The sequence below is a fragment of the Calonectris borealis genome, chromosome 11, assembly GCF_964195595.1.
Source record: "Calonectris borealis chromosome 11, bCalBor7.hap1.2, whole genome shotgun sequence".
Taxonomy (NCBI): domain Eukaryota; kingdom Metazoa; phylum Chordata; class Aves; order Procellariiformes; family Procellariidae; genus Calonectris; species Calonectris borealis.
This window is the reverse complement of record NC_134322.1, coordinates 234,409-338,489: the sequence shown is the minus strand read 5'-3', so window position 1 is coordinate 338,489 and position 104,081 is coordinate 234,409. Positions and strand designations below refer to the sequence as shown.

The window sequence follows — 104,081 nt, the reverse complement described above, 5'->3', positions numbered from 1 at the left end:
GACTGGGGGGAGCCAGAGGCGCTGGGTGTGGGTCCCAGTGTGGGTACCAGAGCAAGCCGGGGCATGAGGGAGGGCCCAGCCTGGCTGCGTGAGAAGGCACGGTACCAGTGCTGCTGCAGGACCGCGGGCCGGCCCCGGGCCCCCGCCCCGCCCGTAGAGCAAACACGGTGGGGAGGCTCCACGGGGCTTGGCAGCACCACGGGGCCGTGGCACCGGCTGCGCCCAATGGGCCCTACGCGGTGGCGGTGGCGGCTGCTGCAGGACAGGGACCGACACCCACGGCCAGGACCCCACGCCCACCAGCCCGGCAGGACACGGCCCCGCAGGAGGTGAGGGTGGCACCGCGGGGCGGGCAGCGCTGGGGTCTGACCCGGCCCCGGGGTGGCGGTGGCTGCACTGGGAGCGGCAGGAGCGGGGGTCTGGAGTGCCCGCAGCCTGGTGCAGAGCTGCCCTGGGGGCTGTGGCTCACCTCTCCCTCCCCAGGAGATGGAGGGACCCACGGGGGGCTCAAGGATGGGCGTCGGGCAGCTGCCGCACCAGCTCAGGGAGATCGCCCAGGTAGGGCTGGGAGGGGGCTGGGCAGGGGTACCTGCAGCCCCGGGCACCCGAGGGCTCCCCGGTGCACCAGGCTGTGCCCCAGCGGGGACCCATCTCCCTGCCCAGGAGAACGATCGGCTGCGTCGCACCCTGCGTGAGGCTGAGCGCGGCATCTCCCACCTGCAGGCAGAGCTGGAGCGGCTGCGGGGGGACTTCTCCCAGCGGGCCCAGCAGGGCAAGAGGTGGCGTTTTGGGGAAGAGGATGGCGGGGCTGTGCCCGGCTCTGCAGGAGACCCTGCTGGCACGTGGCCCAGCGCCAGCCCTGTGCGCTGCTCCAGCAGCGAGCAGGCGGCACTGCCGGCGGGTGCCCCGCTGAGCCCGGCTGCAGGCGGGGGGGCTCTGCCTGCCCTGCTGCTGCAGGGACAACCAGGCGCCTGTCGGGGAGACGCTGCCCTGCTCGGGCCAGCAATGAGCACGGGCAGCTGGGAAGCCTGCCCAGAGCTGCTGGCACATCCCTCCAGGCCTGTTGTTGGCAAGCCCTATGACGCTGGGTGTCCTTGGGGCTCCCTGGCTGTCCCAGCACCTCCCCAGGCTCTTCTGCCTCCCCAGGCGCAGGGCGCCTGCTGGGTTGGGGCTGGAGGGCCCCATGCAGCTCCTGTGCCAGTCGAGAGGGCAGACAGAGACCTGGGCCATAGCACTGCTGGCCTCGGGCAGCAGCGGAGCTCAGCCTCCAGCACGGACACAGCCTCCTCGCTCAGCAGCGCAGGCAGCCGCAGCTCAGAGGACAGGCCCCCCCGGGGCACCAAGGTGAGGAATCTGCCCCCGGCCCAGTGTCCTGGGCTGGGAAGAGGGACAGAGGTCTGCTTGCCCACAGCTTCCAGGCTCAGGCCCCTCATCGTGGTGTCTGTCACTCCCCGACATGCAAGGCAGAGGGACCCTACTCCTCTGCCAGGCACTTCAGCAAGAGGAAGCTTCCTGCCTTCGCGCTGGAGGTAACCGGCAACTCCCCATCCGGTGCGAAGGGCCAGGCTGGGGGGGGGCAGCCGGGGCACACCCACGCCCCATGCTGGCCCCCAACTGCCACTTGTCTCACCAGGGGTGCGAGAGGAGAGAGGAACCCACACCTCCCTGCCCCACATACCGGCTGGTGCTGGCGGGGGACTGGGGCACGGGGAAGTCCAGCTTCCTGCTGCGCCTCTGCATGAATGAGTTCAGAGGAGACATCTCTAGCACCCTCGGTACAAACCACCCCTGCCAAGCACCCCAGGTACCCGGGCCGGGGCAGAGGCACAGGAGCAGCACCTGACTGTCCCTCCCAGCAGGGGTGGACTTCCAGATAAAGCAGCTGCTGGTAGATGGAGAACAAACCACGTTACAGATCTGGGACACAGCTGGGCAGGAAAGGTGAGAGCACAGGGGCTGGGGCTCCTGCTGCCATACCAGGCCAGCCGGGTCCTGCTCCGGCAGCAGCCCCACGGGCTGGCAGTCACCACACCAGCAGCAGGGCAGCCCTGGGGCAGCAGGCCTGGCCTGACCCTGCAGCAATGACACCCCTGGTCCCAGGTACCGGAGCATTGCCCAGTCCTACTTCCGCAAAGCCCACGGCGTGCTGCTCCTTTACGACATCAGTTCCCCAAGCAGCTTTCTCAGCGTCCGTCAGTGGATTGAGGACATCAAGGTAAGGGAAGGGTCCAACAGGACCCAGCCTCCCCCCCACGGAGAGGGGCAGGAGCCTTGGGGCTTCCTCGGGGATGGCTGGGCTGTGCCATGCCCCTGACAGTCCTGGGGGAGCAGGAACAAGACAGGAGTGAGCTGGGCTGCTTGCTAATCAAGGCACAGAGCCAGCCCCTGGGAGCAGCAGGAGTGCTTCCCCCCAACTTTTCTCTTTTGCTGGTGTTTGTGTCAAGTCTGGAACCACACTCTGCTCCCAGGCACGGCACAGGCATGACGGGAGGCAGCCGCTGTGTGCAGCAGAGCTCCACAGCTCCCAGAGGAGGCAGGGGCCACAGCAGCCGCTGGAGGCTGCCAGCTCCATGGAGCCCTGAGCCACCCTTCCCTCCCACAGGCCACCGAGGGGCCGCTGCCACTCATGCTGGTGGGGAATAAAATGGACCTGCGGCCTGGCCTGCCAGAGGCAGAGGGGGTCCGCACAGCCCACGGGCAGCAGCTGGCCATGGTGAGCAGGTGTGCCTCCGGGCCCCCGGGGCGGCAGGGACCCCACTGACACCCACTGCTCCCCCCAGGCCCACAGCTCCCTGTTCTGCGAGACCAGCGCCAAGGACGGCACCAACGTGGTGGAGGCTGTGCTGCACCTCGCTCGGTGAGGAGCCCTGCCTGCCGCAGCACCCAGCTCTGGGCTGCACAGGGCCTGCAGCAGGTGCCGGGCTCCATCCTGCCAAGGCGGGGGGACCAGCTGATACCGCTGCTTCTGGCCCTGCAGGGAAGTGAAGAGGACAGTGGGACAGAGCAAAGGCCGCAGCACTGGTCTGGACCTCAGCACCCCTCTGAGGGCAGCTCCACGCTGCTGCTGGACCTAGCGCAGGAGACGGGCCGGCTGCAGCTTCACATCCTCTCCATGGACAATCCTCCACTCCGACTGTGCCCACAGAGGTGCTGCGGAGCAGCTCAGTCCGTGCGCAGGCCCAGCCGCCATGTCCCCAGCCCCAGACCTGCATCGCCTCCTTACGACCAGCCCCGACCCTCTTTCCCGCCCTCACTACAACCCATCCTTCTCCAGCACAACCCTTTCCTGGTTTCATTCCTCTGGGCTTCCAGCAATCCCGTCCTCCCCAGGGCATCTACCCCTCACCTCCCTCTGCCTGCACCTCACCCCCGAGGCTCCCTTCACGCCCGCACTCGGGGTCCCACTGGCTGCTCTGACCCCCAGGTGATGTCCACGGAGCCCTCACAGGCCAGGCCCCACCTTTGTTCCTCACCACAAAGATGCAGCTGCTCCACACTGCAACAGCCGTGCTTGGTCTATCCCTCCTCTTCAGCACGGAACACGGCCACGAACGCTCCCGCCCGGCCGAGGGGCACGGCAGCGGTGCCCCCCTCGTCCCCAGCCCCCCCCCGCCCGGGCGCACGGAGGGAGAAGACAGGGGCTGCAGGGCTCCACAAGCTACTTTAATAGGAGACGGACCCGAGGCGGGCGCAGGGCGCTGCCGGGGTCCCCGGCGGGGCGGCCCGGCCCCGGGGCTGCGCTGGGCATCCTGCCGGCGGGCGGCCCGGCCCCGGGGCGGCGGCGGCCCGGCCCCGGGCTACTTGGCGCCTTCCTTCTTCTCGTCGGCCTTCTTCTGCTTCTGCTGCATGATCTCCGAGTCCCTGCGGGAGAGCGCGACGCCGGGCTGGCCGCGGTATCGGCACCACCACCGGGACGGGACCGGGAATCGGGGCGGGGTGGGGGGTGGGGTCGGCGGGGCCGGCCCGGCGCTCACCTCTGCTTGCGGGCGGCGGCCGAGAGCCCGTCGTCCCGCCGCTTGCCCTTGCCCGAGTCGCTCTGCTTCTTCAGGTTCTTCTGTCGCGCCAGTTCGCGCTGGTTCCCGCCTGCGACGGCGCGGCCGCCTCAGAACTGCCCGGCCCGGGGCCCGGCCCCGGCCCCGACCCCCGGCCCCGCGGCCCAGCCCGCGCCCCGGCCCCGCGCTGACGGGTCACGGCACCGCCCCCCTCCGCCCCCCAGGCCGGCCCCGGCCCGCAGGGCGGGCCCCGGCCCCGGCCCCGGCCCCGGCCCGCACTCACGGGTCATGGCGCTGCTCCCTCCCGCCCTCCGCTCCGCCGCCACGTCCCGCAGTGCCCCCCCCGCGCCCCGCCCCGCTCCGCTCTTTAAGGGCGAGGCACGGCCAATCGCCGCGCTGAGCCCGCCCTCGCCGCCCTCCTATTGGCGCACCGCTCCTGCTAGGCCCCGCCTGATTGGCCGCGGGCTACGGCTGCCATTCTGCCGGCGGGGGCGAAAAAGTCGGAAGCTGCAGCGCAGGCGCCAGAGCCGCGGAGCCGCGCCCACGCGCAGGGGGCGGTGCAGGGCGGGGGCCACGCCCCGTTATGACGCGCCAGGGGGCGTGACCGCGGGAACGGTACGGGGGGGGCATGCGCGGGGAGGCGGTGCGGGAGCGATGCGCTGCGGGGGGCGGGACAGTGCGGGAGGGGCGAGAGGGGAGGAGGGGGGCGGGGCGGCGCGGGAGGGCGGGGCGGGCGCAGCGCGGGGGCCTTCCCCTCTCCGCGGTCCGACGCGCGGAGCCGCTGCGGTCTCCGGGCCGGGCCGGGCCACCGGCGGCCGCGCAGCCTCCTCCATGCCCGGCGGGGCGGCTCCTGCGGGAGGGCTCCGGGGCGCCGCGGGGCCGTTCAGGCCGCTCCCTCCGCCGCGGGCGGTGCCGGGGCTCTGCGGGGAGAGACGGCCGTGAGCGCCACGCGCGCCGCCGGAGACAAGTGGGCCCGAGACTGGCCCGTCCCTGGCGGCCCGGTCCGCCGGCGCGTCTACGCACCCGGGGCTCGGCGGCGGCATCGGGCCGTGGCGGGGCTCCTGGGGGGCGACGGGGGCCGGGGGGCTCCGGCGCTTCACCAGTTGCGAGAGCTCGGCGTGGATCACCTGCGGGCGGCGGGGCAGCTGCGGCGTGCCGGGCTCCGGCGGGACCCCCGCCTGCCCCAGCGCTCCCGGTGCCGGGCTCCTGCGGGACTCCAGCCCGCCCCAGCGCCCCCGCACCCCCGCGCCGCGGCCGCCCCGTCCGGCCGGACCTTGTTGGCCGGGTCCAGCTCCAGGGCTCTCCTCAGGACGAGCGCGGCCTCCGCGTCCCGGCCCTGCTGCGCCAGCAGCTGCGGGGAGAGGAGCGGGCGGTAGCGGGCGGCCGGGCCCGGGGGCGGCGCGGGGCGCGCGGCTCACCTGCCCCCGCCGGAGCAGCGCCCGGCCGTTGTCCGGGCTGATGCTCAGCGCCGCCTCGCAGGCCGCCAGTGCCTCGTCCGCCCGCTGCAGCTTCAGCTCGGCAGCCGCGCAGTTGTTGAGGCACTTGACGCGCTGCTCCCGCAGCTCCTCTTCCTCCTGCGGCCCAGGCGGGACTGCGGGGCGAGCGCAGCCTCAGCGCCCCGGCCCCGGAGCCCCGCAGCCCCGGCCCTCCTCCCCGCCCGGTCTCACCGGCGGCGGAGCCGTCGAGGGCGCGCAGGGCCAGGCGGTAGGAGCGCAGCGCCGCCGCGAAGTCGCCCCGCGCGAAGTGGAAGTTGCCCCGCTCCCTGCGCTGCGCGCCCAGGCGCAGGCGGGCGGCGGGCGGCAGCCGCTGCGGATCGGGGCCGTCCCGCACCTCCAGCAGCGTCACCTCGAACAACAGCGGCGCCTCGGGCGGCACGTCGGGCTCCCTGCGGGCACAGCGCCGGCTGCCCCCGCCCCTGCCCGGCTCCTGCCTGCCCCGGCCCCCCTGCCCCTGCCCGGCCCGGTGCCCCTGCCCCTCCGGCCCTGCCCGGCCCCTGCCCGGCTCCTGCCGCCCCGGTCCCTCTGCCCGGCCCCTGCCCGGCTCCTGCCGCCCCGGTCCCCCTGCCCACCCCGGTCCCCCTGCACCCCCGGCTGCTGCTCGCCCCGGTCCCCCTGCACTCCCGGCTCCTGCCCTCCTGGCTCCTCCCGCCCCGGTCCCCCTGCCCCTGCCCGCCCGCCCTACCTGCCCGGGCGGCCGTAGCCATAGGGGAAGGCGGCGAGGAAGAAGGAGACCTCCCCGGGCTGCATGGTGGGGACGCCCAGCTCCAGGGCCTGCGGACGCGGACACGGCGGGGCTGGCCGGGAGCGGCACCGGGCGGCGCTCAGCCCGCACCGCGCCCCGGCCGGGACTGACCTGCACGACGTCGCCGTGGCCCGGCACGAAGGTGAGCCGCGGGTCCCGCTCCACCAGCCCGCCGTCTTCCAGGGCGCCCAGCACCTTCACTGACACCTCCTGGCCCGGCCGCGGCCGCGGCCCACCCTGCCCGTCCCGCACCACGCGCTTCCGCAGCAGCCGGTCCTCTGCGGGCGGGGGCGGCCCTGAGAACCGCCCCGGGACCCCCGGGGCCCGGCACCCCCGGCCCGGCTCTCCCCGGGACCGCCCGCGGGTGCTCACCCGTCAAGTCGCTCCAGCCGTCTGCCGCGAAGAGCGGCCCGAAGCCGCCGGGGCCCGGGGCCGCCAGTGCCTCCAGCCGCCGGTAGAAGAGCCGCTCCTCCTCGCGCACCGACGGCAGCGCGATGGCGGTGTGAGGCAGGCGGAACCGCACCCGCCTGCCCCGGCCGGGCCCCCCCGGCCGCCCTCCGGCCCCCGCTTCCCTCTCCGGGGAGCCGCCGGGCGAGGGTCCCGGCATGTCCGCCCCCGGCCCGCCTCGCCGCCCGCCGCTACCAGCCAGCCTCGGTCCGGGCCCCCTCGGGGCTCGGCGGCGGGCGCCCGCGGCCCCCAGCCCGCGCCGGGCGCGTCGCCGCCGGCCCCGCCGCGCCGCGACTGCCCGGGGCCGCCCGGGCCGGGGCCGCCGCCGAGCGCATCCCGCCGCGCCGTTACCTAATACCAGGAAGCCGCTCAGGGGATTAGCCCGGGCCGGCAAAAATAGCCGGCTCAGGGCGAGCCCCGCCGCGGGGCTCCCGCCGCCCCGCCCCGCCGCTGCCCCCTGGGCCCGCCCGCCCCGCCCCGCCCCGCCCCGCCCCGCCCGCCCGCCGCGGTCCCGCACTCTGGGCCATGCCGCGGCCGCGGGCGGAGTTGCGCGGGCGGCTCCGGTACCGCGGCTGCGGGCCGGGCCCCCGGCTCAGCCTCCTGCACGTGCGGCTCTCGGCGGCGGCGGCGCGGGCGCTGCGCGGCTGTGGGCGGCGGCAGGTGGGACCGGGCCGGGCCGGGTTGGGGGAACCGGGCGCAGGCGGGACTCATCAGCGCCCGCCGTTGTTGCAGGGGACGGCGAGGCCCGTGATCGCCTTCCAGGGCAGCCAGGGGGTGAGTGGGGGGACGGGGCAACTGGGGTGGCCGGGGAACCCAGGGAAGACGAAGAGGCGGGAGGACCGAGGGGGACCGGGGAACCCAGGGCGGTCGGGGCGTGGTGGAGACCAGGGAACCCAGGGCGGCCACGGCGTGGGGGGACCGGGGGTGCCGGGGGTGAGTGGAGCGGGGGACCGGGGAGATCGGAGGGACGGGCCGGGTCCCCCCGGGCCGGGCCACTGGCGCCGGTGCTCCCGCCGGTGGGGGCGGCGGGCGGCGCCGCGGGGTGGATCCGCCGCGCCCGGGGGGTCGGGGAGGCTCGGGCCGGCCGCGCCGCTGACGGCCCGTCCCGCCGGCAGTGCCTGACGGTGCCGGGAGGCCCCGGAACCCCCCCGCGGTGCTTCGCCTTCTACCGCTCCCGCTGCAACCGGGACGAGCCACAGGGCAGCTTCGAGTGCGCGCGGCTAGCCGTGCCCCGGTGAGCCTGCCGGACCCCGCGGTCCCGGTCGCCGGCCCTCCGGTCCCTCTGCGCTCAGGGCTGTGCAGGTGGCACGGCCTCGGGGCGAGCCCCAGCCCTGCTCCTGCTGGCGGGGCCGCGGGCACGGACGGGTGGGAGCGCTGCCCCGGGGTGCCAGCTCTCACCGGTCGGGTTCACTCCTGTTCTCCTCGCGGTCCCCGATGGCCCTGGTGCTTTCGGAGTCTAAAAGTCCTCAACGCCCTCCCCGAGCTCACAGCATCCTGAGCACCAGGTCCCCGTAGGGGCATCCAGAGTGCCGCAGCAGCCTTGGAGACAGGGCCTTTGGAGACAGCTGGGGACAGACTCCCTCCTCCCTTGTGCGCTCGGGGTGCCCACCTTGCAGGGCCTTCTCTGGGCATTGCATGGGGCCAGGGGGAGCGGGCTGGGCTCGGCTGGCGGGAGGTGTTTTCTTCTGCCAGGCTGGGTCAGAGCTGCCTGGACAGCCTGGGCAGCATCCAGGAGAAAATCACAGTCTGTGCCTGGGAGAGCACCTGCCCACCGCTGCGGGAGCATGTGTCCCTGGCGAAGGAGTCCTGCAGCAGAGCAGTTGTTGAGCCTGATCTGGCTGTGCTTGGCTACGGTTAGTGGGATGCCATGGGTGGCACTCAGCACTCCCTGCCGGGCTGGGGTTTGATGGCTGTGGGGGCCCTGTGGTTCCCCTGGAACAACAGTGCTGCCTCCTCTGGGACCAGCTGGCCCTGGGATGTGGTGGCTGCTGCTTGCCGTGGCCAGGCAGCAGCTTCATCCATCTGGGGGTCTCAGGCTGCACCAATGAGCAGGAGGCACCCGTGGCACTGGGAGAGCTGTACAGTGTCCCTGTCCTGTCAGCTGGGGGAGGGCAGCTATGGCGAGCTGGGGGTGCAGGGGCTTGGGGGGCTATGTGCTGGGACCGGTGCGGGAGGAAAGCAGAACCTGGTGTGATTCTCCCCAGGGGCTGACCCCATTCTGTCCTGATGTGTTCGCAGGCAAAGGCGTCACGGCTCCCGAGAAGGTCAGCGTGACCAGCCTGCTGGGGAAGGGCTCTGCCTGCCGTGTCCATGTCCCTACAACAGCCAGCCCCAGGGCTTCTGTTCAAAGCCTGGTTCAGCCCCGGGCCCTGCAGCCCCATCGCAAGCATGAGCTCCTGCAGCAGCTGGAGGGGATGCCGGTGGGCAGGCCCAGCAGGACACGGCTGCTGGCAGCACTGGAGGAGGTGAGGGTGCCGGCTGCAGCACCTGCTCGGGTGCGGGAGCGCTGCAGCATGCCCACCCTGCCGTGCTCCCCCCAGGTCACGGAGCTGGATCCTGCTGCCTGCTGCTACCACGTGAAGGGGACCCTGGCGGGCCGGGTGCAGGAGGACTGGCCAGAGAACATGACCCAGGAGCAGCAGCAGGCTGCCCTGATGCAGTGCAGGTAGAGCAGAGGCCCTGGGGCAAGCAGCAGTGAGAGCAGCGGGGTCTGGGGGTGCTTGATCACTGCTGGGGTCCAGCCATGGGCATGCTGCATTCACTCCTGGGTACTTGTCTCCCTTTAGGCAAGACTGGACCCACCCCTCTGCTGCCTGGGCACTCAGTGTTTGGAGACACTTTCCCCAGCCTCAGTCTCCGGTCTCCATTGTCTCTCATGCCCCAGGAGCCAGGACTGCAGACCCTCAGCCCCGTCCTTCCTGGTGCCTCTGCAGCAGCCTCCGGAGCGTGGCTCCCCTCAGGCCACCAGCAGAAACCTTCTGGGGGTAGTAAGTGCTCATGGGCTCTGGCAGCAGAAAGCCCCTGTATGTGTGTGTGTGGAACCCAGAAAGCCCCTCTAGCCCCCCAGCCCAACTGCTCTGGGGCTCTGGATTCTGCCCCTGCCTTGTGTCCTGGCCACCCCTGGGCACAGTGCAGCAGTGGGAGGGGGTTGGCCCTGCTGTGAGCCCCCCAGCACAGCCAAAAGGACAGGGCACGCCTGAATGCTGACACGAATCAAGGGATGCAGCGGCCCTGGGCTGTGTGGGCTGAAGCTGGCAGGGGACCCTGCAGCGCCAGGTTCCGGCACGGGGGTCCAGGACAGGCCTGTGGCAGAGCGAGTTTGTCTTTCAGAAGCGCCTGGCGCTGCTGGATTTCTCAGATCCAAGAGCCAGCAAGAGGTCCCAGGTCCCAGTGTCCAGTCCTGGCTTGCGAGAGTGGCACCGGAGCTGCCCGCAGATGCTCAGCACACAGCACCTGGGAGTATGGGGCCAGCAGCAAGCTGGGCCTCTGCCCCCCAGCAGCCATGCTGGGGAGCCAGAGAGCAAGGAGGAGGCAGGTGATGACTGGGAGGAGAGTGCCCCTCGCCCAGAGCAGCACCTCTCTGCCCCAAGAGGTGAGGGGCTGCCTGGAGAGGGGGGCCAGGGACACAGCCCCGGGGTGCACGGCCCTGCCAGCTCATGCAGCAGAAGCTGGGCCAGACCAAGCTGGCCAGACCCCGGGGTGCCCTGGGAGGAGGTGGGTGGCCCAAAACAGGACTCCTGGCAAGCAGAGAGGCTTTGGCACAGAGGCCAAGGCAAACATGGGGATGGTGCAAGCCTGGGTGAACTGCCCAGCCTCATCTCTGCTGCAGCTGCGTGGCCGAGCAGGGCAGACCCCGCGCCCTGCACACCGCTGTCCCCCAGGGCTCCCTGAAGGGCCCCTGGGATCTCCTCGTGGGCTCTGTGAGCTCCCCTCAGGGGCTCTATGCCCACCAGACCTGTGCGACTGCAAGCTTGGCTTTGGGGAAGGGGCCTTCCAGTGAGCCCAGGGGCGGGACAGGTTCTGGCCAAAGCAGAGGAGAGGTGCTCCAGAAGAGCTTTAACCCTTCTGCTCCTTGCCAGATGCCAGGTCCCAGGCTCGCAGCTCCTCCTTAGCAGAGACCCCGGATTACTTGCGGTAAGAGAGCTTGGCACTCGCTGCTACGGGGCTCCCTGTTGCTTACTGTAATTTGGCCCAGCCCCACAGCATTGGGCGGGCTGAGACAAGCTACCTGCCTCACCTCCAATGGCAGCAGCAGAAAGGGCTGCAAGCCAGGCACAGCCAAGTCACAGCCCTGCATGCTCGCTGCCCCTCATGCCAAGGGCCTTGGCAAGAAGACACAGCACTGCCAGCCCCCCACCCCCCCACCCCACCAAGGGCCCTGCTCTGCTGCTGAGGTCTTGCAGGCCCAGGGAAAACAAGCTTCTCCTGGTTGCGGCAGGAAATATGGTACCATCTGCTCAGCGGAGCAGTGCAGGGCTTACGAGGCAGCGTTTAGTGCAGACTACACGGAGTACCGCTATCTGCACACTCGCATTGGTAACGTGAGCCGGAAATTCATTCAACTGGGAGCCAAAATGAAGACATTGAAACAAGGAACGGAGGAACGCAAGGCAAGTGGGAGACCCGGGGCATGATGGCACGATGCAGCCATGCTCCAATTCTGCTCACCCACTTCTTTTGGGTTTCAGGCACTTGAAACTACCATTTTGCATGAGTACAGCCACTTCAAGAAGGTGAGGCTGGATGCAGGGCAGGGACTGGGTTCCCTCTCAGAGCTGGTGTGTATATATATATATATATATATGGTGATCCATATTTTTTTTTTCCCTCCCTTCAGACTTATCCTAGCTACCAGCAGGAGAAGAATCGCTGTGAATACCTCCACCAGAAGCTGTCTCACATCAAAAGCCTGATTCTACAATTTGAAGGAAGTGGGAGCTCCTAGGCAAACCGCTGCTGCAATTCATTTTTTCTTGCTTATCAGGACTTGTGGTGGAGGAAGTGTTGGAGGAAGCAGATCCCTGAGGGTGCATTAGATTAAGGGTAAGGGTCAGGAATGTCCTGCTGCCACCAGTGCATCCTTCCTCAGATGTTCGTTTCTCCTCAGCTGAAGCCTCATTAGCCTCAGTTTAATTGCAGCACACAGTACAGGCTACCTGGGCAGCCACCAGCACTCCCCAGCACAACACCCTTTCTCACATCCTTTGTCCCTCTTGCCAGAAAGCTTCACTGCTTCAACCAAGCCTGTGCTTACTTCACCCCTGCTGGTCCGGGCACCGGCACTGATGCTTACCAAGACAGAGGCTCTGGGCCAAACCCACTGAAGAACTTAACTCATGCTTAGTGCCCAGCTGCCAGGTCTGAAGTCACAGACAAGGGAGCAAAGCGAGGATCAGGAAAGCTTCCCCTGGCGCCCCCTTGCCTGACGCAGGACAGTACCCTGTCCATTAGGGAGGCAGTTTGGTTTTACAGAAGGTAGCCATTAGCAGTCAGAAGTAGGACCTGTTGTGTTCCCCTGTTCCTTGCACTATTGTCTTAAGTCTGAGCCAGCTGCAGGGGTCCTGCACAGACCACTCAATGTCACACACATACTCCCCGCCCCGACCCCAAGGTGCCTTGATGTCTGTTCTGGGAGACACAGCACCTGATGGCCAGCAGCAGCGTACAGAAGGTAGATGTGGTTTAAGATACTGATGTAGCTGGGGAAGAAATTCTTGTACTGCATAGCTGCTGTAGACAGAGAACCATGTGCTAAGCGTTGTATGATCTACTGTACCTGGAGAATTCCAGCAGCAATAAATAATTGGTACACAGCCTTTGGAGCTGTGCGGGAGGAATCCACAGAGAAAGCAAGCACTGGCTCTTACCATGGCAACTGCTGCCACACAGCAGTGCCTTGAGTCTGCTGATCCTCACTTCAACTCACGTGCAGCCCGAGAAACTCGAAGAGCCAGGGCAACAGCCCATCGCTCTTCACCTACGGTCTCACTCCTGACCTTCTTAGTCAGCACATGCTGGGCCAAGGTGGGACTGCCTGGAGCCCGAGATGGTTGGTCACAGCCCACACCATCCGACTGCAGCATAGGATCCTATTCCTCTCCCTCCTGAAGAGAAAGCCAAAGCTACTAGCCTGCTTTCTACCAAGAGAAGTAATGATCTTACAATTAACTGGTCTTAACTGTCCTAACCACACACAAGCCACAGAGAAGCCTACCGGCTGTGAGAAACACTCTCAGCACTGGCCCTACCTGTGTTTGGGTCGAGTATGTAGTTAGTAGCACTCGTTCCCTACACTTGACTATTTTTGCACCAGCTTAAAAGCTAATTTACTGCTGCTGCTTGTATGCTGCTGAGCAAGCCCTATGCCAGACTGCTCTGTATGCCTGCACTTGTCTAGATCCAACGGTCACATTAAGTACTACATACCTCTAAACTCACTGAGGCAGCGCTACTGCCCTATCAGGCAGCATGCAGACAGCAAAAGCATTTGTGACCAGAGTCCTGAAGCCCAAAATCTGCATAAATATAGCACCTGAAGCACAGCACATTGGGACAGTTGGTGCTACTACATTCTGGAAGGACTCTCATCAGCCAAGGAAGGAGAACAAGCTAAAGGCTGAGCTTAATATCTAGAAACAGACTTCTAAAGGCTTGCTGAAGGAAATGAGGCTCACAGTAGGAAGTCGTTGCCTACGAAGAGCAGGATCTCTTCGTAGTGTTAGGTTTGACAGGTCTCCATAGGACAGGGACACGTGGTCTTAAGGGGGTCATTTTATTGTTTCACTTCTCCAAATGTACAAAAAAAATTAGAAAATAACCCTACCCCACCCCCTCCCAAACCACAAAACAAACCAGTCTGGGCAGCCCCACAACAGTGCAGCTAAGAGATGGCAGGAAATTAAACAGAACTAGATACAGCAGCTGGGTCCCCTCAGCCCACATGGTCACTGGCTCTCCACAACCCAGAACTGGCCCCAGTCTGCCCAGTGCTTCCCCAATTCACACAGAGCTCATCCTGACAAGATGGCAAGTGGGTACTTTACAAATCCTCCTTCACCTTCTTCTTGGATTTCTTGGTTTTATCTTCCTCCTGCAGCACAGGAGTGTTGGTTGCCTCCCGCTTCAAGTAGCTAATGAAGTCACTCACTTCTCTGCCACCCTGCAGAAAGCACAAGACAATAAGGCAGTGCTTGTACTCCCTGTGGGATTCTCCTTCGCTAGAGGGGGAGTTCAGGTGCCAGGCAGGAGACCAAAGTGACTGCAAGCAAAGCTCTCCCCCGTGGGTCTGCAGCATGCAGCAGAACATTCCCAGCAGGTACCACCGGCTGCGTTCCCAGGGTAACTAATGGGACAGAGTGCCACCCGCAACTCCAGAGAGGCTCAGCATTATTTGGACACCTGGATGCTACTTCATTTCTTTACAAAGCAGCAAGAGCAGCAAAAGACTTACCTCATACTTCTTTGGACTCTGCTTCTTTCCAGCTGGAGCAAAATAGATGGTGGGGAAGCTGGAGAGAGAGAAGAGACATCTCAGCTCATAACGTGCTGTTTTCTTTCAGACCAGCAGGCTAGCCCTCACTGAAGGGACTCGCACCCTGCATTCCTCTGATTTAATGTGGTAACAACTTCAGCAGCTCTTAAGCCCACAGGTGTGGCCTCCAAAAGCCTGGCCATGTCCGCAGAGTTGGCTGAGCTCAACTATGTCCAAGTTTGCTAGCTAAACTGTTTTCAGAAAAGGGAGCCCAGCTCTGTTTTTACACTACCAAGAACAGAATCACAGCAGATTCAAAAGCAGAGGAAGGGGTTCAGCAAAACAGGCCTCCAGGCGTAGCCAGGACACGAGAATCCCAGAGAGGCAAGGCAGATGAACGTCCTTTGTTTTCACTCTTGATTTCTTCACTCTAAAGCAAATGCCTCACAATCGCATGCCAATTGCCCCTGCCCATCCTCCCTGGGAGACTCTTTCAGCTCTTCTGTTGTGGTTGTGGGTCAGAGACAGAGGCCTGAGCTCATCCACTGACACGGTGGTGTAACAACAGTAAGACCTACCCTCTGACTTCATATGGAGAAGGCACATCATTGGCTGTAGCATCCATTTTGGCAATGACGATATTGGGGTCTTTACTGAGCTGTTGGTAGAAAAAGCTTATTAGTAACTAATGCATAGTAGTTAACAGCAGGAACTCACCGATCAACATCATCTAAGATAGTGATGTCAGAGGACAGTGCACACGGTATGCTAAAAGGTGAGCAAATTACTTTTGAGCCGTTTTCTTCTGCCTCAACAGAGGCACAGGGAACAAAGTCCCTCCTCAGTCCGCTGTATGCAGCGCACACCTCCCAGTGGTACCTGCTGAATTGGTCTGGTATAACTTCTAGAGAATGCTTACCCCAGAGCAACTGCTGACCTTCAATCCTAGAGAGAGAGTTGTGAGGATATGCAGTGCTCAGGAAGGAGGGGTGCCTGACAGCCAAACAGCAAAAGGCTGGTCAGATCTGGGAGAACAGATTTATGTACTCGTGAAAGTGTGCAGGGCAGTGTTATCCTTCACCAGATGGGGGACTATAATCATGCAGAGGGAAAAGACCCAAAAAGAAACTTTGCCAATTAAGGCCAGTCATTGAATCAGGGAATATTTATGTGCCACAGCAAAGGGCGCAGGCTAAACCTACTAGTGTGGTTGCTACCACACTCCAGATCCTGGTAATGTACTTCTGCATTCCCAGCGAATGTCAAAACTCATAGTCCTCAGGAAGGCACAATTATGCCCCGTTACCATAAAGGCTAGACAGACAGAACCTGCAGGATTGTTTAGTGCTGCAAAATTCTAGTGTGTGTTTGCAACAGAATCCCAGACCTACCTTCTCCCCCAATTCTTTGTATTTGGGCTCCAGATTCTTGCAATGGCCACACCAGGGTGCATAAAACTCTATCAGGACATCTTTGTCTTCTGCATTAACAATTTCATCAAAGTTCTCAGCAACCACCACCTGGTAATGTTTGATCATACTAGTTAGTTTTTTCTCAATCAAGCATGAGCCTGTAACATGACATGCTCCATACACTCTGCCCAAGAAAGCCTGGACCTCCCAGGGTAAGCAGTAAGAGTCACGCTGTGTCTACACAGCAAGCAGCAAAATCACCAAACACACAACTCTTCACCAAGCTCTAACATCCTCAACTTGCAGGTAAAAACCTGTCATAAGGTACCAGCACTACCTGCAAGTGAGGTTTGCATCTGGTATCCTCACAGGAGGAAGACAAAATCATTTCTTTTTAATCCCAGCAAGTTCCAGGCTGAGGAATCAGTTTAGCAAGACTGGCTGAGGCCATCCCCATCCACACACAAACAAGCAATGACTTCCACTGCTCTTAAGGCCTTCACCATAAAGCCATGCCATAGAACGCTTTCATTCAGGGCAGAATTTACTGGGAGGGATGAAAGGCAGGAGTTATACCACCACCACCCCGCCAGTGATGAGATGAACACATAACTCCTTAGAAATAGTGCAGTCATGACCAACTTGAAAGCCATGCCATGAGGGAGCGCAAGCCAAAACAGTAGGCCTTCACATAATCCCTGTAAATTTGGATGATCCTGCACTTGTAGAGCACATCACTAGCGTGCTCAAGCAGCAGTTATTATACTGAAAGAACAAACTGGAATCAAAACTGCAAGCTGCATTTCTCCCTTGGCTCAGAAAACTGCAATTCAACAAGGGAGTGAATTCTTCTTCCGTCTATCACAACAGAGCCTTCTCAAGACACCACAATGCAGCACGGGACACTGGCGTATGCATAACTAGAAGCTGCTGCTGAACAGTGTTTCTTCACCTGCTGGTAGGAGCTGCTGCTATGTGTGATACAGCACTCACCTTCACAGGGCCATCATTGCTTTCAGGGACAGGTTCCGACTTCAGATACTTTTTCAAGTTTCCATCGAAGTAATCTTGCAGGAATCTCTCCAGAGCCTTTCCATCACGGCTGAAAGGGAAGTGTCGTTTTACAACCATCATCATACATACAGGATGAGAGGGGAAAACTTTCTAGGCTGATTTAAGCTCCTTCCACCCACAGAACAGATGCCACCTGCATCTCCCAGAGCACCAGTCTGTGCCTGGCTTAGATGACCCCAGAGCAAGTGCAAAGATGCCCTCAAGAGTTTTGACAGAAGGCTGGATGCACATTCCATTCTAAGTTTTAGGCCTTCCAGCACTCTTAAGTTTCTTTTTTCAAGAAGAAAGGTACAACTACTTCCTGTGCCCTTTAATGCATCTTAGTTCCTAACCAGACACTTAAATATCTTGAATTAGATTATCTACCTTTGTATAAACAGAGGGGCCTCAAGCTCTCTAGAGGGCAGGAAAACACACGAGTAGGAGCCATTTTGACCCAGCAATCATTTCTTCCAGCTGGAACATCCAGCTTTCCCGTTTCCTCCAAGCTAACAAAGTATGATCTGGTCAGAGACCCCCAGACCAAAGTCCATCAAGCGAGAGGCAACATGTTAAGTTCAAAAACTTACGAGAATTCTTCCTGCATGACATATTTATTTCCTTTAGCAGTTCTGATGGCAACAACCGGAGCCTCACCCACGCTGCTGTCTAGACCAAACTCCGAAAGCTCATGGCCAAAGGTTTTCCGACTAGCAACAGCAAAAGACAGTTTGTGGCCAGCATCTAAGAACTTCTTTGCAATCATCATAACTCTGAGGGGAAAAACAAAAAACACAAAACATTATTCCTTGGAATATCATCTTCTACATGACATAACACCCTTCAAGTTGAAATGCACACTGGACAAGGACTTCAATGGCGTGATGTGTTCTGCATAGGCAAGTCCTATGGAAATGGTGTTGAGAAGCAGACGAGTAAGCTTGTGTCTATTGTGAATGAGGCCTGTGCAAATGTTGTGTGCATTCATCCTCCATCCATCAGCATGACCACCATGGTCTCAGGCACTGGGGAAAGCACAGAATCCCACACAACACCAGTAAGGAAGTTTGTGCTTAAGGTCTAAGGACTAGGGATCCAAAAGCAAGCAGGTGGGCTTTCAAAGGATACACATTGCATGCTTTGGGCTCTGCAGGCAGCAGCCACCCCAGCAGTTCAGATTAGAAACTCAGCTGGAAGCTTTCTGGGAGAGAATAATTCACATATGAACAATAGGAGAAACTTTGTCAACTGAGCTATGGAACAGCACCGAAGCAGGGAACAAGCCCATTAAACCCCCGCCACTGTGTACCTGTTGCGCCAGTAGTTGGAGCCCTTCGCATTCTTCTCATAGTCCACATCATAGTATGCTACCAACAAGTCCTTCCCCTGGATCAAGTCTTTGTTGTCTTCAGTCATGTGTGGACAGATGCCAAAGCTATCAATGAGACAGATGTTAGCAGCTTCGGTTCACTGCCCAGAACCCATCACCTCCCAGGAATGGACTTCATGCAGCACACTCTTGTTTCCTACCCAAGAACATTAAATGCCAGTAATCCATAAGACCTAAAGAACTCACATGTTCTCCTGGATAAATTTCTTGATCTTTCCACTGGTGATTTTGTCTTCTGTGTACTTGACAGAGCTGTCCTCAAACTTGTTTGTCAGGCGTGGAGGACGGAATAAGACTATACCCCTGAGGGGAAGCAGGTATTGTGAATTAGTTTAAAGTATCCCTGGGTTTCCAAGGATGGCAGCTAGATGAGGTAAGAACCCAATCTCCAGTGACTACCCCCATTCACTGTTCATAGCTTCAAAAAGGCTGTCTAGTTTCTTGGTGGCACTACTGTACTAGATTTACCTGTCAGACCCTTCTTCATTATTCAGACAGGCCACAATGAGAAACAAAAACCCCACCATAACAAGCAATGGGGAAGCAAAACACCTCTGTTGAGATACTTCCCATCCAGAGGCAGACACTAACGCTTCAGAGCCTGCAACCGTTTGTACCTTTCTATCTCAGTTCCAAAGAGATAAAAAAGATATGCCACTGGCAGTTAGGGAAGAAACAAGACCTTAAGATATGTTCAGAACATGAATCCAGTTAACAGCTGGAATCCATGAATTTGTTCCAGATGTTTCAATAACAATAAATCCGTGTGTTAGACAACTTACTCTCCATCTTCCTCATACTTCTGCACCAATTGGTCCTCACTGGTATGTGCAAAACGGTAGTTATCTCTTAAGTTGTTGGCAGCTTTCATGAATTCTGAATAAGCATCGCCAGATGCATCTCCAAAGAAGCCTGCAACAGAAAGACAGGTGGTGACCCCAAACTAAATCAGCAGCAGGCACTGTTGAATCAGCCCTCATCATTTATCTCTACAATGCACTGAAAGATCACTTTTGAATTAAGTCCTCCAATGCATGTTCCGGCCTTCATCTTTGACAGCTTCTCTCCCATTTTTATTGGAACCTTTCTATATTCCCTCCCTTCCACCAGCAGAAAGTTACTCAAGAGTCTACCCAGCTTAGTCATTCAGCCAAAAGGCAGTTGTTCTCTGAGCACTACGACATCCACTTGTAACCATGTGACACTACTAGTGATAACAACTGCCAATGGTACATAACACAAATAAGTTTTGGAATGCTGATCAATACTCATCCAGTTACACTTGTAAGATGGCACCTGATCTGCACAAAGGAAAGCTACTATTACTACCTGTAAACCATGATCAAATCATGCGATGTTGACAGCTTACCTGTGTCACAAGACAGCACCCGAATGTACTTTCTAGCAATCCAAAGATACCAGTTGTCAGCCAGCCAAAAGAGCCACAAAATTTAAAAACCATACACTATAGTGCCAGGAGGTCTGACAGACAGTCAGAGAACCACGGGGGGGGGGGGGGGCGGGGGAAGAGGGGGGGTAAAAAAAAAAAAGCTTGGAAGGAATCCCCAGAGGTGATTAAGTGCAACCTCCTGCTCAAAGCAGGACCAGCTTGAGAGTCAGATCAGGTTGCTCAGAGCATTCTTCAACTGAGTTTTGAAAATCTCCCAGACTGAATGTTTCGAAATCCCTTTGGGCACACGTTCCACTGCTTTATCGTTCTCATTATGAAAAACGTTTTTGCTCATGTCTATCTGGAATTTCTCTTGCTACAGCTTGTGATACAGCCTCTTATCGTTTCACAGTATATTCCCCAAGACATCTCCCAGAGCCAAGCGTCCACTCATTTCAGTGCTGCACTGCATCCACTCACCCACTACAGAAGCATCTTTATCACCAATGAATTTCTCAAAATCAGCCACAGAATTGAGAGCCACCGAAGCAGGTCCCGCCTGTTTCTTGAGATGACTGACAATCCCATCTTAGAAGAAAAGTTAAACGATTACAGGGATCAATACAAAGTTCCACAGGACATTTTTCAAGCTTCCTAAAACAAAAGTTGTTTCTGCAGAATCCATATACCTCTCCCATACAATAAATGTGATGTGAATTGAAGGAGCGCTATCACCAACTTCACATAGGAACCTTCTAGCATTTTCCAGATACTGCACATCCAGGGTACTAGGAGTTAAAGGTAATGTGGAAACCTTCACCTTTAAAAGAGAGCTTTAAGGGATACTAAACACCCGGGGCTCTGCCAGCACAAAGAGTTCTGGAAAGGGCAAGGAGGTGGGCGTGTGTGTAAGTGGGAACCTTCTTTGTATCCCTCAACACATGTAACAACCCTGACACAAGTCTATTATACATGGGTCTGCCTTCCAGCACCATTTCGGCAAGCCAGATGCTTGCTGATGAGCTCTTACCTGCTGTCCTGGGCCCATCATAGGTTCCTGCCTCTTCTCCATCTCGAAAAATCTTTAAGGTGGGATATCCACTGACTCCATACTTATTACAGGTGTTTGAATTTGCTGTACAGTCAACCTAAAGGAAGAGGAACATTGCTACTCAGTGACCTAGCCACCCGTATGCACAAAAGAAAGTGGCTTTGCTCTTGCCCACATTATCACACATGAAGTCTAGAGGGTCTGAAAGCTCTTGAGTGTCTTTAACCAAGGCTGGATTCCTTTCACAAAAAGTGTAAGGATCCGCAAAGCATCTACAAGACCAAAAGTTGGAGAGTCAAGACTGGGGAAGGAGGTAGCATGAGTGTAATGACAGGCCCAGAAAAATATTTGAGGAAATACTGGAAAGATTAAGTAGTTGCAAGTTTGGCCAGACTACACACACAGAAAAATACTAGAAAGGGTAGATTCTTGTAATCAATGACAGGTTTAACAGGTATCAACTGTTCTCAGCACCTCATCAGTCCTAAAGTTCCTACAACGCCTGAAGAACACAGGCTGACCTCAACTGACAAGGAGGCCATGGTGTCAAGAGTCCATGCCACTTCCTAGAACGGAAGAGGAAGACCCCGATTTGAGAAAACCATACAAGTTTTCTGGTGGAAAAGAAAGCTCTTGGACAGCAACCCTTACTTTATAAGTCAAGGAACAATACCATGAAGTACAGTATGACGCTCGTTCTCAGACTAGATTACACAGCTCAAAAGCGGCTTCTTCCACCCAGTTCGGGCGAGCCCTCTTTTACACACTTGCACACACCCATTTTATGCTCTGCACACCATCTGAGTGGCAGCAGCCCTCGCAAGGTTCAGCTTCCAGATCATTCCCTGGCGTCTAAATCTTCAAAGAGACGAAGCCCAACAGAGCCTGGAAAACGCCCGATGTGCACACCAGCAGGCGTTGTTAGCAAAGTGCAACAGCAAAGTTTTAATTTGGCCAAAGTCTATCCATAAGCCGCCCCCGGGACAGTACCGCCCCCGGGAAGAGCTGGTGCAGCAGATCCTCACCTTCACGAGCGGCACGATCCCCTTCAGCCTGGTCGCCGCCGACTCGTACTCCGGCGCCAGCCGCTTGCAGTGCCCGCACCTGGGAGGACGGGGGGGTTAGGCCGGCTTGGGGCGCCCCGGCCCGCCCCCGCCCCTTCCCCGGGCCCTGCCCCCCGCCCGCCCGGCGCCCCGCCGGGCCCCGCTCCGCCGCCCCCGCCCGCCCCCTCACCAGGGCGCGAAGAACTCCACGAGCACCAGCCCCGGGCGCTCGGCCAGGCCGCTCTCGAAGTCGGCATCGCTGAGCTCCACCACGTCGGAGGCGCGGGCGGCGAGGGCGAGGAGCGGGAGCAGCAGCAGCAGCGCGGCGGGCCGCGGCCGAGGCGCGGACATGGCGGGCGGGGCGGCGCGGGGCTCCCTCCTCGGCAGCGGTGGCGGCTGAACAGGCGCCGGGGGCCGCAGACCGGAAGTCCCACCTCCCCAGCCGGATCTGCCGTGTGGCAGCGCTCCGTTGGGCGCCGTGCCGCGCGTCACACCAGGTCCGGCCAATGGACTGCCGACAAGGGTGGGCGGTGCCAGCTGCAGCGACCCCGCCTCTCCCTTCCCCGGCCGCCGGGTCTCGGCGCCGCTCGGGCCGCAGCGGGGAGGGGGGAGCGCACGGCGCCGGCGGGACCGGCCTCCTCGGGCTCCCGCGGGCTCCGCGCCGGGCGCCGGCTGCTCCCGGGGCGGCTCGGCTCGGCTCGGGGCGGCTCGGCTCGGCCCGGCCGGGCCCGGCCCGGCTCGGCCCGGCTCCGCTCGACCGTGCTGGGCCGCCCCGCGGTCAGGGCTCGGCTCCGTCCCCGATCCACGGCGCAGCCCTGCGCTCCCTCCCACCGCCCCGTCCCAGCGTCCGGCCCCGCGTCCCGCCGCAGCGGTGGCTCTGTCCCGCCGAGCGCGTGGCCTGCCCCCGCCGGGCCTGGTGCGGGAGCTGCCGCTGTCGAAATGATTGTCATCTCCAAGGGATTTCGCTCATTTAATCACTATCTGTGAAACCTGCCGTGGCCGCCGTGTCTGGCAAGCACCGCCAGCCTGTAGGTCAGGGGCGCCCGCGGCGCTGCGGGCGGTGTTTCAGCCCAGGGCACCGCGCGGGCCGGTGTGCAGCAGAGTAGAGCCCAGCACGCCCGCCGGCGAGGCTGCAGGACATGCCGCTGCTCCCAGCCTCCCGCGGGAGCACCGCCTCTGCATTATGGAGGAGACCGGCATTCCCCTGGCTTCCAGCACTTGTGTGCTCCTAGCCAAACCCAGGATCGAGTCTTTCCCACTTAATCATATCAGTCTGCATTTGCAACTTCCGCTGCTTGGCTGCAACAGTCAGAAATACCTTCTTCGCTGTTCAGAATACCCGCCAAAGTGCGCGGTGTCACCAGCCAGCTCTGAGCAGTCACACCCTGCTTCCGTGTCACTGCCCCCATGCCCTGGTAGCACCATCGTCCTGTGCTGTTCCTGTACGAGGAATACAACTTAGGAGCCACATAAATCTGCCCACTGTTAATTATCTCGTTTGTTGGGATGCATACAGTAGTTCCAAATCCGTGCTACTACATGCTTTCTCCAAAAGCACAGGAGGAATTACAGTTCCCCAAACACCCCCAGGAATGGAAAAGACTCTAGAGATAGTACATCAAACTGCAGGGTTGAAAAAAACTGATCTTCCCTGTTACAGAGACAAAATAGTCACCTGTTTTTTTTTTTTTTTGCCTTAAAGAAATTGCTACTAAAGGATCCAAAATCAGACCAGGCTAGCAAAAGTTTAGGAAGGTGAAGAAAAGAAGAATCAAGGAGGAAATATTTGATGTGCTTGTGGTGTCCTGAGAAACGTGGAGGGTGATCTAGGAACAAAGGACAGGAAACAAGGGGACAGTGGTGCCAAATACATGGCACTGCAGGGGTGCACAGCAGTGACACTGGAGCTGATGGGGCACCCGCAGTGCGTGGAAAAGGACCTGCAGGGTGACCCAGCTGGTTACAGAAATGGAAAGAGATGCAAAAGCAGCTCCCGCAGGTAATGAACCCACACAGGCTATGGAGGGAAGACTGCTCCTTCATAACTGCTCATGCTGCCTTCTTCCCCCTTGCAAGAGCATCGTTGCACTCCCACTCCCGGACCCCAGGACCCGTTGGAGATGCCCAGCAGAGCCCTGCCACCACGATTCCAGCAAGGCTGCAAAGCAGGATCCAGGGGAGCTGAGCTGCTAGTGTGGAAGGGAACAGGGGCAGCCCATCAGATCTGCACAAGCCGGGGCTCACAGCACCATCAGTACCACAGCACAGAGCCTGTGCACACGATTTTGTTTGTTAGTGGTTTGAGAATGGTCAGAGGAATCAGGAATTCCCGAGTTTGAATTCAGAATGTAATGTCAAGAATACTGGGACTGACAGACCCCACACACCCTGACCCAGGCACCGGGGCGTGGGGGACACAGCATGGGAACTTTGGGGAGCCGCTGTCTGACACGAAAGCAAAGGCCCCAGGGAGCTGAGGCTGCCCACTGGGATGTGGCCGTCGTTGGGCTGTTCACATGAAGCAGCTGCACGGACAAATACTGCCGCAGATCAAGTCCCCGGGCGCAGCTGAGCCCCTGCTGTTCCCCGTGCCTGGGCCAGGCCCCGGCGTGCTATGGGGAGTAGGAAGCAGCGCCGCCCGCCCGGGTTCCTCCCTGCCGGCCCGGATCTGGTGGGAGGAGCAGGGCTCCTCCAGCTCCCTCTGTTCCACACTGTGAGGTCACCCCGATCCAGTTGCTGGAACAGGAACCTCCGCACGGCGGCGGCTAGGAGAAGCGCCCCCAACCATGGATCCTCCGGTAAGGCTCCGCTGGGCACGTCCAGCACAGGCACGCTGCACCCGGCTACATTTCCCCTCTGGTTTAGAGCACAGAGGACGCTCCCCAGGGAAGCTTCTTCCCCTCGCTGAGGCCATTCACTCCAAGTGGATTTGGACCTTCTGCCAGAGGGATCACCTCCGGGACCTAAGACAAGCGACGCCCCAACACAGCATTACGGAATTCCGTGGTAACCAGCTGCTTGTCTGCCGGGCTGGCAGTGAGCAGGCAGCACTTTCCACCCCGCTGCCTGCCTCTGCATCACTCCCCAAGGACACGGGGAGAGGTTGTGTGAGAGCTCAGCTGAGCAGAAGGGCAGGTGGTCAGCAAACAGCTCCCGGGTGTGTGGAGATGACCCCCCTCACCCCAGGCACCATTTCCTCCTCAAGAAGCAGGGCTTTGGGCAATAATCTAGCCATTTGGGGCTCTTCAGGTATGCTCAGCTCCCGCATTTGGCCAGCAGCAGCTTTACGTCTTCTCTGTGGTGGGATTGAAAGGGACAGAATAAAATCCATCCTGTCCCACAGCTCTGCTTGGGTTGCTGCAGGATGGTAAGTCAGCCCAGCCTGAAGGTGTTTTGCAGCTGTGCCCATTCTTTGCTCAGGTCTCATCTAGAGCAGGAGGAGGCGGCATGGCTATTCTCCTGCATCCAGTAATTTGGCAAACAGGAGCTGGAGTGTATGCAGGATGCAGTAGTGTCCACTTCCAAAATGCTCTCCCAGTCTGTGCTTCTGCATCCTTTGCTGTTGGTACCACTGCAGAAAAGGACCTCTTAATGTTCCTGCACATCTCAGCTTAGCAGCCAGTCGCAGGCTTGGCTGAGTCTGCTCACAGAGCAGTGCGAACAAGGTAGCTGTGGGAGAAGTGCCTTGGATGGCACTTGGCACTCCTGGGTCCTGCTACCAGCTCTGCTCTGTCATCCTAGGGCAACTGCTGAAGGCCGTACATGAGTAGATTTAAGGCACGTTCACAGCCCAGCTTGATCCTAGCCAGGTGTCGTTGCTTGTGCTAGCTCAGCATCAATACCCTGCTAAGGGAATTGGAGCCCAGCCTCCTAAACTGTCCAGCAAAGTTGGCTTTTTCCCTCTTCATGCTGCAGCGACCCATCTGCTTCTGTTTGGGGGGTGCTGCCTGGCCAGGTCTTGTTCAGTGCCCTCCAGCTGCGCAGCTGCTCACCCCTGCCGGGCAGAGGAGAAGGCAGAGTCTCTCAGGAATTGCTTGATCTCTACACAGATCCCTGGAAGCAGAGGAAGGTGATGCTCACTGATCACCACCAGCTGTTCTGTTTCAACATCAGTCGCACCAAGACCCCCATCACCCCAGAGAAACGCCTGTACAGCCGCATCGAGGTCCTCAAGGGCCGCGGGCTTTCCTCCTCACGTCGATATCCTGGTTCCTGCACTGTATCCTCCACAGGCACCCTGATGACAGCAGGCTTGTGGGAGCATCTGCCATGCAGCAGCAGCAGCACTGGACATGGGACACAGGCTCCCTCCAGGCACGGGGGAGGCCAAGCTCTGGGAATGGGGTGGATCAGACTGGCTTTCTGCCAGGACACAGGCTCTGTGTACCAGCAGCCTGGACAGTCTTTGTCCAGGGCGGGAGGAGCAGGAACTGTAAGAATGAATTAGTGTGGAAGGGCTGAAGCGCTGGGGCCCAAGCTCTTCTGGGACTTCTTTCTCATGTGGGCAGCTGTTCCCCAACAGCTTTTCATGGTGGCCACTTCGCAGCTTTTCCAGTGCTTTAGGTGTCACTCTTCAAAGGCAGAGCTCTGTTGCCAGTGTACCGAGATGAGCACCAAGCTTGTCCTGAAACCCGAGGTACATGGAGCAGTGTGTCCACAGAGCACAGCGCACCTCTGAGTCCCCGTTGCGAGTGCATCTGCCCATGGAGTTTGACAGGCAATGCGTCGGTGGGTTTCCCTCCCGCAGGGGGTTACAGAGCCCAGAGGTGGAGCTGGGCAGAGAAGCCTCCGCTCCCTGTGAGAGGAGCTCCAAACTCACGCCGCCAACAAAGCTCGTCAGTGATATCTTCCTGGCCGAGGCCGGTGAGTCTGATGAGCCGCAGAGCCCCACGCCCCGAGCAGGGGATGGCTGGGCGGGCCTCGGTAACGGGGGGTCATAGAATCATAGAATCATAGAATCATTAAGGTTGGAAAAGACCTCTAAGATCATCGTGTCCAACCGTCAACCCAACACACTATGCCCACTACACCATGTCCCTAAGGGCCTCATCTACACGTCTTTTAAATACTTCCAGGGATGGTGACTCCACCACTTCCCTGGGCAGCCTGTTCCAAGGCCTGATCACTCTTTCAGTAAAGAAATTTCTCCTAATGTCCAATCTAAACCTCCCTTGGCGCAACTTGAGGCCATTTCTCTCGTCCTATCACTTGTTACTTGGGAGAAGAGACCAACACCCATCTCGCTACAGCCTCCTTTCAGGTAGTTGTAGAGCACGATGAGGTCTTCCCTCAGCCTCCTCTTCTCCAGGCTAAACAGTCCCAGTTCCCTCAGCCGCTCCCCATCAGACTTGTGCTCCAGGCCCTTCACCAGCTTCGTTGCCCTCCTCTGGACATGCTCCAGCACCTCAATGTCCTTCTTGTAGTGAGGGGCCCAAAACTGAACACAGGATTCGAGGTGCGGCCTCACCAGTGCCCAGTACAGGGGCACGATCACCTCCCTGCTCCTGCTGGCCACACTATTCCTAATACAGGCCAGGATGCCGTTGGCCACCTTGGCCACCTGAGCACACTGCCGGCTCATGTTCAGCCGGCTGTCAATCAGCACCCCCAGGTCCTTTTCCTCCGGGCAGCTTTCCAGCCACTCTTCCCCAAGCCTGTAGCGTTGCATGGGGTTGTTGTGACCCAAGTGCAGGACCCGGCACTTGGCCTTGTTGAACCTCATACAGTTGGCCTCGGCCCATCGATCCAGCCTGTCCAGGTCCCTCTGCAGAGCCTTCCTACCCTCCAGCAGATCAACACTCCCACCCAACTTGGTGTCGTCTGCAGACTGACTGAGGGAGCACTTGATCCCCTCGTCCAGATCGTTGATAAAGATATTGAACAGGACCAGCCCCAAAACTGAGCCCTGGGGAACACCGCTCGTGACCGGCCACCAACTGGATTTAACTCCGTTGACCACAACTCTCTGGGCTCGGCCGTCCAGCCAGTTTTTTACCCAGCGAAGAGTGCACCTGTCTAGGCCGTGAGCCGCCATCTAGGCCATGAGCCGCATCTAGGCCGCTTGCGCCGCATGCTGGGGCGAGACTGCGGCAGGGCGAAGCGGAGGCTGGTTTGCAGGGCGGGTTGTGCGGCCGCCGGCCGGACACGCAGGTGGTGCCCCACAGCGGGCTGGCAGCGGCACCTCCACAGGGAGCCTGACCGAGCGCCGGGAAGCGCTGCAGGCCCGGACCGGTGAGTGCGGAGCGGTCCCGCGGCCACCTGCTCGCCGAGCGGGACTCGCCCTGCCCGGCCCTGACAGCCCCGCCGCTCCCCGCAGAGCTGGCGCTGGCGCGACTGCAGGACCGGCTCGGCATCGGCACCGGGACCATCGCCTGGGAAGAGCTGTACGACCCACCGGGAGCCGCCCGCCCCCCGCCCGCCGCCTCCAGTTAAACGGGCACCGCCAGCTCAGAGCCTGCTCGCCGCTCGTCCCGTTACTCTGCGCCGGCGCGCCCCGGCCCGACGCGCCCCGGGGCCGGCAGGGGGCGCCGCCGACCGCTCCGGGACCGCCGCCGGCGGAGGGGGGCCGGGGGGGCCGTCCCGCTCCGGTCAACCCCGCGGGGCCCGCCGCCTTTGCGCCGGGGAGACCCGGCGCGGGAGCTGCTCCCGCAGCCGGCCCAGCCGGCCAGGCTGCCCTCGGCAGTGCCCCGCAGCCCGGCTGCCCCCGCCCCCGCCGGGTTCCCGGCATCAATAATGCAAGAGCTCGGCACCGCCTGCGGCGGCGGGGCCAGCGGCGGCCTCGGGTTACAGCCCCGAGCCGAGGCCTGCGGGAGCCAGTCCAGCCGCACCAGGCGCTTCCAGCCCCGGCGGCAGAAGCGGCGTGAGCGGGCAGGGGCAGGGGCAGGGGCAGGAGCAGGGGCTGGGCAGGAGCTGGAGCAGGGGCAGGGGCGGGGCTGGGGCTGGGCAGGGGCTGGAGCTGGGGCAGGGGCTGGGCAGGGCAGGGGCTGGGGCTGGGGCTGGGGCTGGGGCTGGGGCTGGGGCTGGGCAGGGCAGGGGCTGGGGCAGGGGCTGGGGCAGGGGCTGGGCAGGGCAGGGGCTGGGGCAGGGGTTGGGCAGGGGTTGGGCAGGGGCTGGGCAGGGGCTGGGGCAGGGCAGGGGCTGGGGCAGGGGCTGTGGCACAGCTCTATCTCGGCGGTCTTTGGGGCTGCCTCTGTCAGGGGAGGGTTGGGACCCACAGAGAATGCAAGAGTGGCAGGGGCTGGAGCCAGGCTACATGGGCACCTGCTGGTGCAGGCTGTGTGCGGCCTTGTCCATCTGTCCCTCTCACTCACTCCTGCCAGCTGCAGGACGCAGGAATGGCTGCTTCCCTTCCCAGCTTTGGGATGCTGCTCCTGCTATTGCTGCGGCACCCCAGCTCCGGTGAGTGAGCATGATCCCCTGGGACTGCAGACCCCGCTGTGATGGAGCCACGCCTGAGGGTCTGTCCCACTCTCTCAGCCCCGGGCCCTTGTGTGGCAGCGGGGCACAACTCCTAAGGCAGAGAGCCCACTCCCGGGGCGTGGGCTGCCCTGCATACGAGGGCCGGGCCGGTCCCCTGCAATGTGTTCTGCCAGCTCTGGAAATGTGGGTGGTGGTCTCAGGTGGTGACATGCTGTGGAACTGTGCAGAGAGCTGGAGGGGTCCCAAAGAGCAGGGTCCGCACGTGTGTGCGCGGGGGGCGGTGCTCGCAGGCCCCCCGAGGGATGCGGCCTCTCGCGCAGGGCTGCAGGGGCAGCTGGCCAGGCCGGGGGGCGGCTGGCGGGGACCGTGCCGTGCGGCATGCCGGACAGCTGGGCCCTGCCCCGCAGGAGCTGCCTCGGGAGGGAGCCGTGCCGCGGCCCGACACCTCGTGCCCGTCCTCCAGGCCCGGGCCGGACTGCGACCGAGCGGCACCATCCCGGCTGTCCCACAAGCCGGAGCCCGGCGGCGCGGGGGGACGCCAGCCCCCAGGCAGAGCCCGCTGGAGGGGCTGGAGGCCGCGGGGGCCCCGCCGGCGAGCAGGGCTGCCACGACCCCGCAGCGCGCCCGGGGGGGCGCGGACGAGCCCTCCAGCCTCCCGCTCGGCCCGCGGTTGGCGGGCGAGCCGCGGGGGCCGGTGCGGCTGCCGCTCCCGCCGCGGGGCAGCCGGCGCCGGGCCGCGCTCCTCGGCCTCCCCCGTGGGCTGCGGGGCCGCGCCGGCGGGAGGCCCCCCGCCGCGACCCGGCCGCGCTGGGAGCTGCCGGCGGGCCGGGCCGGAGCGGAGGAGCGAGGCGTGGGTCCCGGGCCGTGCGGGCCCCTCCGGAGCCGCGCGCCGGGGCTGCGGGACGCCCTGCTGCGGGACGCGGCGCGGGCGCTGGGGGCCCCGCGCACTGACAGCGACGGGCGCTGCGCAGGTGAGCGGCGCCGCCGGCCCCCGGCCCCGCTCCCCGCTCCCCGGTGCCCCGCCGCCGCCTGACGGCCGCGCTCGCCCGCAGGGACGCTGCCGCAGCTGCTGCTCTGGTTAGTCGGGCCGCCGCACGGCCCTGCCGCTCCCACCGCACGGCCCCGCCGCTCCCGGGGAGCCCGGCCCCCGCCCCGCGGGTCGCTGGGGCCGCCCGAGGCTCGCGGGGGTGGGCTGCGGGCCGGGGCTGGAGAAGCTCGCCGCAGGGCACGGCCTGAGGGTGCGGGGCTGCTGTGCCGGGGCGGCTCCGGACCCGCGTCCCGGCCGGGGGCGGGCGGGATGGGCCGGGCGGGGCCATGAGCCGTGCTGGGCGTCCTGGCAGTGGGGTGGGATGGGGCGGGCAGCACGGGCACCTGGGCCGCAGACAAGGGGTTCCTCCGGAGCAGGCAGGGCTGCAGTGGGCAGCTAAGTTGGAGAGGGGTGCTGGGGCTGCCCCAGCCAGCACGGCCACTGATCTGGTCTCTGCTCTCCAGGGGCTTCCATCACAACCTCAGCTGGGATGCTCGGAGCCTGGGCTTCGCGGCTGGGGTGCTCCCCGCTCCGCCACCCCTCCCCAGCTGCCTCCAGCCTGTTCCCCGGGCAGCAGCTGCCATGCCCCAGGGCCAGCCCTCGCTCCTGCCCCCTGTTCTGGAGGCTGTGTGCAATGACAGCGTCCCCGGGCTGCCGGGCGTCTCCAACTTCACGGTCTACCTCTACTGCAACCTCTTCAACAGCTCCAGGGGCTCTGGCCAGCACCTGGGGGACCTGGGGGCTGCCTGCTACAACCCAGCCTGGTACCTCTCTGCAGGCGAGGCGGGCTCAGCATGGGCCCGGGCCTGCCAGGAGCACTACCCTGCCCAGTTCAACAGCACCGTCTGCAGCAACACCTCCTTGAGGGAGACCCCCGGGCCCCAGCAGGTCCTGCTGGAGCAGCTCTGTGCCGAGCTGGCCTGGGGCCTGGCTGGGGCCTGGCCCCCCAGCCGCAGCGCCTGCCCACTGGGTGCACGCTGGGAGGACGCCTGGAGCTGCTTCCTGGGAAGCCGCATGCTCTGGGGCGCCCGGCTCTGCAGCAGCAGGAGCCGTGAGTTACTGCCCACCGACCTCTGGGCCTGGCTCTCCCAGCTGTGCGGCGGGCCCCAGCCCCAGGCACAGACGCCCAGCGCTTCAGAGCCTGGGGGCGCAGACCCCTGCTCCTTTGGGGGCCAGAGCCTGTGGGCACAGGGGAACGCTGGCCTCTTGGAGCTGTGCAGGACTGTGAGTCCCAGCTGCTACCAGGAGCTGGTGTGCACCAATGCCTCCCTCCTGCAGCTGCTGGGGCATCCCCAGCCCGCAGTTGGGGTGCCCTGTCAGGGCACCTTGCCCGGGGGACGCTGCCTGCTGCAGCAGCTCCTGGCGCTCCTCCCCCTGCCGCTCAGGCTGGATGCTGCGGAGCTCTGCCCGAACCCAGCCGCCTACCTGCTGGGGCTGGCCTCGCAGCTCCCACGATGCCAGGAGGAGGCCCCAGGCTGGGCCCCTCACGTGAACTACCTCTTGCGCCTGCTTGACCGCAGCCTGGCCCTCTCCGGAAGAGAGGAAGGTGGGCAGGTGGCTGGCGAGCAGCTGAGCGAGGCCATCCTCCTCTCCAGCCTCCTGGACAACACCTCCTTCTGGGGCTTGCTTGGGGCGAATGCATCTGCAGGCATCCTGCGAGCCGTGGGGCAGTACCTGGGGCGGGAGCACAAGGCCTCTGCCAAGAGGGAGCTGCTGAGCTGCTTTAGCGTGAGTTGGGCAGTTGCTGGGGCGGCGAGCAAGGGCCTTCCGGGGTGCAGGGCAGGGGTCGGGGTGCCAGACCTGGGTAGCCCTCCCACCAGCTGCAGGGTTTGGCCAGGGTGCAGCCCCCAGTCCCAGGGTCCCTGTCCAGTGCCAGCTGTGGTGGGAGCAGGACTGGCGCATGTGCTGTGCTCAGCCACCAGCAGCTGGGAATGGCTGGTCCTGGATTGGGGTGTCAGGGCTGCGGCTCAGGACAAAGCCACCCCCCCTTGCCCCTGGGTTAGCTTCCGTGCAGCAAGGCTGCCTCAGATCTGCAAGAGCTCTGTGGGAAGGTCTGGGCCAGGACTGGCAGTGCAGTTCTGCTCACTCCTGCAGGCTGTGCTCTGGGACCTGCTCCAGGACAGCGAGGGTGCTCCTGCCTTGGAGATCCTGATGCAGGTACTGCCTGCCCCGGCTGGGTTGGCTCCCGGCCCACACAGGATCCTGCGGAGCACAGGGCCTGCCTGCTCCCTGTGCTCCCGTGGCCTGGTTCCCTGCTGCTGGCTGCGCTGAGCTATGGCCTCCCCGCAGGAGTACCTGCAGATGCCAGAGGAGAGCTTCCAGGGACTGCTGCTCGCGGCAGGGCCCGAGGCTGTGCAACGCTTCCTGGCCCTGCTGCACCGCTCCTGGCACTGGCTGCGCAGGGAGGTGGTTAGAGGGGCTGGGATGGGGAAGGGTGTCCAGAGCCCATGTGCGGTGGTTGCAGAGCCTGCGTGATGAGGGGGAAGAGCCCGCGTATGGGGGGTGCACAGCATGTGGGGGATATGGCCCACACACAGGGGCGCAGACCCTGCACAGGGCAGGTGCGGGGTCTGTGCTCACTGGAGTTCAGAGCTCCCACGTGTGAGGGGTTGCAGAGCCCATGCACAGGGTGTGTGTGTGCAGAGCCCAGGCACAGGGGTGCAGAGCCCATGCACGGGGTGTGTGTGTGCAGAGCCCAGGCACAGGGGTGCAGAGCCCATGCACGGGGTGTGTGTGTGCAGAGCCCAGGCACAGGGGTGCAGAGCCCATGCACGGGGTGTGTGTGTGCAGAGCCCAGGCACAGGGGTGCAGAGCCCATGCACGGGGTGTGTGTGTGCAGAGCCCAGGCGCAGAGGTCCAGAGCCCATGCCAGGGGGTGCTCTCCGGGGGCACAGCTGGGTGGCACTAGGCCTGTGCTGGTTGCTTGGGGCTGTGTCCTGCCAGAGCTGGGGCTCACACAGCTTTGCAGGTGCCATCACCCGTGTCTGGGGAGGAGGCAATGAAGTCGCTGGCCGTGCTGCTGCTTCGCAGGTTGCCCCGTCTCACCCCACAGCTGTTTGTCAGTCTGTCACAGTTCATCCCCTTCATGGCTGTGTCCGACATTGCGAGGCTCCCGCCAGCCCTCCTGGCCAACGAGAGTGTGTAAGCAGCGCCGGGTGCCTGGGCTGCCTGCACACATGGTGTGGCCAGCTCCGGCCTGTGCCTTGCACTGCTGTTGCCTGCAGAGCCCCAGCCCAAGCAGGCCATGCAATAGCCATGCAGAAGGCCCCTAAGTACCCCTGGGTCCCGGGCTCTGCGGGGCACATGCTTGGTGATGGTCTCTGGGGTGCTCTTTGAGGTGGGTGCAGGTTTGGCGTGGGCTTCGGAGGACTCTCTGCAGCTGTGCCCCGGCGCTCTGTCCCCACAGCCTCGCTGCCCTGCAAGCTCACAGTGCTCGCCTGACGCGGGGGCAGAAGGCCGCCTTTGCCAGGCGCCTGCTGCAGGCCCCCTTCCTCGGGGCTGTGCCCACGTGGCCCCTCGACTTCCTCCGTGCTGTCCTGCCACTGCTGCCCCACTTGCCGCTGCGCTGCTTCCTGCAGCTCACACCCCAGCAGGTGGGATGCGAGCCCTGGGCCCTCACACAAGCTGCTCTGCCCAGCCAGCGCACCCTCACCCCACGGCGGGCGGGGATCGCAACCCTGCACCCAGGGACCCCTGCACCCCCTGGCCCTGCCCATGGCAGGCGGGGATCCCTGCGCCCCCGAGCTGGGAATTGCACCCTGCCCAACCCTGTACCCCTGATCCTGCACCCCCCTGGCTGGGAACCCTACAGCCCTTTCTTGACCCCGCATGCTGAACCCACAGCCCTGGCTGGGAGTCCCGGGTCTGGTCAGGAGGCCTGAGCCAAGTCTCCCCTTCTGTCTGCCCAGATCTGGGGGCTGGGGGACGCCTGGCAGCTGCTGCAGCTGGGGCTGGTGCAGGGCCGCCACGTGGCAGGCAGCCTGGCGAACAGGAGCCGTGCAGCCATCCCCGAGCCGGGGCGCAGGTGAGCGTGATGCCAGTGCTGGCACAGCCATGCCCAAGCCAGGCTGGTGCAGGGCCTTGGTCCAACTGCGAGGACCATGATCTTGCTGCAGAGCAGGGCTGGGATGGGTGCTGGCAGGGCCACCCTTGCGTGCTAACAGGATTTTTCTGTACAGGCTGGGGGCCCTTGCCTGCTTCCTGAGCTCCGAGGAGCTGCAGGACCTGTCATGGCTGCAGGACCCCCAGGGGGCAGTGGAGCAGAGCCTGCTGGCGTGTGCGGCCGCAGGGACCTTACGGCAGCACGGGCGGGTGAGCCAGCCCCCTGGGAGGGATGTGTGGGCTGTACCAGGTCACCCCCAGGGGCACCTCCTGGATGGGCACCCTGAAGAGCTCGGCTCCCATCCCCTTGCTCTCTGGGGGAGCCTGGCCACAATGTGCTGGCATGAGTAGGGGTGCCAGGGCAGCAGCTCCTGGTCAGGCAGCACATCAGCTCCATTTTTTCCCCTGCCGGCTCCTCCTGCGATGGAGTGGGGCAAGTTGCCCACCAGTGCTGGGCTCGCAGCCTCTCCTGCTCCGTGCCGGCAGGTCATGCTTGCCCTGGCAGACTTGCTGCACTCCACCAGCCTGGCCACGGTGAGCCCCGGGGAGCTGCCAGCATGGAGGGGTGTCCTCCCTGAGATGGGAGTGGGCTTCCTGGAGCGCCTGTCAGCTGCCCAGCTGAACGCCCTCCTGCCCCAGTTGCGGCCGACGCAGCTGACGCGTGCCCAGGTGAGTCCAGCCTGGCTGCACACGCCCTGGGCAGGGAGGCCCCCGGGCCCAGGGCACCATCAGACTCCAGCGCAGTGCAGCCGGGCAGCCTCCGAGCCTCGCCCCCTGCCCCTGCCAGGGCTGTGCTCGCCCCGCTGGCCACCACTGCCTTGTCCTGCCCCCCAGGCATCCTTCCTGCTCGCTCGGGCTGTCTGGAGGGACAATGTGAGTGTCTGAAGTGCCTCTGCAGGAGAAGGACGGGCTGCGGGTGCTGTGCCCTGGTGCCTGAGTGCAGCCCCAGATCTCGCACCCTCACGCCTGCCCGGGCTGCCAGCCACCCTAGTCCCTCTGCTGTCGCAGGGTCCCCGTGCAAGGTGCAGTCCTGCTGCGGCACGGCTGCCTGAGCGAGGCCAGCACATTTCTCTGCAGGTGACGGTGGGGGAAGCAGCCAGGCTCTGTCCCCTGCTGCCAGGCCTGGGACCCACGTCGCTGGCAGCTGTCTTGGCCCCTCTCCGGGTCCAAGGCTGTGCATGCCTAGGGCCAACCCTACCCCTGCTCTCAGCGGCACAGACGGCAGCCCTGCTGCAGGCTCTGCAGCCCCCGGACAGCTGGCCCCACTGCCTGCTGCCCCTGCTGCCCCTCCAGCTCCTGCGTCCCAGTGCCCAGGCTCTGCGGGGGGCTCCACGAGACCCGAACCTGCCCTGGTCCCCGCAGCAGGTCAGAGGCCAGGCACAGGGCTGCGGGGGAAGGTCCTGCACCCCCGTGCCTCCCACCGCTGCCCCCCCAACAGGCCCAGCTTCTCTGGAGGGAGGTGGGAGCCAGCACTAACCACAGCCACCGCACTGCTGGGTGAGAGCAGCCCGCTCAGGCTGGCTGATGGGTGCCAACAGGGGCACGGGAATGGGGGCATCTGGGAGCAGCCTCTGGGGTCTCACAGAGGGAAGGGAGCTGGGAGAGAGCTGGGTGCCCTGGGCAGGAGTGGGTGGGTGCCCTGGGCAGAAGGCAGAGGCATTGGCAGGGCCCTGGGCAGGGTTGAGCAGATCTCTGTGGGGCTGGGGTCGGTGAAGACCCGACAGGGTCTAACGCTGTCGTCCTGCAGTGCCATGGGCTCACTGGTGGTGGGCATGAGCTGTGCTGCGCTGCAGGAGCTGGGCCAGGAAGATTTCCTGAGGGCTCTCCGGACCCTCTACATGCAGCCCCACTCCCTGCCTGCCAGCCTGGTAAGGAGAAGGCTCCACAACCCCTGTGGCTTGCAGGCAGGCTGTACCTGTCCTGTGCTCACAGCATGGTGTTCCCAGAGGCGCTGCGTGCAGGAGGAGGTGCTCAGGCGTCCTGCGCTCTCTGAGGAGGAGCTGGCGTGGCTGGGACCTCGGTTCCTCATGGACTTACCGTAGGTGTTGGGAGCAAATGGCCCTGGGATGCAGGGACATGGGCCACCCCTTCTGCTCCCACTGCCCCCTTTCCCCGGGGGCAAAAGCATTGCCTGCTGGCCTACAGCCCCCTCCTTGTGTCTCCAAGGGGCCAATGAGCCCCTGCCCTGCTGCCTGCAAGCGTGGAGCGGGGACTGGTGGCAAGAGCCCTCAGCAGGCACCACTGCCCACCTGGCACCCCCAGTCCCCAGTCTTGGCCGTCCCCAGGGGCAGCCCTGGCGCCAGCCCCTGCCCGGTGCCTGGGCACCCCTGCTGTGAGAGAGGGTCTGCAGGATGGGGCTTGGTGCCCCATTCATCCCTGGGCAGAGCAGCCCCTCGCCCTGCAGTGCCCAGCTGTGCTCTGCCTCCTGCAGGGCGAAGATGGTGGAGATGCTGCCTGATGCTGTGATGTGGTTGGTGCTGGACCACGTGACCCGCCAGCCCTGCAGCCTGCTGGCTCTGCCAGCCACCCGTCGGGCAGCCCTGGCCCACAGGGCCCTGCGCTCCCTGGTAAGGGGAGAGAGCCCCGCGTGGGGTGTGGGGAGATGCAGTCGCCTGCACTCACTCCTCTGGTCTCCTCCCTGCAGCGCCTCCCGGCAGGGACAGAGCTGGCTGGGGAGGACCTGGACCGGCTGGGCCCACTGGTGGGGTTCCTGGGCCGGGAGAGCATGGCCCGTGTCCAGCCTGAGAGCCTGCTGCCGCGGCTGGGAGACTTGCAGGACACCTGCCTGGCCGCAGAGGTGGCCGCCGAGCTGGGGCGGCTGCTGCTGTCGGAGCAGGCGCTGGGGTAGGTGGCGGGCAGGGGGGCATGGGGCCCCGCCAGCGCCACCTTGACGCCCGCTCCCACAGGACCCCCCCAGGCTGGCGCCTGCCCACCCTGCAGCAGCTGGGGCGCCTGGTCTTCCTGCTGCCCCTCGAGAGCCTGCGCGCTGTCCCCCGGGTAAGCACCACATCTGGTCCCACCGCCACCGCGCTGCCCCACGGCTGGCCATGCCCCAGCCCCTCCGCCTGGTCCTGCAGCTGTGCCGACCCTCCCGGTGCCCCAGCCCCATGGCTGTGCCATCCCCACTATGCCCCATCCTTGTGGCCATGCCATCCCCAGTGGTGTCCCATCCTTGTGGCTGCGCTGTCCCTGCCAGTGCCTTGTCCTTGTGGCTGTGCCATCCCCACCTGTGCCCCACCCTTGTGGCTGCACTGCCCTGGCCAGTGCCCCGTCCTCGTGGCTGTGCCACCCCATCAGCACTCCTGCCCCTGCGGCTGTGCGGTCCTTGCTGCTCCCCTGGGCCTTTCTGCCAGTGGGGTCTGTCCTGGCCCCTCTCTCCATGTCCGCCTGGTGCTGCCCCAGGACTTACTGAGCAGAGACACGGTGGAGCAGCTGCTGCAGAGCCAGCGGGACTGGGAGCAGAGTGAGCTGGGACGCCTCTGCCACCCCTCTGGCACCACGGGTGAGGGCCCCAGCCCGCAAGAAGTGCTGGTGGCCCCGCTGGTGGCAGCTGCCGGGCCGGGGGACCGAGGTGAGACTGTGCACTCCCCCACCGAGCTCTGTATGGCCCCTGTCCCGGCTCGTGCACCTCCTGTCCCTGGTGGCCTCCCATGCGCTGCCCACACACTTCATGCCCCTGCTGCCCGGTGTCCCCCGTGCTGTCCCCTCCCTGGGCTGGCCTTGTGTCCCTGGTGCCTGGGATCCCCATGCTGTCTCCTCCCTGGCTGGTGTGTCCCCTTTGTGCACCCTGCAGCTGGCACTGTGGGGGACCTGGAGCTGGGGCCAGCCCACTCAGGCTGGCTCTGCAGCCCCCGTGCCCAGCTGTGCTGACATACGTGCCACCTTCCCTGCGGCGTGGAGCGCGGCCCAGCTGGCCGCCATGGCCCCCCAGCAACTGGAGGGCTGCCTGGGGCTGCTCAGCCGGGACCCGGCGCTGCGCCCTGACCAGCTCCAGGCTGCCCTGGGCCAGGCCCGGCGGGTGAGGGGGGACATGGGGGACTGTGCTGGTGGGGGTAGTGGAGTTCTGCTGGGCTGGGTGGGCTGTGCTGGTCCTGGGGGGGAAGTGCTGGATGTGGGGAGCTGTGCTGGCCTGGGAGGGGTGGTCTTGGGGGGGCTGTGGTGGCCTTGAGGAGCTGCAGGGGTGTGCTGGCCTTGGGTGGCTGCCTGTGGGAGGGCTGTGCTGGTTTTGGGGGGCTGCCCACGGGGGGCTGTGCTGGCACTGCCCAGCGGTGCTGGGCCGGGGGGCTGCCAGCAGCTTGCGGTGCTGCTGGTGCCGCAGCTGTGGGGGAGCGCCCGGGTGCTGGAGCCAGCCCAGACGCTGCGCCTGGGCCGGCTGGCCACCCAGCTGGGCGAGCTGGAGCTGCGGGAGCTGCTGCTCCCCGACTGGGGGGCCCTCTCCGCCCTTGGGGAGCTGGATGACTGGTCGCCTGAGCAGGTGAGGCCTTGGGGGCCGGGGGGGCGTGGGGGGCAGCTGGCCCCCGTGACAGGCTTTCCCCCAGATGCGGGCTGTGGTGTCCACTTTCCTGCGGCAGCGCGGGGCGAGCGCTGGGGACCTGGGGCTGCCCGAGCTGGTGGCGCTGGGGCACCTGCTCTGCGGGCTGCCGGCAGCCGAGCTGCAGGGCCTGGACAGTTGGGAGCTCAGGTGAGTGTGCACCAACGGGGACCGCAGGCCAAGCACGGGGTGGGGGTGATGCGCCCCAGCACGTGTCTGCCTGACGCTGCCTGCTCCCCGCAGCAAAGCCGCCCCTTTTCTGGGCTCGCTGAGCCTGCGCTGCACGGAGCAGCAGGCGGAGGTGCTGGCCGCCCACCTGACCTCCAGCGCTGCCTTTGGTCCGGCCGCTGCCTGGGGACCTGAAATCTTTGTGGAGGTCGGGACACTAGCAGGTGAGGGCTGGGACGGCGCCATGCCCCGCGGTTGCTGCTGCCTGCCCTGCCGGCCCCTGTGTCTGGGGACAGTGCCCTGACCCTGCACTCTGTTCCCCAGCCGGGCTCCCTGACATCGTCCTCTCTGCACTGGTCCCCGAGCAGATCTGGGCGCTCACACCCCGGACCATCGCTGCTGTCCCGGCACCCAAGTTTGCAGTGAGTTCCCGGCATCCCCCACTGGCACGCTCAGCTGGGGTGCGTGTGGCACCATCCCCCTGCATGCAGGGGAGGGGGGATCCCTGGCTGCGCCAGTGTGGTGGATGCTAAGGGATGGAGGTGGGACGTGTCCTGGCTGTGCCGGAGAGCAGGCGCAGGGCCTCGCCATGGCTGGCTGCCCTCTCCTACAGGTGGTGTTTGGCCCAGCTCAGCTGCGCACCTTCTCCAGCGCCCAGGCTGCGGCTGTCACCCTGGGGCAGCGCCGGTGGCTCAGCAGCGCCCAGCACCAGGCCCTGGCCAGCGCCCAGCGCGAGGGAGAGGCTGCCCAGGACAGCCAAGGTGAGAGTGGCAGGGTGGCTTCTGTCCCCATGCAGCGCCCAGCCTGCCTGTCGCGGGCTGCTCCCCTGCCCGCTCGCCCCTTGTCCTGGCTCTGCACTTCCAGGCTCAGCACCCCAGGATGCTGGGAGAGCTCAGGTTGTGCGGGTTTGGCCCCTGGTGCCCACAGCGCTGCCCTGTGCTGGCCCCGCTGCCTGCCCAGATCATGCTCCCTGTCAGGCCATATCCCATCCCACTTCTGCCCAGACGAGACTTCCCTGCCACTGCACCCTGCCCTAAACCCAGGTCCTGAACAGCTGCTCTGGGGGCAGCAGCAGACTGTGCTGTCCCTGCCCAGAGCTGTGCATTCATGTGTGCGAGGACTGTGAGGGCTCCTGGCAGCAGCAGGGAACGTGAGCCCCCAGGGCTGGCACACTCAACTCTGATGGTGCTTTCTCTCCTGCAGGCAGGAGCGGAGCCAGGTCCCAGTCTGACTTCACCTTGACTCTCCTCATCTGCCTGCCCCACTGCTTTCTGTGAGAATCCCAGTAATAAACTTGTGATGGGCACAAGCAATGAGCTCTGCTCCCTGCCTGCCTGCCTGCAGCAACACGTGGCCCCAGAGCACCTTTCCGTGCAGCTCCTGGCACCCTGCGGCAAGCTGCCCCCTCAGCCCCGGCTCCCTACCCACATGCAGTCCCTTGTGGTCCCCCAGACCAGGGCAGCCCCAGTGGCTCCCCAGGCCCGTTCCCCAGCAGCAATGGCTCAGGGAAATCCCAGGGAGGGCTGCTCAGGGCAGGTGCAGGAAATTCAGACCTGGGTGGGTGCCTCTCCGCAAGGGCACAGGGCGCTGGGGAGATCGGCAGGGTGGCACATGTGGGGGTAAGAAGGAGATCGAGCCATGGCTACAGCAGCGCACATTTCTGGGGTCTGGCCTGGCGCGTTGTGGGTAACAGGATGCAGCGACATGCTGGGCACAGAGATCGCGTAAGCTATGGGGGGAGCTGGGTCCCGCAGGGCTGGCGCTGCCTTGGTCCAACTCAGTGCCGGAACTGCGGCACTGGGGAGGGGATGCGGATGTCCTGCCCCTTCTCCAGCCGCCGCTCACAGTCGATCAGGTAGTTCACACCATCTATCACCAGCTGCACCAGCTCCACCTGCACCAGGAGCACACAGATCCTCAGGGGCTGTCCTGGGAGCCACGCCAGCAAGGCACCCGGCCAGCCCCACTGCGTGAAGGGCAGGTGCTGCCACCCCCAGTCCCCCTGTGCTGGCCCCAGCGCACGGCCCTAGAGCTGTTTGGGCACTGCGGGCCTGTCATGCACACACACTCCAGAACCTCCCTCCCCAAAAGTAGCTCTGCTCTGGCACCCACCTCTGACTTCCCCAGCCGGTCCAGGTTGGAGATGTCAAAGATGCTGCCAGTAGCTGCGGTGTCCACACCGCCTGTCCCACGCTTCTGTAGCCGGAGGTTCTCCAGGATCTTAGGGAAGCGGGTATCCTGGTGCCCAGAGAAAGTGTCAGTGCTCAGCAGGACCATCAGCAAGGGAGTAGGGGCTCTGCAGCTGACTGCTCCCTGGGGCAGCCCTCCCACTGCTCACAGGATCCCGTCAGTAGGCTTGTAATCTCCGCAGGGAGCCCTGCCCTGAGCAGACCCAGGTTGACATCTGGGTCTCTGGCCCCTCCAGCTGCAGGTGTGGGCTGGACCATACGCTCTGCTTCCTGGGGGAACCTGAGGGAGGCCCAGGCCTGGGTCCCATGCAGTCCTGCACCTCCCGCATGGCTGGGCTCCCTGCGCCCCGGCAGCCGGGGCTCCCCACAGCTCAGGCTTGGCTCCCCACAAAAGTGGCCACAGTAATACCTTGCTAAGCAGCGGCAGCTTGATGTGGACGCCTGCTCGCAGCCCAGTGCCCAGGTTGGAGGGGCAGGTCAGGATGTAACCCAGCCGCTCGTTCCACATGAACTCCCAGCCTCGCTCCTGGATTAGCCGCTCCACCTAGGTTAGAGGCACAAGCAGCCGTTCAGCCCCTGGCTGTGGGGTGCCCAGGCCTCGGCACAGCAGCACCGCCCAGCCCCGGCCAAGTGCAGGGGGCTAGCCCCGCAGCAGCCCTGCTTGCCCCTGTCTGCCTATCTGTCCCGTCCATGGGGCTGGCGCAGCAGCGGCTGTCGGGTGCTCACCTCTTTCAGGCCCCGACAGAACCGCTCAAAGACACGCTTCATGTTGCCACCCTTCTCCATGGAGATGACGCGTGTGTGGTCCTCCTCGTTGATCCAGATCAGGAAGGTCTTCTCGTTGTTGTGCCTAGGGACAGGGCAGTATTCGGCTGTGCTGGCGGCCGGCAGAGCCCCCGTGCCCACCCAGCCACCCCTGCCAGCCCTGGCCATACCCCTTCTGCCCCTGTGACCATGGTGCCAGTGCTGCCTCATGGTCCCGGTGCTCTGCCTGCGCCTGTGGCTAGGAGCACGTTGCCAGAGCACAGCCTGGCAGCAATGAGGTGCTCCTGGAGATGGGCCAGTGTTCATCCACATGCATCACTGCGGGCAACAGATCCTGGCTCCGGTGCCGCGGGTACAGGCAAGCACTGCTGTGGAGGAGCAGCATGGTGCCAGAGTGGTGGCAACCCTGCCTGGACTGGGGACAGGACCATGGCTCCTGCATCACTCAGGCAGCGGGAGGGGGCTGTGAGATATGGGGTGCATGTTGGGATGCTGGGTTAGGGGATGGCTGGAGCCGGGGACCATGTGTGCTGTGGAGGTGTTTTCCATGAGGCTGGTATAAAGGTGCTGTGCCAGTGAGGGCGGTGTGGGCGAGTGCGTGTGCCGGCTGTCACTCGGCGGGTGCGTGGGATGCTGTGTGGGATGTTGCATAGCTGTGCAGAGATGCTGGGAGGGAGCAGTAAGATGCAACTGTAGCAGGATAAGTTTGGGGCAGGTAGACTGCAGAGAGCCAGGAGGAGCACTGGGGATTGCCTGGTGAGCAGAAGGCAATTACAGGTTTTTGGCAGCCTAGAGTGCAAGGTGCTGCAGGATGGTGAGAGCGGGCAGGACCAACAGCAGGGGCTGGCTTTGAAGTCCCACTTCTAAGGTGGATGCTGTGGCTTGTGTATGGAGTGGCTGGCTGCTGACTGCAGCACACAAGGGGCTCCCAGGTCAGGCGTGAGCAGGTAGAGCCCAGCTCTGCGTGGCCAGAGAGCCTGTGGTGAGCGCAGCCAGGGGTGCCGGTGCTGCATGTGCTGGGGTCTGCAGTTCGACAAGCATGGGGAACGTGGGTGGCAGGGCTGGGGCAGCCGGACAGAGCAGCAGTTTCCCCCGCCTTTCTGCCCTGCTGACTGCTCGATGGCGGGGCAGATCCTCACCAGATCCCTCGGGCGTCGGGCCAGTCCCGGGCCATTCCTGCTGCCGTCAGGAGTGGGGACACTGGCTTGTCAAAGAGGAAGTGGTCCTAGAGGGAGGCAGAGTGCAAGGGCTCGCCAGGGCTGCACGGCTGGTGCCAGGGCACCCTGTTTCACTGATCCCAGCCTGCCATGCGGGCAATGCACTGCCGTTGCCCCAGGCAGGGCAAGCTTGCCTGCTGTCCCCACCTGTGGGCAGGAGTCCCTGCCTTCCTGGCCAGGGAGGCGGAAGGCTGCTGGTGCACAGCCTACACCGTACCAGGGGCTGGCGGAGCACAGGGACATGGGGTGAGAGCTGGAGGGGGCTGTGAGCTCCTGGGGCTGTGTTCAGCAAACTCCATCCTACCCCGGCTCGGGAGGGCTGAGCAGCTCTGTGAACACCCTCTGCAGCGCAGAGCGGCCTCGCTGGGGAGGGGGGTCCTGGTCTCACAGGGCAGCGGGGCTGGGAAAGGATGATACGGCCTCCCGGGGAGGCAATGCCAGGGAAGGGGTCCTGCTCTGTGGGCACCCAGGGTGGCTGGCCGGGAGCTGCACCAACTCACATCAATGAGCTGCTGTTGCTCCTTCTCCGTCATCTCACTGAGGCGGTAGTACCGGCCAGCCAGGTCTCCGGTGAGGCCGTTCAGTGCCTCCACGGCCACCTTCTCCACCTCTCGCCGCTCAGCGCGGGTGCAGGCTGGCGGCAGGCTCAGTCCGCGGATGCTGCGCCCAGTCCGGACCCGGGACGAGAGCACGTAGCGCTCATCGAAGTGGCCAAACTTTATCTGGAACAGACATGAGTCATGGGGTGCTTACGGGGGAGAAGAGCACCCATGTGCAGCACCGCTGCCCGGCTCACGCACCCGGTTCACGCACCTTGGTGGCGTCCAGGTCTGTGATGTGCTTCATGGTGCGGGGGTTGTATCCGTTGTGCCGCTCCTGAATCACGGGGTCAAACAGGTCAGCAAACACCTGGAAGCAAGTGGGATGATGTGCAGCACTGCAGACCCAGCACCCCACGAAGCCCCTGCCACAAGCTCGGTGCAGTCCTGCTGCCAGCGCGGGGAACATGGCAGCAGGCGGGCCGCAGAGGCTGGCTGGGGGCCATGGCGCATCCTGCAATGCAATGGCAATCCACAGGGCCGACACTGCCCGGGCAAGTGGGGCTCAGGGGCAAGGAGGAGGAGGTTGCAGGGCTCTAGGAACAGCTGATCTGAAGGAGCCCTGTGTCCCACAGGGACAGGCTGGGGCTGGCCAAGGGGCCTCTCCAGCTGCCCGGGCTGGGCAGGAGGAGGTGGGCAGTAACATCCCAGGATGTTGGATGTACTGCAGATACTGGGACTCCTCTGGCTACTGCAGGCACCCTGGAGAGCCTGGAACAGCAGGGCTCCAGCCGCCACTCACCTCGTAGGTTTCTTCATCACCAGCTACCATGCCCACAGTCTTGATGAAGGGGTGGCCGGGGTTGTCGACACCTGTCTGGATGCACTGGTCCAAGGTCCAGCCATTTGGGGTTGCTTTGTCACAGAGCCTGGCATAGATGGCTGGCGTCAGGTTGCTGGCCATGCAGTTGTTGTGCTTCCGTAGATCAGGGTACTCGGCGCTGCGGGAGGAGAGACCAATGAGTCCTTTGGGGCCAGAGGACCCCAACACTCATGCCCTTGCCCCACAGAGACCCTCAGGGCAGGTGTGGGCAGGGGAGCTCCAGGGAGGGAGGTCAAGCTGCTCTGCTTGCCCACACCAGCAAAGGCCAGGCAGGAGTGGGAAGGCAGTCCCTGGCATCGCACAGCAAGGGCAGAGAGCAGCCTGAGTTGAGAGCTGACATTGCCACAAGGACAAGAGTCCACGAGCAAATCTGAACCAGTTATTAGGGTGCGGCTCCTTATCAGCCACGTACCAGGGCTCTGGGGTTGGGAGAGCTTGCTGGACGAGCGGCAGTGGCCACGTCAACTGCAGCCCCGTGCTGGGGCACGGGCAGCTGGAGGGAGCCTGTGCACTGAGCTGCCAGGGCGGCCAGGCTGTGGAGCGGGGGTCTCGCTCCCCTTCTCCTCCCTGGGGCTGCCCCGACGCCAGTCCAGACAGACGGTGGCAGCTCTCACTGCCCCTTCTGCCCAGCACTGGGGTCTGCCCGTGCAGAGAGTGGGGGAGGCAGGGCACGCAGCCCGCGGGGGCCCTGGCATGTCTGGCCCCTGGGCCCCAGCCGGGCGCCAGGACCCCCCGTCCCTCCACCCCCCAGATGCCGCGGGGCAGGAGATTGGTTGACCTGGATCTGCAGCCGGTGGGAACCGCACTGCTTTCGCGCAGTTTATTGTATTAGGGAGATGCTTTCCTCTAATCAGCTTAGCGGGAGGCCGTCCCCTGACCTCTTTCCCACTTTAGTCAGGCTTTGTGCTTGTTCTGCGCTCATGGGGGGATTGGCAGGGCAGGACCCCGACAGTGCTTCCTTGGTCAGATCCCTCCTGCTGGGAGGTGGTGCCTCCGCTTGCCTCAGTGGGACAGGACTGGCCCTTGTCAGCCCAGGTGACCTGGCCGGTGGCCGGAGGGAGTCCCGCAGCCCTGGGGACGGCTGTCTCCTCTCCCAGGAGGGGCACTGCCTTGTGTGTGGGGGTCCATGTGGGAAAAGAGGAGCTGGGGCTAATGCAGGTCTGGATCAGTGGGAGCAACAGCCGGCCACCATCACCAGCAGTGAGTCCTGGCACCCTCCCGGTGCTCAGGTCCTGCTCCTGGGCTGAGCGTCTGCACAGGGCGCCAGGTCTGGCTGCCAGCGCCCGGCCCCGTGCTGCAATGCAGAGTGCTGTCGCTGCTGCCGCCTCCTCCCCTGCGTCTGCAGGCCAAGGAATGTGCGTTGGCCCTTCGCCTACGGCTTGGCTACTGCTTGTGGCTTCCTGCGCTTTGCAGAAAGAAAGGGAGGTAGGGCTTACATTGTCTGCTCTGTGTAGGGAAGCACTTGGCTCCAGCCTGGACCAGTGCAAGGAGGCTTTTGCTCCAGGCAGGAACTCGTCCCAGGCCGTGCAGGCTGAGGACTGCTCCCCCAGCCCACACACATATCTGTGCCGTGTTGAGATGCTCCACTTCAGAGGCTGACTTGTCATATATGGGATGCAGCCTGCCCCAGCCTCCCCCACTGCTCCTGCCCCTCCTGTCAGCTGGCTTCTGACCCATGTCTCCCCAGGGAGAGACACTCTGGTAAAAAGCATTCGCTGATCAGAATGGGACTCTTGAACAAGTTCCTCCCCCAGCCCCAACACGGCTAGTGCCGCCTGGCATGCTAGGACCACAGCCTGCCTGCTGTGCTTTCCACCCTGGTGTCAGCGGACCACGTCCAGAGAGCCAGCAAAGGTTGCTAAGGGAAGCAAGCTTACTTCCAGTAAGCAGAAGACTGCTGCAGGTTAAAGCATGCTGTCTGTTATGGGCAGTCCATACCTTCACTGAGACTCCGGCCTCTGCCTACAGGGTCTGTGCCTGCTGCAGTGCTGATTTAGCTCCTGGCCCAGACGCACCCTCCCTCAGAACAGCCCTGAATCAGAGCCAGCAAATCTGGGGAATCTTTCTTCAGCCTTTCTAGAGCACCCGAACTACGCTGGATGGTGCCAGGATCAGCAGGGCAATGCAGGGATGAAGGTGCTGAACGCTCAGTGCTCTGCTCACAAGCGGTGCCCCGCAGAGCTGCAGGGGAGACTGGCCATTCCTGCAGCCCGGGCTGCGTCCCGGGGCTGGTGCGGGAGGGCTCAAGGAGTGGGCACCGTGCTCTCACCGTGCTCTCCTGGGTGTCCAGGTGTCCTCTGCCACAAGCATGAAGGCCACACTGCACTTGGCCTCACTGGGGCTGCCTTGGCCCCTTGGCTTTTGTCCCCAAAGCTAGTTTTTAAATTACGATCGTTTCAGCACCATCTTTTGCTCCCAGTGCCATACAGCCGAGTGATAGGGTGGGCTCCCTGCTCTGGCTCCCCCCAGCTCCCCAGCCACAGAGGCTGGAAGTGTCTTCAGTGGAAGGTGGATGCCAGCCAGGAGCGCGACTCAGCATGGGCGCTTTCCTACCACCCGCGCTGTCCCACAAGGCAGCTCAGTGACCTGCGACCTGCCTGCGACCTCGGGGTGCAGCTGCCTGCAGCAACTACCCTCTCTGCCTTGCGCGAGGAGGTGCTTCACCCCAGAGGAGACCTGCTGAGCACTCAGCAGGTATTATCAGTCCGTCTACTGACTGGGCAGCCTCTCCGGGAGCGGCAGCCCCCTGCTTCTCCCCACGACTCTTCACCACTAATCCAGCAGCCTCCAGTGCCCTTCCTGGCGTCACAGCATGCTAACGGCAGCCCATGCTAACGGCAGCCCCTGCCGCATGTGGCCTGGGGGGGAGTGTGGGGCGAGCAGCACGGACCCTGCACGGTGGCGGCAGGCGGGAGGAGCCAGGTGCTGGCAGGTTGCTGCAGGCAGCAAAGCATGTGGCTTGTTTACGCAGGGAGGAGGGGGCTTGGGCTTTGTGCAGAGATGCTTTGGCAGGGAGCCCCAGCGTGACCATCCAAACGCGGTGCTGTGCCTTGTGTGGGACCCTGCCTGGCAGCGGGCACATCCGTGCCCATGTCTCCTCTGGGGGGGGTGCCCATGCCCCCCCCCGCATGGCCATTTCCACTGCTGCGCCTCTGACAAGCGGCCATGGAGTGCTGCTCAGATCCCTCAAGGCTGTTGCCAATGTCTCTCGTTATTTAAAGACTACAGAAGCAAAATCCCCAAGTGGGTTGACTCGCCCCCGCAGAGCGGGATGCTGCAGCTCACCCGTGGGGCTCTGTCCAGGCTCTTTTCAAGTGTCAGCACTGTCACAAAACCATTCCCAGCCAAACAGACCTTCCCAGGAAGCTCATTTTAGACCTTCTCAGCCACATCCCCTACCTTGATTTCATCCCCTCCTCCAGACTCACCTCAGCCCCCTCCTTCCCACAGATGGTGCCTGGCTGTTCCCCCAGCCCCGTGCTTGTTTTCAGCATCAACCTGCATTTTTTCCGCAGCCACCGATCCTGCCACAGCAAAGCCTTTGCAGCACGGCTAGCTCGGCCCCTAGGACACAGACGGTCTTTTGTGTGCACAAGGGGACTACTGGTGTGTCCAGGTTTAGCAGGGACAGGCCAGCTCTCCCTAGGCTCTAGTGCTCTTGCCCGCAGGAGCAGGACATGGGCAGAGTGCCTGCCTTTCTCACGGCAGCCGGTCTCACAGGTCCCGGTGTTTCTCCCTCACCATCCTCACTTGGTGAAGACCTGATGTCTGTGGCCCTGCAGTTGTTCAGAAAGCTTGAAAATACAGCCCTCTTGGGAGGTGAATAAACAGTAACATCCAGCCTTCATCATTCTTCGAACTCGCTCCATTTCTGTCCACTTGTTTCTGTGGCCCGACCCAGCATGCCTGAGCCCCCAGCCCCAGCTCTCAGCACACAGCTTTCTGCACGAGCAGGGCTCTCAGTCTGCAATGCAGCGCGGCACGGCTCTCTAACTGCACGGTGTTTGGTGCAGGAATCACAGGAGCAGTAACGTGCTGCCTCCTTCCCCACTCCGCTCCTTCACTGTGCGCAGTCTCTGCCGGCATCAGGATGGGAAGGAAAACCCGCTCCTCGCTTTCCTGACCTGCCTCTGAGCTGTGCCAGGCCGAGCAGCTGGTGCCAGTGCATGGCAGAAGGACAGGCCAGTGGCTGCCATGTCCCTCTCTCCTCCTGGGCCTGTCCCTACCCCGCCTGGTCCTTGTGAGGCACAGGCAGCTCCTGCCTCCAGCCCCCATCTTGTGCCTTGGCCCTCCATGCTCCTCGGGGCCAGGCAGCACGGGCACCAGGCAGGACCTGCCTCTACCTCTCCCAGCCTCGAGGCCCCTGCTTCCTTATTGCTATGGCAAGTGGCGGTGAGCAGAGCAGCGGTAACGGCTCCACCCGCGGCAGCGAAGTGCCTGGCCCTCCTGGGGCCCGGCCAGGCTCCCCGGGGCAGCCCTTGGCAAAAAGCAGTTTGAAGGGGGAGCGACACGAGACCTTCTGTGCTGGAGCTTGAACCTTAGCACCGCTCTGCAGCTGTGACACTTATCTGGCTTATGGGATCAGGCACAGGTTGTCTAAATAGGGCCAGCAGCTCTTGCAGAGCCAGCATTACCCCAAAAGCACTCCTAAGCCAGGCCATGGCCGTACACACGCCCGCCTGGCCCAGCTTGGCCCCGTGTCCACCTCCCAGGAGTCCTGATTGCACATCTCAGGGCTCATCTTCATCCAAAATCTGTCCGCAGGCTGGGGGCTGCCTGCTCAGCACCTGCAGGCCCCTCCAGTTCTCCCTTTAAAAACTGCCCCTGGGATGGAAGAGTGAGGACCCGCCAGGAAACCTTTTCTTTTAAATAGAGAAGTCCCTGTCCCGAAGGCAGGCGCATGGCAAGGCTGGTACAGCCAGATGGGGACGGGCCAGGAGCTGCTGCCAGCCCCTGGGGGCTGCTGAGGAGCCTCTGCCTCTGCTCTGACACCGGCTCTTGCAGACAGAGCTCCTGGGTGTTTTGCCAGGAGGAGAAAATGAACCCCTTTGCTCCGTCCTGTCCCCGCCATGACATTGGCAAGTCTTCCCCGGCTCCCCCGACAACTGGGTCGAGCCTGGGGTACGTCCTCACCCGCGCTGGCTGCCCCACCAGGCCGACCCATCTCCCTGACAGCCCCCAGCCCCATCCTCCCCATCAGTCCCAGAAAATCCTCCCAGACCCCAGCCCTGCTGGCAAGCACTTGTCCCCCTCCCGCTCCCGCCTGCCCCGGGCTGGTGGCGCAGCAGCTTGTCCCGGTACCCCATGACCGCCCAGGGCCACCGGCAGTCCCGGGGCTCCCAGCCCGGAGCACCGCTGGAGGGACGCTGGCGCCCGGAGCCAGTCCTCGGGCACGGGGATGCGCCCGGGGAGGCCCCCGCAGCCCGCACGGCCCCGGCTCAACGTGGGTCCCGTGGCCAGGCCCCGTGGCAGCCCGGCCGGCGCGGGAGGGCCCAGTCTGGCCCCGGGGAGCCGGGCCCCGCGTCCCGCTGGCCCCCGCGGATCCCCGCCTAGTGCCCCGGCGCGGCCGTTGGGGCCGCCCGGCCCTCGGGGAGGCCGGGCGGGGCGCAGAGGCCCCGCCGCGGCGGCGCCGGTGCCCTTGGGCGCGGGGACGGCGGGGCCCGCGGCGCCGGTGGCCGGCGGCCCGAGGCGGGGGGGCTCCGTCCAACACGGCCGAGCCCCCGGGGCCGGCGCGGGCTCGGCTCCTGGGCGTCTCGGTCACCCCCGCCCGCGGACGAGCAGCGTCCGCCCCGCCGGCCCCGTGAGCCGCCCCGGGGCCCCCGGCCGGAGCTCGGGGGCAGCCCCGCCGCGCCCCGCACGTACGCCCCCGCCGCCCGCGCCCGGTACCTGGGCGGGTAGCGCCGCCGCTGTCGGTCGCCCGCGCTGACCGTGTCCCGGGCGAGCAGGAAGCCGGCGGCGAGGGAGCCGGCGCCCACCATGGCCAGGAGGCCGGCGGAGCGGCGGGCAGAGAGGGCGCGGGCGAAGGTGCTAGCCATCGCGGAGCGGCGGCGCGGCGCAACGAATGCGGCGGGGCCGGAAGGCGGACGTGATGGGAATGGCAACGGGAATGGGAATAGGAATGGGAACGGCGGCGGCGGCAGGGTGCGCGGGGGCGGGGAGCCGGCCGGGCACGGGGGGGCCCCAACGGCACCGCCACCTGCTCGGCCGCCCCGCCCCGCCCCGCCCGCCGCACGGGGCCGCCACCGTCTTCAGCACCGCGCGCCGGACAGCGCCGGAGGGGCGGCTGCGCCCGGGCCGGGCCGGGCCCCCACCGGGCCCCCGCCCCGCGCCCCGGTGCGGGCAAGCACGGCACAGCACGGCGCAGCCCGCTGCGGAGAGGGTGCGGCCGGGGCAAAGTCCGCGCATCTGGAGCTGGGAGCGGCGGACGCGGCTCCCCGACGGCCCGGAGCCGCGCATGGGATGCGGCCCGGGATGGGTCGCGGGGCCGGCGGCCGGTTCTCGGCGGCCCGGCCTAGCGCGGGCGGCGGTTACCGGCCCTCCCGCCGCGCTCCGTGCCGCTGCCCGGCGCCGGGCGCTCCCTCAGGGCCCCCGCACGACGGGACAGGGCGGTCGGCCCGCGCACCCCGTGTCGGCAGCACCGGCGGGACTGCACCGGCGGGGTAGGGAGCATGCCGCGTTCCGCCGCCGCAGACCCCGCGCGACAGGAGGGGCGGCGGGCGCTGCCCGGGGCTCACTGCCTGGCTTCTCTGGCGCACCGGGAGCGGCCGCACGGGTCAGTCGCGCCGCCCGCCCGGGGTCCCGCGGGGCGAGGGCGGCCTGCGCGGCGCGGTTGCCGTGGTAACGCGGGAGCCGGCGGCGCTGCCGGTACCCGGCGCGGGGCCCGCGCCCCACGTGCGCGCGGCACGCCCGGCTGCGTAGTGCTCCCTGCCGCCGCCGCCAGGGGCTGCCACGCCGCGCCCGCCTGGGGTCCGGCCGGCCCGCCCCCCTCCCCGGCGATTGGCTGGCTGCGGTCGTCAGCAGGTCGTGATTGGCCGGCGGCAGCGCCGGCAGCGCAGGGTACGCTCGGAGGCCGCAGGTGAGCGGAGGGAAATGGCGGCGCCCAACGTGGCGCCCCCTGCTGCCGCCGGCGGGGTGCCGGGGCGTCCCGAGGGCAGGCGGCGCCGGGTCAGGGAAGGGAAGCGAGGGGGGGGGCGGCCGCGCCGCGCCGCTGCTGGGCCCAGCTCGTCGGCGACTCTCGGGGAGCGCCGGGTAGGTGGCAGCGGCGGCCCCCTGGCGAGGCCCGGCTCGCCGCGCGGGCCTGCCGCCCTGCTGCCCGCCGCGGGGCTGCCGGACGCCCGTGCCGCCTGCTCCCCGCCACCCGCCGGGTCTCTTGGGTTCGGGGCGCCCGGCCTCCCCCGGCGCGGCCTGTCTTCGGCACCGAGCGCGGCGCGGGAGCTCCCGCTCGGCGGAGGGCACGGCGGGCCGGGCCGGGCGCTGTGCGCGGCGCTGCGGCGGGCTCTGCCCGGAAGGGCCGGTGGGGCGGCGGGCGGGGCCGTGGCTGAGCGGGCCCCGCAGCCCCCTCCTGGCCGCTGCGGGGTCTCGCGGGGAGCGGGCGGCCCGCCGGGCTGTCGCGGGTTGGGCTCTCCGTATCCGTGTCGGTGCCGCCGGTGCGTCCCCTCGGCCCTGGGGCGACTCGCCGGGTGCTTGGCTGCTTGCCGCCGCGCCGCTCTGCCCGGGCCGGGCCCCGGTAGCTGCCCCCGGAGGAGGAGCCTCCGCCTCACTCCCCCGGAGCCGCTGCCCCGCCGCGCCTCTGCCCTCGGTCTCCCGCCTCCCGGGAAGCGCCCGAGCCGGACGGGTTGGGGTTTGTGTGGGCATCGCCCCCGGGGTGTGAGGGAAGGGTAGAGCGGCAGCGGTTCGTGCGTTAATAAACCTTCATTAACTGTACAGAGGAATTCTGATGCTGTGAAGTTTCACACTTAACAATCTCATAAATCTCATTAAAAAACCTCATTAAAACAGTCTCCTAGGGCAAGAATTGATCTTACTGCTGCAGTTGCTATGTGAGCAACATAACACTTGCTCAGATGTAGAAGTGATAAGCCAAGAAGTTTTTACTAAATTTGCAAACGGCATTGTCTAGCAGAAGGAGGTCCTGGCCAGGAAACATGAAATGTTTCCACCGTTGCTATACTCTCTCTGGGTTTGAAAATGTTGATAGATTTGGAGTTACCGAAAGTGCTGCTCAAACCGGCAGAACTGTATGTTTAGAAGCTTGACTTGAGCTTCCTGGTTGTGAACACATTGAACTTCTACGTTAATAGAACATGGAGAGCTTTCTTTGATACACCAAGTCCAAATAGCTTTTAATTATTAACTCTGGAATAGGTGTTCTTTTTCTTCTGAAGCAATTAAGTGTCTATGATAAGAGTACAGCTTTCACCTTTTGTATGTAAGTATGTAATTAACCTTAATACAAATAGCCTGTGTAGGAGTAACTCTCTGGGCAAAGGTACTTCACTGATCAAGGCCTAAACTTTCAGGGTTGGGGATTTTTTGTTTGTTTGGGTTGGTTGGTTGTTTTTACTGCCCACAGCAGTTTCAGGTAGTTCAACAAGACATTGCCAGCATTAGTATTTTAAAATGCCAGCTATGTGTATTCTTGAAGGTTACCATCCTGCAGATACTTGACCTGGATTAAATCAGGCTGTGGGTCTATAAGCTAAATCATCCTTGCAGCCTGTCTGCATGCAGTGGCATCCTGTACTCCTCGGACCCCCAGCCTAATGCTTCCCCCAGGATCCCTGGGGCGCGCAGGCCTGTCTGCTCTTACAGCTGCCTCTTCTACCGCCTGTGGCTGCTGCCACCAGCGGTGTGATCAGCCTTGTTTGGTTGCTGCAGGGATTGCGCTTTCAAATCATGCATCTGCATCTATAACAGGCTTTGTTTAAAAAACAAAATGAAACAAAAAACCAGCACCCAAACCCACTCTTTTAGTGGTTAATGCCACACTGAGTACAAAGTTAATACAAGACCTGATCATGCCTTCTTCTCTCTTAAATTTCTGGTACCTCAGAAGTGGGACACAAAGAATAAGTCTCTTATCTGAACAGTGCCAGAATGATCTGCTGGGGAACCGGAAAACAACTTACTATCTCACTTCTTATCTCTAACGCAGGGTAGTCTAGGGAGCTGAATTAGTCCCAGGACACTTAGAGGCAAGCTCTATGTCTCAGTTTCAAGTTGTGTGTCAGCAGGTTTCTGATTGCTGTTAGGTGATTACAGTAACCTTTGGTATGATTGTGTAGCAGATCATAGCTGCCTTTCTTGAAAGAGAGTGCAAGAATGTCTTTAGCTGTAGCAGCTGGTGTGTGCTTCCTCGTGTTATCTCTGATGGGACTAGCAAGCCTAAATATTCCATACTCAAAGCCAGAACCATCTTTACCTTTCTTGTGTGTGTGCCAGAGCGTGTTAATGCTTTTGTCTCTCTTGGACAATGCAGCCAGCGGCTTTCACTCAACACTTAATTTTCTTGTTGTGATTAGTGAAAGGTGAGACCTGTAGTACTCTCAGCAAATGGGGACTGGTCTGAATGTATGACCTCTAGGAGCAGTTAGCTCAGGAAGCAATGAGGATGATGCAGAACCATCAGCGTCGCATACTGTCAGCGCCTCTCGTAGCTCTAGGTTTGAAGAAAAGAAGTAACGGTGTGGTGGTGGTGCGGGCTGAGCGCTGTACAGGAACCTTGCTGGTACTGATTCTGTAAGGGAAGGTGCCACCCTCCTGGCATACAAACTCTTTGATAGCCCAGCACTAGAGCTGATTCCGGTGTGGTGGCAAAACCCTATGTTATTAGCCTTTGATACCAGAATAGAGCTCCGCTTGGCTGTTTCCGTTTAAGAGCAACAGTCTGTCTGAGTTTTAGATGCCTTGGTTATGCCTGTAGCTAAAAGTTCTGTTTCATCAAGAGTCTGTAGTCTCTCTTGGTATAAATCTAGTCAGATAAGGGATCTACTTTAAAGAGAAACTTGAAAAAGATTTTGGTTATACCCTCTCCCTTTCCCCACACCAGAAACAACCTGAGATTATGAGGCTTTCCCTCTTAACGCTAAGGGGATGTCTGATGCATCAGTTGTCGTCAGCTTCAGTGAGGCTCTAGGTTTTTAGCTGTTCAAGTATGGCGTGTCATGGCCTCTAGAAATAGCAACAGAGAAGGCACAGGCTTTTTTTTGGGATAGGAGCAGAAATGTAGAGAACTTGTTGCTTAGGGCAAAGGTTTTCCTGCTGCTTGATCTGTTTTTTCCAGGAGGGAGGGGAGAGTAAGGGATTGGAGAAAACAACCCTCCTCCTCTTCTTGCATGGTTTACTTCATTAAATCATCAGCCATCAAGCTGATAGTGTACTTGCTAAGGTCTCGTTCTGTGCTGGCGTGCTGAGGCAGAAGGGCACAGGAATGAAAATGGTTCCTGACCATGTCGGGAATCCTACCTTTGCCCTCGTGTGGAAATATTAGGGCTATATGGAGCACACAGTAAAATGCCTGTATAACCTGGTCTGCCAGCGCTGTTGCTCCCACCAGCAGAGAGCACTGATGTTGAATTGCAGCTTTAACTCTTGCTGATCAGGACACTTCTGTGCTGGGTGTGCCCTCTGCCTCAAGGTTTCTGTGGGAGCAGGCTGCGCTGGGTTTGGTGCACAAGCAGAAGACCGGCGTGAGCTGGGAGTCAGGCAGAGATCGTCCTTGGTGTGGTAGGTGTGGGCTTGCTGTGTCACCTCTCTGGTTTCTGTTGGGTTGGTGTCGGCTCCCCAGTAGATCCGGCATGATGACCAATGGGCTTGCTGTCGAACCAGTGCCTGGTAGCATGGGTTTGGGACCTTGTCTGCTGCGATTCTGCTCCAGCGCTTTCTCTAAGCACTTACCTGTTACATCTCCTGTCTTTTCTGGGAGCACGCACAGCCTCTCTGCGTGGAGGCATGCTTTAGTTTTACCCTTATTTCCAAGGGGATTTCACAAGCAGCTGGATTGCTCTGTGTGTTTGTTTCTTTTGCCCCTTCCCACCCTGCTCAAATGGATTAAGGCAATCTCCCTCCATTGTTCCTGGTGAGGGGATTCTCACCTACCGTGAAACTGTGCTGGCAGCCCACCGGTGGCATTTGGGTGTGCCTCCTCTGCTCTGTGAAGAAGAGCTGCCAGAGGACTGGAAACTGACAGCTCTATGTGGCAGTATGGTCTGCTGTGGTGTACCGGCTGTAAGGGAAAGCATGCTCGTAAAGAGGAGGAAATAAAGTACCTCTCAGTCTGGGGAACGCTGGAAATCATGTGAGAGCATGAGAAGCAGCAGTAGAGTGTGTCTCATGTCTATTTTTAGGAAGTACTTAATAACATGAGGTGTTCACAATGTCGTCTTCTCAAGGTTGCACTTACTTACACGGGAGGATTGCTTTTCACCACTTTATAGTTGGGGAAAACACAGTAAAGGGCAACTGCTTGACATTTATGTATGTGCAGCTATGGTCAGAGGTGAACAGCTGTGTCCTTGGTGCGTACACAGTCACATGCGTACTGTGATTTCAAACTCTGTCACTTCTGCAGCAGATAGTGCTGCTATTGTAGGTGACAGTGCAAGACACACTCCTTTCCTGCATTTATAAAGCATAGCTTGTATCCCCAATAATTGGGTTCCATGGTCACAGAGTAAATCAGAGCCAGTGTGCAAACCCTGAAGCCCTGACCTGCAACCCAAACTGTTGCTGATGCTTCCTCTGTGTCCTCTTTCCTTGCCAAAGAGTTGTCACTTCTTCCTTTTCGCTCCTCCCCGCAAACTGATGTGCCTCTCAGACTAATCTCTCTGTTATTGTAGGTCATCTTGAGCTGAAAGGATGAAAATTGGCGTTTGGAAAGTCATTGTCACTGTTCTAAGCTTCATCCTAACTTCTGGAGTCTCAGTTGACGTCTTTGGGTGTACAAGCCTGCGAGAGTGTCCGCTGTCCCCTTCCATGATTTAGACAGCAGCTTGGAGCATGCATCATTGTAAGGTTTACATGATTTCAGCGCTGGTGACACTGTCCCTTTTCCAGTTGGTGCAAAGAGGTTAATTGCACAATAGAACTGCCTATCTAAAACGATCCTGAATCCTGGATCCCCTCCCACCCCGGGGGTCTCTTCCTGCTCCCTCCTTGTGCAGGGCAGCAAGTCCCGGGGCTCACTCATGCCAGATCAATCCCTGCCCTCCCCACCATCACCTGCTTCCAGTAGTGCAGTGGGCCCCTGGCTCGCCCTGTATCTGACCTTCTCTATCCTTTTTTGCATGCTGTGATTCCAGAGCGGGATGGTCGGCCACCGAAGCTGCAATGTCGTCCCTGACGACCTCCAGTGAGGGAGAGAACTCCACTCCCAGGTTTGTTGTTGGTTCCAGGGATGATGAGACAGACTTTCTGGGATCAAACATGAAGACAGACGAAACCGATTTCTTTGAAGATGACGAAGAGGAGGAGTCGGTAAGGAGGTCCTGGCGTTCTGGGTTGGAGCATCTGTGCAGAATTCCTGGGTCTCAGCCAGGGTTCGCGCGGTTGCTGCTGAGGCCACAGGCAGTCGGGACTTCGGGGGACATGGCACCAGGCTGTGCAGCACAACCGTGGGGAACGACAGTGTCATTTCTGACAGGACATATTGCATTGTCATGCTGCCATACTCGCTGCCTCATGCTGCAGTAAATCCTAGCTTTTCGCTTACAGGTCTTTTTCAGGTACAATAGCGTATTTCTTTGTCCTAGCAACTTAAGCCTGGCACTCCTGCAAACCTGTCTGTTTCACCAGGGAAATTTTTGAGGAAAACACTGAGAACTGTGAAAAGGGCAAAGGTGTGTCTGCAGAAAGGAAGCATTTATTCTTTTCTGTAACCTCCAGGAACAGGATGCAGAAAGGAGAATGATCTCCAGATTCTGACTGGTTTTGGCCCCTATTCAGTGTTATATTAAATTTTACATTTGCTGTTCTGCACATGGGACTTGGATGCTGCAGGGACATTGCTGCTGGCTGTGTGAATTGCTGGGACCATACGCCAGTGCAGTGGTCATTTCCATTGCCTCTGTACCCTGAGTCTCCATTGCAAGTGGGTGGTTGACCTAGGAGCCCACATGGGCTTCCCTCAAACCCACGCAGTGTTGTGTACCTTGATGCTCAGTGGGGAGCTATTTATCAGGTATGGTGAAGGATTTGAAATCCTTTCACTTCCCAGATGTTGTTTTTGCTGTGGAACCTTGGCTTTGCAAGTCAGTGCAGTAACTTTAAAGTCTCAGCTTACAGTTTGAAGCCACAATTGTTTGTGCTGGGTAACCCACAGTCCTGTGTGTATCACTTCAGATGATCTCACTGTGTTTAATCTTGCTTGGGCCAGAATTAATCTGTCAGGAAAACATCCAGTCTGGGGTTTCTAGACGGTGATGGAAAGTCCACCACAGACCTTAGGCTGTTCCTCCATTACGGTTACCAATGCTTTTTGAATGCACACCTTCTCTCTTGACTTACTCAGCTTAACTTCATCCCACTGGGTCTTGTTGCACCTTTGTCAGATGTATGGAAGAGCACTTGGTACTATTTCTTTTCTACTCGTAGCTACTTACTGTTGTAATCTCCCCTTCATTTTCTCTCAGATAAGACAAACAGACTGAGCTCCTGGACTTTTTTGCTATAAAACATTTGCAGCTCTTCTCTGAGCCTGCCTAAGTCCACCAACTGCCTTGGTGAGTTATGGGCCAGAGAACATGGTGTGAGATTCCAGTCCCTGCTGTTTGTTCAGGTGCCAGATATTTATTTTTGACCTTAGCCTTAGTGCCCAGTAAAAGGAGCAGGTACATGCTACCTGGCAAAGAAGCGGTTGTTTTGGGCTGCTCCTTAATGATGTCCCCCAGTGAACTCTAGTGGGAGCTGGAAGTATATGGGTTCAAGTCTAGCAAGAGCTGTGAGTGCATAAGATTGGAAGAAAATCCCTGGCTTGTTCTGCATTGCTGCATTTGTACACTATTATAGTTTAAATTCAGTAAAGTAGTTGACCCTGTACTAAACTGATCTCTGTCTTCCCTTAGCCACCTGAACGGCAGATTGTGGTTGGAATCTGTGCCATGACCAAAAAGTCCAAGTCAAAGCCCATGACACAGATTCTGGAGCGTCTGTGCAAGTTTGAGTATATCACGGTGGTGATTATGGGGGAAGATGTTATTCTGAATGAACCGGTGGAGAATTGGCCCTCTTGTGACTGCCTAATATCATTCCACTCCAAAGGTAAAAAGTCTGTGGCAGGCCTTAGCCTACTTGAGATCTGGGCAAGGGAGCTTCCACTCATTCTTCCCCCGACTCTCTGTATTTTAGGATTCCCCCTGGATAAAGCGGTTGCTTATGCCAAGCTGTGCAAGCCATTTCTGATTAATGACCTTGATATGCAGTATTATATCCAGGACAGGTAGGTGTCTGTGATGCACTGAAGCCCCTTCCCTGTTCCTTTGTCTGATTCCTCTCGTCAGCATGCTGTGCAAACTTCGTCTTCCTGGCCAAAGCAAATGAGTGAGATGGGGAGGAAGGGGACCTTAGTGTAGTGGCTTTTAGGGGTTGTTTCTCCAAAACGTGGAGGGGAATAGATTTGGGGGTAAAACCATTGAGACTTGGCATGTTTTGTTTTCTGGTGCAAATGTCTTGTAAGGAATGGCTACATGAAGTAGGAAGTGGAAGAGGTCTCACAGAACGAGACTGCCACGACTAAGACAAAAAGACTAGTCTCTGAGTAGGAGAGCCAAGTAGTGGGATGGGGTTCTGGGACAGAAGTTGGGAGCAAGGCCAGGTCAGATTCTGAGGAGAGTATGTTGATCAGACACTTCAAGAGGCTTCTCAGTCAGCTCTTGTTAGAGGCCACCAGCAGTCACATACTTCAGTGCATACAGCCAGACTGCTTTGGCTGTGTATGGGTAGGGCTCATACCAGACCCCAAACCTCCTGCCACGTCTTTGGGTTGTGAGCGGTGTTCCTGTGGGTGCTGACAGGCACCCCAAGGTGTAACTCTAGTGAATTGCGGTTTCCCCACTGACACACGATGAAAAAAGGCTCTGCTGCATCTGCCTGGCCTGGGCGTTGGGCAGCTTAGCGTGACAGGGCACCCATTGAGAGGGCAGATCTGGGTAGGTGGCACGTGCTGGGTGTGTTGCTGTGGATTGGGCATGTGCTAGTAAATGAGCATCCATGTTTAGGCCAGGTAGAGGTTTACTCTGGGACATCTCTGTCCAGAGTAGGACTGAGGCATGCCCCATAGCCTGTAGGTCTTATCTGGAGAGCATGTGCTGAGAAGTATTTGCATTCTGTCTTGAGGCTTTTTTGTGTTCATCTGACTTTGTTCTTCGTCAGTGGGAGTGAAGCCTTTCCCTTGGCATGTACTGAGGACCTTCTAGGCTCTTCTGACACTGTTCCTGTCCTCTACAGGCGTGAAGTGTATCGGATCCTTCAAGAAGAGGGAATAGACTTGCCCCGCTATGCTGTGCTCAATCGAGACCCTGATAGACCAGAAGGTCAGTGTCCAGGCTCTACTGCAAGCCATTTTCACATACTGTACTATTTAAGATATTCTGCAGAGAACAGGTACAGATAATCAGCTTGAAGAGGCCTGATTCAAGGCCTTGTTTCTTGCGGACAAAGGTCCCAACAGCAAAACTGGCTGACTGGCCAGGACTGAAGGCCTTCAGCTCTGCTCTAGGGCTGTCTCACCTTTTCCTAACATGCTGCTGCTGTGCTTTGTCTTCAGAGTGCAACTTGGTGGAAGGAGAGGACCACGTGGAGGTAAATGGAGCTGTTTTCCCAAAGCCATTTGTAGAGAAGCCAGTCAGTGCTGAAGACCATAATGTGTATATTTACTACCCGACGTCAGCCGGTGGGGGCAGCCAGCGGCTGTTTCGGAAGGTGAGGAGGGAGACTTCAGTTTTGGTGTTGGAATCAACAGATCTGTGGCTTTGAGACCCATGTGGCTTCAGGAGGGAGTGTTGGGGCAGGTGAAGGGGAAAGGAAGGTTTTGTGCTGGGGAAATCTCGGCCTTCTTAGAGCTTTTAGCTCAACACCATCTACCTGGGAATTGCAGAAGTACATGTTTTACTGGTAGTGCTGACTTCGCCTTCCCCATCCTCTGTTTGACCTGTGTCCTGTCTGGCAGTCATGGAGAACTGTGTCCCTTGTTGAATTGCATGCTGTTTTTTCCAGATCACTTCCTCAGTTTATCAAGATGATTTTTTTTTTTTAAACTTATGTTCCTGTCCTCTAACATCATTGTTGCCCTTCTCAGGTTAGTGTAGCTTGCAAATGTGATAAATGCAGTATTTATTCCTAGATTCCACAGGGAATCTGCCCTTACTCACTTCCTCCACTTTGCCAGCAAACAGTTAATAGCTGTGATATATCTTTTTTCCAATCAGTTATGCATCTGCCATTAATAATCTTAAAATTATTGTTTCCTTAGCTAACATACAAGCATGCCACTTGAGGTTGTATCCAACGCCTTACTAAAAATGAAAACAACATCATCCGCTGTCCATAAGATCAGTCAACTGTCCTAGAAGGAGGTTAAATTGGTCTGATTATCACCTGTCATCATTTATTTTCATTTGCTTATTAACTAGGCTTCTTACTTTCTAGGTCTTTATCCACTGTTTTTTGTTGCATATCCCTGTAGTGATTGGAGTCAACCTAGTGGTCTATAATAACTTTTCTCCTCTTTAAAGCCTGGAAAAGGACATACCTACTGTTGGCGTTTTGCAGTCTCTTTTGTCCTCCATAAATAAGAGTGCTGTAATAGCTGGGGGTTCTGAGACGCCTTCCGTTAATTTTCTACATGTGGGATGAAACTTATGCTTTTTGTTCTTCCATCTAAAAAAAGAAGCCCCATGCTTTTCCCTGAGGTGTTTATTTTGTGCTTTCAGATTGGCAGCCGGAGTAGTGTGTACTCCCCAGAGAGCAGTGTGAGGAAGACAGGCTCGTACATTTATGAGGAGTTCATGCCTACAGATGGCACTGATGTAAAGGTAAGAAAAAGCCTGGAATAGCTCCTTCCTTCTCCAGGCCTGGAATGGCTGAAGGTTGGGCAGTCCTACTTAGTCCTGCTTAGATTCTGGAGTGTTTTTTAAAGCCGTGAGGTACTGACTGTGCAGCTTGGATCCCAAAGCGGGGAGCGGGTGTTCTGTAGGTCATCACAGGAGGAATGCGTGAGACCATCTGATCTTCTTCTCTCTGTGTCTGCAGTAGAAATATCTTCTGGAAGTTGCAGTTAGTCTAGGTGGTTATGTCAGGTGTAACTGTTTCTCTTCCCAGGTGTACACTGTTGGGCCGGACTATGCCCATGCAGAGGCTCGCAAATCCCCTGCTTTGGATGGGAAGGTTGAACGGGACAGTGAAGGGAAAGAAATCCGTTACCCGGTCATGCTGACTGCCATGGAGAAACTAGTTGCCCGGAAAGTCTGTGTAGCCTTTAAGGTCTGTGTTTTCTCTCCTATGCAAGCAGGATACTCCACAAAGGTCTGATTCAAATCTTGGTCAGTGTTAAAGCTTGAGCTCTGTTACCCCAATGTGTCTCTGGTGTGGCATCTTCCACGCCCGATGCCAGTTGCTGTCTCTGCTGGCTGGGTGCAGCTGGTCCTGCTGGCAGTGGCAGTTTGCTGGTCAGAGATGATTGGGAAGGCAGGAGGGCCTGTGGCAAATGCCCTCTGTGCTGGCAAGTGGCTTGGTGTCCAGCGTACATCTGAGCATTTAATATCAGATTCTGAGCGTGCTGCTGTCCACCTGACGTGCGCTGGTCCTGCCTTTACTGTTTCCTCGCTGTGTTTGTGTGGAAAGCTTGGTCGTCGTCTTCTGTTTTTTTCTGTTCTATTTTTGATCTGGCTTTGGTGCACATTTGTGTTCCATTTTACAGGTTGGTAGAGTGAGTGTGTGAGTCTAGGTGTGGTTACCTGACATGTTCAGCAATGTCAGCAGAAGAAGCACTTGGCTACTTGTTCTTGGCTACTTGCTGCAATCTGCAACACATGCAGTTGTGCTCATACAGCTGTGCGCTTGTTCTACCTTGTAGCCTTTTCCACACAGTGATGGATGTCTTTGCCTGCACCACTTATTGTCTGTACTTGTCAGTCTGGTTCAAAACGGTTGGATTTAGAAGCAAGAGCAGGAGAGCCAGGAGCTGCTCTGTCTTAAGCCTTTAGAGCTCTGGGACGTAGGGGGGTGGCCCTGACGGCTTAATCCAGGGATTCGTGGGTTGGGGGTTTGATACAGCTGTGAGAGTGTAAATGTTCCTCTAAAGGGTCTGTTACTGCTGGCTAGTGGCTGTATTTTCACACTTCTTCAAGGCTCATGAGATAGGCATAGAGTGGAGGACGGCTGCAGCACCAGTGCAGCTGAACTGGGCAGTGTACGCTGGCTGGGTCTGTGTGTGCGCCCTGCTTGGCTAGGCAGCTGCTGTCCCCTTGCTGCACTCCCTTGCAGCGTGCCTGAGCCCTGTGTCCTCTGCTTCCTCATGCAGCAAACAGTGTGTGGGTTCGACCTCCTGCGGGCAAATGGCCACTCTTTTGTTTGCGATGTGAACGGCTTCAGTTTTGTGAAGAACTCTATGAAGTATTACGATGACTGTGCCAAAATCCTTGGGTATGTAACATTCAAAGTTTTGAGAGCGGGTAAGGTAACTCATAGCAAAGTGAAATGAATGTGGAGTCCTGATCAGTATGTCAGAGAAGTCTGCAGGTGGTTCATTTGTTCAGCAAGTGAAAGCTTGGCTCTGGGAGGAATGGGTTAATTATTTGTAGCCCCTGGAGCTCCTGCCTGCATTGGCATTAGCTGTCTTTGTCTACAGCTAGATGTATCTTACAGGACTTTTCATTGGATGCTAAGCCCAGCTGCAGTATTGGTGATGTGAGGGAATCTGGCATCCCTTTGGGGCGCCCTAACTAGTCCATGGTGTTGTAGATGTCTCTGCAAGGAAGGTGAGAAGAAATTCTGTCGCTCTCTTCAAATCTTTCAGCTGGACCACTAAGGAGGAAGTGGAGAACCAAGGGAATGGAATTTCTTGTGAGTTTTGTATTCTAATTTCTTCCAGAAATATAATCATGCGGGAATTGGCTCCCCAGTTTCATATTCCCTGGTCCATCCCAACAGAGGCAGAAGACATTCCCATTGTCCCCACAACTTCAGGCACCATGTGAGTACCTGCCACCTTTCTCAGAAGAATACCGGTGATGGCTACATGAGGGATAAAGTGCAAACCCTGTCCAAGGAACAGACATCACCCAGCAGCATGGCGTTCTCCAACTGCTGTGTTGGTTGCAACCCTGAAATGCCTGTGGAAAGGCTTAGCCACGCACATGAAAGGGGTGATGGATGGTAAATTAGCCATAGGTTTGATGAATGCAGATGAGCAGTCATTGAAGGAATTACAGAAAGTGCTCACATGGCTTTCAGAAAGCCCAAATTCTTGATCAGCACAGGAAACAGATTAGGGCATTGCTGTAGCTGGCTCACTGTACAGTAGGCTGCTACTCGGAGAAGATGCACGTGGAGCTGCCAGTGAAATGGGTGGAAGACAATTAGCTGAAGTATTCACGTTATCTGTACACTTGGCAGACCCTCATTTGATACTGTGGCCTTACTAGTTTTCCACCACATAAGGCTAAAAGACCAAAGGCAAAAGTTTCTTTGTGACACTCAGTACACTTGTATGAAGTGAACAAATTAGGTGCTACAGAAAAAATAGATTGAGAGTATGTATTCATCCTCCCTTTACTGTGTGATCATTTGGAAAAAGTTGGCAAACACAAACATTGGACAATTCACAGGACTGCTGGCTTCAATGACACCTTGTGACAATGAGATTGGTAGAATCGATCCCCATTTCTCTGGGATCCTATAAGAAGTAGTTGGATATTGTAGTATCTGAAAAAGCAAACTCATGTAGCCGTTCTGAAATTAGCCTGCCTAACTACTGGTTCCTGCAAGTGGCTGATTGCTATGGGATCTTTGTACAGCTCTTATTGGTTGCTTGAAGACAGGACCCCAGCTGCATAACCATTCTTCTGAACCAAGTTGTTTTTTCCTGGGTCTTTCTAAGTGGTCCTATGAGCATTACACAAATTGGGCATGAAAACAAGCTTGGCACATTTCAAAATGCTGTTTCTGTAAACTCTGTAACATCCAGCCTGGTCCTTTCTGCTGCAGATGTGGTTTTGCCTGTCATATTGTGGTACTGTGGTGCTTTTCCCTGATAGGAAACCAGATGACCTGGTAGTGTCTGCAGTACTTTGACTGCTTTTACAGCGTTGGCACTTGTGCCTGGTTTAGTCTGGGAGAAGTTCTGCCACTGATGAGGAAAGCAGCTGTCAAAAGGATGGAACTGAAAGAACAATGGGAAACTACTTTCTGGTGGCAGTTCTGGAGTGTAGGGGCACATTTGTCAGGTGTATCTTGTGTTTCCCCAGGATGGAGCTTCGTTGTGTTATTGCAGTCATCCGGCATGGAGATCGCACCCCAAAGCAGAAGATGAAGATGGAAGTTAAGCATCCCCGGTAAGAGTCAATGCAAGAAGATGCTGTGCTGCTGGGAAGTGAGGAGGGCCCGTTTTCTGAATCAAGAAAAGGAGCAGAAGGGCTGAGTGCATGGGAGGCAGTGCTTTTTCCTGGCTCCATTCAAGCAAATGCTTTCTGCCCAGTTGAGGGAGCCCCCTTTCCCCATAAGGATCCCGGCAACTTCTGTGTGAACGCTGGAAGAAAGAGTGAAGGTCTGTGAGGTGCTGCAAAGGGAAGTGCCCCACCAAATGGGAAACTAATGGCTGCTTCCTTTTTGTACCTGCAGCTGGAAACACTTGGTTTTTTTAGAATTTCTGAAGTACAGGAAGGAGCCAGTGGGCCTGCTGGTTCTCCCTGAAGAACAGAGCATGAATGCATATGTAGCGATGACAGTCCTTATAGCACTGAAACAGCAGAAAATGGATCAGGGTTCTTTGTTGTCTGTTCAGGTTCTTTGAATTATTTGAGAAATATGATGGCTACAAGACAGGGAAGTTGAAGCTGAAGAAACCAGAGCAGCTACAGGTGAGAGGAGTCCTCTCTGGGGTTACTGTGTGGGACATGCAAGTAACACGCATCCCAGCACGAGGCAATTCTTTGGGAGGGTGGAAACCCTCAAAAAGGCAACAGTCGGTCGCACAAACACTCCCTTTCTCATTCCCCACCCCATGCACACTCAGCTGGGTGACAGTATGAGAGCGGAATGGAAACTGTTTCTGGCTGATGAGAAGACTGTGGGATGGGGATGACCGGATGCAGCTTGCCCATCTGTTGTGGTTGCCTCTGGTGAAAGACGGGTCCAGGCTAGGGAGTGGGGCAGTTGGGGCACCTGGTTGGTTCTGAATGGGGCTGTAGCACAGGGTGGGGATGAAGCAAACCGCAGTGTGAAAGTTTGTCCTGCCTGAGCTGTGTCTTATGAAGTGATGTGTCTCTGATGAGTGTCTATGTGGACCTGATGCTGGGTGAAGCCATCTGGAGGCCTTGCAAGAGTACAGTGGTGAGTCTGAGGCAGAATTGCTGGGTGCTTGAGACTACCTGCTCTCCAACAGGAAGTGCTGGACATTGCACGGCAGCTTGTGGTGGACCTGGGAACCCACAGTGATTGTGAGATTGAGGAGAGGAAATCCAAACTGGAACAGCTGAAAAGCGTCTTGGAGATGTAAGTGTTTGTATCTTGGGGCACTGTGAGTTTGTCTCAGAGCGGCAGGTCAGCATGCGATGTAGAAACAAGCTGTGCTGCTGATGTCCTGGCCAGCTGGCTCCCCAGAGGTCAGAGTCTCCTCCATCCCCTGTTAGCAGCTGTACATGAAAGGTGCCATGCTCTTAACGTTTTCTCCTTGGCATCAAAACCACTGCTGATTCTTGTTCCAAGTTGTCCTGGTTCCGGCTGGGACAGAGTTACCTTTCTTCCCAGTAGCTTGGGGGGTGTGCTGTCTTTTGGGTTCGGTGTGAAAGGAGCGTTGATGGCCCATTGATGCTTTGGCTGTTGCTGGGTGATGCTTGCACCGGGAGGGGGGAGCACAGCCGGGGTGGTGGACCCAGCTGGCCAACGGGGTATTCTATACCATGTGACGTCATGCTCAGTATAAAAACAAGGTGGGGGGGGCGCGGGGGGAGGCTCGCCCTCCCCCCCCCGCCCCGTTCGTGACACGCGGTCGGTGAGCAGTTGCGTTGTGCATTGCCTGCTTTGTGTATTCTGTTATTGTTGTTGTTCTCATTGTTATTATTACTGTTCTACTTAGTTTTATTTCAATTATTAAACTGTTTTTATCTCAACCCGGGAGCTTTCCTACTTGTGCCCTCCCGATTCTCTCCCCCATCCCACCGGGGGGGGATGTGATCGAGCGGCTGCGTGGAGTGTATTTTTGCTGGCTGGGGTTAAACCATGACACAAGTGTATCTGGATTTTGGCTAAACAACTTGAGACAAACCTGAGCTTCATTTGCTGCGGGAGTGGAACTGGAGTCCTGTGGAGACCACATTGATATGAACCATTTTGATAAATTTTGAACAAATCTTGTTTTAAATAAGGTTGTCCTGGTGCCAGAAGTTTAACAAAAAGGAGCTTGGAAAACATGGAAAGATGTTTGTGTCCTCTTAGGTTTCCTACAACCGAAATAAGACAATAAGACACCATGGCATCTTAGAAACAAAAGAAGGGTATGGCTCAGAACTATAGCTCGCTGTGGCATACGCAGGCAGTGTCTGTGTTCAAGCCATGTCTGTGGAGCACAAAGGATGAATTTTTGCTATGATTCCTTCCCTTGCTCTTTCTGCTCATTAGAGATATGGTTATCCTCAGAGTGGCTGGCAGATTGTTTTTTTTCTGTGATCTCATTAATTCACGTGTTAAAAGATGTAAGTAGAAATTAACTAAGGTTGATTAAAGCCCCAGTGGGATATGAGAGCACAGAGTGCTGTCAGCTGAAGAGCAGGCAAGTAAATGGATCTTTGAATTTCATTTGGGGGAGCTGTTTGGCTTTTTTTGGGGGTGCGTGCCAGGTCACAGGTAGATGGCAAAAATGTTCATGTTCCATGGCAATTAATGTTGCAGCAGAAAGTCTCTTGCCTGTGCTGTATTTTTGCTGTGTGATGCCTAGGGATCTCTGGGCAAAGGGTAAGTAGAGTTGATTTGTTTAAATTTTTTTTCCCCCCTCTCCTTGTAACAGGTATGGACATTTTTCTGGCATTAACCGTAAGGTTCAGTTGACCTATCTGCCTCATGGACATCCAAAAGCTGCAAGTGAAGATGAAGGTAAAGAAACCTGATGTTGCTGGCGTGATCTTCAAGCCTGGTGTTCAAGAGTGCGTGCAGCTATGCTACCTATATAGGCCTCTGGATGTGCAAGCAGAATTAGTGACCCATATCTTATCTTTGCTCCCATCATAAGAAGGGTTGGAGTGATGCATAATGTAGTGTACCAATATACCCCAGATGGTGCCACAGGGCTTATGCTTCCAATTTCATGAATGTCAGCTTATACCTTCAAAAAGTAGTGACTCTTAATTTCGTACTTGCTGGTTTGGTTCCTGGGGATTGTGGGTCAGGCTTATGTTGAGAATGCTCTGCAAGGTGCTGATGACAACCTCTTCTTCCTCCCCTCCTCTCCCCCTGCAAGCTCAGCTTTGAGATCTGATGTAGTGAGTACCTGTTTGTCTCCTAGAAGCTCGCCAAGAGTCTTCCTCATCCCTTCTCCTGGTGCTTAAGTGGGGTGGAGAGCTGACACCAGCAGGAAGAGTCCAGGCAGAAGAGCTGGGGCGAGCTTTTCGCTGTATGTACCCTGGTGGCCAAGGTAAGCTTTGTCCATGTGTCTCCGATCCTGTCCTGTGCCAGGCTGCCCAGCCCAGGTGACTAATCACCAGCGTGAGGGATGCTCAGACATCTGTGGGCTGTGTGCAGCCTGTGTGACTCAGGTCATCACTGTTTTTGTTCTTTTGAGTTGACCTGGTAAAGATAAATAATTCAAGTGGGTTTTTGCACCCAAAGATCCCTAAGCTGGCTAGAGATGCCTGCTGCAGTAGTTAAACTTTAGTATGTCTTGGACCACAATAGCATTCTTTCAACTAATGTGCCAGTATTCAAAAAAGAGAAGCCATTCTAATAAGATACATTCTGATGCAGCAAATACGATTCAAAATTTATGTATGATTAACAAGAAATTTAGATCAGATGTAGAGAACAGAAGAAATCTATCCTGGAACACAGATAATTCTGCCTTGAGACAGGAGAATAGGAAGGTAACTTCTCCATATTTTCTCCGCCATATTTCTGTGTTTCTGAAAAGCATTTAGTACACACACAGATCAACAAGAGCCCAAAGGGGAAAGAAAAAAAAAAAGGCTGAGATTGCCTTTTTCATCCAAGTAAAGAGTCAGAAGTAATACACTGCTACCGTATTGATCTGATGAGACCAGTATTGGATACTGCTTATCTTTGACTTGTATGTTTAATGAATTAAATTTAATTAATTAGATTTCAAATTAATTAAGCTAATTTAAATTGAATTGAAGAAGCTTTCCTACTGGAATAAGGAGGAATTACCCTTGGTGGAAGAGGATCGCGTCAGGGAATACTTAAGCAAACTGGACATACATAACTCCATGGGCCCTGATGGGATGCACCCACGAGCGCTGAGGGAGCTGGCAGATGTCACTGCGAGGCCACTCTAGATTATCTTTGAAAGATTGTGGGGACTGGGAGAGGTGCCTGAGGACTAGAGGAGAGGAAATGTCACTCCTAGCTTCAAAAACAATAAGAAGGAGGACCCAGGGAACTGCAGGCTGGTCAACCTCACCACAGTCCTTGGGAAGGTGATGGAGCAGCTAATCCTGGAAACCATTTCTGGGCACATGAAGGTTAGGAAGGTGATTGGGAGTAGTCAGCATGGATTCACAAAGGGAAATCATGCTTAACCAACCTGATAACCTTGTGCAGTGAAGTGACTGGCTTGTTTAGATGAGGGAGAACAGTGGCTATGCCCTACTTTGACTTCAGTAAGGCTTTTGACAGTGTCTCTGGTAACACCCTCATAGCTGATGAAGTATGGGCTGGATGAGCAGACAGTGAGGTGGATTGAAAGCTAGCTGAACGGCTGGGTTCAGGGGGTGGTGATCCGTGGCACAAAGTCTAGTTGGAGGCCAGGAGCTAGCGGTGTAGCCCAGGGGTGAAAACTGGGTCCGATCCTGTTTAATATCTTCATTAATGATCTGGATGATGGGGCACAGTGTACCCTCAGCACGTTTGCAGATGACACAAAACTGGGAGGAGAGGCTGATACGCCAGAGGGTCATGCTGCCATCCAGAGGGACCTCGACAGGGTGGAGAAATGGGATGGTAGAAACCTCATAATGTTCAACAAGGGGAATTGCGAAATCCTGCCTCTGGGGAGGAACGATCCCCTGCACCAATGGGGGCCAACCCGCTGGAAAGCAGCTTTGCAGAAAAGGACCTGGGGATCCTGGTGGACACCAAGTTGAACATGAGCCAACAATGTGCCCTTGCCACAAAGAAGGCGAATGGTATCCTGGGCTGCATTAGGAGGAGTGTTACCAGCAGGTCGAGGGAGGTGTGCTGTGAGGTCAGATGCTTGTGATCTTAAGAGCACATTTTTAGCAAACGTGAGGATAAACTTTCCAAAAGATGAGAAAACTAGGTGCACATGGTGTTGCGTAGTGCAAGGTGCCAACAAGTAGAGCAGACTGTCAGTGCACAGAGACTAAAGGAGGAGGAGCAGTAGTGGAGAGGATCTTCATGACAAGGCCTGTGTGCATTCTTGAAGCTGGGAACGGTGAGTTAGAAAGGCTGGGGACTTCCTGGTGCTGTTGTGGATCTCTGAAGCCCAGAGCTGAGAGGATCAGCCACTGACTTGGACAGGAGACTGGGGAGACCAGAAGGCAGTGTGCAGGAGAGGCAATGCCATTGCAAGTACAGGGAGTAGATTGCAGCGTAATGAGCCAAAACCTGAGAGAAGAGACCTGTCTGCAGAGCTCTTGTCAAGTGGAGTGCAGTTACTCCACGAGCAAGCTGGGCTGAGCCCTAAGGTTTGATCTGTGCCAGTTCCAAACTGACTGCTCCATATCTTGTGAGCACTGAGTGACTGCTCTCTTGCTCACAGTAGAGCTTGGTCTGAGCATGTACAAGGTGACTTCAGTCCTTCTGAATCATGGTTTTGGAGACTTCTGCTTCACATGGTCATTCATGGAGAGGGAGAGATCTTATTTTGCAGTGAGATGCTGTGTTCCTGGGTAGCACTTGGTACATGGCAGCTTTGTCCAGGTATACAGCTGACTTCTGGCTGGTGTCTAGCAGGGTGTTTGTCTGAGTTGTGAGCTCAGAGCTGGGAGCAGTTTTCCCATCTTCTCATGCAATGTGACTGGGTACATGCAAAATCATAATGGGATTCCAGGCGGCAGCAAATTAGTCACCACTGCACTCTTTGGAGGGTCAGACTCAAGAGCTGCGTGAGCTGCTTTCTCCCATTACTGATCTGACTCCTGTGGTTGACTCAGCCATCATAAATAAACCGGCATTTTGTGCCGCAAGATAATTGTAGCTCTACAGGATACGCTTTAGAAGCCAGGTGCCTCCCTACTGATTAGCTCTGCCTGCAGCACCTGCTTTTGTGCAGAGAACAAGTAGAAGGAGGCAATTTTTTTGTGCATCTTTATTCTGCACAGGGGTAGTCAGCCTAGCAGAACAATTATGGACTGTTCAGAGAAGGTTGCTACAGAATTTGGGCAGCATCAGAATTCACTGGTGAATGCTCACTTTTTTCCGTAAAATGAACTTTCCCAAGTTAAGCAAAGCCTGAATCAGATTTCTAGTCATCATGTATGGTTAGAACTGTCTATTTTGGAGCAGCCTAAATGCTGCTGAAAGTGATTAATTCTCTACATAACTTTGTTACTACAGTAAAGTTTGTAGACTAAAGCAGTATATTCAGCAGCTAGTTTTGCAGGTGTCAGAATATTAATTCTGAGTTTGTTCTCTGTTCCAGGTGATTATGCTGGTTTCCCTGGATGTGGCTTGCTCAGGCTGCACAGCACCTACCGTCATGATCTTAAGATCTACGCCTCAGATGAGGGACGAGTTCAGATGACAGCAGCAGCTTTTGCAAAGGTCCTTCCTCTCTTTTGGGCATCTGTTAGTCCTGCTACATCAGTCTTAAAATATGCCAGTTCTAAAGGAAAACCTCTGGTGATGAGGAAGGAGCTGTCCTAGGAGCTTCCCCCTCTCTGTTGGGAGGATGGTGGTACACTACACTGATAGCAAGTGTATGGGGCAGTACTTCAAGTCCAGTGTAGCTGCACATGTATGTTACCTTTAGTTTCCTGCCCAGGATAGGACTCTGACCGGAGAAGGAGTTATTTATAGAGTATTGCTGGTGTTTGGTGTTAGAGCACATCAAACCTGTTGCTGAGTATTAATTGCCTACAACATGAGTGTTTCTTGGATGACTGCCCAGCCAGAGGGGTTATTCCTTGACTGCTGTATTTAAAAGGGGAATAAAATGTCTTTGGTGCAGTGTGGGGTGGGGGTTGGGGTGAAGATAGATTCATCTACAGTTAAAGCTTGAGCCAAGGGGAATCCTGGGGTGACCTTAGGTGTTCTTCAGAGCCCCCACTTTATCAATGTTTTCCAGCAAACTGAGTTGGCTGCTCAACGATTGCCTAGACAAATCTGGAGCTGCTGCAGGTAGAGCTGGCCTTTCGCCTTGAATAGCTCTAGAAGCATGCCAGAGTCACTGGTGACTGTAGGTGCTGTTGCTGTAAAACTGCCCTTCAAGGACAGTTGAGATTTCACTCAAGTTGACTGAAGGCTGGCCATGAAACTACCAGAAATGTTTGTTGCTTGGGTTGCACATAGCTGAAATCTTGTCCTGTGTTGCTTTAGGGTCTGCTGGCCCTGGAAGGAGAGCTGACCCCCATCCTGGTGCAAATGGTGAAAAGTGCCAATATGAACGGTCTCCTGGACAGTGACAGTGATTCCCTTAGCAGCTGTCAACACCGAGTGAAGGCACGACTGCATGAAATCATGCAAAAGGATGCTGAGTTCTGTGAAGAGGATTATGAAAAGGTAAAGCACTTGTGTGGCTTTATTGCTTCCTGTATCTGGAAGGAGAATAGCATTGCTCCAGTGTTTTGACGTGAAGCCTGCTGGTATGTGAACAGTAGTTTGGTTAGTCTGAGATCAGTTCTGGTCAAAATTACAGGATATAAACAGAATTTAGGAAGGGAAAGTGCAGATTAATAGCCCCTGCCCTTCTCCAAGTGAAAATCCTCAGTGTTGCTCCACTGTCCCCTTCAAGAATCATCATGGTACCTTCCTCTCCCTTTAGAAGCCCCAGTGCATTTTATTCTCATGGGTGTGCTAAAAGAAGCGTTCTCATGGCTTACTGCATGCTGCCCAGAACAATCCCAGTTGCTGTGGACAGGGAGTACGCCTTGCCAGATTCTAGATCCATGTTCTGTGCGTGTGTGAACAGATCTTTTGGATACAAACCCTTCTGTGGTCCTATCAGTGTCTGATAACTGCAGCATGGGCTACATCCAGCACAGCAACCAATAAAAGCACTGTAGCTGCTTCTCCAGCAAGTCCCCAAAACACTTTTTCCCAGACTCTGAGATTTGATTACCGGACTGCAATCCATTACCATTAAGCAACATATTTATCACCTCAAAGAACTACTTAAAACTTCTATGAAGCCCTTCTGCTCAAGCACAGAAGCAAAGTGAGACAAGAGTGGATATTGTAGGTGAAGGGAGGCCTGATCTGATAGGAGCAGTTGTTTGCTCCCTCTAAGTTGGTCCTGAGGAAGTTTTTAAAACATGCTTAATTACCCCCAGGAATAGGCCAGCTTATTACGCTCAGCCGGGAGCACAACTTTTGTACCTAATCAGAAAGCAGTACAGCCGCAAAAGGCAGACATTTTGTGTTCCCAGTTTGTAAAGATACTAACTAATCTCTACTGGTATCTTCTCTCAGCTAGCACCTACAGGCAGTGCTTCTCTGCTCAACTCCATGACATTTATCCAGAACCCAGTAGAGGTCTGTAACCAGGTGTTCACCCTGATTGAGAATCTCACCTCCCAGATACAAAAACGTCTGGAAGACCCAAAATCTGCAGGTGAGCATCAGAACTGGAAAGTGTCTGGAGCAGATTCATTTATTGTTACATCTTCGGAGCTCCCAAACACCACTATGGTTTATGTTTGTCTGTAGCAAAGAAATTCTAAAGTGAAATTCTGTATGTGCTATTGATGTAGAAGGGTCCTATTGCACTTTCCACTACTGTTAAAGAGAGCATGATATGTGCATCTTGGGTTTAGAGTGAATGTAAAAAGCAGCAGTATAGCCTGGAGAGGTATGCCTGATTTTTTCAAGCATTTCCTGGAGGGGAGCTCAAGACTATAAACAGCAAGTTTTTCAGTCACGATTTGCTCATCTTTAAGAATTTTCCTAATAATAGTGCAGAGGTTTTAAAAAGGCATCTGTGGGACATTTCACACAATTTGTGGCAGACATAAGCCAACAGGCAAGCAGTTTCACTTTTCTCAAGTATTTTGGAAGTAACTTATTGCTGCAGGGTAAAACTCCATGCAGCAGGTCCAGTGGCTTTTCCAGTCTAGGATTCCTGTGGGTGACATAATAATCAGAGCTCTTCTGTGCTTGGAGAAGTCAGTCATAGCTGTCACTTGACACAGAAGTAGTCAGGATGTGAATGTGGTTTGGTGTTCTCTGCTGTTTAGACCTGCAGCTATACCACAGTGAGACTTTAGAACTAATGCTGCAACGCTGGAGTAAGCTGGAGCGAGATTTCCGAATGAAGAATGGGCGTTACGACATCAGCAAGATCCCTGATATCTATGACTGCATCAAGTATGATGTACAGCACAACTGTGCGCTGAAACTGGAAGGCACAGCTGAACTCTTCAAACTCTCCAAAGCCCTGGCAGATGTGATCATACCCCAGGTATAGCCTGTCCTGCCTGTGTGATGATGTCTGTGGCGTCAGTTTCTGACCCTTTCCCTGTCTATTTTTTCTCAATTCTCTTGCACATTAACTCTCAAGGCAGCATATCACAGGTATTTCTCAGATATATCTCTTAGTGAGGGCAAAACCATTTATGACTTAAGATGTAGCAGGGCTGGCTTCCTGGATGAGGATTCTGACAGCGTCAGAATAACGAACAGCTGACACAGCAGCTTTTCCATGTTCATCATAGTCCATTATAGCACAGCTTCGAGCTGTGTGTGTGTGCTGTAGCAACATCCCATTCTCCACATACAAGATTTTACAGGGGAAGAGAGATTTCTGTGTTAAAGTGAAGGCTTGTTCTGCAAGTTTGTTATTCTGGTCAAACTAAAACTTGTTCAGTTTGCAAAGTTGGCTTGCTTCTCACAAAGTTTATGTCCATGAACATGGGAGGGGAAAGGAGGGCCACATGCAACGAATCTCTGTATTCGCCATTGTTCTGTCCCACTTCTGGCAGAAATGCTTCATTTATATAGGATGAGCTTCTACCAGCAAGATCCAATTGCACTTGTGCCCTTGTAGAGCAGAAGTGGTCTTCTAAACTTTTTCACAGTGTTCCTGATGAGATGCAGTTTGGCTATTTCCAGCATAGCACTTCAAGTTTTAGCTTTGCAAATAGCAGTTGTTGCATTAATGCTCATGCCAGGTCAGGGTATAAGTTTGTGTGTCACGAGAGGAGGTTCCCTGATGGTACTTGCGTCTCTCAGCTGTTGGAAGAATACTGACAGTCATGTCTAGACAGATTGGGATTCTTGGAGGACTCTCTGTCCTCTGTTACCCTCTGCAATATGTGAGGGAAAATAAAAGAGAACAGTGCTGAGTGACATTTCCCTTTCTGTCCTTGCTTAACGGTAGTGGTGCTTGCGGACAGGACTGTTGAAGTCCACCCTCCTTTCATGTAAGGATGTGGCAAAGAACCAGGGCTCAAGGGTATCTATTGTTTTGTTCCTGCAGGAATATGGGATTAATAAGGAGGAGAAACTGGAGATTGCTATTGGCTTTTGTCTTCCTCTCATTAAAAAGATCCAGTTGGACCTACAGAGGACCCATGAAGATGAGTCTGTCAACAAACTACATCCCTTGTAAGGATGGTGCTGCATGCTGCTGCTGGTGGGGAGGGCAGCTTTGGATCAGTGTGTGGGAATCACACCGGAAGAGTGTACTGATGTGGAAGGAGGCACTGAACATACACTGAAGGACACATCAAGAGGGAGGCATGTTGGTGCTCCTAGAACTAGAAAGGAAATGGAAAGGCACATTGAGACTGCTGAGCGGGAGCATGGTGCCACAGAAGCTTAAACCCGTTGTAGCTGGGTGGTGGTGCCTTCATCTTTGTCTCTGCAAGGGGCGAGTGCTAGTATGATGAGGCCACCTTGTTCCACCGTGTGTCTCCACTAGGATACCATAAAACTTGCTGCTTCTGTGCCCAGTGCTCTCACTGTTTGTTCTGTTCCTGCTGCTCTTTGACAGTTCCCAGTGTGGGGTTATCTTATTCCGTTAAGTGTGAAGAAATGCTGCTGTATGATAGATGGTGATTCATTGGCAGGCTGTGAGTAACACTGGGCTGATTTTGGTTTAGGTACTCAAGAGGAGTTCTGTCACCAGGTCGCCACGTTCGGACACGGCTCTACTTCACCAGTGAGAGCCATGTGCACTCTCTGCTCAGTATCTTCCGCTATGGGGGGCTCCTGGATGTAAGTGTCCCACCAATGCTCACAGAGTAAGCCTCCCTGTTTTTTTTCAGTGGCCCTTTCCGAGGTGGACAGTGTATGTTTGTAGGTTGCCCCTCTAGCCAGCTCCCCCAGTAATGATCTGCATCAGTGGCCTCTGGCCAACTCCATCTCTGCTGTGTTTGCATGCTGCAGCTTCCTGCCTTTCTGGCATGTAGGAGGATTGTTCTTCCTCAGTCCTGACACTGCCTGCCTTGCTTGTACAGAGGCATGTTTTCTCCAAGAGCTGTCCTGCTGGTTTCAGATGAGTAGGCCAGTTATCTGTGTAGGAGGACAGCAGTATGAGGCAATGGGGATGAGGGAATTTCTCTCTTCCTGCTTCCTTCAACCCTTTATTTCAAGAGCTTGGGCCTGTTATTTAGTGACTTTCTGTCATTTCTAAGTCAAGAAAATCAGTTTGCTTACAGAGGAAGTGACTTGAGGTTGCAAATGCATAGGGATGCTCTCTACCAGAGGGACAGATGACACATTTTTAGGGGACTAACTCATCCAGTCCAACCTTCACTTGCTCTCATAACCTGCTTCCTGAAGGAATTGGCATGCAGACCCTGAGAAAAGCTCTGCTTTAGACTCCTCAAGAGATTCTCTGATTTATCTTCCCATTTTTGAGCATGGTGTTCTGAAATGCCTTGAGAGTTTGGGCTTGCTTAGCCCGCATGATTTCTGATGTCTGTGGAAGCTCAGTGTATCTATAGGCAGTGATCATGCAAGTACCTCTGAATTGCTCACTGAATAAGATGCTACTTCATTCCCCAACTTGAGTGTTGGAGGGACAGCACAGGGATATTAAGGCTGCATCTGGGTTCATTTGTACCGGTGGGGTTCATTTCATGTCCATCAAGGTGGTGAGATGCTCCACAGCAGCCTGAGTGGCACTTCAGGTACGGCCATTCCCTAGCAGTGTTGGGAAACAATGAGGGGTGGGCTGCCCTGCCTTGTGGAGCCCAAGGGTCCAGCGTGGCTCTGTAGACTTTTCATTCAGCATCGTGTAAAAGCAGCTTCACTTGGTCCCTTATTTAGCACAAGTTCATCCCTTGTGCTTTTTTTGCAATTTCTCTAAAGTACTCCATTCTCTAGGCCAGTATTTGAGAATGACTGTGTTTGGGAACCTGCTGTGGGTTATGTTTTTCTCCAGTCAGCATGGCATAGGGGGCTTGCAGCTGGATGTGTTCGGATCTGCACGTGGATTGTGTGGGTAGCTGTAGCGTCCCTCTATGCAGTTGCTCCTTACTGTAAGCACCCCGCCCTCATTGCAAGGTCATTTCTCTTCATGCAAGTTAAGCAAGGTGTTTTTTGTCCTGACAATGTTGTTATCTTGTGGAGAGACAAACTCTCTCAGACCCATTTCACTGAATGCTGCAAGGTGTCTGCTGTTGCTTATTCCATGCGACTGTTTATGTGTATGTATCAGGAAAACAAAGACCAGCAGTGGAAGAGAGCCATGGACTATTTGAGTGCTATCTCAGAGCTGAACTACATGACCCAGATTGTTATCATGCTCTACGAGGACAACAACAAGGTGAGGGATATAGCTGTAGGATAAAATCCTTCCTGCCGTGATGCAAGGCACAGTCCCTGAGAGATGAGTTCAGCTGGGAAGTTTGTAACCTGAGCTCTCTCCACTTGTGAATAAAGATGGACGGATCATTAACACAACTGCTAGTTTATATTTTCAGGTGGGAGGCAATCACCCAGTTAATGCTTGTTACATGTAAGCAGAATGCCACCCTGAGCAGCAATACCAAACTTAAGTAATCAATACTATCTATTTTAAAGCATTTCCTAATGCAAAATAATTTGCTGTTTCTTAATATTAATTACAAATGAACAGTAGGAAAAAAAGAAATAAAACCGAATTACATTTGGCAGGTTTTTTCCAAGTATTTCCAGAAAATATCCAGAAATTCCACATTCGTAAACTTTTTTTATTTTAAAAATACACTAATACAGTTATAGTTTATTTTTAAAATATACCGATATCTTCAGGAAGTAAAGAGAATAATTTAAAAAACAGCTGGAATGTGGAAGCTGATGGTAATGACCGTAAGTAGGTTTGGCACCGAATTGCACGAACTGAATCCCAGGTCCTGTGACTCAGGTCCTGTGCTGCTGGAGGTTGTAGTGGGCTAGGGGAGCAGTCCCTTTCCTCCACGTGCTATAGAGTTGGAATCTTGTATTCACAGAGCTGATGTGGGGTTTTAATCGTAGAAGTGAAATATTTCCTAGTGCTGTTTATCAAAAAAACCCCAAAAACTCTAAATAGAGCTCTTAGAAGTGGTGTAAATCTGGTAGTAAGTAGAGATGGTGAAACTTTTGGTTTTACATCATTAGTGCCAGATACTGCAAAAGCTCTGGCTTCCCTTACAAAAAAAAAACAAAAAAAACAAACCACCCCCAATATTAGAGACAGTTACTTAAATCTTGGAACAATGCGACTAAAGGTCCAGGAGGGAACCAATCTCTCCCTGCCCCAGTGTGTGCTGGTTTTGCAACAGGAGTGGATCAGAAGGGGCTATGTGTTAGGTTTGTATATATATATATACATATAGCCCGATTCTGTTTTGGTCCTCTGGTGGCTGTCGTCACAAAATAACAACAATTTCAATGCCTCAGCTTTGTGCTAATAAGGGCTGTCCTTTTGGATGAGACAAACCTAAAGCCATTATGTTCGTGGTTTCTTGTTGCTTCCGCTTTCCTTCCAAAAGGATGCGCTTGGGATGCGTGCTGCACCGGCATGGCAGGGTGGCCCAGGTCCAGACCATGGCCTATGCTGACAGTGGGACTGGTTTTTATTTATTTACTTACTCCCTGTGCCTCATGTTCACAGGACCCATCTTCAGAAGAGCGTTTCCATGTGGAGCTGCATTTCAGCCCTGGTGTGAAAGGCTGTGAGGAAGACAGAAACGTGCCCACGGGGTTTGGCTTTCGGCCTGCCTCTGCGGAGGTGAGCGCGCTGCCCGGACGCAGGCTGCCATGCCTGCTGGGGATGTGGCGAGCGCGGGCCCGACAGCAAGTTGCTGCTCTGCCAGGCTCTGCTGCCATCCAGTCTCCAGCAGCAGACTTTTCTCTGACCTTTCTCTTGTGCCTGCGGGCTGTTAGCAGGTTGTGTTCCCTGCTAACTCCCAGGGTTTGTCAGGGCAGTCTTTGAGAACGCTGATGTCCTCCTGAGCTCAGCAGAGCTGGGAGATCCAAGGCGGGAGTCAGTGCCTGGGCAGTGCTTGCGAAGGCCACGTGCCTGTAGGTGTCAATGTTTCCTTACTGCAGAATGAGGACAAGAAAGCAGACCAAGGCAGCCTGGAGGACCTCTCCAAAGAGAAGGGCATCGATGAGCCAGATCGCGCGCAGCAAAGGTCTCCGCAGCCTTCCGAGCCGGTCAGCATTCAGCGAAGATCACCGCTGATCAGGAACCGGAAGACAGGGTCCATGGAGGTAACAATGCGATGGGCAACCTTGGTTGTTCTAATGAAGGTCTTTTGCTTGGTTTTGGTTTCCTGGCATTCCTTATAACAATCCAGAGTTTGAGTTGATTCTGGGAAAGGATCTGCAGAAGTTAAAAAGGAATTTTTTGGAAGGCAGACCTCCCAAACTCCTCCTCATTGAGGAAGGACAGAGGGAACACAGGTCAGAGGAATTGATGAGGAAAAGCAAGTAAGGAAATGCTTGAGAAACACAAGAATTATTTGGATTACATGCTCTGTAGAGGCATCAATGTAACAGCTACGAGATTGCATGCAACCTCTTCACCTAGCCACATGACATCTTTGCCTTCCCTTACACTCCAGCCTCTGCCTCTCACAGTTCAGCTCCACATTTCTTGTTCCTGTTTCCCATCTAAGATTTCATGCAAGTCAGAGGTCCCTGCTAACCGGTGGGTTTATTACAGAGTGTTTAAACTGTCATAGGGTTTAGAACTGTCCTATTCGCTGATCTGCTAAAGTAACAAAGATCGATTTTACTGTTCTTACTTCTCTCCTTCAGGGCCTTTATGTGTCATAAGGCTAGCTTCACAGTCAGCACGTAGCTGGCATCTTCAAAGTGCTCTAGAAATTGCCTCTCCTTTTGGAGGGGTTTCACAGGCATTTTTGCTATCTGTTTTCTGAGCCAGTGAAAGCGGAAAGTTAGGGCTTGAGGTATTTGTTAGCTGGCTTCCATCTCATGTCACTCATGATGTAATCTTTGCATGCAGCACGCGGGGGCTCTTTGTAACAGTCACGTACTAAGTTAAAGGGGGATACACTTTCCTGCTGCTAAAGAAGGAAGTCTATGTCCCAGTGATCCCAGCAAGAGTCTTGGGAGACAGGGAGCTCAGTACATGAGTCCCTTCGTACTTTTGAAATCTCCACTGTTCCACAATCCAACACAAACTTGCAATTAAAATTGAGCGTGCACTGTCACAATCTCAGCATATGAATACTTTTATACTTCTTGAAAATTGTGATTTTAAGGAGGAGATGTACTTTTCTTTCCCTTCAATTGATGTGTAAAGGCTTTTGAGACCAGTGGGTAACTTAGAGCACAACACTGATTGTACTGTCTGTCTTTGCAGGTGCTATCTGAATCTTCTTCCAAATCAGGAGGATATCGCCTCTTCAGCACTTATTCCAGGCAGTCTTCTGAGATGAAGCAAAGTGGCTTAGGTACTGTACTTGACCTGTAACCAGCCTGCTCACCTGTACCTCTGAATTTCTGTGGGCATCTGTCTGTCTCGCCACGTATACATCTGGCTTAAGTTCCTTGTATGTCTCTCTGTGTGTATTATGTCTTCTTTTAGTGTTACTGTTTAGACCACTGTAGAGACTATCTTATTGTATTTCCTTTTGTGTATGATCTTCTTCTTCAGCTTTTAGCAACAGAAGGTGCACTCTTCATCCTTTATAGTATGGGAGCAACAGAGTAAGCTACGTATTTGCGGGTCGGCCTTCTGGTTCCGTGTTGTTATCATTTGTTATACCATTTCTGAACTTAGTAGGAAGAGATGATTTTACGTGAGAACTAGCATGCTTTCTGTTCTGCAAAAGAGTAGTTCACATGCAAAGCCGCTCTTCCTGTAAGACTATTATATTGCTACCTTTGCTTCATAAAGATCTCTTATATGGAACAGATCTGTCATCTGCAATGGTGTTTGACAGCTCTTTAATTGAGCTGGAATCCCTCGTTAGCCATTCTTTGCACGGTAGCCAGCGGAAGAGAATATTTTGGGGCACTCGGTGTTCTCTGCCTGTCCTTGAGAGTACCATTCCCTGTCATCCTAACCTAAACTATGTCTTAATAGTTTAAATTCTTCTTCGCTAAAGAAGATCTATTTGGAAACTGAAAAGCTATCTTTGCTGTCATGAGGTTCAAAGATAGCTGTGAAACCTAGATCTTGCAGATGACTAATAAGCACCAGGAGGTGGAAATGCCCAAATTATGCCCACTTTCTTTTTCTTTAAAACCATTTTGTATTATGGCATGGGCATAGACTTGCAGCAGTTCTGACTCATCAGGTCTTTACTCTGTTATGTGGACATCCTGCAGCCAAGAAATTTCTGAAAGGCCTGATCGTGTCTTTGTCACTTTTGAATGAGCTGCTTCTTTGGAAGCTAATTCTTACCAAGTAAAGGGAATTTTCTTCAGAGTGATTAGGAGGTATCCCTGGAGGCTGCCAGCTATGCTCCCAGCCAGCTGGAAAAATGTAAGAAGGAATGGCTGGTGCATATTATTTTCATAAAGGCACAATAGCCTTGGCCATAGTGGATTTTGAATGTGCTATTTCATGTGGTGCATCTACTTACTTCTGCTTTTCACAGACCACCTGCAGGATTAAGTAAGCTGTAATAGACTACCTTGCTTAGGCTTGAAGAAACCTGTGGTTATTCTGTGAATCCATGTGAATCAATTTCTGAGATGGCACACAGTCAAGGAAGCGCATCTGCTTGGAGAATTACTGAGTACATCAAATGCTACGTGCAAACTACCTTTACAGTTTAGATGCCTGAGTACCAGAAGGCATGCGCTCTGGAAAGCAGATATTACAGCCTATTTACTACAGCCTTTTCCAGGTTTCTGAGGAATGTCTGTTTTGGCAATAGAGAAGACTACTACTCTACTGGACCCTTGTACAGTACTACTTTTCCTTGACAACAAAATTTGAAATGTGATCCCAGCAGGTTTAATTTCAGGTTCTTGTCTGACTTGCCTTGCTGAGAAGCCTTTGCCAACTGTGAAGCTCTGCAGAGACAAAACATTGAGTAGGAGTTGATAGACCTGATCTGTGACAGTAAACCTCTAGCTGGATATTCAGCCCAGCCATCATTCTTCTCTTCATAGAGTCTCGCAGCTGCAGGCACAAAAGGATTGAGCAGGAGAGACCTGTGGTGCAACACTAGCCTGCACCATCCCTGGTTATGAGAATGTCTGTGTTTCTGTGAATTTCTTTTAACCTGAGAACTGTTAAGAAGAATGATGCCTCTTTACCTGTAAAAGTCAAGCTCTTCAAGGAATCTTCCTGATTCCTTTCCTGTTTGTTTTGTAGAAATCTAGTTTCTTCCCACTTTAGGATCTGAAATGTGCTGTCTCTGGAAGAAATAATACAGAACTCACAGGAGCTTGAACTTTGGCTTTAATACTTGTCTCAGCAGCTGTGCTATGAGGGGGTTCATTCAGATACTACCTGCTCTTTCTGAGCTTTTCTGAAATTGAGTCTATCTCCTGTTGCCTGACCTTGTTAGTGGCTGGCTATCATTATCTCTGAGAGAATGGGTTCTCTAGCAGAATGTCTGTTCAGGTATAACCTCATATATTTAGGCATGCAAGAATGGGGAGTAGGACAGAGCTCCTATAATAACCCTGCTGCCATACCTGCCAGAATTGTATCTTTACTGTAATTTAAAAAATGCCTTGAAATGTCCGTTTGGAAAAGGGGCTGGCTCAGCTTGCTTTGTCTATGCAAAGTGGTGCTTTGGAGTATGCCACGTTTTTCTGGGCAGGAGCAAGTGCATTGTTGTGGATTGTCCGCAATAGTGTGCATGCTTCTAGCTTGAGAAGCCTAGGGAAGTTTCAGTGCCTTTCTTTACTTGCAAGAACACTTCAAAAGGGGGTAAAATCAATCCTTGCTGTTTGAGCAATAAAGGTGGTGTATTGCCCATGGGCATGAAGCTTTGTGCTGAGACTCACATCCCTGTAGGGAGATAAGGCATGTCCATTTTTTTAAACATCTGAAACATAAATGTACATCTGAAAATTAAATACACAAAAAAAATCCAGCACATACAGTAATTTCTAGCAAATGTTGCTACATCTTAAATCCAAATGGCTAGTGTACCATTATGTTCTTTAGGATGCATGTGTGTGTGTGTGTGTTAACTTTGGCTACAGTGGTCTCCTAGAGTTCACTGTAGACAATTGCTGTTGTCCTTAGAGTCATCTTTGTAAATTCTCTTCTGGCTTAAGAGTGCTAACAAAATGCCTCTGTCTATTTAGGATAGCAGAAACACTGGGGTATCCTTAGCTTAATGATTAGTGGTACAAGGTTGCTCAAGATAGAAAGTCATAAAAATCTGTTTCATTTTTGTCTGCCAGTAAATGAGTCTGTTGGGTTTTTTGTTGTTTTTTGTTTGTTTGTTTGTTTTTAAGCCATGGAAGGACGATTAGGAGCATCATCCTGGCTGCTGCTTGACAAAATTTTGTTTGCATTCTGGCAGATTCCAGTTCATGTTGAGTCAGCACTGAGCTTCAATTTAAGGCATTAGGAGGAAATTTTCTAAGACTTGTGTATCAGTCACCTTGCAGGCAAGAGTTCTTTGTCTATTTGTCCAAGGACACGTATGTGCTAGTCTGTCCTGTGGAAAGCTACCAGCAGTGTCACAGTGGTGGAGTGGCTTAAATTCAGTGCATATGAGAACTCTTTCGGTCATCCCCCACTGGTCCCAGGAGCAGATATTGTCAGCTTAGGCTGAGCTTACATGTGAATAACTCAAAACTCAGGATCTGCGTGTTTTCTCCAAAGGAGCTCTTGCTAAAAAGGAGCTTTGCAGAGAAAGAGCTGGGGTCCTGAAGAGCAAGGAGTGGATGTGAGGCAGCAGTGTGTCCTTACACCAAAGGCAGCCAACAGCATGTTTTGCTGGATTAGCAGGAGGACAGCCATCAGGCTGAGGGGTTTGGTTCTTCCCCTCTATTCATCTCTTGTGAGACTGCGTCTGAAATACTGCTGTCCTGTCCTGGGCTCCCTAGTGCAAGAAGAGTGTGGATGTAGTGGGTGTAAGCCCATTAAGGGGCAGTGGAGGTGGATGGGGCCTGAAGCACGTGACCTGTGAGGAGAAGCTGAGAGAGCAGGGCTTGTTCAGATCAGAAGCTGTGGGGAGTGGAGACCTTAATGCTGTTCAGCCACCTAAATGGGAGGTTGCAGAGAAGACAGAGACAGACTGCCCTCCAAGGTGCATGGTGATAGGATGAGAACCAACACACGCAAGTTGCAGCATGGGAAATTCCAATTAGCTAGGAGGAGGAAATTTTTCACCATGAATGTGCCAGATATGGGAACAGGGGCCCAAAGAGGTTGTGAAATCTCCTTTCTTGGAGGTATTCAAAACTTGACTGGACAAACCCTAGCAAGCTGATCCAAGTTGGCCCTGCTGGGGCGTTGGGAAAGAAGCCTCCAAAGGTTCCTTCCAACCTTCCAACAAATCATGCTATGATGCTGTATTTTAGAATCAAGAGCTGCTTGCAATATAGGCAGGATCTTTTTAACAGTAGTAGCAGTTGCACTGTTCCAGTTACATACTAATAGGCAATATGTCACGGTTTTTTGCCTTGGCAGACAAGGTGGAACAAGATCAACCTGCTTGTTTCTGGAAGCCTTTTGTATGTGGGAGTAGTGTTGTTTTTAGCAGTTGGTATTCTCAGTACAGAATGCAGCATGGTTTAGCAGAGAATTTGTAACCAATCAGTGGCTATCAATCTGGCCCATAATAAGGTTTTTTCTCACGCACAACTGCTTTCCTCAGTCGAAAGAATCCTGTTTCAAATGCCTGATGTTCCCTAAATATCACAAAGTCAAGTCATTCTGCAGAACACTGTGCCTTGGAGGAGCAAACACCAACAGTTGCCAAAGCCACCTGTATTACGTTGCCCTCCTATGCATGAGACTGTCTTGCATGCCATATTCCTCACCATAGGGTAAGCAAAGTTCCATGCTGTGTGCGCATCTGGTGCTTTGCAAGGGTAGTTCATGAAACAATTGGACCTACTCTGGAGTAGCAAGACATGACCAAGTGGATGTGAAATATCATCTGGGCAGCAGCTTGTGAAAGAAAGCTCTCTGGTCACATTGCTTTCCTTACTGCTTGACAGAGTTATTAATCCACATTTGCTGATCAACAGGTCAAGTAGTCCTTTCTTCTTCTTGGTGTCCTACAGAAAAAGGAGCTTTCCAAAGAGAAAGGGCAGAAGAGCAGAGAAATGAAGCCCTGTGACATGAACATCAGTGATTTGGCATCCTGGCTTTTCTGACATGAGTATGTAGACTTGCTGACTGGAAGGTGTCAAGGCATTTCTCCTAGGTCAGGGCAAGAAAGCCAAATGGAAATATACCCCTGGACAGAGTTAGGAACTTTCCTCGTGCTGAGTTTTGGGCTACCTGTTGTGCATTTGGCACTATTGAATTTAGAATGGGGAATACTGCCTCCCTATGCCCTCTGGCATCGTTTTTTTTTCCTGCGATTGCCTGCGAAATGGCAAGTTCATTCCTCATTCTTTGACTAACCCTGCTTTTCTGTAGTTGCATGCAGTGGAGATATAATACTAACACCTTCCATGCCTTTCCAGGGTCACAATGCACCGGCCTGTTTAGCACCACTGTGCTGGGAGGCTCCTCCAGTGCCCCCAACCTCCAGGACTACGCACGCAGCCATGGCAAAAAGTTTGCCAGCAGCCTGACATACAAAGACGGTATGTGTGTTCCCCGTGCAGCAGGTGGTTAATTTGCGGACTTTGCTGTCTCAGGATGCTACTGAGGCAAAGACTTAGACTGCTAAGGAGAATGACAATTGAATGTGTATATTCGCCACATTTACAGTAATGCATTTTATCGTATCCCAAGAAATTGTGATCCTTGCTAGGACAAGACAGGAGCTGACATTGTGTGAGGAGTTTTATGCTGATGTATCGTATTGCTGGGGTCTGATTTTGGTCTGACGTTTTAATACTACTTGCTGTTGTGGAGGAGGATTTATTGGTCTAGATATTAAATAGGTTTGTCCTGGTATGGAAATCCAGCACATCGCATCATCTTGCTTACCTTGGTGATCTTGCTGATGCTAAATGAAGCTTTTGTGGAGACAGTAATCCTCACCCTACAGAGGATGGAGCCATCCCAAAGGCAGAATGGTATGCTTGGGGGTGGATGAGATGAGTACTAGAGTAAGGCTGGGCACACAGAAGAGTCCGAGGTAGCTGTCAGAAAGCAAGTGTAATATGCCTGAAGTGCTTGAGGTAAGTGGGATACTTGGAGGAAATACTGCAAAAGGACCGGAAAGTCTTATGGTGCAGTTCTGCAGAAACTGCCTTAAAGTTCAGCAAGACAAATCTAGTAAAATGTATTTGGGTCACTAGTATAAATGTTGCCCAACGCACATGGGTGAAGGGGTGTTGCCAGCTGTGGATTGATCTGCAGTTAGTACTAGTGCATTATGCATTGAGAAGCAGAGAGTATGTTGCTACTTTCAAGGAAATTGGAGCACAAGGAAAGACCGAGGTATCCTGGAGGAGTTGGAGGGGTGTAATGCGCAAGTGCAAGTGTCTGTTGTGATCCTGATAAGAAAGGGACTCAGACTCTGTAAGTACTGATTAACATACCATTTGTTGTGAGCAGCATTGAACAAACCGCTCCATAGATAGGGTCTGCACAGTGTGCTGTGCCGTAGATGGAAATCCACCTGATGTTGCACAACTCAAGCTTCCCAGCATCTGAATGGATGTAAGATTATCTATCCTCTCTTTTTCCTCTTTGTGTTAGTTCTAACAAATGGTATTTTAATCAATACCTCACAGAGTCTGAGTGCCTTTCTTATCAGGATCATAACAAACACTAGCACTGGCGGATTACAAGGTGGGGAGATGATTAAGGCAGTAATTTGGGGCCTTTGGGGAAAACAGGAGGTTGGTTCATTTGGATTTTTGTCCAGTTTTGAGACAAGGAAAATGGCCTAGCAAATCAGGGTGGAAAGATGCTATCCAGTTCTCAGACCTATTGGAACCTCTTGAATGCCATTACATTGAGACTGTTTTGTATACTGGCTTCTTGTGCTGCTTTTCAGTACGTAAGAGAAAACTGTGTTGCTTCTCACCTCTTCAGGGAGCTCCCTAGCACACAACAGACTGTGAGTGGTAGAGACAGGGAGGGTGAACTGGGGGGGTTTTAAACCCTGCTGTACCAGTCTGAGCTGCTCAAGGCAGCAAGCGCTGGCTAATCATAGGTCCCAGAATAAACTCATGGTATTTGGCACAAGACGGGGATGTGAATACCAGGAGAGCCGCTGAAAAAGCCAGCGAGGGCTCTGACTGCTTTTCTTCCATATCTCTGCAAGCAGCGTGAATCCAAGGCAGCACTAATTCTCAGGGAAGAGTATCAAAGACTGCTTGCTCTGTACCCCGCTGGGAACAGAACAGATTCTGCTCAGTCCCAGTGCTGTGCTGCCTTTCTTTGTGTAGTAGGAGCGTGCCTGCAACTGGCTACTCACATTCAAGGTCCAGAGCAGAGTCTTGCTGCATGAGCCTAAACTCAGTGACAAGGTCTCTGCATGCTGAGACACAGTTGTACTCTTAAGTACTTAAAAGGCAGACTTATTTAACTAGTGTGTGACTAACACAACCCAGAATTACTCATCTTGATGTTACACTTCTTTTTTCATGTTTCTTAGTGTGCTATGGCACTCCATGCTACCAGCGCCTTGCTGCAATAAGAGCAATTGTGAGGAAGAAGTGGGGGGCTTGGAAAAACAAGTAGGAGGCAGAAGGGCATTTAGCTTCTGGGGAAGGTAGTTTGGAATGTGAAATAAGCCCTTGATCTGCATGTTCCTGCTTAAATGAGCACCAATGAAATGCTGAACAATGGCATTTAAACCAAACATCACTAGAGCTGAATACAGTAAGTGACGCAGCAGCTACCGCAGATTCTTGGAGTACATTTGTATCAAGGCCTTTTTCACAGTCACAGGTTAATAATGTTTAAAAACCTTCAGATTCTGGAGCACATCTTTGCATGAACTTTTTGATATTTTTTCATGGCTGTGATGCTTCAAGGTGTGGTGCATGGCTTATAGCACTTCATCAAAGACTTGCTCAAGTGAAGTTAAAATGGCCCTTATTTCTGAAGTCTTTTTTGCTTGGGGCTGGGAGAGGACTAAGGAACACTTCAGTGGAAAGTTGTCTCCCAGCCTCAGGTTGAGGAAAGGTCCGCTGATGGTTGTGGTTTGAAATTGGCTTGTCTGAAGCCAGAGATCCAGTAAGCTATGTTGCAGTACCATTTAAATTGATGTGCTGTAAAGGCAAGGGGGAGATGTGGGGTGGAATGGAGATGGTTACCAGCTGGCTGACAGCAGCTCCAGGACATGGACACTTCTAAGGGATTGCATGCGTAGGGAAGATTGTCATGCTCTACTTGTTGAGTTTAAAGAAAGAAAAACAATTTTTAGGGCTGTTATGCTGGCGAGGGAAATTGCAGCAAGTTTGAGAGTTGGTTTAAATATATTATTTGGCCAAGTCAGTGGATGTAGCTAGAGAAGCACAATGGAGGTGTGGAGCATAAAATGATATGTGTACCTCTAACTTTGGTGTAGAGGAATAGGCGTACAGACCCTATTGACTAGATAGAACGAACACATGAAATGTGAAAGAGAAATAAAAACATTCTCTAATATTTCCTAAAAGTTCCTAAATAGCAGCAAAATATATGATTGGCTGGGGTCTCACATCGAATCCTACATACAGATGGTCTGATCTAGGCCATTCTTTCCCATGATAGCTGAGGAATTTCCAGAGTGGGAATAAATTGAAGTTTTCAGCCTTTTTTTTTTTTTTCCGGTGCATATGGAGAGTAATCCAAGTCTTTTAAAGCTCATCTGTTGGCACCCCATTAGATGCATAGAATCTATCCTTGCACTTTCTGATGTGTGATTTCTATGGGAGAGCTTGGCCTGGCCTGGGACATGGCCAGGAAAAGCCTGAGGACCACTCTGACAGGTGTATCCCAAAACCTCTTCTGTGCTGAAATGCTTTGAGCAACAGAACTGTAGAGGCATGTCTTCATGGGTCTTCTGTTTGTTCCCTAATTAGTTAGTTGATTTATCTTTAGACTCATAAATAGCTCAGTTTTGCTTGCATTAAGAAGATGTTTTGAGCTGCACTTAACCTATGCCAGGGCTTTTCAGTTCCTCTGCAGAACGGTTGTTGTTGTTCTTTGGGCAGAGGTGAATCCTGAGAACTAGCCTCCTGTGGTGCGGCTGCTTGCTTGGCCATGTGCTCCTGTGGCTGTGAGCATGGCCTAACTGCATCTTGCACTGGACTGAGCCCGGGTTGCTCTCATGCTTGGGAAGGTATGAGATGCTGCCTGTGACTGAGAGAGTATGGCTGAGGTCTTTGTAGTATCAGGGGAGACCCTGGCAGGGCAGTGCAAGGGAAGAGGGGAGCTGGCAGAGTGCGAGGAAGCCAAGAGGTTCAATCAGACCCGCAGGCAGAGAGTGCCGGGGTGCTACAGCAGTGCCAACGGGAGCATGTATTATGGGGGTCAAGAAGAAGGTGAACCTGAAAGGGTAGTTGCAAGCATATGAAGGTCAGGGGATCCTTAGAAGCAGGCTGTTAACTGAGATGATCTGTTTTTATTTCCTCAGAGCTCTTGTCTATGCCAGCCGTAAAACGATTTTCTGTGTCGTTTGCAAAGCATCCGACTAATGGTACGTTTGCTTCCTTGATTTGACGTTCCCTCACACTTCTAACCCCATGCTCACATTCAGTTCTCTCTGCACATATTCTCTCAGCCTTCTTGTGGTTTTTTTGTGTCTGTGTATCTGGTGTCCAAACATGCTTCACCTTCCCCCATTGTCTCGTTGTGACTAACTTGTTCATTCATCCTCTGTTACTGCTCAGTGGTTCCTCTGCTGTCCCCCAAGGCTTTTGTGTCCCAGGTGAAAAAGCAAGAGCAGTGGCTCTGTGAAAGGACTCCTAGAGCAGCCTTTAATTCCATTGCTGACATTAAGGCCTTTCACGCTCCCTTTTCAGGGGGTGGGGGTCGGGGGGAGAATACCATTGGATTGGGGGGATATGCACTCCATATTCTACAAGAGCATCAGCAGCTTAGGTCCTCAGATTCTACAATGCAGATTTGCAGGACCAAAACAAGGATAGCCTGAGGCTACCCGTGTGTCACCTGGAAGAGCACAGTCCATGGTGGGAGAGAAGGAGGTGCTAACAACATTCCCTCTGCGCATGATATTCCTCAGCACAGTCATTTTAGGAGTACTGGTAACCTCATGGCTTCCTACTTGCAAACTTGTTAGGGTGGTCCCTTGGTTACTCCAAGCACAGTGGTGTTGGTGGGAGTAGGCTCACCTTTCCTGCAGACATTATCCTGGGAATGGTGTCTCTCCAGAACTTTCACTCATCTGCCGTTGGTGGACAATGCTGGCTTGGGCCTGTCGCCTTCCTGAGGTAGGGGGGATCGGCAGCATGCCACCCAGGGTGATGTAACCTGCTTCACTCCTGTCATGCTAGTAGCTATAAAAAGGATTGGTAAAGAAGGATGTCTGACAGTGCTTCTGTTGATTCGCTGTCTCTGCTTCATATTGCTACTAACCTAACCACTGAACTGTGAGTCTTTCGAGTTAAAGACCATTAGCTCTGTGGTAGCAGATGCCTTGAACTAGTGTTTATTATCCAAGTCTTGCACAGAAACTTTTGAAAAGCTTTGTTTCACAGCACCACTCCTACCTCATGGCTCCTGCTGTTGAGACAAGTTAGAACCAAAGCAGATCACTGAAAGATATCAGGTTAAGTATTTCTGTCTTATGTGATCAAAGCTGCTTCTGCAATCTTGTTGCTTAGTAAATATGAAGAAATTGTGCTCTGCGTGATCTGGAAGATGAAAGAAGTTCAGAAGACTGTTACGAAGACCAAAGTTTTGGGAAAGATGAAAGGGGAAGGGGCAGCTAAATGTGGCTTTATTGTTTCAAATACTGAAGAGAACCTATTTTCTGTGTTTGCTCGGTTTTGTTTTTCCCAGAGTGGCCAACTGCTCGATTTGTTTGTATGTCTGGATACCATCTGAGCTCATGTGATGTATGTCAGCAGGATGTGTTGTTCTATCTTGCGAGCAAAACTTGTACCAAGCACCAGTCTTTCCTAAGCCACACTGTAAAGCAAGTGCCCCTGACCCAAATACAATAAAGTGAAACTGGGCATCAGGTTTTTCCCAAGAACCCAATGAATATTTCTTATGGCAAAGTGCTCCTTAATCAAGAAAACAAAGACAGAGGTCCAGCAGGTGTGAGCTTGAAATTAGGCATATTTGGTCTAGGCTTGGCACTGGTTTTAGCAGGAAGGATGTTTAGCTGCATGAACCACTCACCTGAGGATGCAAAAGCTATTCACAGCTCTGAATCTGGATTTCGGTTCTGAAGAGATGCCTCTATATGGTGAAATGGGATGAGTGAACCAGAGCAGTGGCCAAGCACAGCGTCAGGCCAGATGCTTTATGCCCTGGTCTCGTGACCTTGGGAGCATGACGTGAGTCCTGAGGCTGTATACGTGGAGGAGAAGACATGCCTGCATGTTAGGATCTTGTCTGCCATGGAAGGATATCACAGAAGATTGCACAGGGCTGTTCTGAGAGTCTAGAGAGGGGAGGTCAGCACTTCTGTGCCCCCTCTGTTCTTCCACACTCTAAGCACTATGCTCTCAGTCAAACCCTGCTGTCCCCCAGCGTCCCTTTCACAGCCTGCAGTCGTTTGATGCCAGGTCATTTGCTCTCTTCCATGTGCTGAAGTGGCTGGCTGCGTTTGGATGCAGGACTGGAATGCTCTGTTGGGCAGTGTGGATTTCTTGTCTCAGCTGGGGGAGGGCGAGTGTGGGCCTGACCTTCTTATCTAGCCAAACCTGAACTGTATTGGATTTGGAACGTGTCCTAAAATTTACTCGCTTGTCAGACTTTCACTTGCAAAGATGAAACCTCACTGCTCAGGGACTGCCCCTGTGCTGCAGCTGTGTTCGGCAAAGGCTGGGCCGGGTGGGAGGCTGGCCTGCTGCAGTGTGGCTGGGGGTATGTAGATCTAAGGGTATTCCTGACCTGCTCGCTGCGGGAGGGATTGGTCTTCACTGTGTGGTGTGGGTCTTTCCCACCCAGCGGCCCTGGTGCTGGCAGCTCCATCCCCACATCTCCACAATTTCTCTATCCCCAGCTGCACCTGCCCCTCTCCTCTCACTCTCTGTGGCCCCCTTTCCTCCAGATGTGTTTGAGCACCACCACGTTGCCCAGTTGCTGCGCCGTTTTTCCTCTGACTATGCCACGAGCCGGAACATCACCCTGGATGCCACTCTAGCCCATCACCTCCAGCAGTGCTCCTACCACCTGCGCCTCTTCAGGAGCTGGCTGATCTCAGGGCAGGATGACTTGGAGTTTCTTTACGGTACTGCACGCTGCAGCTGCCTCGGTCCCGTGCTCTTGTAGCTGAGCAGGGACCACTGTCTGCTTGAGAATGCAAAGTATGCTTTGCTTCTAAAAAGGAAAGCATTTCCCTCACTGCATCCCTTAAATCTCTGGGCTGCTGCTGCAGCAAGCTGTGTGGCCTGTTGCACCCGGCAGTTTTGGAGCCTTAGGCAGTAGCCTTTCCACGTGGAGCCAGTGCTCTTCGTGTGGCTGTAACTGTGCTCTTTCCATCCTCGGCAATTGTTTGTTGCCTCCTTCCTTTAGCCAGGGTAAGCCCTTAAGCTTCCTTCAGGTTAGATGCTGAACTCCTACTGGTGTGATGCCCTGCTGACGTGATACCCTGTGCAGGTCTCAGTGGGGTGCCGCGAGGTGTCCCATTATTAACAGAGGAACCAAAGTGAATAGTAAAAGTATGGGAAGAAAGAAGATTAAGGAGGCGCTGTAGCTGGTCACATGCAGAGTGAACTTGCTGTGGAAATTTTGGGGAAGCGAGAGCGAGTGCTTGTGGGATTGTGTTGTTTCTAGAGAGACCAAGTTAAGATAGGGTAGAAACTGAGCTTCTGTGTGGCTGCATTGCATGGCATCTGTTCTGCCTGTTAGGACCTTTGCAGTGTGTCATGTCTGTGGTGGGAAGAGGTAGGCGGTTTCAGTATTGAATCTAGATGTTACAAATCCAAGCTTGCTATTGTTTCTCTGGTATTTGTCAGCCTCTGGCACAGATGGGAAGTCTGATGCAGTGTTTCTAAGACAAGTAGAAGGATTCCTCTCCGAGAGGGGCAGCTAGCTAGGGCTGGCTGTTAATGTTTACCTTGCACCATAAAACCTGCTTGGTGCACGTGGCTTGCTGAGCTGTGTGGTGTGATGCATGGACCTCCTTTTTGATTCATACCCATAGTGGAAGGGGCAGAGACAGTATAGCTTTTCATGTAGTGAAGCAACAGGATCAAGCGTTTTCAGAGCGTGGAAAAGAGAATTTTTCTTACACAGTCTGTTTTTTCTTGATATGGCCCTTTCTGTCAAGTAGGCAATTTGGAGGTGGCAGTTACTTTTCATATATAATTAGGACAATCCTTGGTCTCCTAGCAACAAATACTAAAGAGGAGAAAAATTGCTTCAAGGGAAGAGATGCTGGAACACAGCAGACTGCTCCAAAGCCAAAGCTGAGCTTTCCCTGCTGCAGATCTCAGCCGTCTCCTGTGAGCTCCAGTAAGGAGAGGAAATGAACTCAGTGCTTTGGGCAGCAACACACCAAATATTGCAGCATGGTGCTGGGTTGTGCAGCCTGCCCTAATGCAGCCAAACATATGAGTTACATACCTCAGCGTAGCAGCCTTCCTGCGTGGAAATCGGATCTCTGCAATCAGTGAGTTCTTTCTTGCTGTTTTCTCAGTCTGTCATCAAGCCCACAGTTAATTAGCGTGTTTGGGATTCCTGCTGGGGTTCTTCTCAGAGCAGACGTTTCTTCAGTCTCTGTAGCTGACAGCCCAACTTCCCCCCCTTGTGAAAACTACATACTCCTATCCTCTCTTTCTTGGCTTTCAACCATACTTCTATCCACACAAAGAAAACATGATTTAAAAGGTAGAATCAGTGAGTTAGAAGTATGCAGTTGGCATCCATAGTTGGAAAGATCAACGGTGGAGCCCTGAAGCAATCTGTCTGGGAACCTGTGCTTATCTGTGTGGTCATAGCTGGGAAAAAAAAAGAGTGTGAACTAAGTTCATGTTGGTAATGAATTACAGTGGTACTGAAGTCAAAAGTCAGCTGTGAAGAAACAGAGAATGACCCTGTGATAATGAGTGGGCAGTAAAACAGCAGGTGATGTTCAGTGTAAATAAATTTAAATGACAATGGAAAACAGCTCCAAATACATATATAAAATGGTGGGCTCTGATCTGACCAGCACCACTTGGGATGATGTGGAAAAGGTAGAAATTTACAGTCTGGGAAAGATATTTGCGGTAGTGGTCAGAGTGGCCTGGAGAGGGGTGGTGGGGATCCACAGTTCAACGTCTGTTCCAGTACAATAGCTAGTAAGTTTCTAATGGAGAGGCAGCTTCAGATAGAAGTGATTTTTTTCCATGCAGAGTGAAACTCCTCACCACAGTACCTCGGGTGTTAGGAGCTTAAATGAGTTCAAGGGGAGACTGGAGAACATGGAAGAGACACATCAGGTTCAGAGCAGTTCTGAGCCGCAGGTCACTGGAGTTTGGGGGACTGCTTGGGGGAGGAGTCACTACATGCTGTCTAGTCTCGTACCCCTTCATTTGTAGCCGCTTCTGGCACTGTGGGCAGAGAGGTGCTGAACTAGGATAGACCTTCAGGTTGACTGTACAGGCTTAAATTTAGAAAGGCTGGTTAGCAAAAATCCTAGTTCATGTATGTATCGCGTATGCATATATAAACACATACAAATATACGTGTGGCATATTGGAGTTCTCCGAACAAAGTAAAGCTGGACTGACCAAGCATGTTGGAGAGAATCTTGCTGAGTGTGCTTTCTCCCATGCCCTTCAGAATCTGTGCTGAGACTGAGCAAATGCTTCTTTACTCCAGAAGAGCTGGCACACAGACCTTTAGCGTACAGACCTTTTGGGGATGTGCCAGGTGCCATTGGTCTGCCTGTTGCTTTCAGGATCTCCATTAGAAAGGAACAGGAACTCTCTCCCCTCCCATGTAGAGTTCACAACTGGAGAGCTGGGTAGTAACTCAGCAGCTTCTGCTAATCAAATTGTGTGTAGTAATGTTCAGAACTTTCAGGGAAAAATATAATATACAAAAAGGATTGCTTTGGACCAGAAAGACTTCTGACCTGAGTCTTCCTTGGCCTCTGTCTTTGTCTGTTGGTTGACAGCAATTTGGCTGACAGCAGTTTCTACTTGCCAGCCTGCTGCAGCACGAAGTATGTTCTCTCTTTTAACGAGTCCACTCTGCTAGTAGAGAAGCTTGTTGTATTTGGGACCTCAGCTCAATCTTGGTAAAGCTGAGGAACGTGCCATTTGGACTGCTTGAAGACTGCTCCTTGTCATGCCCACTAGCCAGGAAGTCTGCTGGCTCCCAGGTGATCTGCTGAATTACCAGCTCTGAGGGATAATCACACCAACACTGATTTCGTCCTGGGGGGGTGCGCGTATTCCATATAAACTCAACTTTCCAAACTCATATTACACAGTAAGCTTTCTTCTTGTCTCTCTGGAACATACATAGAATTTAGGAAACTTTGTGTTACCTTGATTCAAATGAGATGCTTCCTCTTAATGAAATGGTATTGATTTCCTCTTGAGGGTTTAGACTAGGGCATCTCCTGCAGTAATCAAGAAGATGCAAATGAATTCAAGGTCTTGTTTTCTCCTTTGTTCTTCCCTTTTCCCAATATAAAAACCTGCTTATTTTAGTTCTGCTGCTAACACCTTTGGTTGAATTTTCTTTCAGACCTCAGGGTCACTGAAGGAGAGAGAGCTAAATGGATGAAAGTACATCTGCAGTGAAAGAGCAGTAGGGTAACACAGCATATAGGGTTCGCTCAGAGATCTGTAATGTATTTGCTTGGCGTTCAAGCCATGTAATCATAAAGTAGGTGTTGGCTATTTCAGAATTCATCATTGTGTAGTCTGGGTAAAAAGGTGGCGTTTCCTGACTCTTTCTTTGAGGTCATCTGCTAAGAGGTAGCTGTTCACAAGAGTTGTATCTGTGTGTTCCTATTGCCTGCTGGAGTCTCCTAGAAATCTGGGATTCTCTGGTTTAGATGGAAGACGTGAGACAGGTGCAGGTCTCCATTTGCTTTATATGATACAGTGTGCTAGATGATCTGTGCAAAAGGGTTCTTATACCCAAATCACCTTCTTAGTACTCTTATGAAGTGTTGTGTGTTGGTACTAGGCAGCTCTGAAACAGTCTTACTCTAAGGGGAGAGTCACTCCCTCCTTGAACATCTGGAAGACTTCTTCATAAACCGTGATTACGAGTAGACTGTCTGACAGTGTGCAACAAAGTGTGCACATGCCAAGAACGTGAAGCTCCAGGGAGAAGAGCTCAAACTGGAACATAGTTAACTTGGCTGTAACGTGGGTGGGCCTTCAGCTTTGGCATCAGCGTGCCTGGGAGAGTCAAAACAGGACTTGTAATCCTCTAGCTGGATTGTACCTCTGGTGCTCTCACCTGCAGAATGGCTCTTCAGGCAGTACCTTTCTCTCTGCTGCTGAGTCAGGATGCTGCTGCATTATTGATTCAGACTGGAGATTCCCCCATAGCTGCTCCCCCACATCACACACAGTCTCCTTGGACATCCAAAATAATACATACTCAGCAGACTCCTCTGCCTTGCGTATCTTAAGGTTCTTCCCATAACCAAATCTTATTTTCTTTACTCTAACAGATGGTTTCTTCCTATTTTACTGAACAAAAATTTTTGAGACATAACCACGCTGTACTCCTTGCCTGGAGAAGATTACAGTTGATGTTGGGATTAATTTTTAGCTACCCTGGTCTGCAGACCCCCACCACGTGCCTCTCCCTGCAGGGCAGGCCTCACTGTGGAGGAAGAAGATTGCCCTCTGCACCCATAATGCAGCTAGTGTAGTCAAACCTGAATGAAATGAAAAATGAAACTCGTTCCTTTGTGGGCTGCTATTTGACTCTGGTCAAAATGAATGGAATTCTGTCTAATTTCTTGTGCCGTTGTCCGCATCACAGACTCCTGCCCTGCAGGCCCCAGGAAAAGAGTTTCAGGAAGCATCAGCAGTAACCGAGCACTCAGCACTGGGTGACTGTCAGGCTGGAAAGGTTCCTGTGGTTTGCACTTATGCGTTATTTTTGTTTCCCCCTTCCCTAGGATGTCGGTTCTTTGCTAAATGTCTGTGGTGCAGCAGTGGTCAGAGCCTTCGCTGGGGACTCTGGCTGCTGCTGCGATACACGAAAGGATTATGGTCTGTAGCGGTAACTTCTGCTTTGGCTCTACTGTGGTGGCATGAAACTGCTGTTGTTGGCCTCCCCACAGCAGCTAAGCAGGTCAAGGGAGGCGTGCAGGGAAGTGGGCTGCCATATACAAATGAGATGGATTCCTTGAAAATAGTAGTGCTTTACCTTGAGAGGGGAAACTTGCCTTTTTCTCTACTTGCTGGAGACCAGTTAAGTGACATAGTGCTGAGCAGAGCTGTGCGAGCAGGCATTTGGCACTTCGGGGATATAGGTATATCATTTCACATCAGTAGCGTTGTCAGTGTTCCATGTTTCCTTTAACGCTGGACCTTTCATTTCCTCTTTTTATTAGAGGAGTGCCCAAGCACTCAGATCCTCATCAGTGCCTCCAGTGTATCTTGTAACTATGTTGCTTTGCCCTATGTTATATTCAAACTTCTTCCCTTTTTCCTTGGAGACCCCAATAGCTGAGCCAACTTTGACTCCTCTTAAACCAGATTCTGTTGTGAAATGACATTAGCCTCATGCTATGCTGCTCCACAACCATCTCCACGTGGCTGTTTGTTAAGTCTTGCCCTCACTCTTTTCCTTTAGCTCTGTCTCCCAGAAAATAATGAACAGATACTCTTCCTTATTCAGCACTTCCACTGTAAGGACTTCTTAGCAAGGGACAGAGGAGTGTGGTATTCTTCCAGTGCCTTGCATTCCTTTGTCCTAGCCAAGGATTTGTTATCCTTCATGTCTTGAATTGATGCTTGTAGGCCCCTTGTGGCATAGGTAACCTCTCTGGACTGCCTGGAGGGTTTTATCTCCAGTAGCTGGTATGGCAGTGAATGTCTCTGCAGCACTGCAAACTGGTGATGATTTGGTCTACAGCCTCCTCATATTGCATGTGGATTCACTCTAAATACCATCTGCTGGCTCATGCTCCTTGCCTCTTGCAGAACTGGATTAGGTGAGCGGATTGGAGCAGAGACTGTCCTGGAGGTGATTGGAACAATGACTACACTTAGCAGATAATCCAGGTGCTCTAGGTCTTCTTAGGTGCTGTCAAGCTGCAGGGATCAATTTTAGCCTGCCAGTGTGCTGGGCAGCAATCCTGACACAGTAGTGCATCAAGAGCTGTTGTACTTTTTGCATTTCAAAGTAATTTTCCTTGTCTGTAGGAACAAACCCAATTCCTTCCCAGGGTCTTTTTGAGCTCCTCGGAAGAGTCACAGAATGGGAAGCCTAAGCTTAAGAAGTTCAGAGGCCTTTAAACTCAAGAGGTGCAGAGCAGGAGGAGGCCTCATTCCCATATGTTCAGAGACTCATTTGTTTCTTCCTTGCTCCTCTGACAGTTTCAGGTTGGCTTGGTGCCACAAAGCATTGCCAAGAAGCTTGGATGAAGAGGAACATGCTTTGCCATAGTATTCCGCTGGCTTGAGTAGCAAAGAATTTATTGTGAATGGTTGTGGTGCAGCTTAGCCCTGAGCAAGTGTCTGTTAAATGCTGAGATACCTATTTCTACTAATTCTGGGTTTGCTGGCTGTGAAGTCTTATTAAGGGGACAAATAATTCAAACTGTTGCCCGGTCCTTCCTTGGGATGTACCTCTGTCAGGTGTACACCGGAGGGTCTGTTGTGAGAGAGGGAGGTTCTGCCGCTCCCTGCATTTGTACCAGTGTGCGCTACCTCACTGATGGGGAGAGGGTGGACTGTGTCCCACGCTGGGGTGTCAGTAGTGGTGGGAGTCCTTTCATGGAAATTCTGTTGACTTCATTCAAATTCTGTTTAGCTCCTGTAAAGTGTGGGACACTGTGCCAAGTTCTCCATCATAACCATATATTTTAGTAAAAGGGTCACAGGCTTTGCAGCAAAGACTGCTGCTGCTAAATACGTTTCCTCCTCTTCCCCCTCCTTCTGCGTGTGCCTGGACGCTTGCTTTCAGGTCTGTTATTGCATGTGATTGCCTAGTGGCGATTTTCTTGGCCTAGAAGAGGTGACCTTAGGCCTGAGTGTGCCTGTTGTTTGATTCCCAGACTGCCCAGCTCCTTCAGCCATGAGTGGTCCTGCATGGATTTAGGTTGCAGTTTGCTCTATTCATTTTCTGATTGGGTTTCTTTCCAGGTTTTGAAGGCTGTTCCATGGTTCCCACCATTTATCCCCTGGAGACACTGCACAACTCCCTCTCTTTGCGACAGGTCAACGAGTTCCTGACAGCTGTGTGCAGGAGTTGCAGCGAATCGCATGTCCAGTCTACCGCAGGTACTGGTGAGGTGGGCTTGTCTCTGGGTAAGCCAGAATAGAGTTGAGGCAAGGAGACCTTTTGGTCTTTTACATTATCAGGACAGATCAGCCTGACAGGACTGGCAATAAGTGCAGTCTCTGAAACCTGTTCCAGGGTGTTCTAGCCCAGGATCGAGCTATGGGATCCAGCTCAGAGCCCTCCTAGGCCACTTACATGAGAGGCAAGTAATCAGTCAGGTTTGTCTGTGGCTGATAAGTACAGTGACATGGATACAAACTCCAGCTTGGGAAATCTTAGCCTCAGATTCCCCGGAGCTGAAGGACAGGCATGGCTCTGAATTTGCACTGTTCTTGAGCTCTTCCCAGTGTGCCTGCTCATGGCTGCTGGGCTATGAGCCATTCCTTTATGTCTGTCTGAATATTACTGATCTGTGTATTTTTTTCTTGAAGCTTTGTTTGATTCAATGATCGGCAGCCAGATACCAGGAGACCCCTTTATGTCCCAGCGAATCCTGTCATCATCCTCTTTGCCATTGCGCCAGCGTTCGGATAAGCCCCCTTGGTGTGAGTGTGCTCCCTTCTTGATCAGGGGTGAATGTCACAGTGAGGGAGGGAAGTAAAGGGTGCCAAATGGTGGACTGGTGCTCAGGGTTTCTATGCTCTGCCCTTGAAAGAACAGAAACAGAAAGGGAAAATAGGTAAAAGGGAAAGTAGTCATATACCCTGTTCAAAAGCTTCCAAAGAAAGATGCAAAAAGAGACTCTCTGTAGTATTGTATATCATGGGGACATCTACTGTTGGATGGATGCTGTCTTTCCAGACATCCTCTGCTTTGTACACTAGGACATAGAGGGCCTGAATGCACTTCATTTTCATCTCAAGTTTTGTGATTCTCCATGACACATGGCCAACTCAGTGCTGGCATGTGGAAATGCCTTCCTTTCCTAACCGGCCACATACATGCCTCACCCAGACCTCCGTATAGGACAGCTGACCGCTTAGTTCTTCACTTGCAGGCTTTTCTGCAGCTCCTGGGCCTCTCTTGTCACAGTCTCTGCAGAGCTGGTGACTGTTAGTTAGTCCCCTTTGCAGATCTGACTGGCACTCGAAGGGGAAAGGGTTACCCAACAGTTGCACAGAAAGTGCCTTAATAACGCAAGTCAAGGTTGCCACTGAAAGAGCAGTCCTACTCTTCTCCTGGCTGTACACTCCTTGTGCCAGGAGTAGTGTGTGTTTGTGTAGGCAGCAAGGTCAGGGAGCTGATCTGACTGAAAACAGTTGTTTAATCTTCCTCCCTTTATTGGATTAGATATAATCTAGATCTGTTCTCTAGTTTTGCTCATTGTACAATACAAGGCAAGAATAAGCATTAGTGGAGAAGCAGTATTTCTTCTTCCAGTGGTGACTCTAGCTCAACATCCAGGGATTGTGGGTGTCAGGAACCAGGAGGAGCAAAGTTGAAGCTGAGAGTGTTCTGTAATAATGAGGGAATGAAAGAAACTGCTTTTCAGCTCAAAGCCCAACATCACATTTCATATTTTGCTCTATAATGACAACAGAATCCACTCTTGGCTATATGCCAACATAGCACTGTATGACAAGACATAAGTGGTGTTTGTGCTTGGGTTTTCATCAGCTGAGGTGCCAGAAACACACCTAAGAGCAGCTGCAAGCCCCTGCCAGGTTGCATGGCGTGTAGACGACCCTCACCCATTGGTTGTAGAACTGTGGGACTGCGACAGCTTGGGTCTGCCCAGGCTTTGGGGTGGGGAAACATCAGCTAAACGTTTAAAATTCTTCTTCCTCTTTGCAGACAGCAGTGGCCCCTCCAGTACTGTCTCCAGTGCAGGCCCATCGTCCCCAACCTCTGTGGACAACTGTGCTCGTTTCAGCTTCACTGAGAAACTTTCCATCAGTCCCCCAAAAAGTGAGGAGCAGCTGACTAGCCAGTCCCCTGAGCAAGGAGAGAGACAGCCTCCAGGCAGAGGGCTTGACATGGAGGCGGGGATGTCTGGGTTGTCAGTGGCAGAGCCAAGTGCCTCAGAGACCCTGACCTGGAATAAGGGCCCAGAGCCAGGCAGGGTCCTGGAGCTGTGCAACAAGGAGCTGGCAGAGGAGGACTCTAACCCAGAGGAGAAGAGCATGGTGGAGCTGGATGAAGAAGAATCAGCTGGGGAAATGTTAGAGTCAAGTAACACAGGGAACCCAAAGTGTGGTGCAGTGTCTGATACAAGGCTGGCTGGGGGGAGAGAGAAGCCAGGAGAGGGGTATACAGGGGAAATGACTGGCCTGGATGAGTCAGGGCTGTTCAAGGAGATCTTGGTGCCCTGTGAAGAGGAGCTGCTGGGAGAGGTGTTGGACCCAGAGCATATGGGCGAGGAGCTGCTGGGGGACAGTGCTCTGTCAGGCCAGCTTCTGTCTGGTCACCCGTGCCAGGTGCAGCCACTGCCTCCTGAGAAAAGTATGAAGGAGCTGCAGCCACTGTGTCGGGAGGATCAGCAGAATTAGAGGCTTGCTGGACAGCACACGGCAAGCACTTCTAGCCTGGAGGCAGCCCAGCTTCCTGCACAGCACCTCATGCAGCTGGCTGTCCACAGCACAAGCCATGTCCCAAGGCCACAGGACTCTGGGGTGTGGAAGACTCTGCTCTGCTCCTCCACAAGCCAACTCTTTGCCATTCGGCAGGAGACAATGTCCCATCTGCCTTGAACAACAAATGCAGTCTTGGTACTGGCATAGCACCTCCATGGAGCAGGGACATGGGGCTGCATTGGTGTCCCAAGGGCTGTATGCTCGCTGGGACAGTAGAGTTAGAGGCTTGGTACAGCTAAGGCTTTTGGGGTGGTAAGTCCAAAGGGGACAGATGCTCCCTTGAGATTTTTTGACCCCTAGCCTTCAGAGAAAGGTATTCTGGGCCCAAAGTAATCGAATCCATTACAACCACCAACCTCCTCTCTGTTCCTTCCTTCTTCCTCTCTCAATTCCCACCACTGGCCACCAAAAACAGGTCCAGAGAGTCCAGGGCAGGAAGACTAGGAGAAGCAGAAAGCATTCTGAATGAGTGTGGGAAGAAGAGTAATGAGGGGATCAGGTTCAAGACTGCCACTTGCAAGAAAACGTCTCTTTGGCATGGAATGTTTTCCTGCTGGGCTGGGGCAGGCAGGCAGGAGCCTGGGAATCCAGCCTGAGAGAGGTGGGCATGGAGGACACACACGGGTTTTTTTTCTAGTCCCCAAGGGTCACGCAGGGTACAGCTCTGAAGTCTTGGTGACAGAAATTAAAAGAAACTGCTATTTGAACAAATCAGGATTATTAGAAACAAATAAGGAGAAATCTTTATTATATATAAAATGAAAAGTATTTAATACATATTTATGTAAATGACTTGTGAGCACAAGCCTGAGGGCAAGATTGACACGGGTGTCCCTGCCGCATCCTGAGTGCAGGCCAGGGCTGTGCCTCCTGCGCCTCCTGTATTTATGAACAAGTCTGTGTGTTTCTCTGTAGCTAGGATCTGTGTTTTTGTGAAGCTGTACCCAAAGATCTCCGCGCTGTGTTGTGATGATGCGTGTTCACAGTAAATCTATGCTGTGGGTCCGGCGTCTCTCTGTCTCTGATGCTGACTTGCGCAGCAGTGTGTGTGTGCCAGAGCTTGCAGGTGCCTGGGACAGCAAGCCCAGCTCGTTCTCTGCCGTCCTGGAAGAGGAACTGTGGCTGAAGTCACAACTGAAGTTAGTGCGCAGACGCGGGGCTTTGCTCGAGAATACCAGACACCTCTTTTTTCCTCCAGAGAAGAACTGGTCATACTGGGGAAGAGGTCCTGGCTTCCCAGGTCCCAGGGCGGTTTGTGGTAGAATGAAGATGCTGGGGCAGTGTGTTCGGCTCCTTTCAGTTGATCCACACCTTCTCGTCAGTTCCAAGCATGTCCTGGGTTCTGTGCCCTCTTCCTCATGCGTGATAATCCCTAGCTGCCAGTTTGGGTATTTAAGAAAGGTCATGTTTACTTGCACTTGAAATGCAGCAGTCGTACAGCTGCCTTGAGTGCAGCACTGTGCTAGGAGGAAGCCTGGTCCCCCTCTTCCACAGGGCTGGGCCAGTCTGCTCTCGTATGGATGTTGGT

General features: G+C 55.5%; 6 protein-coding genes across 10 annotated transcripts; 2 read left to right on the top strand and 4 right to left on the bottom strand.

The window, feature by feature from the left end:
• Positions 1-3,642: 3,642 nt before the first annotated feature.
• Positions 3,643-4,362, bottom strand: SERF2 (small EDRK-rich factor 2). The gene is made up of 3 exons (XM_075159591.1): positions 4,276-4,362; positions 3,975-4,083; positions 3,643-3,861 (listed from the first exon to the last, which is right to left on the bottom strand). The coding sequence occupies exons 1-3, from the start codon at positions 4,280-4,282 to the stop codon at positions 3,798-3,800; spliced, it is 180 nt and encodes a 59-aa protein (XP_075015692.1). The 5' UTR covers positions 4,283-4,362; the 3' UTR covers positions 3,643-3,797.
• A 69-nt stretch (positions 4,363-4,431) lies between these two features.
• On the bottom strand, positions 4,432-6,840 carry LOC142086491 (peptidyl-prolyl cis-trans isomerase FKBP8-like). Its single transcript, XM_075159549.1, is given in 8 exon segments — positions 4,432-4,471; positions 5,016-5,119; positions 5,266-5,343; positions 5,411-5,583; positions 5,660-5,877; positions 6,174-6,262; positions 6,345-6,566; positions 6,568-6,840. Coding segments are annotated over 8 exon segments (1,197 nt in total).
• Positions 6,841-9,094: 2,254 nt separating this feature from the next.
• On the top strand, positions 9,095-11,712 carry ELL3 (elongation factor for RNA polymerase II 3). The gene is made up of 6 exons (XM_075159548.1): positions 9,095-9,345; positions 9,565-9,667; positions 10,011-10,272; positions 10,760-10,814; positions 11,119-11,413; positions 11,518-11,712. Exons 1-5 carry the CDS (start codon positions 9,095-9,097, stop codon positions 11,312-11,314), a joined length of 867 nt encoding a protein of 288 aa, XP_075015649.1. The 3' UTR covers positions 11,315-11,413; positions 11,518-11,712.
• A 1,721-nt stretch (positions 11,713-13,433) lies between these two features.
• On the bottom strand, positions 13,434-21,929 carry PDIA3 (protein disulfide isomerase family A member 3). Its single transcript, XM_075159590.1, has 13 exons — positions 21,681-21,929; positions 21,473-21,551; positions 20,427-20,544; positions 19,877-19,984; positions 18,789-18,918; positions 18,193-18,309; positions 17,926-18,051; positions 17,207-17,389; positions 16,557-16,665; positions 15,543-15,671; positions 14,730-14,809; positions 14,131-14,188; positions 13,434-13,839 (listed from the first exon to the last, which is right to left on the bottom strand). Exons 1-13 carry the CDS (start codon positions 21,839-21,841, stop codon positions 13,720-13,722), a joined length of 1,518 nt encoding a protein of 505 aa, XP_075015691.1. The 5' UTR covers positions 21,842-21,929; the 3' UTR covers positions 13,434-13,719.
• An 18,444-nt stretch (positions 21,930-40,373) lies between these two features.
• Positions 40,374-51,242, bottom strand: CKMT1A (creatine kinase, mitochondrial 1A). Of its 2 annotated transcripts, none has more exons than XM_075159494.1 (9): positions 51,064-51,242; positions 44,249-44,447; positions 43,721-43,816; positions 43,408-43,629; positions 42,830-42,915; positions 41,652-41,775; positions 41,335-41,469; positions 40,849-40,974; positions 40,374-40,630 (listed from the first exon to the last, which is right to left on the bottom strand). In XM_075159494.1, the coding sequence occupies exons 2-9, from the start codon at positions 44,408-44,410 to the stop codon at positions 40,514-40,516; spliced, it is 1,068 nt and encodes a 355-aa protein (XP_075015595.1). In that variant the 5' UTR covers positions 44,411-44,447; positions 51,064-51,242; the 3' UTR covers positions 40,374-40,513. The 2 variants fall into 2 exon arrangements, with proteins under 2 accessions (XP_075015595.1, XP_075015594.1); XM_075159493.1 differs by lacking the exon at positions 51,064-51,242 and adding an exon at positions 50,216-50,543.
• A 125-nt stretch (positions 51,243-51,367) lies between these two features.
• PPIP5K1 (diphosphoinositol pentakisphosphate kinase 1) lies at positions 51,368-103,558 on the top strand. Of its 4 annotated transcripts, XM_075159586.1 has the most exons (32): positions 51,368-51,404; positions 56,167-56,336; positions 56,629-56,803; positions 58,390-58,585; positions 58,673-58,763; positions 59,771-59,856; positions 60,090-60,244; positions 61,255-61,356; positions 61,643-61,804; positions 62,844-62,965; positions 63,414-63,515; positions 64,789-64,875; positions 65,325-65,400; positions 65,925-66,034; positions 67,545-67,630; positions 68,040-68,168; positions 71,373-71,494; positions 72,269-72,451; positions 73,361-73,502; positions 74,125-74,348; positions 75,366-75,493; positions 75,991-76,105; positions 77,553-77,660; positions 78,969-79,085; positions 79,406-79,570; positions 80,688-80,778; positions 85,946-86,068; positions 90,007-90,069; positions 92,617-92,796; positions 99,842-99,979; positions 100,412-100,525; positions 101,775-103,558. In XM_075159586.1, the coding sequence occupies exons 3-32, from the start codon at positions 56,657-56,659 to the stop codon at positions 102,467-102,469; spliced, it is 4,359 nt and encodes a 1,452-aa protein (XP_075015687.1). In that variant the 5' UTR covers positions 51,368-51,404; positions 56,167-56,336; positions 56,629-56,656; the 3' UTR covers positions 102,470-103,558. The 4 variants fall into 4 exon arrangements, with proteins under 4 accessions (XP_075015687.1, XP_075015688.1, XP_075015689.1 ...); XM_075159587.1 differs by lacking the exon at positions 92,617-92,796; XM_075159588.1 differs by lacking the exons at positions 90,007-90,069; positions 92,617-92,796.
• The last annotated feature ends 523 nt before the right edge of the window (positions 103,559-104,081 follow it).

Coding starts and splice junctions, on each gene's coding strand:
- SERF2 (XM_075159591.1), bottom strand. Junction 3,862..3,974: donor GCCGCCGCCCGCAAGCAGAG/GTGAGCGCCGGG, acceptor GCTCTCCCGCAG/GGACTCGGAGATCATGCAGC.
- ELL3 (XM_075159548.1), top strand. CDS start 9,095: ATGCCGGTGGGCAGGCCCAGCAGGACACGGCTGCTGGCAGCACTGGAG. Junction 9,346..9,564: donor GCTGCCCTGATGCAGTGCAG/GTAGAGCAGAGG, acceptor CTCATGCCCCAG/GAGCCAGGACTGCAGACCCT. Junction 9,668..10,010: donor GCAGAAACCTTCTGGGGGTA/GTAAGTGCTCAT, acceptor TTTGTCTTTCAG/AAGCGCCTGGCGCTGCTGGA.
- PDIA3 (XM_075159590.1), bottom strand. CDS start 21,841: ATGTCCGCGCCTCGGCCGCGGCCCGCCGCGCTGCTGCTGCTGCTCCCG. Junction 18,919..19,876: donor TAAAGATGCTTCTGTAGTGG/GTGAGTGGATGC, acceptor TTTCTGTTGCAG/GCTTCTTTGGAGATGCATCT. Junction 14,810..15,542: donor ACAAAGAATTGGGGGAGAAG/GTAGGTCTGGGA, acceptor TTCTACCAACAG/CTCAGTAAAGACCCCAATAT.
- CKMT1A (XM_075159493.1), bottom strand. CDS start 50,364: ATGGCTAGCACCTTCGCCCGCGCCCTCTCTGCCCGCCGCTCCGCCGGC. Junction 41,776..42,829: donor CCCGACGCCCGAGGGATCTG/GTGAGGATCTGC, acceptor CCCTGTCCCTAG/GCACAACAACGAGAAGACCT. Junction 40,631..40,848: donor ACCGGCTGGGGAAGTCAGAG/GTGGGTGCCAGA, acceptor CTCCTGGTGCAG/GTGGAGCTGGTGCAGCTGGT.
- PPIP5K1 (XM_075159586.1), top strand. CDS start 56,657: ATGTCGTCCCTGACGACCTCCAGTGAGGGAGAGAACTCCACTCCCAGG. Junction 58,586..58,672: donor AATATCATTCCACTCCAAAG/GTAAAAAGTCTG, acceptor TCTGTATTTTAG/GATTCCCCCTGGATAAAGCG. Junction 76,106..77,552: donor GCTATGGGGGGCTCCTGGAT/GTAAGTGTCCCA, acceptor TGTATGTATCAG/GAAAACAAAGACCAGCAGTG.